This window comes from Poecilia mexicana, unplaced genomic scaffold (genome assembly GCF_051168715.1).
Source record: "Poecilia mexicana isolate PSO_F unplaced genomic scaffold, ASM5116871v1 scaffold_9, whole genome shotgun sequence".
Taxonomy (NCBI): Eukaryota; Metazoa; Chordata; class Actinopteri; order Cyprinodontiformes; family Poeciliidae; genus Poecilia; species Poecilia mexicana.
Window position 1 is genome coordinate 3987815 of NW_028263378.1, and position 130217 is coordinate 4118031.

The window sequence follows — 130217 nt, forward strand, 5'->3', positions numbered from 1 at the left end:
GGGTGGGTACAGTTCACTGAGCACTCTGCAAAACAGCTGGTTTCACTGGACATGCGCACTAGTGCAGAGGCTCATGAGGCCTTTGAGGGCTTTTGGAAATATGTGAACCGAAGCAAAGTTCGACAAAGATCAACAAACCCTAACATTTCACTATTTTCCTTTCAAATAATCATGGTGAGACGTTTAAAGACCTGTTTATATATCATAAAATTCACGTAGAAAAAAGGGCGACGCTCAGCAGGTGGTTTGTAGTCATAAAGTACTTCCTGTTTTAGGTGTGTTGGTGCTGTGACTCATTTAATGAACAGAATTTAGTTTGAAACTTGTAAGAATGGAGCAAAGGAGAGCAGAGATTTTAAAGTGTTTATGTTGGGATAAATTTAACGTTTTGGTTTTAGATTTGAAATCAGGCAAATGAAACTCACAAGGTTTAAAGTTAAAAATATTCAACAAATAATGTCTGACTGGAAACTTCATGTAAGACCTTGTGACTCTTAGGCCTTGATTTCCAGATGAAATGCAAAATTTAAGTTATGGAAAGATGACTTCCATAACTTACACTCAACAAGTCAATGTAGCTGTGATCTTTTTTGGCTTAGGAAGGTGTAAATAACTTTTGTCTGCTAGCAAGCAGGCTTCACTGTTATTGTGTAGGCCATAATATAACATTTTTCCTGTCAAAAATCCTTTTTGAAAACTCTTTGAGAAATGTTATTTTTGGATTAAGTTATATGTAAGACATAACAATTAAAAAGTAATATACATATACTATATGTGTTATGACATTATTGTTCTAAATATGTTTATTAAAACTTTTTATGAGATAATCTCTTGAGGTTCAGTTTATCTCGGCCGGATATATTTTCCCCAAAACTGAAAGAGTTAGTTGACTATTTTGACTTGTTGTAACTATTAAAACTGAAGTTTATTCAATACGTGCCTTCATCCTCCCTAAGATAACAAAAGCCACGAGTCATTTTGAAACAACAATAACTGTTTCTCACTAACTAGTAACGGAGTTTACAATTACGAGCTTTCTATTGGTCCCTGAAAGCAGCCTAACTTTTCCTCCGGGCTGTGAAGTTCAGCGGGATAAACTTGTGAAAACCTGCGTTACTCTTCACGTTATGGAGGTTCTGGACTTATTCGGGTGCTGGGTTCGGTTTTATTGAGGATGTGAGTGATGAGTGCGTCAGGAAGATGTAGACACTACAGCTGGTGACGTAGCTCCGGTAGTTTCCTTTATGTTGCAGCTCAATCACTGAACATTGTTGTTTAGTGGAAGTTTTGAACAAAGTAACAGCTGCTGTTTGTTTCTCTCTGCTGGATGAAACTGCATTCTTCGTCTTTCTGTGAATAACAACTGCGGGGCTTGTGTGTGGAAAATGTTTAAAAAGTTGTCTCGGTGTCCCACCGCGGAGGACAACCTTCAGGGAAGGAGGCTGTGGGCTGCAGCCGCTGTCGCGGTGACCTTCCTGGGTTTGTTCGCGGCAACTGGCTGGGCAGAGGAAGCCTCCTGTCACGGAGCTTACGACCTCTACTTTGTTTTAGACAGGTAAGTTTTAAGATACTTCTGACAGTTTGAATTATCCTATGAAAAAACCAAAACAAATTAACCCAGATAATAAAGTTGTGAAAAGTATTTTATTATTTTTTTCTAAATTGCTGCATTTGAGTTCTTCAGGAGGGAGTTGGAGATGGGAGCTTCTGGGACAAATTCAGTGACTTTTTTCACTATTAATTTAAGTAATGTGGTTAAAACCATGAGGGGAGATGAAGTTGTGCAGTAAGAGTATTTCTACACGGTTTCCTGACCATGACAGTAGGTGTAAGGCAAAGGTTATTTTGTGTTGCACCATGTGTATAAAAGGCAACTTTAAGTGATTTAGGTAAAATACTTTATGAAAAGTGTAAGAAAAAAAAAACATCTGCAAAGTTAAAAACTAAATAATTACCCTGCCTTGCCCAGGAACACAGAGATGTGTGAAGCTGGAGTCGAACCCACTGAGTCACAGTTGTCCCTGTGTGAACTATCTGAGGGAGGGTGACGTTTTAACGTGTAAGACTATTTTCTATCAGTAGATCGGTATCCAACCTGCTTTCCTCAAAACTTACAGCAGAGCTTCCACTTGGAGGCATCCAGATGTCAGTTAGTTGCAGTCACGCTGAACACTTGACGTCTTAACCTGATTGCAACAATCTTGACATGTTTTCTGCAGACTTTTTTCCAGTATTTAACGTGTTTTTGTGGAAGAGATAAACAGCCGATGCCCTTGATTGTGCCACACTGTATACAAATGTCTGATTTGCACAGCTGCTGCATGCACAGCATGTTACTTTGTGGACTTTGCTGTGATCGGCTGTGACACGTTGGAAACCCAAAATCCGTCTGCAGAGGCCTTATAAGATGTTTAGCAAATTGTCTTGAAACTGTTCTACAGTGGCTGGAAAAATGATGAACATCTCATTGTAAATAACAGATTCAGGACCAATCTGATGCATTCAGGTTCTTGTGTGCGTTGTGGTTTCTTGCAACATGCGAAAGAAAACCTGATGAAACCACATAGGCCTTATTGTGACCTCCTTCTAACACCGCTCACTTGGTTTTCCCTCAGAGAACTTAACCAACACCAAACCATGTTGTGTTTATAGAACATAATTATTCCTTTCATCTGTATGGTCATGTGGCTGTATTTTTCTCAGTCAAGTTATTTGAAGCAATTTTTCAGAATGAACAGAAATTTTAAATTAAGTCTGTTTCCTTTAACTCGTTTGGGGCAAATTAACTCCCACAGGATGTGGCCATTAAGGTTGTGTTATTTAGATTGCTAATGCTGCGTAGCTTTTCTGTGCAGACGTTTGCATTTGTTTGCTTTAAGTCATGATACACTGTTAAAGTTGAAGGTTTATCACTAACAGCTGTATCCAATGAGGCTGCATGTCTAAAATGTTCAGATAGCTGGAAGATAAAGTCTGTGTTTGTACTTCAGATGGTTTGGAATTGCAGTCAAAATCCTATAAACTGCAGATGCCATCCATGCATTGTCATCACTTTGTGTTGCTAATAGTAGTTAGCTTTCAAAGACCCACACGCTAACTTGCAAAGAAAATCGAATGTAGTTATTTGTACCACAAAATAAAACTCGGGAAGTTTTAGTTGCAGGGATCATTTCTCTTCTTCCTGCTTTTCTACTTTGGCCATAAAGTTCAGGATAAAGTGCTTCTGATGTCTGAACTTTACAAATCTGTCTCCCGAAAAGTTCCTAAAAACAAAAAATATAAAACCTTTCTTCAGTCTAGCAAAGTGCTGATGTCTTAAATGCTACTAAATTGTTGCAGTGTCTTATTGTGAGGTAAAAAAAACAGCTGACATGTATTTTGTAGTACAATCTGTTAACATTCAGGTGTGTGCATATCTTGTAAAAACAGAGCAGGCCTTTGAAGGGGTTCTGTGTGAATCATCCAAGCGGTGGTGTCACCACTCGCCTCAGATTTTGGCACAGCACTACTTCCTGTGTGTTTCATGCACTCGGAGCGCTGCTTCAGAGACTTCCCAGGCAGATCCAGTCAGCTCAGCAGAACTGTGCAGCAGCATCATGTAAGTGGAAGGTTACAGTCGTGGCAGAAACAGTTTTTAATCCCGTCCTCCTCCGGCTTGGAGGCGTGCCATCAGAGAAGACTGTGGAGTTAAACGCTGCTGCTCCCCTGACCCACTTCTAAACTTCCATGCTCTCATCTAAATGATAAAAAAAAAAAAAAACACCGGATGATGGCCAAGATAACTTGACCGTTGTTATGAGTTTCTTCTCAGTTCATTTCATTGGTGCAGATAAAAGAGTTTCTTCCGTGATGGGATGTGATCCCTCATGTATGTCCTGCGTTTCAAACGCCTTTTTAACTTTCTATCGTCATGCAAATGTTTCTCAACTTAATGAAGAAGAACATGTGTTCTGGTTCCAGATAATCCTGGATTTTATGCACATCCAGTTTTTGTACCCCACATTATTTCAAATCTGTTTGACATCCTTGTTTTTATCTGTAAAATATTCAGAAGAAAATGCAGGTATGTGCAGTGCCTAACCCTCTTGAATAACAAGGAAAAACTGAAGGAACTAGAAGATCTAGTACTGAACTTTGATTCTTATGAAAGTTCATGCAGTTGGTTAATAGATTTATAGATTAAAAATAGCAGCTTTTGTTCAATATACTCACTGTTTGAGTCACTGATCAGAGCAGATCAGTTTGAAAATTGGCTGACTTTGATCTTCTGACTGAATGCTGCGACAACAGAAACGCTCCATATCTGGGTCTGAATGCAGTCTGAACGGTGTGGCTGTCTCCTGAAACATGTTTAGTCTGTTCTGGGTCAACTTCCATCTGTGTTTGGAAGAGTTCACACCTGTTTCTGACACAGAGGCTGCAATGTGAACCGTTGCAACATTCTTTCAATCAATCATATATGGAATGTTTTCCCACCAGACGACTCTTTTGGTCTTCCATAAGAGTTCCCATTTGTTCTTTCAGAACATCTAAAGTCTGGTTTTTTAACGGTCGCTGCGGCACTGAGCTGCTTATTGCAGACCAGAGACTCTGCTTCGTCAACGTTTCCCTTCACCTTCCCTCTGTGACCTTGTCTTTACGGAGCGGGGAGGAGAAAGATGTCCCATGAAAGATGAGCTGCCTAATGGTCAAACTCTTCTCTTTTATGTTCTCCGTGCATACAAGGAATTGTAATTATTGATTTAATTACCGCTCCGTCGTTATGCCAAGGGCAGGTTTTACTCACTGTGGTCAGACTAACACGCCATCGTTGGGCATCCAAATGTGGGCATCGTGGTTTTGTATTTCTTAATGATAACGGAAATGGTTCTTCATGTTTAGTCTAATTATGGGTGAGGAAGAAGTTGTTGATACTCTGTTCATTTTATAAGTTTACGAAGGATAGAATAGTCTCTTTTTATGGTTGATTAATCTGAATGTGGAGAGACAAAACATTTAAACCAAATACTCAAGATAAAAAACACAAGCAGCATCTCTGCTGTACTTCACCAAATCTAAATAAGTCCACAGCTTCTGGGAAGTCGTCAGTAGGGCGCTATCAGCCAATCAGGGGTGAACTTAGGAAACGTGTGGCCAATAAGAACATTTTTGTTTTTATATTGAGTTATTTAAACACGAGAGACAAGAAAGATGTAAATAATCAAATATTGTGGATGAAATCCAGGCTGAAGCCGTTTCACTTTTAATACTTCCAACATTTACATTTACAACAGATATTTACTCAGGTTTAGTTTCATGAAATCTGGTGATTTTCCTGAACTTCATGCTAAATCAGCTTAAAATTGTGGTAAATTGTGATAATGAAATCTGAAATTCCAGGTTTATTCCCATAAATTCCAGTTAAATTCAATGAAATGTGAAAATGTATTGGATTCTACAAACTAAACCAGTTCTCTCAGGTAAAAGAGGTGAATGAATTTTGAAAATTTTCTGCCTATATTTCAAGAACTAGAGCAGAAAAATAAATCTCTACAGACAGAAACCCCCGCTCATGAACATTTCGCTACAGACTCACCAGTGCAATTATCCAGCATGTGGCTGGTTTTAATATCCAACTGTAGTTGTTGTGCAACCATCTACAGTATTTCGGCTCCCAGCTCTCAGTCTGCAGAGTCTTTTATTTGCTCTGTTCATGGTTGCTTGTTTTTTCCCTTCAGGTCTGGAAGCGTCTCCAGGAACTGGTTTGAGATCTACTCCTTTGTGAAGAACCTTACGGACCGGTTTGTGAGGCAAGTATTGAATGCATATATTTGAATATAAAATCCTATTTTAATGCATTAATAACTTGATTCAGTAAGATAGAGCATGTAGAAATGTCTTTTTTCTAGGGAATAAAAAACTATCCAGGTTGGGAAAAATGGAGTACTTTAACAGATTTCTAAGATAAGTGGTTTTACTGGATGAATGACATCATTAGTTGCCGTCTGCCGCACAGATTTAAAGGACTTCCCACCTGTTTTCCAAAGTATCTTTTCTAGTCCTAATTAATAAAAGACAAAAGCGTTAAAACGGACTCGACGCGCTCAGCTTGCTTAATGTTTGAGTCAAACTGCGCCTGCCAGCACAGTACAGACGGTAGCGCCACAGCCAGAATGAAGTGGTTGGTTGAAGAAAATAGCAAAGGCACCAGGTGGGAGTGGGTGGCAGAGAGGAGCAGTCTTCTGGGCTGTGAGAATGGCCATTTGCACCGGGGGGGTCCGGCTCCACACTTATCCCCTGCTTCCACCACAGAACGGCTGACAGGCAGACAATGTACAGTAAAGCAAAAGAACACTGGAAGGCGACGGGGACAATCTGCTAAACAATGCTCGCTCACCAAGAGCACTTCTGTTCTGCCATGTGGAGCAAACTGGACTCCTTCATCACCCCCCCTCCTCTCCTCCTCATCCTCAGATTTATCCCTGGCTTTGGCTTCAGTGCCTCTTCATCCCAAGTCTTTCTTAACAGAAAATATCTCGGTGGTCGTTCTGCATCACGACCTCGCCCACGCTCTCCAGCCGTGACCTTAGAGACGGCTCGTTCTTTTTTTTTTTCCTTTAAGTCCACTTATATTCCCGCTCCTCCTTTGCCGGATCTGGTCTAAAGATTGTGTGGCGTGTTTGTGGGGGAGGATGGCGACTGGGCCATGTGTCATGTGGTTGAGAAATATCAGCACCTCTCCTTATGCTCCGAAAGGCTTCGCATCTCTGAAGGAAACACTTGTGTTACTTAATTATCCGAAGTTTTAACTCGCTCTGTGGGAGGCCATCCGCGTGTGCCGAGTGTCTGTAGCAGAGGTGGGAAGTTACTGAGGACACTTAGCAAACTACTTATTGCTTCATTTCATACTTTGCATCATTAGTTCTAGGTTTGGGGAACTTGTGCAGTTCTTGTTTGTCTATATTTCACAAGACAGATTTGTGACCTGAAATTTGTGGCTGTATTGTGGCATATCTCATGTTATTCTATATTTGCGTCATGTAGTCATTTTTAGATGCGTTGTGGAGCTGACAGGAAATAATACTTCACTAAGAAACTCTAATTAGAATAAGAAATTATCTTTTCATGTAGAAATGTGATTTTTAATTCTGCTCATTGTCTTTTCTTAATTAATAAAAGCTGAAAACACAGATTATAGGTGTTGGAACATGGATCTAGTTCCTGAGACGAGATTTTAATGATTTATTTAAGCCAAGAATGCATTTTCTTTCTTTATATTTTTTAATAAAGTAAAGATTGGACCAGTTCAAAACCTTGTTTTAGAGCAGATTAATTCAGTTCTGTTTTCTCTGAGTGGTTTCCAAATGTTTTGATCCGTGCAAGTTGAAATCACCACTGGGGCCATATGATCTTTTTTTTTATAATGCAAAATTATTTTTGTTTTTACAAAAAGAATCACAAAAAATTATAGAAAAATTTGTAAGAATTTTTTTTGTACAAATAAATTAAATTTCTTTATTTTGTACAATTTTATTTTTTACACATTAAGACATGCTATTTAAATGTTAAATTAAATAATTTTGTTTATACATCATTATACTATATTTTCTGTTTATATTTTTATTTTAAAGTTTTTTCCAATGTAATGAACCGTACCATCTTGTTCTATGTAAAATAAATTTATGTATTAAAAAAATAATAATTAAAGGATTTAGCGTTAAATTTCAATATCATGCTGTGTTTTAAGAAACAAAATAAAAAACAATAAGTTATTAAAGGTTCTGAAAAAATCTAAGACGTTTTCCTTAAAAAATAAAGTTAATAAGTTTTTTCTATTTTATTGATCAAGAAAATGTTTCTTTAATTTTAACTCTGATATCTGAGTTTTTTTCCCTGTTTTAAGCATATTTGTCATTAAAATCTTTATAATTGGACTAAAATAGGCGTTTCTTTAACAACTGGTGTTAATATTATTTGTATGGATTTTGTGAAAGTGAAGCTGGGTGTTTACACAGAAACCACCTGCTTGTGAAAACCTGTGAATGTCTCCGTTCTTTAATGTGGCTGAATGTAAACGGCGGCGGCGGGTCGGGTCGGGTCGGGGGGTTCTGGTCAGCTACCTATAAAGTGACAGGTACTCGGTGTATTAATAGTGTTTGTCCAGCAGGATGTTTGCGCGTGACTCATCGTCAGCACAACATGTTTCTTGTCTGATTAATCACTTCCTCTGTGGCTCCGAAGATGCTTCAAGTCATGCACTAAAATTAGCTGACATTAAAAGAGATCCGTCTGTTTGCATCATTATTTATGCATCTTAATATCTGAACTTAAAACCTGGACATAAATCACCCGTCTGTAGATGTTCAGCTGTGATGAGTGCAGCTATGACCTTTAAGAGATGTCAGAAGTTTGATTCTCCATCTGAATCGTCACGTTTGGTGTCTTTAATCGAAGTAAATCAGTTCCTTGGTTTTGACTGAATTTCTTGTGTTTTTTCTCCTCAGTCCACGAATGAGAGTCTCATTCGTAACTTTTTCGTCCAGAGCTGAAGTTCTGCTGCCTCTGACTGGAGACAGGTAACAATGAACTCAAATACTCAAATACACTGTCCTAATTCATTTTGGAAAATCAGATTTAAAGTACAGTTAACATTTTTATCAGCTACTTATATAATATCAAATGTAAAATCTGAGCTTGTTTCTTTGGTTTTTGTCTTGATCTGTCATGTCTTCTTCTCATATTTAAAATTTAAATAATAAACTTAACAGTTTTCTTTGTAATAGTTTTGGGGTTTTCATTAACTGCAACTATTTATGCCTCAGAATTTCTCAAGAATTTACTTTAACTTCTTTCCTCTTCCTGTTTCTTCCCAGAATATTTCTCAGTGTGCTTGTTTTTATAGCCTGTGGGTTTCTCTCTGCTACAGTGACTTCATCTTTACACCACACCTCATTGCTGTTTTTAAGAGTGTGTGCAAATCATTAAAGCTAAAGTAATGAAATTCAGTTTTTCTTAATAGAACAGCTAAGATTTGGATAAAATCTGTTCCTACGTGTGAAGCATTCACTGCATTTGTCCACCCAGGTATGAAATTGAAGAAGGCCTGAAGCGCCTTCACAGCGTGGTACCAGCAGGTGAAACGTACATGCACGAGGGAATAAAAGAGGTGGGTTTTATTTTCTTGTATTCAGGTATTTAAAACTGTTTAGAAGACCTAAAAAAATATTCGTAGCAGACAATATTTTATTTAAAGAATAAATAAAAAGAGGGAAATGATTTAAGAGGTGGACTGAAACTGAAACTGAAGTTTGTCAGAACTTTACAAACGATGTGCATTTAATTCTCAGAAATTAAGTGATTGAAAAATTAATCAAATAAAGTGAAAAACTGGGGTTATCAACTCAAACAGATTTTATCATAGGCTCTGCTACTTTTTAGACACTCCCTGCGCTGTAGTTTGAATGCTATTTTCTTCTGTTTCTCTATTTGCCTAACATCTAGTTTTTTTAAGTAGCCTCTGCTCTCAGCTCCCCTCTCGCTCTCCTCCTGCTCTCCTCTCATCCTACTCAGTGCACAACGGCTCTGAACGTTGCCAGAAACAGAAAGAACCCTGTAATTATTTTACTGTTGTAGACAAAAAAAAAAAACAATAGCAAAGCATTCATTTACATCCAGTTTTTCACTACCGAAGCAAACTAAACTTATATGAACAAATGAAAAGCATGAAAATGATGAACACAAAAGCAGCAAAGATAATCTGACCTCATGTTAGCCTGCTACGTCTGTCCTGCTTCAAAAATTATGATAAAGTCTGGTAATATGTAACTTAATGTAAAGAAATCCTGCAGACTTAGAAGATTTTTGGTTTCAATAATTCCCTCCTATTGCATCGTCCTCAAAAAACAAAACTTGTCATGATTATGTTGGTCAGTTTCCTCTGCAAAGTCAGAACTTTTTATTGTTTTTAGGGTTTTGCGAACAAGTATATCAATAAGTACATCTAACATCACTTTATAGGATAAGTAATAGTTGTGTACTATTCCCCACATTGTTACCCTTCACAGATTGTTTCTTTGTTTTAATCCCACTTAAAGTCTGTTGCCTTTGTTAATATTTCTCCAGGATGAGTAAAATTCAGTTATTTGTATGGAAGTATATTCACAAGAGTACTAATGAGAATTTTATAGAGAATGTGGCACCTTTTATAGATTATCCTTGATAATATTTGTCATATAATTATAACCTTCTTGCTGCCTGGCGACACTTCAGCCCAAATGCAGACCATGTAAAATGCATATTTTAGGCTTAAAGATTAGCAATAGTTGTGTAATCCTGGATTCATGATGTTGCAAAAAGAAAGCTAAATATCGCTTCTAATCGTAAATAGTGTAATTAAATCAGTAGGTATGAGTACATAAGTTTGTGCCTCTGCCTATTGCTGTTTTGAGCATGGAAGCTGGAGACGTAATATGTAAAGATGTGGTTTGTTAGTGTTGTGGGTTTATCCGGAGCAGTAAACAGAAAAGTCTTGTATTTACTCCTGAAGGCTTCCGCTCAGATCAAGCAGCAGTCCACAAAGTCCTCCAGCATCATCCTGGCTCTGACAGACGGGAAACTGGAAGTGTACATCCATGAGCTCACCAAGCAGCAGGTGAGCTCTGCTTTTCTGACTCACCAAACTCACACATTTAATCTTTGTCTTCATTTTATTTAGACATATTTCCTTTCCAGAAGCCATCTCTTCTCCATCTTTTTTTTAATTCTGAAATCCCTCATGTGTTGCTTTTTTTATTCATGGAGTTTCGCTTTTTGTCTCTTTATCTCCACGTCTGACCTTTTGCGCATCGGTTGCCTGAGCTGCAGGCTGATGAAGCCAGGAAATATGGCGCTCGTGTTTACTGCGTTGGTGTCCTGGACTTTGATGAGCAGCAGGTAAGCGAGCTTTAGTTTTAATCTGCAGCAACAAAACGCCCGACGAGCTCGTTGCTCAGTGTGTACAGAACGATTACGGTTTTTGTATAAGAGACTTTGGCAGGATGTGAGAACGTTGTGGAAGGTAAACATCTGAACAGGTTCTACCTGTGAGAAAAGCCTCGTTAAATACGTCTGCGTTTAAAACTGTTAAGACTTGGGGAAGGGGTTTAAAACGTTGACTCAGTTCTGGTGATTATCTGGTTTAAATATTGTCAAATTAGGGTGAAGCATGTTGTTGAATTAAACAATAAAATCATGGCATATATGTGAAATATAATGTGAGATAAACAACAATACGGTTTCATGAATAATTTTATAGAAACCATATAAAAATGCAGAATCTGTGACTGAACAGCTGGTAGAATCAACCTCAGCAGCAGAAGACTTTGTGAAGGAATTTCTAATCTTAACTAATTTATATTATTAAAATAAATATATTAATAAAAAATGCAACAATTTCCACTTTGAATAGACATTAATAGGAAGTTTTCCAGTCACAGTGAATCGTTCACACTGGTGTCCAAACTTTTTGCATTGTGAGCCCAAATAGAGGAGATGAACGCGCTGAGAGGCCATTTCTTTTTTTCTCTTCCCTTTTACCTACTTATTAATAAAATTAACAATAAATATTATAATAAAACTCATTAGAAAAGAACAAATTACAGTAGGTTTAAATAAGTTTCTCAGATGTTTGGTTTAGATGTTTGTTCAAGAAGATGTAAATGTGGGCCACACAGAACTGGTCCTAAGGCCATAAATGGCCCCCGGACCACACTTTGGACACCCCTGGTTCACACTTTGTGTGAATATTTATATTTATATGGTTACACAGTTTACACTTCGTTGTTTTCATTCACTCAGTTTCATGCCAGCTGCTGATTTTACAGTTATTGATTTTAATTATTGATCAACACACGATAATTGGTAAATACAGAGGAAAACAAAATGGCTGTTCTCAGTTTATTAGACGTTTCTCCTGCAAACGTATAAAAACAAGCCAGAATGTCTCATGATTTGGCATACAGTGAGATTTAGTTTAAATCATGTTCAATTTGAATAAATGTCTATTTTTATTGAATTTATCCTGATTTGTGACACAGATGCTCCGCCGTTTCTCTCCACTCTGTTTTTATCGTGATATTTATCTCCATCAACCGTAATTTCAGTCCAGTATTTTTCTCGCACTGTATCTTTAAGTGCCATCGGGCCATCTGAGCTGTAGTCCGACTGTCACTGATGTCTGGAGTTTCACAATTTCTCTTCCAACATGGTGGCCCATCCCTTGTAACCATTGGTAACCATCCTGCCACAAGCACTTATTAAGTCAAAAAAAAAAAGACACAACAAAACAAAGGCAGTATTGCTCCCAGTTTGTGCCGCAATCATTTTTTTTTATAGTTGAGCAAAGTGTTTGCCACAGTCCTGCCATCTGCTCCGTCTCCTCCTGCCCGCGATGCGAGAGGAAAGTCGGCGTTCAGTCATAAAAAGGAAAACAGAAAAAGGCAGAGAGCAGTGTTAGATCAGCAGCGCTCCTTGTTTACTCCTCTTTTCCATGATTCCAACAGCTTGCTGATATTGCGGACTCCAAAGACAACGTGTTTCCTGTCAAAGATGGCTTCCACGCTCTCAAAGGCATTGTCAACTCTGTAAGTTTGGCTGCTCTCCGTTTCTTTGCTTTTTCTATATGAAGAGAATCGAGCGAGCTCTGTCTCCGCCGCCGCACTTCTGCAAACATTTAGATGAGCTGCATGAAAAATGCATGTTTGCATTACATCCGGATTAGGCTTTATGGAAAAATATGAGCCGGGGTAACATAAAAACTCAATTAGTGAATAGCTGTCAGAGTGAGAGTCCCTTACAGTGTTAGCAAGCAGCCTCCTTGCTCTCTGCCAGCCAATTAGTGATACTTTCCATTTGCAGCAGCATTCAGACTGAGTACTGTCAGCCAAGATGGAGCTTTGTTAGAACCCACTGCCCTGTAGAGCACTTTGGCCAGAGTGGGGCTTTACATCTGCAGACAAGGCCAGTAGTGTTTAGGAGGAGGCCAGAGCCACACTGAGCTGTCAGACCTGCAGCTGGAGGGACGCAGAGCCAAAGGGTGGGACTTGTTTCTGATGCATGATGCAGGAAAGCAGCAAACTGTGATTTATGGTGCTGCTTTCAAAGGGACCGGGGTTCTAAAACCGAACCTTTGATTCTTTGTCTTTCATGAAGACGAATGACAGTTGGAGATCTTCTGTACCGAATGGTTTGTTTCAGTGGCTTTACAGACTGACGTTTTGGTATATTTTTAATAAAATCCAGGCACTGCAAAAAATACAAAATTTTACAAGGTGTTTTTGGTCTAGTTTCTTGTGCAAATATCTTACTACATGTGAAATAAGACAAAACCAATTTATAAGTAACTCTTCAGCAAGATGTGGGAGCTTGTTTTAAGTCAATAATTCCTTAATATTGATGAAAAAGTTCTTGTTACCCTGGCAGGTTATTCTCTCTTAACATGGGAAATCTGTCTAAACTAGTACTTTTTCATCATTGTTACAGAGTTATTGACTTAAAACACTATAAATCTCCAATATCTTAATAAAAACTCATTTGTATGTTAGTTTTGTGTTTTTGCAATGTGCAAATCAATAAGCTAAAAAAAACAAGAATCCCTTCGGCTGTTCTGTACTGCATTTAGCTCATGCATTCAAACCTTACTGGATGCAAAACATGCAGATGTACAGAAAACTGTGAAATCCTTTGCTGCAATTTTGACAACACTGAAGTCAGTTTATAGTTTATAATAATTACCATTAATATCAGGGAGCATATTTGGGGCAAAGTGTGACGTAAACATTTTCTTCCTTGCACCGCCATCCTTTCCTGAACAGCTTTGAAGCCTTTTTCAGAGCGATTGTGAAAAAGTCCCGCTCCCCCGTCCCATCCCCTCTGAAGAAGCAGAGATCAGCAACGCTTCCAGAATCCAAACGAAACGAGCAGCATTCCTCTCTGATTAGTAATCCTGGATTCCTCAGTTGTTGGCCTCGTCGCTTCTCTGTTGGATTGGGAGGATTTGGGATCATCTGCGCAGCCTTTCGCTGCAGGATCCCCGTCGCCTCTGCGACCTGCCTGACAAAACTCACAGAAAGAGATCAGAAAGTTTGGTTTTAAGGCTCCGAAAGGCTGTTTATGTTTTCTTGCTCTCCATGCAGCCTTGGTAATCTGAGCTGCAGCACTGCAAAAACACAAAATCTTATCAAGAGTTTTGGTCTGGTTTCTACTGCAAATATCGTAGTAGACTTGAAATTTGACAAAACAAACTTATAAGTAACTTTTCAGCAAGAAATAGGAGCTTGATTTTAGTCAATAACATGGGAAAATATCTTTTAGTAGGTGCAATAATCTGCCAATGGAACTAGAACTTTTCATGAATATTCAATAATCATTGACTTAAATCAAGCTGCAAATATCTTGCAAAAGTTAGTTTTGTCTTTTTTCAAGTGCACTAAGATATTTGCAATAGAAACTTGACGAAAAATACTGATAATGATTTAGTTTTTTTGCAGTGAATTTTTGAGGCAGAAAACTTTGATTATTTTGTGTCTTAACAAAATGAGATCATTTCTGCAACCTACTGAGATTTAGATTTTTCCTTTCTCTAGCGTGCCACCTTTGTTTAAACTGAAAAAAAGTCAAAGAAACGCATCTGTGAGTGACTTTTTTGTCACATGGAAACTTTGGAGTTCAACGCTTTAATTTGAGTCGATGGATTCAATAGATACAAAAACTTACATTAAGATCTTTTTTTAATCAAAGTCTTCTATGAATTGACTTTTAGTATTTTATCAGTGTCATCTAGTTGTAGATCATTTTAAATCTGTGTGAATTGTGACAAATTGGGCTAGGTAAGGTCTCGAGTTCATACTTTGGAGGAATCTTAATCTTCAGTCTCCATAGCAACCATTAGATGTTGTCTGCACGCAAACAGCTTCTTGAAAAGCATGACAGGAAAATGGGTTTTCTGTTCAACCATCACAAACGTAAACATGTGAAATATGATAAATGTGGACTTTGCACTCCATGTGATTCTCACAAGAAACAAAGAATGACTAAGTGAAAGTATGGTGCATGGTGGAGGATCTGTGATGCTGTGGACCTGGGAATCCTGTTAGGATGAATGACTTCATTAAGTCTTTGAAACGACAGAACGATTCAGTTCAATTCAAACATACTTTATTTATACCAAAGGGAAAATAAATGTCATGCTGACAGCTCAATATCATTGGCAGAGATCACATGTCCTGGATAACATAATCTGATGTCACGAAGTTCCGCTAATCCATCTCATTTGCTTTTGCCACTCCTCTCTAAATCTCTGTCTGGCTGCAAGGTTAGAAACTCATCTGGGATTTGGGGTCATAGGTCAGGTATTATTTGAGTTTTTGAGGTGCTAACCAGCTGCTCCCAGTTTTAAAAATAGCACCTTGTTTAGGGTGAAAATGATTAATCAAGTTAATTGATAAAAATCGACTATTGAAATAATCGTAAACTAATGTATTAATTGATTAATCGTTGACTGAATTATACAGACTAAAACAAAAGGCTATTTGCTGGAGCAGCAACATATTTAGAGCTGTGATTTAGTCAAAATCATACAAAAAAATCTACATTTTGCAATTCAATCAATAAAATAAAAGATATGTTCTACTAGAACTCAAGATTAATCAATTAATCTTTGGAATAATTGATAGTTTAATCGATTACTAAAAAAATGTTAGGTTCATCTCTTCGTTGTTGCCAAGGTTACTAATCATAACAACTGTCTCCAAAAAAAGTAAGATTTTCCAGCTGCATAGCAGAAAACCAGAGGGAACAACTGTCCAAACATGGGACGCCTGAAGAATAAATTAGAACAAAGGCAGCATGCACCATGAGCGGAGCTATTTCAAAGTTAAATAATAATCTCCATTATTCAAAATTGGTAAAAGCTGAAGGGATTTTCACCTGGCATGCCAAACATTGTGGATTTCTAAGTGTATCTATTCCCCTCCATTTGTTTTTCTATGGATGTATGAAGCTGACCTGATTTGTAGAAAACCTTTAGCTGGCTGAGGTATCTGAGCGACTCTGGATATCTGGACGTCTGCCTTCTCTCCTTCACACTCCATAAATAATGTTTCCCTTCAGATCGAGAAGAAATTAAACCAAACTCAAACTTCTCATTTCCACATTCAGCATGTTTACTTTGTACCCCCAAAGTGCCTCCCATCACATCCGTTAATCCTTTAACTAATCGGTTAATAGACATATTTTTATTGTTTAGCACCAAACATTTTCGCGCTCTTGAAGGGGAAAACTTTTATAATTTCACAGTTTGAAGCCTAAGCAGGCAAACTGTTTTATTTTCCCACATTCCCCCGTTTTTCCCCTCTTGTTCACTGCCAAGGAAGTAATTAGAGTGGGAAAATGGAGGCGCAGAGGAAGAGGAGCAGATCCATTTCCTCCCAGCTGTCATACCACCCCGTATCAAACCATCATCCCTAACAAGGCTGTTGTAAACACTTCCATCTTCCACTTCTCAGATTAAGCTTCTGTCCAACATCAAATGAAAGGCTCAAATGTCTTCCACTGCCATTAATATGCTTCTTCTTACCCGGCCTGAGCTGGGATTTGCATAGTTTTCCCTTTGTTGATTTATTGAATCACAGTGGGAAGTGCAGCTCCATGACAGTGCGCTCACACAGGCCTCTTTATATGATAATGCAAGATCCCTGAGAGGCTTTTAATAGAACTGAGGAACAGTAATAGTCTTGCATAATTTCCCCATAAAGGCTGACACAGCTGCTGTTTTACCTCCCGTTCTCCTTTTCCCGCCCGGAGCCAATCAGGAGCGGGACGTTTCTCAGGTGTTGCTCCCTGATCTGTTTTCTAAACTTGACAGAGCCAATAACCGTCAGCGACTGATGTATTTATTCCTGCCATGTCCGAGCAACAGCGAATGCATTCTAAGCTGTTGGGTTTTTTTTCTCACATCCTGCAGATATTGAAGCGATCGTGCACAGAGATCCTGACTGTGGAGCCTTCCGTTGTGTGTGTGAACGGTGGGTGGACTGAAGTTTGTCCCTCTAGCTTCTGCACAGATACTGCAAAAACACTAAATCTTACCAAGTATTCTTTGACTAGTTTCTAGTGCAAATATCTTAGGATACCTGAAATAAGATAAAACTAACTTACAAATTACTTTCCGTTAAGAAACAGGAGCTTGTTCGTAATAAATAATGTCTTAATATTGATGAATATGTCAATATTAAGGAATTATTTCCTAAAAAGAAGCTCCTATATCTTGCTGGAAAGTAACTTAGTAAGTTAGTTTTGCTTTATTTAAATTGTAAAGATATTTCCACTAAAATCTAGAGAAAAATACTTTGTAACACTTCGTGTTTTTGCAGTGTCGACATTTTTCTAAGAAAACTTGCAGCTGTCTCTCAGAAATCAGGTCACACAAAGGAGATTCTGAAACTCCAGACTCTGAAATCCCTCCTTGCGGTCTTATCTCACATTTGTTGACATTCCAGAATCCTTCGACATCGTCCTCAGAGGGAACGGCTTCTCCATCGGACAGAGCAACGAAGGCGTCATCTGCAGCTTCATCGTTAATGACCAAACCATCAGTAAGTTCCCTAAACGTTCAGGAAATCACCTCTGGGTCGACAGTTGCTCTGAATTACATGTCCTTAATTTATGTCTCAACTACAGCTTTTGTTCCTCTTTCAGTTGAAAAGTTACAAAAACAAATCTTTACTTCATCAAATACAGTCGCGCTTTAAAAGATGTTTGGAAAATTCAAGAGGTTCATCACATTCTTCCATTTCATGGATTTTATTAGGATTTTAACCAAAAAACAAATATTTGGGTGATTAAGTGGAAAGAAGGTGTACCCTCATTTTCAAAATGTCTTCAGAATAACAATCTGAAAAGTGTGGTGCGCATTTGTACTCAGTACTTTAGGAGAACAGCCATGCTTTTTAGGCATCTGCATCTTTGTCCATTCCTCTTTGTAAACTAGACAGTGTGTCAGTTTTTATGTGCTGCCACAAGTTCAGTCATATCCAGTATCTCTCTTTCATAAAGTCCAGATTATAATCCAGTCACATGAGCTGTGACTCTTAGCAGCTCCTCTAGAGTTGCAGTTGATCTTATTTAGGAGAGAAAAAGAACTGAATGCAAACATTTTCCTTCATCTTCACTACTTCTAGTTGGTCTATCACATAAAAGTCCAACTAAAATAAACCACAGTTGGTTAAAGTTGATAAAACAACAACACATTCATAAACATGAAGCGCCTGAGATGTACAAAATATCTTGAATTTAGGTCAATTAACTGTTTTCTGTGGCTTCACTGCAAAAACAAAATCTTGTCTTAATACACTTGAGATAAGACAAACCTAACTCGCATGTAATGTTTCAGCAAGATATAGGAGCTTGTTTTAGGTAAATAATTCCTTAATATTGATGAAAAAGTTGTAGCTACACTTAACAAGGGAAAATGCCATGTTATAAATTAATGTTACTTGTAAGTTAGCTTTGTCTTATTTAAGGCGTACTAAGATAATTGCACTAGAAATTGATACGCTGTAAAAAGTTTTGTGTTTTTACAGCGTTCCAAATAACCCTCATAGGTAAAGGAATGAAAATAAAATCAAGCACAAAGAGCTGGTGTAGAATAATCTCTACGTTGGATCATCTGATTTAATCTGGTTGAATTTTCCTCAGACAAACACACAAACTTGGACAAAGGAATCCCCCCCTCTGTCGCCTCTTTCCGCGCTGATCACTTTTCATTTACAGTGACAAAACTAAGTGGATTTTTTCCCCTTTTATTTAATCATATAGTTTCATCTTTTGGTAAATATTTGGCTTAAACGTTTTTGAGGTTGGACGCGGCTGAACGACGGCCATGTCGTGCCGCGTCTACGTCGTCTGCATTCATCAGAGGAGCGAGGCTATGTAGGTCACTGTGCTCCTTATTTTGAGCTCGCAGTCTGTTCTGTTGAGAAATCCTTTTTCAGGAAGCAAACGGGATTTGGCACCCAGAGCCAATCTTTTAAAGCTCTCATTTGGCCGTGGGATCTGCGGGATCGGCGGCTGCCAATGACAACACTTCCATCCCTGACAAGTTATTTTTGATTTTTCAGCATTTCATCTCAACTAAAATACTTGAACATATTTTCTTTCTCCTTTTTTTTCCCTTTTTTAAAAAAAAAACAACCCCCTTATCTGAATTAGGGAAGTGGCCATTAGCAGATGTCTTCCTGTTAGTCCTTTCTCAGTTTAGGCTGTCTCACATTCGCCCACTTGGGGCTATTTATTCCCTTATTGGCTTTTGCATGTGTTCAGTCCAGACCTTTTTAACAGTGGGGCACCTTATAATTATGGACAAGCATCATGGCAACTATGGACCACACGCCACATATGTGAAACAGATGCTTCACTCGTCTCCATCAGCAAACCAGTTGGAGGCATGTGCAGAAAAAACTCATCAGTCATATGAATAATCTCAGTGGCTGCCTTTGTCAACCTTTGATGAGCACACACACACGCTTATACACACACACAAATTATAATCCAATCTGCCATTCCTTTTGTTTTTCCATCCACAACTCAGAGCTTTATGACATAATGGAGAGTTAGGGCCACGCTAAAAAAAAAAAAAAAGATTAAAACACAAGAATAAAGTCATAAAATTGCAAAAGCAAAGTCAAATAAAGTTGTATAAGAATAAAGTTGTAGCGTTACCAGAATCAATATTTATTATTGTAATTATGACTTTATTCTAGGAATATTGACTTTATTATCATATATTACTTTGTTTTTTAAATATAATGACTTTATTCTCACATCACTTTTTGTTTTCTCAAAGTTTTATGACTTTATCCACATATGTTGCACTTTATTTTTGTTTTATTTCGACTTTACTTTCGTACAAGTTTATTCTTGTAATGCTTTGACTTTTTTCTCATTATATCATGACTTTATTCACTTCATATTTTTTATTATTATTAGCATGCCCCTCATACTCTGTCACGTTATGAAGCATTCAACATGTGAAAGTTCTGATGAAGAAATATTTTGCAACTTTTTTATGAACAAATACATTTGTTAGCGTTTAAAACAGTATTACTGTGTTATGCTATCATTCAGATACTGACCACATATTTCACATTGAGTTCATCTGAGGACTCAGTCTGTTGTGGTGATGAGATTAAGGTTCAAAACGGAGCCGGTAATGATGATTGGATTTCACATATATATTTTTTTATTGAATAAAAAAAAGTCTACAGTTTTTTTTTTCCTGGATTACTCGTCTGTTTTCTTTATCTTTTACTTTATTTCTCACATCTTAACGCCAAACCTCAACTCTGTTCTTCCACTGGTGTTGATGCAAAGTAACGTTTGGTTTGGTGAGTTTTCAATGCCCAGATTGGAGGAAGCTTTTAAAGACTGAAATATGAATAAACATGACTGCACCTTTTATTTTCTTAAAAATGAAAGATGTTCTAAACGAAAAGTTCCATTTTGTTTATTTCACTGACTTTAATCTTCATATAACAATAATACACAATGGAGTTATTGCTCTGTTTTATAACAGACTTTCAGCTGAAGGCCAATGAAGCAAGTTTCAGATAAACCTGCTTATCCAAAGTGTGTAAAACATTTAACCAAATTTACAGCTTTTTTACATCAATAGACCAATTTTATACCTTTTATCATTTGTTCTTTTCTAATTAATTTCATTAAAACTTATGTTTAATTTATTGCTGGGCATGTTAAATTAGAACAATTCATAGCAAAACTGTTTCATTTTCATTTAAAATAGTCACTTTTGAGTGATTTTTGTGGTAAAATGAACCACAGTAGTTTTAAATATGTGATCTGGATCCATATTTAAAAGTAGTTTGGTTCCACATAAGAGATGCAGAAAATAAAAAAAATAAACTGTTGTGTTTGTTTTCCAGACAACAAGCCAACCACTGTGCGCAATGACTACCTGCTGTGTCCCGCTCCCACACTGTATGATCCTGGACAGTAAGTGGAAAGTGGATTTACTCTTATTGTTGAAGGAATTGATTGATATCAGGGGTCAGTATTTATTTCATGCTGTGGGTGACGAGTTGTAAGAACTTAATCTTTTCAAACCTGATTGTCGTTTTTTCTGTTCAATACAAAGGGCAAATGATTCGAAAACATCCAAAAACTATTCCCTAAATGCCATGTAGGTGAACAAGGAAGAGATCAGCTGTCTTTTAATCCAAGCAATAATGATTTTTATTGACTTTCTTGGTAGAAATCATCTAAACGTGAGCAGGCAGAGCAGCTATAAATGAGCACAGTGCGTGTAAATTAATTTAGCACTGCAGATATGCTCAGCAGCTCGTATGTAAGGTATGACGTTGGCAAGTTCACAAGAAAAGTGTGAAATCTCAAAGACAGACATCACATCAACAGTTAGAAAAGGAAACCTGGATATAGATTCAATATGCTCTTCTATAAATTGAATTGTTTTTTTATAAACTGAAGGAAGGACGCTGATTAACGAGCTAAAAAGCAGGGTTTTTTTTTTTTTAATAATATCCCAATATTTCCCTTTTCTTAAATTACAATAATCCAAAGTGTTTCAGAAGAAATGTGTCTGTATTTTTATCTTTTTCTGTTCTTTAATTTCAATTCTGTTTCCATCTCCTCAGTTTAAGCAACTTGTTTCACTCCTCAGATTTCCTGCTTGCTTTTCCACATGTCTTTCTTTCTGCAAACAAACGCCGCCTAAGTCTATAAATCATCCGTATGTATTTTAAAAGTCGCTGTAAACAGTGCAGTCAGAGAAACACTGCGAGCAGACGACCCACGAAGATCGAAGAGGAAACCGTGCAAACATGTGTTTTATTCCCGTCTGGGTGGTTATCGCTTGATTTTAACGACATCTTTTATAATCCCAAACCGGAGCAGATGATTGCTAAGGCATTCTAGATGGAACAACAGATTTTAATGTCCTTGCTGACTACAATCCAATCAAAAATGTATGATTATGAGCGCTGCTGCCTCCTCAAGGCCTTTGAGCTCTAAAAGAGATTATGTGTCATTCGATGACAGCGACGCTGTAGCTGTTCCACACCAGCCTGAACCTCACCTCTGCTAATCCACAGATTTTTAAAAGGAGGTGATGAGTTGTTTTTAGCAGAAGCCGAGAAAGAAAACTGCTGGATATTTAGATTTTTAGGTCTGTTTATTTGTCCTGATTCATTATCATGGAAGGACATCATAAAAAATACTCCCATAATTCAGCTCTGTTTACTCATGTAACACCAAATTACAGCAGATGTCTCGTCGAGTCACTTTAAAAAACGGGTCCAATTCATATTCAGTTGTACTGGATCCAGCTTGGTTCAAAATTAATTACCTTTATTCCAATGCAGCTCTGTAATGTCAAACTTGGATCAAATCCGAAATCATAAAATGTTTTCCCAGTTATAAAACATAAATCTAAGAAAACCCAGCTGTTTGCTTTGAGTTGTTACCTTTGCAGTGATTTGTCACCCTGAGCAAAAAGTGGTGACAGTGGAGAGGAAGCTCCTCCTTTTGACTGTTAGAAACATCCATTTTTCTCTTTTTCCTCATTTCCTATACGCAAATGTTTGGTCTATTTTATGGAAGTTCCTGCTTTTCTCCTTTTTATTCTTATTTTTACACACACATATACATAACTAACTCAACGGAGATGGAAAAAATGACTGTTTCAAAAAGTTCTGTTTATTTTTATTCTAAATGACAAACAATACGACTAATGCCCGGCGTTGTGACAATCTGAAGCGGTTTACAGTAGAGCCCTCACTCAAACACCAAACATTAATGCACTGATACTCGGTTAGCCCACGTAGAACCTGATCTAGATTTAGACTATGTGGAAGTGAACATTTCCTGTCTTTATAGGGACATTTTTTTTAAACAAATCATCCAGGAAGTGTTTTTTTTTTCCATGTGGTAATAACCAGCAGTGGTTCAGTGGAAACAACAGACTCTGTTCTGGATTCTGTTTCTTCACATCCTGACAGGACCTGACACCCACATCAGGCTCCGCCCCCTCCGCTTACAGAAAGACCCTGCCTAATTAACTGTTGGCTGCCGATGCTGACCCATTAAGCAGTTAGCTACTATGGGTGGTGAGTAAACACATCTGCTGGAGGGGCTCTAAAAGGATGTGCGACAGATGCAGCCATTCCCTTTTCCACACTCCCCATTTAAATAATTCACCATGCTCTGACAATCCCCGCACCCCGGACCACCTGCATGGAACGGCGGAGCGCAGGAGCCTCCGTCTCCATCCATCTGTCTGCTTCTGCTCCAGCAGCACTACAGGCACGCAGGATGCTCCTTGAACACAGCTCCACTCGTCCGGAAAAGACTCTCCTTCTCTCCGATCCCGCTTTGCGACCGTGTTTGTGCCACACATGGGGCCCTCGTCTTTCCAAAAATAAAACCTTGTCTTTTCTGGGCAACATATTTCAGATGCACACTACAAAAAACAGAAAATATTACCAAGTAGTTTCCAGTGCAAATATTTTGGTACCCTTGAAATAGAACAAAGCAAACTTAAAAGCAACTTTTCATCAAGAAATAGAAGCTTATTTTAAGTCAAAACGTCCTTAATATTGCTGAAAAAATAGTAGATTATTTCACTAATAACGCAGGAAAAAAATCTTGTTATAAGTTAAATAATCTGCCAGAGAAACTAACACTTTTCATCAATATTAAGGAATTATTTACCTAAAACAAGCTCCTATTTTTTACCGAAAACTTAGTTGTAACGAAGATATTTCCACTAGAAACTTGACTAAAACTACTTGGTAAGAGATTCAGTGTTTTTGCAGTGCAGCAGTCTCTAGAGTTTTAATGCTCAGCTGCAGCTTCCCAGTCTACTTCCAGTCCAACTCCCAGATCTGCCCTGGTCGTCCTGGATTCGCTGTCCTCTGTTGGTCATGGAGCCGTGTGGAGGAGGCATCATCTGTGCTGACATCTGTGGCATCAGGCTTGAAACGCAGGCATCTGCTGATTCTTCCTCCTCCTCCTCCCCATTAGGAGGCTCTGCACACGATGCTGGGGCCCCATTCAGAGGCTAAATGGCTGCTTTCCTGCAGCAGCATGTCCTCACCTGTGCGTTCATTTATGTGGCGAAGAAATACCTGAGGTGGCACCTGCTTGACATTGCAGGTGCAGCGTCCAACGTGAACTCTTGTTAATGATTAAACACGCCGCCCCATCTGCTCCTCTGAGGGCAGGAAGATGTTTTCAACAGAAGTGTCTTACTGTTTGTTTGTTGCAGCACAGACATGCTGCTTGTGCAGAGATCTGCTGTTCAGTGATGAGTCTGGAACCACACAAAAACACAAAATGTTTGATAAGTATTTTTAGTCTACTTTCTTAGACTAAAATCTTAGTACACTTAAAATAAGACAAAACTACTTACAAGTAACTTTTGAATAAGATATAGAAGTTTTTTTAAGTCAATAATTTCTTAATATTGATTAAAAAAATGCAGATTATACCTACAACACTGCAAAACCACAAAATCTTATCAAGTATTTTTGTCTAGTTTCTAATGCAAATATCGTGGTACATTAAAATTAAGACTAAACTAACTGAAAAGTAACTTAAAGCAGAGACTTGTTTTAAGGATATAACTCCCTAATATTGATGAAAAAGTACCAGTCCCACTGGCTGCTTCTTTGTCATCAATATTAATAAATTGTTGACTTAAATCATCTGCCATATCTTGCTGTAAAGTTATTTGGAAGTTAGTTTTGTCTTATTGCAACTGTAAAAATATATTTGCACAAGAAACCAGATCAGAAATGTTTGTTTTGTTTTTATATACGTATTTATTAAAACCTTCAGTAAGTTGTGACAGATAAAATGTGAAAAAGTTCAGTTCTTCTGTCTCCTGGTGGTCCTAATGCCATCTGCAGAAATGCAGAGATCCTGGACCAGTCATCCAATCAGAGAAAGGAGGCGGGGCTTAGCAGTGTCAGCTTTGACATTACAGGAAACGGTTAGCCATGCTCTCAGGCAGTTTTGATTTAGTGACTTATGAAAGTTTATTTGAATGCAACCTGCATTTGACTTGAAATATTTCCTTTTGTGCTTGATATTATATAAATCTCACAACACTGGTCTATATCAAATTACTTAATATAATTTAGGCTGAGAGCCTTACTGTTTTCAGTCTGTTGAGTATTGTATTACTGACAGCAGGTTTCTCAATTGTTCTTCTGACTCAATAGTTGCTGCAATGTGCCTGCATGTTTTCTTTTTGTATGTTTTTGTGTTAAGGTGATTTTTTTGGTTGCTTTCTGCCAGATCACATAGCCAGTAGAAATTATAGTTAAATAGAAAAATTAGCAGCCAATCAATGTGATCAGTATTGGTGAATGGCAGCGTAAAAACCTGACCAGATCATCTAACTCCCACTTTTTAAAGAACAACTGGAACAGCAGTTTATAGGCCGAGTTCCTGAAGATGACATTTATTTTTATTTTCATTCTTAAGCAAGTTTTAAGATTCTGCTTGTATTGACTAAGACCAATAACCGTTTGACCAGCGTTTTGTGGAAATCTACCTCTGCTGAGCAACAACAGCCAGATTTCCCCAGCGTCTGTCACACCAGGATCAGTTTGGATTGAGTTTTTCACTCGACTGCTCGTCACTCTGTCCAAATGGTGGACGTCTGTCTCAGTGAGACGGTTTCTCATCTGGTCCCCAGGCTTCATGGGACGGTTTCCTCCTCGCCATCAAAAACTTCTGCCATGCAGATGCGTCCAGAGTGATGGCTGCTGGATGCCAGATGACAGGCCTCGCATATGCCGCGCCGTGAATTATTCAACCTCCACAGTTTTCACATGTTTAAAAGAAGTTTGAAAGCCATTAGCGTCTCGGTCGTCGGGCCACTGCAGCTGCGTGGCATCATCAAAGCTTAGCGTCACGCCGGACCCACTTTCTGACAGATGATGGCGAGCCCTGGGACAAACTTTTCTCCACCGGGCTCCGGATATCTACAGCGAAGAGCACAAGTGTCTCTTTGTATCGAAATGTTGACTGATCTGTGGGTCCCGTAACAAGGATCTGCCATTTATTCAGACATTATGATCGGCCCACCAAGCAGCTGCAGCTCCCTCCTCTGTGTCACTCACTGGCTTTCACTGCAGGAAAGTTAAATGACAGCCAGCTCTTTTTTTTCTTTTTCAATTATTCATCCTGCTTTTCATTTAAGACCCACTAAGCTAAACGTGGTACATCTTTTGCGAGGTCTTGTTGTTGTGTGAAGGTTCACTGATATTCTATAAATCAGAATATCAGCGAAATGTTTTAGAAATTCAGTTGAAATAATACTGTTTGTTTAGAAATTAAATGAATTACCCAGAGATTGATATTTTTCAAGTGTTTGGTGTTATTGTAATTTTCATGATAATAGATTACAGCGAGAAGCAGACTATTGCTCAGGGCTTTCTGGGTAAAACCAAAACAGACACGCCGGTCTGCTGCCAGCGGGAGAAATGGCTCGTGGTCTTTTACCAAAGACAAAAAAGAAATTCTGTGACCATTAAAATCTGACGCCACTCCTTTTTTGGTTACATTTTGTGAAGAAGGAAGTTGTGCTCATGGGGTTTTGTGTCATTTCCTTCAGTGGTTCTTGGTGCAGCGCCCCCACAGGTGAGGAGGGGAACAGGCTGCTTATAGGGCTTTCTACACAGAGTAGCGTGAAATGTAACAAATTTAACCAAGTCTACTGGACTATCGGGTGTGAAAAGACTCTTTAATTTTCCTCCTTAGATTCTCTATGGGGTTCAGGTCTGGCCAGTACCACCATCATCACTGATCCAGGTTCTGGTTCAGTTCAGATCATGTACCAAGTCCTAATGGCAGAAGAAAGCATGAAGTCCTCTTATTTTTTCTGATAGACCTTGTTGACTTTGGACTCGATAAAACTCAGCAGACCAAGACCCAGAGATGACATGATGGCTTAAATCATGAGTGGAAAGTTCATGCTGGACCCTGACCAGACATGGATTTTAAGCCTTTCCACTCGTCTTCTGGACCTTGATTCCATAAATAAAAATGCTAAATTAAATTTTTATCTGGAATGATCATTACCTTTCCAGCCTTTTTCTCCGGTGAGGTGAGATATTTTGGTCGTCTTTCCAATCCTCTCAAAACTGTGCTCATCCTTGTTGCTTCACTTCTTGAACTCTGACCAGTCGGCTTCTTTAGTTCAGACTTTATGTAATTCAGGATCCTTGTAGAGGCTTCCAGTGTCTGTGTGCAGGACATCTGTCAACCACCAGGCTTCGCTTCAATATTTCTGCATTTCCAATCCTCCTCTGATGTAATTTTCAGATTTTTCTTCACTGACTGTTCATCATCATCAGCAGTTAACACCTGAAATATGTCCTTCCTAAATATTACTTTTTATTACTTTTTCAATCGATTGACAGTAATGAATTATCTTTTTGAGGATGTTCCCAGCTAGTGTGAGCTGCAGGTGTAAATGTGAGGAATTGCAAATTGAAATGTGTTTCACCAGATGGAAGTGCTGCTGCATGTTTTTCTGATGTAAAATGTGTGTGAAAAACGGAATTATAATTTATATTCATCAGATTCAATGCTATAACTAAGGTAAAAATGATTGCATGGCTTGTGCCTGGGTTCTGGCTGCTGTGCAGGAAGTGAGCTCTCAGTGTGTGTGTGTGTGTGTGTGTGTGTGTGTGTGTGTGTGCGTGTGTGTGTGTGTGTGTGCAGAGGAGGTCCTGCTCTCTATGGTTGAGTTGTGGTGCGTTCAGGGTGTCCGGCGTTGTCAGGATGAAGGGGGGTGGGCTCGTCTGTGTAACTCGCTTGGGAGCTTTCCTCCTTCACACTGCAGGTTCTGCACCTCCAGCTTGATTAACAACCTGCCCACCGTTATTCTGGACTGAGAGTGTCAGTTAATTTAGCCTCGCCCCCACGCCCTCCTCCCTCTCACCTCTCGCCTCACGTTCAGCACTTAGTTAACATGCAAAGACCCCGAACGCCTCGTCAAAGCAGCAGCGACTTTCTGTACGTTTATTATAAAGACACTCTCAACCTGTTTTAAAATGATTTGTCTCATTTTAAAGTAAATGAAGTTTGTCTTTTTGTGCTTTCCAGGCCTGGATAAAGATGGAAATAAATAATAATAATAAAAAAACAACATTCCTGGATCTTTTCAATGTGAAATTATCCAAATATTTTACAAAATAAATGAATTTCTGCATATAACCTAAGAAACCTTCTGAAATGGAGCTCTGACTGCCGCTTCTTACTCTTATTTTCTACATCCATTTTGTTCCTACTGACAAGTCATTTTGCAGCCCATATTTATTTGTAATTAAGTATTTGTGATAATTATGGAAAACAACGAACCATAATATTGTACACATGAAAATTCTGGACCAATATTGATGTCAGATATTAGTATTGGTGTTATATACAATATTTTATAGATATTTTTCTACCCCTTCAGGGTTCAGGTGTAGTTTTTGAGTCCTTATAACTATAAGCTGCTTTGTGTTGTCAGACATGTTTTATTTAATCGATGTCTTGAATCTACATTTTCTTCAGGTAAAATATAAATAAAATATATTTACTTTAAACGGGCAAATTGGACATTTTTGTTCTTGTGATGAAGAAAGATGAAGAAAAATCCTGCAACATTTGAACTTTGCAGGCCCAACTATATATTTAAGCAGCTGGATTTCCTTCCACAGCCCTGAGGGCCTGCATGTAATATAGGATTTACTGACATGGTGAAGCACACGGAGAGCAGTGGAAACACTGAAACCATGGAAAATGTGAAGAGGGAGGGAAAGACGAGTTATTCACAATGAATATCATGATTTCCTGGGCCAAACTTTAGAAAAGTCTTACATGGCCAGTAGCCCACATAGATTAGATTTTATAAATCCATGTTTTTCAAACTTTGTGACCAACATAAAACCCACCACATCAGGTGGAGTGTTTTAATACTGCTGGATTTTCTGAATTTAAATGATAGAAACAATTAAATCAGTACAGTTTAAAAAATTACAAAGTTACAGAACATCGTTTAGGGAATAACATGAAGGTAGTGCAAGATGTTTTAGACCAACCATGCATTAAATCATATCCACTAATATGTAGGACTACATCCTCTTTAATTTTGTTGTCTTCCTTTTTGGAGAGAGGAGAGATGCAGAATAAAAGGTTTTATAGAGAATGGGAATTCCTAGTTTTAGCATTTCTGAATCAATTAAAATGCTCAAAAATCAAATTTAATCTGCTTAATTTTTTGCAAAATCATATTTTGAATAATTCTTTGATATTTTTTCATTTCAGAAAAGCCAGGCACCGAAGCTACCATAAAACTGATTACTTAAGTTACAGAATTTTATGCACAAACCTGCTTTTGTTTACATTTGAACCTTATAGAAATGGTTTAAATGTTTACACGTTTTCCTTTTGTCAGATGTAATCACTAGACTCTGAAAGCTTTGCATCTCTAGGATAAGGCACCAAACCGTCTTTTTTCACATCCTTCTAGATCCGGCCCTGTTGACTGCAGTAGCAATATCACAGTTGCATGCAGTTGCACTTCCTTTTTAAGGTCTGTTAGTGTAAGAAATAATGAAAACCTAAATGTTTGAGATGTAATAAAAAGACAAAAATATGTGAATTCTTAATCTGATATGTAGGTGAAAAGTGTAGGGAAGAATCAACAAGTTGGATGACTTGTCAAAGTGCATCCTGTGGCAAAGTTCTTTGACCTGCATCTTAAATATTTAGTGTTGCAAACAAGGTAAGGTGCAAAGAAGTCACTTCAGAATATTTGGAGTACTCTGCATAGTAATGGACACGCGGTCTGGTTGCTCATCTGTTCTGAACCACAGGAGAATTGGTGGCCCAAGGCACTGCCTCAGGCTGAATCCACAGCAAACACAGCACTCTGGTTATTATTCCACAGCAGCGCTTTTTTAATGCAGGCCTCCCCTGTACAGCGCCGCGCTCACAGCTGGCCCCTCACACACAGTCACCACTCTGCTGGCTTCTGTCTCTCCTCTCTCCTGTTTTATGTCTTGGGGTGGGAGGCGGGGGGAGTATTTCAAGCGTTTGACTCGCTCCACATACCCAGTTCTCATTAAACCCGCCGTAATTGGATCGGGCGTAACAGACATATGGAAATTGCGGTGCCGTTCATCATTAGGGTTTTAATTGCGCCCATTTCGGCCTCTGCGTTTCTGCCTCTAAATAAGTCATAGGTGTTCGCAGGCCTTGTTACTGCAAGTCAAGTTGGTTCATCCAAACACGCTGACGGCTGGGATGATGAGAAGATCTCCTCCATTCCCGTCTCTTCATTTGGTTTTGCTGCTGTTCTTTTCTTTGTCTGGGTTTTTTAAAAAAATGTGTACTGTTAAATTTAACAACACTTTTGTTGTGATGACAAATATATGAACTGTAACTGTGGCAAGATGGCTGATACTGTTTCACAACACTGAACATTATTAAGATGTATGGCACGTTTTGCATACTTTGTATATCTGCCTTACATTGTTGGTGTTTTAAAGAAAAACAAATAATTAGAAAACAAAGATTTGTGTGACAGAAGCACAGAAAATCTATTTAACCGAGATTAAATCCATTTATATTTATTTGAATTTGTTTGACAGATGAACTATCTTTTGCTTTTGTTTTGCAGAACTATGGATGTTCTCATCAGCCTGAACAACGGCAAATCGTTCATCTCTAGTGCCTACACCATCACTGCATCTACATGTGTGAGTCTGAATCACTCGTCTCCTTTTAGTCCAGCCAGTTTGAACAATGTGTATTTCCTCTAACAAATATTATAAATATTGATTTTATCTTCAATAAATGCTTGACATTTAACTGGTATTGATTACTAGGAATATTCTATGATATGTTTTTTTATAACAAAATAGAAATAAAGCAATATTATCTTTTTTAAACATTTATTCATTGCTCAAATTATTAATAAAGTTAATCATAATTAATCGAATACTGAAATAAAAATGCAGTTTGTTGAAAAAAAAAATATTCAGAACAGTAATTAAGATGTACAAAACATAAATACATTTTGTATTTAAGATGCAATATATAAATATGTTTTATCCAAAACTCATCAGTGGATGTAGTCTTAGATTCTCTGAAGGAATGCTGTGCTTCAGTGCTGCGTCTTGATAAGTAATGTTGTGGTTTTGTTGCAGTCGAGCGGTTCTGTGCTGCTCATCGTGATCCTGGTGATGCTGGCGCTCCTGGCTCTGGCCTTCCTGTGGTGGTTCTGGCCTCTCTGCTGCACTGTGGTGAGTCTTCCTCGTCTCTTTGGTTAACCTCTGTGGCTCCCTCATGCACCCACAATGACAGCAGCTTCTGCTGAATTAAACCAACTAAGAATAGTTCACGTCTGTATTACCTTAAAAGTAAATCGTTGCCATAGTTACTCTAACATTTACAACGACAAAGTGAGAACACTAGTGTGTGCTCTTTAACGTCTGCAAACTTCCTGTTTGTACAGTTGCACCCTATTGTAAGAATGCACGTATTTACTTAAATCACGACTTTTATACAACAAATAAACAAATGAAGAAACCAAAATCATCCAGGCAGAGAGAGTAGGTTGGCCTGTTTGGCTCTGAGGATCCTCACTTTCCTTATTTGCCATATTCTGAAGCAAAATATTGCTAAATATTTGCTCACCCTTTTACCACGTGCACCACAGTACTTGAGATTTCCTCCCAGCAGACCTCAGGGGGGAAGTGAAGAAACCACATCCTGTAGATCAGTTGATGGTTTCTGCTTAGGCATCAGGTCCTGACAGAAAAACACACAGAAAAATACACCAAGGCCTGGATTAGTGAAAAAAAGATCTGAGTGACAGTTGCTGAAAATTCTGTTTATACAACTCCAACACTGGGCCTTCCCAGGGACAGACGTGATTAATAATAATACCCGAGATTTTTTATGGTTTAATCCCATTAAATCTGTTCCTGCTCCAGTTTAAACTCTGCTTCCTGATCTTGTCAATCAGCTCGTTGAGTTTCAGCTGCTTTCTCATTTCCTGCCTTCTGCTCTTTGTTCTTTTGTTATTGTTGTTTAATGTGGCTCTTAAAATGATCTTTAAACATTTTTCTATACAATCATTTTGTTACCAAAGTAACGCATAAAGAGGGAAGGTACGTTCATTTCTGATGTTCCACTCTACTGACGAACATCATGTAAATGTAACTGTTCAGTCTTTTGAGTCTGACTTTACAGTTTTCTAAACATTTCACATCTGAGACGTTCCTGCAAGACCAGAAAATAATGAGATTTTATATATATTCACTGATTTAAGCAAACCCAGGATTAATTTTCTGAAAGAAAGCCTGTAGGATGTAAATTTAGTGACTCTTATAGAAATCATGATGAGTGATTTGTTGTAGAAATGATCAAAATCATTATTCTAATTAAATTGGCCAAGAGAAGAAATATAAATGGAAAATTTCGGAAGGCCAAGAAAACGTCCCTGAGGTATACCACAATAAAACTAAGCAAAGAAAGAGATTAAACCGTCAAATGAAGAGATTTTGTTTAAAACACAAAACCCTTCATATGTACATTAAGTTTGGTAGATTGGCTTCACCTCAGGCCAATATTATCTACCTCTGCAAAAGTCTGAAAGTCATCTACTGTCCACTTTTGCTCTGCCTGACAGACTCAGACATTTCTATAGTTTCACAGGCATTCTTCGGTGCTTTTCACTTAAGGAAAATTGGAGTATTCTGACCTTATGACCAATGAAAAATTGGTATCAGACAAAATCGGAATCGGCAGATCAGGCCAGAAAACGGCAACCATCCAGCAGCGGAAGAAGTCTGCTAGATTGACAGTAGCAATATATTATTACTAAGAGCATCAAGTGCATTAAGTCCTTTATAACCAGTGTGAAAGCTGCTGAAAACACAGTTATAGTTCATATGTGGGAACTTTGAGAATTGATCATTAGCTACTTCCAATTTTGTCTTTTTATTTTCTTAGGCATGCAGAAGTAAAGGGTAAATCACCCTGGATGTAACCGTGAATGTAACTCTGTGCGTTAAAGAGAAATTCATGACTTTCTCTAAATGAAGCTTAAAAACGTCCTGCAGTAAACCTACAGGACGCCAGATGTTCCGGCCCCACAGGCACATATTGTTGGTTTAGTCCTGAGTATTCATTAAAAACTACAGCTCTAAAAATCCCTCACCCTGCCTATACCCCCTTTATAAAACAATTCTCACCCACTTAACCAATTACAGAAATCCACAACAGATTATCGTTTGGGGCGATGAGAGAGGGGCTACAGATGGCGTGCACCACCTCTTTCTCTCAGCCTTTTTTCTACTGAGATCTGATGAAGGCAAATTTTCCCCCGCCACACCCGCCTGCCCCCCGTCACTCACCTCACTCACCCCTGAAATGATAGACGTCACCTGGCTTTGTGGACCTGAAGGGATCCCATCCAGGATGAGATGGAAGCATATTTTGGAAAACCAACAAAGGCATTAAAATGTAAACCCCCTGCAGCATGTCTGGCCGCGGACGTGTTTGTCTTGGTGGAGGGAGCTGCTGTTGCCTTGCATCCAGGGACCCGGCAGAAGAGGAGGGCCATGTGTGGCTTGTTAATATTTAAACCCCCAGTCTGCCAGGCTTCGGCAGTCGAGATGAGGCGACGAGGCCACGCGCGCGCACACAAACTTCCCTCTCTTCCTCTGCCTCTACCCGCATGGCCCGGTGCCAGACGAGAGGTCAGACAAGCTGTGGAGTGGTAGTGTCTTTGTTTATCGTTTGTTTGGAAATTAAGCCCTGCATGGCGTTGCCTTTTGTTTAAATCAAAGGGCTGGAGATGGAGTTTTCAAAGGCAAGGGAATTTATCTGAATTACAAATGAATCACTGCAAAATTGGACATACTTTTGGAAACATTTTCAACTCATTTGGTGCCTAACATGTTGGTAACTTCTAATTACTTCATTTTATTAGGGCTGTCGGTTATAACTCGCTGCTCTGCAATAACACAACATCTGACCAAGAATTTCTGTTTTGTTTTGTAGTGCAAATATCTTAGTAGACTTGAAATGAGACAAAAAGAATTTACAAGTAACATTTCAGCAAGAAAAATGAAGTTAAGTGAATGATATTGATGGAAAAATACAAATTTACTGACAGATAATTTCACTTATAACTATTTACTTTTCAACAAAAAGGAATTATTTCCTTAAAACAAGCTCCTATGTCTTGCTGAAAACTTACTTGAAAGTTGGCTTTGTCTTATTTCAAGTGCACTAACATATTTGAATTAAATCAAACAGACTTGGTAAGATTTTGTGTTTTTTGCACAAGAAATGATTAGTCTAAATTGTTTAACGTGTTAACATTACTCATTACCCGTTTTCACGTAAAAGCTTCCCTCCTGTGGAGGGTTAATTGGGTCATGCATGCGGTCAACAGTGCAAAGTGGCAAATGTGAGTCAATAATGAGTGACGAAAGTCGAATTAGCTTCAAATTTTGCTTTAACCACTTAAGTTTCACCCTCCAAATGCTTACATGTTAGTCAGCGGCTCCATGAACACACCGGTGTCCTCATGACTGCCAAAGCTTTTTAAAAAAGGAAACATTTCTAAATTAACATTTGAAACTTAAATGACTCCTTGAAAACTGTCCTGAATATGAAAACCTGGAAAAAAGAAGCTTCCTATGCATATTTATAGGAAAGTTATGTGCATGCTTTTGAGAACATTTCAGCAATAAGCTGTTACTCATGTCACCACTGCAGTGCAGAACTTTATTTCCTTTACTGCAGAAAGCCATGTTGGCCTAAATCGCTTTTAAACTTTCAAATATGCTACCTGCCACTGATCCGTCACAACAAACCTCCTGAAACAGCTTGACACGACACCATTTGAGCTCGAGTTTTGGGAGCGAGCAGATTTCCAATCCCAGTCGGGCGTTCGCAGAGACAGCCATATGTGGACGGTGCCCCGAGTGCTTCTGATTGGTCCGATTCCCCGTGGCTTGCAGGCTGCGGTGGCGAGCCGCTGGGGCCGGTGTCAGATGGCGAAGCATCCCGCGGTTTAGTTTTTAATTACGCCACCGCGCTGCAGAGAGCTCACATCTGTCCGTCAGGTTGCTGGGAAAAAGGGAGCAGCCGAGCTCCGGCGTTTGTGTAATGCTTTATTTAGCCCACAACATGTGCGGGAAATCTGCTGCATAATTACTTAATAAAAAGAGATAATCCCGTCAACGTAAGGTGTGGCTGGAATGCTGTTAATCAGCGTATGGAGAGGTCATCCACAGACCTCCGCAGGATTTGTGTGCAGCCAGTTGTGTGTCAAAGAGAAATTAATTAACCCTAATTGATTGTTTTTCATTATTCTAATGACAACACTGCAGCGAGTCCGACGGTATCCCTGAGCTTAACCGGGAAGGAAACAGCTGTTCGGATCTATGATAGGCCATAATTACATTGCTCCTTTTTTCCCCTCCAAAACCACTTTAGCAAATGCAAAAGCAGCTCTGACTTTAGTATCTGTCTGTGATGACTAATGAGCCAGACGGTGCTCTCTCCTCACCTCAAGCCGAGATATTCTCTCAGTATTTATTGTGTTTGGTGCTAAAGTCCACAGGAAGGGAGGAACGAAAGGAGAATTTCATCTCAGGAGTGTCTGGGTGGAAAACTGGACCAGAAACAACCTTCACTTACTAGTCTACCTGCAAATGAGCCTTTAGCAAATACTTCATTTTAATGACGGCAATCCCAGCAGGCTACGCCGAGCTTTGTTTGCTCTAAAAAGGTCATGTTTTATAACTTCTAATTAGAGCTGTGCATGTGTAAAGTTGAAGCTCCTTATCAGTGTGTGGGTTTTCTTTTGTCTGTCAGACCGTGAGCTTTAACTCTTGAAATCTTAAACCACCAAATAATAAGCGTCTGTGTGTCTTTTCACAGCTGTGTCACCGCTGACTGAGCGTCGTCTCAGCTGGACGCCTGAGTGACGCCTGACAAATGTCACCGTCAGGCTCCTCTTGGCTTGCCGATGCACATCTGAAAAACCCAGTCCAGGCATCTTGTCCCTGAGTGGTATCACATTGTGGACAACCTGCTTCTCAGGTGTCTTTCCACGTTGTCACGGAGACCGCCTCCGGGCTGGTCACTCCGCTGTCAGTAAGCGATGTCATGGAGATCTGTGTGAATGTGTTTTAGTTTTTTTCTTCTTTTTTTTCCGCCGCCACTCATCTTCCCAGCAGACGGGACTTGGAGCGCAGCCCAAGCCGCCTCCTCTGTATCTGATTGGAGCTAATTAACTCCTTAGGATTTTATGATTGGGGGGATCGCTTCGGAGCGCTGAACCCCATCCAATTAATTAGGAGCTAAACGGGCTACAGCGATCGCCCCAAAGACTCCCCTGTCAACAAGTTGGTTTTCAGCATTTCTTTATTTTACACGTGGGGCCACTGATGTTGGTTTACAAGCAGGATCCTTGTAATCAGTAGTCAGCGAGGCGATGGGGCGGCAACTGCCACTCGTGAGGCTGGCAGCAGCGGCGTCGCCGTCATGAGACGAGCTGAGTGACGCTGTGTCACCTGTCACGAATCGGCCCCGTCAGCCTGTCTGGGTCCTGATAAGGTCTGAGTCCTCCTGCCGACCAGCTTTGTTTTCTTTTTCTGTTTATTCAGGTCATCAAAGACCCGCCGCCGCCGCCTCCACCTTCTCGTCCGCCTCCACCTGTGAGTATGTCACAAGGGGTCGACAACACAACCGTCCGCAATACAGATTAGACCCCATATTTCTGCACATATTAATAATTCATTTTAAATTGAGAATTGGCCATATTTATTTTCAAAATTCAGATACATTTATACATCATTATTATTATCAATAGTAATAGTTTATAAGGATCACCAGAATGAAAAGAATATTGATTAAAAACCATCTTGTCTTGTGTTACAGTAAGATATTCTTCAGCAAGTATTAACAAATATAACAGATTTTAACATTTTCTATAATACATTTTAACCTCAACATGGTAATAAATAAAGCACTGTAAAAAACTGTGCTAAATAAATCAAACATAAACTGAAATTAATAATATGAATATGAACAAACATAAATAAATAAAAATTATATGAACAGAATATTTAAAGCCATTTTGATACAAGCATTATAAATAATTAAAATATAATGAATGAATAAAATTAAATATGTATAATCTATTAACTATTTTAGTTAGGAAATGGCTATTAGAAAATATTTCCTTATTTACAGTATCGATTTAAATAACTGGAACTGTGACGATTGATTATAAGAATTGAAATAATCCTCCAAATATCAGCCTAAGAGAACCTCAGTAACGTTTCCATAAAACCCATTGGATGCTCTCTCAGACCTGCTGGTTGTTCAGGAGTCACAGCAGGAAGAGGCCTTTTCTGTCCCACCATCACAAATGTAAACATGAAAGCTTAATAAACTACTGAGACTTTAACTGCAGACATCTGCTTTGGTCAGATGCAAATGAAAAGTGGATAAATGCTTTAAAACGAGGGATGGAAATATTGACGATTATAGTTAGGCATGGTGGAGGACCTGTGATGCTGTGGGCCTGACTCTCTAGCACAAATCCTGGGAAGTAAATGACATCATAAACTCATGACATTCAAAGTAAAAATCTGGTTGCTTCTAAAAAAATTGAAAATGGATCCCTGTTGGGTCTTTCTGCAGGTTAATATAAAAATATACCAGTTAATTTCTCTGAACTTTTCAAAGTGAAAATATGCTACAGCCATGACAGATTAAGTTGTTTTGAAGCTTACAGTCCTTGAAACGTGCTGACCAAATGCACCGTGGAGGCAAACAGAGCGTTTCTTCCTTCCTGGTGAAAATGAAACGATATAATTAATCTGCAGCTTCCGTCTTACTGTCGTCCAGCTGCAGCTGCTTTATTAATATTATCATTTATAGAATCGTGTGACCTTCCGGCTGTTTTTCCAGGAACCTGAGCCGCTGCCAAAGAAGAAGTGGCCGACGGTGGACGCCTCGTACTACGGAGGAAGAGGAGCAGGAGGCATCAAACGCATGGAGGTCAGACCCTGAAACCGGGCTTTGTTTTGCTTCAAAGTAGAGCAGCTAAGGAAATCAAATCGAACAAAGATCCTCTGCATGCGGCGGTGACACACATCTGACGGGTGTAGTCCTGCTGACGTTGATGTTGGAAGTTGGTGTAGTTGCGGGCGGCGGACCCGGCTGCTGTCCTCGTCACTCTGCTGATGCGTCCGACATGACAGGTCCCGCTATCGCGTCCTGATTGGATCAAGTCGCTGCTCAGTTGGAAGATTGAGTGCTGCTGTCAGCTCGACTCGACCACCTCGCTGAGTTTCTACCCACACTTCCCCCGTCATGGACTCCCGTTAATATCCAAATCCTTCAGGAAGAATCAGAGTTTATATCTCACATGTGCTTCCTATGCATACATTTTGGAAAATCTAAACTCAGGATAAGGCAACATTAATCTTTTGATACATTTTAGAGTCCCATATTTCAATCATTCAAGTTTATTTGTGAAGCGCATTTCAGTGGAATGGCTTTCAAAGTTGTTTACATCATGAATATATCATAACCATCATATAGTCAACAGCTGTAAAAACCAATAACAGACATTACATTTTGTGTGTAATGTTGTTAAAATCAACAATTCACATTAAATGTGTTTGTCAGTGTTTCTTTCATTATGAATTAAAAGCAACTCTAAACAGCTGGGGTTTAATCCAGACTTAAGAGAACTCAGTGTTTCAGCTGTTTTTCAGTTTTCTGGAAGTTTGTTCCAGATTTGTGGTGCATAGAAGCTGAATGCTGCTTCTCCATGTTTGGTTCTGGTTCTGGGGATGCAGAGCAGAACCAGAAGACCTGAGATGACCCGATATGATGGCCATCTTGAATTTCAAGTTTCCCACATAGGTTTTTGAAAGAACAATGTCTAAGAAGAATCTATGCCACATCTGGCATCTATCACTATATCTATCTATATCTATCACTTCTATCGCCTCAGGATGATTGCAACATTCCAGTTTCTTGAGCGTTTCTTTTATTCACTGCAGCGCTCGGCTTTTTTCCTGGGCCTGGGACGTATCCCTGAGATGATTCTCAGAAGCTGTTCTATATTGTCACGGCTTAACCTACAGCTTAGACAATGTGTCGCTAATTAATCACCTCTCCCCATTCATGTGGCGGTGGATTTTTTTTCTTTTTTTGTCTCCTCCTTGCAACAGATGTGATGATTTCAATTAAAACGCAGGACAGCTTGACTAACACACATACTCATGTTCACAAGCTCAAATGCAAACACACACACACACACCTGACAACACACAGTGTCAACTGAATTGAGTTCTTGCTGCTTGGTTGGTATTTAGGAGAGGAAGTTGCCACCAGGTGCTGCTAATCAGATGCATTGATTAACTGCTGATTTTTTTTATCAAAACTGATGCTGATCTGGACTAAGTGGGTATGAGTTAGCACAATATCGATCAATCTAGGAAGAGTTTGTAGGGCATTTTCCAGATAAATGCAAAATCATCCTTCTACAAAGTGAAGTTTATCCACAAGTCCAAACAAATTCACTTCTGCAAAATTCAAGTTTCAGACCCTCCAGACTTCAGTCAGTCTGTTATATCTTAGAGTTCATGACGGGATTATTAAAAGAAAGATTAAAAAGCAATGACTTCATTTGGGAGGGTTAAAGGAGGAATAAGGGCAGTATTATGTTTTTTTTACCTGGACCTGCCTCGTCTCATATGTAGCTGTTCTAGCACTCTTTTATCTTCTGTTTTTCTCTTTTTATCCTGCTCAGGTGAAATGGGGAGAAAAGGGATCAACTGAGGAGGGGGCCCGACTGGAGAAGGCCAAAAATGCTAAAGTCTCTGTACCAGAGGACGTGGAGGAGCCGATGATCAAACGTCCACGTCCTAAACCGGCGTCCAACAACAGGCAGGCGGAAAACAAATGGTACACTCCTATCAAGGTATGTTCCCCATAGACGTCACATGTTATGGTTCCTCATGATGCTTACTGAAAAAAGAGGAAAAATGAAACTCAAAAACAGGAGAAAGCAAAAAAATTTCAAACATTTTTAAACAGATAAGAAATAAACATTTCTTCAAATTTCTGTCAGTTCTGCTATTTTCCCTCATGTCATGTCTGTCTGCCATCAGGGTCGCCTGGATGCGTTGTGGGCTTTGCTGCGGCGGCAGTATGACCGGGTCTCCCTCATGCGTCCCACCTCAGCAGACCAGGTAGGACTGAGGAGAAAACATGACTTTTCATAAATATTTCTGATGGAAATCTGCAGGCCTGCTGCAACAACAGACAGAGAATTTCAGCTGCACATTAAATACTGTGGTGGCAAACAGACAAAACAGCAAAGTAACACACAGCAGAAGAGATGATCAGTCAATAAAGAATATTATATTTTTGGAGAAAAATTGCAACCTTAAGCATCATTAGCAGTATGGTCTTTTTTTATTTAGTTTTGTTTATTAGTGGTTTGAATGGATGAATCTGTCTTAGTCGTCTGTTTAAGCCCATTTACAGTTAGACATGTTAGTTTATTGCTGCATTGTGTTGCTGTGAGTGGATACAACCTCTCGGTAGAGGAAACTTCTGTTTCTTGTTGTGCATCGTGTTGTTTATACTTCACCACGGCGACGTGACCTGCAGCTGCAAAGCTTCACAGAAGGAAGGAGGACAGAGACGACCTAATATGGTCAAACCGTTCGCTTCACTCGCCCTCCGACAGAGGAGAGAAAACGATCTGAAATGCAGACGGTTACGAGAACGCCACTGAGTCAGAGCTAACCAGATGTTTTGATATGTATTAGACTCTAATACAGCTCATAATCCAACAAACCACACCATCTGCTGTGGATGTAAATCTGCACACATAATCCCAAAATTAAATGCTATGGACAGAAAATCAAATGCTGTGGCTTCGAATCGGAAATATAAAAAACACTGCCAGTTTCACGTTTTTGAGTTTCTGCAGCATTCTGTTCGTTCTGCGATCTAAACCAGAAACACTTTTTAGACACATCTGCATGTCTGAGGTGGGTGGTTCTGCTCAGGTCAGAGGTCAGAGAACAGGACCCATATGGGTGTGGTTCAGACAATGATGCAACTCTCTGCAGAGGCATCAGGTCGAGGGCTGAAGAAAAGGGAAAAGTTGAGGAAATCTAGCAGCTGTCAGCCTGCCAGTCGTTACTCAGGGCGTCACGTTGCTGTTCACAAATCAGATCGAAAACCAGCAAAACTTCTGCTTTTACATGATAAATCAAACTGAGACTCGGGGTTTTGGTGTGTTGATTGTTAAAGTTTATGACAGAACAAATGAAAAACTTGGCAGCAATGTTAGAAGAGTATTTTTCCTCTCAAAAAACAAAGCAGCATAGCTTAGGTTTGCAAAGATGCACAGAGATCAGTCACAAAAATATGATTAAGGCATTTCATTTGGACATTCATGTGCTTTTTAATTTTACCTTTAAAAGATAAATTAGCTTTAAAAGAGACTATTTATGCACAAGATTCTGCACTGTGGATACAAATAATGAGGTAAGAACAGAAGGCATTTATCTGTGCTTCTCTGCTGTTGAAACCTCTAAAAAATAGCAAGAGCCGACTTTCTGCTTCCAGAGCTGTTTGTTTGGTGATGAAAAATGTTGTAGCCTCGTCGTTTTAGTTGTGATGCATCCATATGAAGTGACCTCCAGGTCAGGAAGCCCACAGGTTGTTTCACATCACGTTTGGCTGAGAGGGGAGAAGCTGCCAGTCGAGTCCCATTTTTATTCTGATCACTGAGACAAACTCCACTTTCAGTTCTGTGATCAAGACTGTAAACGAGACGGTCAGACAGATCGGGTCGCAGGACGCTTTGTGTTTGAAGTGAGGCTGAGCAACAGCCGACTGTTTTCATCCACCACACAGGTTTTATTTACTTTGTTTGTGAATTCTCTCCAACGGCAGGGTTCAGTTAGTTAACATGTGAAAATGAGGAAAATACAACCTCCTCTCCACTGGCCATCTGATCTGGAGCCACTCAGATGATGAAGTACATAAATGCAGAACATTTTCATTCGCTAAAACAAACTAGTTGTCAAAATGTAAGTAAAATGCAGTTTTATCTGCTTGGATTGGCTCCCTTCTCTTCCTCTCTGTTCTCCTTCCTGCCACTAAGGCCAGTGTTGAATTGAGTTTGAACAGCAGTCGCATTGTTGCTGGTCTCCTCCCTCCTGGTTCTGGTCAGAGTAAACACAGCTGAGGAAGAAGTCCGCTCCCTCCTGCTGCAGGTTCAGTGTGGATGGCAGAGCGCAGCAGTGCTGCAGAGACGGGGAGAGAGGCAGGATGCTGTGTTTGATGGCGGACAGGAAACCTCCAGGGTCATGAATTTTTCAGCAGCGTCCGTCCGCCGGGTTACAAGGACTCGTACAGGTGTAAGTAAGCAGGTTGTTGCAGACATCTGTTCAGCGCGGGGACCCGGCTCCCCCCACTCCTCACCAGCCTCCGTCCGTTTGTCGCTGCCGCCGCCCGGAGTCAGACCACTGGACTGTCAGCAGATGCAGAGGAGAGACAGAAAAAGAGAATTTTTTTAGCTTTTTTTTTTTTTTATTTAAATATTTTTTTTCCATGGTCTCACATTTAGAGCCCGAGGGCTTCCGACACCAAAGGTAGAGCGGGGGTGGACACAGCTGCAGAGCCGAACTTGCCCCAGGCACAAATAAAGAGATCTAATGCGGTTTGACTGTGTTGTGGGTGAGAGCAGGGAGCCGGGGAGGCACTTCAGAGCCAGCTTAGCGCAGCAACATCTGCCGCCGAGTTTTTCCCGGGATCGGCTGGGGACAGCAGGTAGAGGAAGGGAGCGGGAAGGAGGCCGGCCTCGTTTTCCCCTTTCTCTCTCAGGGTGTTTTCACGCCTGATGATCTCGAAGACTCTCTTCCACTGGGGACCAAAGTTGCAACATTGGTTACGTTTTCATCTGCTGCGGTCTCCTCTCACACAGCACTGCATCAAATGAACCAAAAACCAATAAGTGTTCACCCAACTGGACCGACGCGGTGCAAAGCCGGCCCAAGGCACATGCAGGTTCAGCCCCTGCATCTCATATGCCGACTGTGGCTCTGTGGGTAGAGCAGTCGTCTGGTGATCGGAAGGCTGTAGGTTCGATTTCGTCTTCCTCCTGTCACACGTCGATGTGCCCCTGGGCGCTCAACCCCAAGCTACCTGCTGGTCCGTGTATCGCTGTATAAATGTGGGTTATACAGCATTTATACTGTATGTGGATGAATATAACTCTAGTGTAAAGCACTCTGAGTGGCCAAAATGATTGGAAAAAGCGCTTTATAAGTTCAGTCCATTTGCTATTATAAAATAACACTGAATAATGCAAACTGAATACACTTAGTTGTTAAATAAATAAGTTAATATCTTCCTGCCGGAAATATAAGATATCAAACTTGTTAACTTCTTTAGTGTAAATTTAATATTTATCAGATATTATTTTCTCAATAATTAAATTAATGTGGCACACTTAAACACTCTTCAACTTCCTTCTTCAAGAAATGCAAACAAAAATGGATTAGCGTCAGATCTCAGTGGTTGTAGGACTTCTCTTTTGTTTTTGGTAAAACACTATGAGCCATTTCTCCCGCCAGCGCCAGACTCTTGTTTGTTTTCGTTGTATTTACCCAGAATGCTCTGCACTGTAGTCTACTTCCTGCTTCTGGAGCGATCTCCGATCTGCTTGGCGTTCACATATGAATTCGAGTTCACTTCCACCGAACCGAAGTCAAGGTCTGTAGGCAGACCAGAACTCACTTCACTGGTTTGATTGCACGTTCACACATCATCAAATGGACCAGACTTTCTAGACAAACGGACCAGAGTTGTATTGAGCCGGACCAAACGGGTCTGGTGTGAACGCTGCCTCAGGCTCCGTTTGAAGAGGCGTCGCTTTGAATGCATGCAGCGTTTTCTCCTTGCCTCCCACCTTCACATGCTAGGTTTTGTTTTCTGAAAGCAGCTGTCCGCAAAATGTCAAAACAAGGTGTGCGAGGAACGATACCACAACACGCATTAAGTCCTCCTCGTCCTCCTACGGACCGCCAGCCGAGCCAGCAGCCCAGAACAGGCGCTAAGAGTTGTTCCTGCGTATTTCCACTTGGACTCGTTCCTCTCGCTCTCATCTGTTCCTCACCAGGGGGACGTGTGGGCTGAGTGTGTGTGTCTGCGTGTGTGTGTGTGTGTGTGTGTGTGGAGGTTAATAGTATTACATGATGGACTCCTAAGCTACTGCTGAAATACAGTCAGCCTTTTAGTGACTGAAATATGTTTTTATAATGTAATAATTCACCAAATTTCCTTAACAAAGCGGCTGAGGAGAGAGAAGGAAGCTGCTTGTGGCTCATGATGTAACTTCATCGTTTCTGTTGGATCTTCTGCTAAATAAACTGGAGAAAGCTTTTATAGAGGGATGGAGCTAGCTTGCTTTCTACCTTCCTTCTTTTTCCTTTCTTCCTTCCTTTTTCCTCTTTCTCTCTTCATATTGTCCATCCATCCTTTCTTACTTACTGCCTCACTTTCTTTTTTCCTTTGTTTTTTTCTTCCTTTCTTACTCCATTTGACAATTATTTTTTTGCAGTCTTCCTTTTTTTCATACTGTCCATCCATCCATTGGCTATAAATTCAAAGTAAACTTCTGTTTTTATAGTTCATAAATTTGTAAGGAATCCCTCAGAGCTTCGTAAACTTAAGTGTGAAGAACAAACTTTGACATAAAAGCTTCGTTTGACCTCTGACCTTAATCTGTCAGTTGTATCTTAAGAATTGGATCTGGATGTTAAATGTTAAATGGAAGTAAAACAAAAAAGGAAAAGGAAGAAGAGGACTGAGGCGAGATGAGGTGACCGTCTGTAACGCTGACCAGTTACAACAGTTTGGTTTTATTTTTACTTTGCTTTGTGCTTCGACAAATTATCTCCTGGATCAGCAGAAAACCACTGCTAGTTGAGATGGAAAAGGAAAAATGCAGCTTGACTTATCCTGTTTCTTTATATTTCACTTCCAAACTGTCATTTGTTCCTACAATCCTTTAAAATGTTCCTCACCAACATCTCTCTGAACTTCCTGAAGGATTTGAGTTTTCATCACTCCTAGAAAATCAACATTCACTGTCACCTGAACATGAATGCATATTTATAGTTTTTCTAGAGTAAATATTGTGTCTCAATCACTTTCCAAATAAGATTACACGATGAATTGACTGTTCTGAAAAAGACAATGATTCAACCTGATTACCTTCAGCCTCCGTGTGTTTAGAAAAGACTAGAAGAAATTCCTCTGATGTGAGACTTCTGTCAGTAGAAACTGTAGAACTGACATGAACTTGCAAAGAAAAACACTTTTGAAGATTTAAAACTTTTGCACAGAACTGCATCTTGCTGACACCATTAAGTTATCAGTAATTACCACTTTCCTTCTGAGGCATGAGTGTAATTACTGTAAACAAACAGAGACGCGGCTGAGAGGATTGGCAGCCTCTCTCTGGCCTCTTCGCTGCATTTTTACATTGTGGAGCAACCGGGTCACATTTTGTGGGAAATGTTCTGATGGTGCAAACGGAGCTCAAGTTTCTCTCAGAGTTTCTCTCAATAGCAGATGGTGGACGGAGTGATGGTGGGAAAAAAAATATTTCCAATATGTTTGTCATCTTCATATGCGCCTCAGAGGAAAGCTTCGAGCATCATTTCATCACGATGATGGAAGTCGGTTCTTTAAGAAACTGTGGGTTTGGTCCTACGTGTTACTCTGCGTCGCGTCAGATCCACTTCCAGCCGTTAGGACGCCATTTCCAAATATTAAAGCTAACGTTGTTTCAACGCTTCACGGTGATGCACAAAGTGGACCAGTTTGAAACCCATTTTCACTCTGTGTGTGTTTTAAATTTATCGCGCTGTCTTGTTGCACAAAGTTGAGAGAGCAGATCTTTGGCAGTGCAGCCAGCAGTTTGGTTCAAACATTAAATCAAAACTATTACCAAGGCAGATTCCCATGATGCTTAGCAATAATTATGTGAATAACATACCTGACTGTTGGCTTCATGATGTAGCTGAACTGATTCCTGGAAAAAAAAACTACCAGATCACCAATAGGAAGCGTAGTTTAATCACAAATGGTTGTAAATGATGTTTAATTTGATTAATTAAGGACCCACTGTTCTAACATTAGGGCTGAAACGATTAATCAGATGAATTGTGATTAATTGATTATTGAAATAATTGCCAACTTGAAGGAGACCCAGAACTTGTTACCTCTGACCTGGGAACTTTCTCTGCTTTGTCTGTTTTGACCCTTTAAAGTACCTAACTGACCCAGGTGTGAGGTGTCCACATAACGTATTTGGTTCTCTGCTGATGTGGAAACTAAATAAAATAAGTTCATCTTTTATTTAAGACGGCTAGCTTTGCACTTCTTCTTTTTTTTATCCGCTTTTAAAAGGAAGACATTTGTGTGCCTCTTTGTTTGGGATCAGATTTAACCGAACTGGTGATAAATCTGGCAGAAACATCACCGATTTAAAGGAAATGATCGGATCTGAAACAAACGGCACGACTAACAACAGTTGCAGCAGCAGTAGATAAACCTAATACACTGCACCGCTGAATCAGATTTAAATGTTGGACTCCACAGCGAGGGATCAGCAGTAAACTGGCGGAAACCCTGGCTGCCCTGGTGGATCAGTGTGTACTGGGCAAGCTGGTCACATGGAAGGCTTCCAGAAGAGGAAAAACTGGGCAGACTTGTTCAAGTTTGAGAAATCCACAAGCGACTCGCTCAGATAACATGAGCGCTAAAAAAATAAAAATCTGCAGCAGCTGAAAAGATGGTGCAAAGCGGCGAAAATGGATGATCTCACACATGTTGCAGAAAAGTTCACTCGACAGACTGTTGGTTTGGTCTCCAAGGTAAAGGATGTTTTTAGCAGCTTCTTTCTTTGCATATTTTGTCGCTTGATCTCGGTACGTAAAGCAGAGCAAACATTTGCAGCACGAAAAAACAAACCGGCAAACAGATGCACACATACTCATCTTTTCACACGTTTGTTTGCTTTTGTCTCGTTGCATTACAATGCCGCACCGAATATGGTGAGAACATCTTTCTTGAAACTAATAAAAGCCGTCAAAGTGTATTGTTTTGTGCCTCTTTGGAGCCAAAACGTGACACATCCTCGCAGGTTTTTCAGCCGCTTTGCTCTTTCCACAGCTGTTGGAGGGAATATTTTGGTACCTACACGTCTGAGGAGACAAAATGTTAATGTGCTACTAATATATGCTAAAACAATGGGTTGACAGTAACATTAATGCAGAACAAAAACGTGTCCACATCGCTTAGGATATTTACCAGACAAACACCTCCACCAAGCAAATGTAACTCCACGTTTCACAAATGCAATATAAATCTTTAATTAAAAGTAAACAGCCTGACAAATGATGTTAAGTTGAAACAAAACTCCAGATCAGAGAGCATGAGATTTTCTAATTAACAGGAGTAATTGGAATTAAAGCAGAGCATTGCAAACAACGAAGTGCAAAGCAAAGCAGAGAAGGACGACTGCTCCTGCAAACGGCACTCGCTCCTAATTCTCCACATTAAATCCCCTTTAACCTCTGATTACTGCTCAGACTCAAAAGCAATTACAGTATTTATTTAAAGCCTGTAAAGTGGGAAAAAATTTGACTGAAACTTGCAAGTTTTTACTCTTTTCATATAAAAATGTTAAACTTATTTATTCCATTTTCGCAGGAGTAAAACACTCATTTTCAGCCAGAAATTACAGCTAATCCAGAAATAAACTTTTCAAAACTTTCTATTGATTTGAATTGATAATTATTCACACCTCCGGCAGATTTAGGAGATTTAAATCATCTTTAAATCTTTTGTCTGACTGAAACGAATATTAATGTCCCAACTGCAGAATGCAGCTGAGCAGTTATGAGAAAAAAAATTCATTTTTATTGCTGGATTTTCCTGTAATGGTTTTTCTATTATTATGGATAATTGTATGAAAAATGTGAACATGGTATATTTGCTCAAATGCACAATTATACACATTGCACAGCATCTTTTTTTTTAAATGTCAATTTCATTTGCAAATAATTTGAATTAACATTGATAGATGTAAGTGCACATCTGCCTTGAATGGCATGTTCGCTTGTCTTTCCCATTTTGAAGCCTATTTCAAAAGAAAATGAGGTTTAGTACCGCTTTACATTTTGAAATGAACCCAAATAATTTAAAGTCATAAAATTAAAATATAAAAAATCCTTATAAGTTTATTATACGCTAAATGTCAGAGTGTTCAGTGAAAGCGATAATTTTCCACTGAAATTTAAATAAGAATTTTTTTAGTAGATTTATGCACAAGTAAAAAAAATGCATATTGTAGTAATTGCAGCAAAATGTTTTTAAATTATCTTTATTCCCTCATTAAACCAGAACATATTTGATAAATGGAGAAATATCTTATTTCCACTGTAAAACTTGTTGCGTTCAGATATGAGACTTTTCAGTCTCTTTTTTCTCTTTTTAAAATAAAGACTCCTCTGTTTGCGGGCGGCAGGGCGGACCGTGCGTCGGCAGCCGTTGTGGCGGCGTTGTTGTCGGGCTGCAGGGGGGAAGCAGCGCTGCCTGGGCCTCATTAGTCCTATCAGTGGACGGCCTTGTTAGCCCTAACAAGTAGCCAGCTGACAGCTCCATTCAGACCCAGCACCCCCACAAACAGGAGGCCTGACAGCTTTAACCGCACCGGAGAGCGCCGCCGATTTACGAGCCGCGTCCGTGCTCTCTTAACCAGATTAGTTCTTTTTACATTAACCGAGGAAAAGTAGGGCAGATGTCCGTGGGACTGGTTGTAAATTTGATAATGTCCCCTCCCCCCAGGCCGTCTCCTCCGCCTGTCCACGTTCGAGACGTCGCTGGTGAAAAAGAGACGAGTTGACCCTCGCTGTGCTTCTCAGACCAATAAAATGGAAGCTAATTGTTGTTGGTGGCGGCTGGTTGGAGGAGGAATGAGAAAACAGGCCTAATGCAGCGAGAAAACATGAGGAAGTGACTTCATAGTCCGAGTCTTTTGGGTTCTTTTAATAAAAAACAGAATTGCAGCCCTCATATTTGCCAGTTATGCTCAGATAAAGTATTTTTTATGTATTCGCCATAAAAATATGGACAGATTGTGTTATTATTTTTCCCGACATTGTTTCCATCAAAGAGGAAACAAGCTGTTGGGGTTTTTTTAATATCCAGGCAGATTTAATGTCATTTTCCGCCACGTTAAGATGCGGCCTCTGACCTCCCGGATTAACTCCTGTTTTTAAAACGTCTTCATTCACTGCAAAAACACAAAATATAACCATGTATTTATGTCTGATTTACAGCGCAGAATTAACTTACAGGTTACTTTTCAGCCACATGTAAGAGCTTGATTTTAGTAGATTATTCCATAATACTGATGGAAAAATACTAGTCCATTGGCAGATTATTTTGTTTATGACATTTTCCCATGTTATAAGTGAAATAATCTGCTAGTGAAGCTACACTTTTTAGTCTATGTTGAAACATTGTTAAAACAAGCACATATTTCTTGCTGAAAAGTTACTTGTAAGTTAGTTTTGTTTCATTTCAAATGTAGTAAACTATGTGCAGTAGGAACTAGACCAAAAATACTTGGTAAGAGTTTGTGTTTTTGCAGTGAACATGGGAAAAAATCCCTTATTGTAAGTGAAATAGTCTGGTACTACTAACCAGAACAAGCTCCCGTCTTGCTGAAAAGCTACTTGTAAGTTAGTTCTATTTCAAATGTGCTAAGGTATTTTCAAAAAGAATAGTGGGATTTAGTGTTTTTGCAGTGTGAGTTGAGCTCTGAAGTATTCTCCAACACAGACAGGTTTTGTGTTGGTGTCTCTCCCAGCGGCGGCCCAGCGGCGGCCCAGCGGCGGCCCAGCGGCGGCCCGGCGGTCCGTGGGCAGGCGGGCGTTGGCGCTCCCTCTTCCCCTCCATTAGCTGATGGGTGTTGCTGTGTCTGGGTGGCCGGCGCTGGTACCTGCACCCTCCCTCCTCGTCCCTTTTGCCTGATCGGATCCGAACTGATGTCCTGCCGGCGCCTTTTTTCCCAGCAGCCCTCAGACCGGTCGGAGCGGTTGACGGTGTCGCCGCGTGCCGGCCCTTTTCTTCATCACCTATTAAAATCAAACCCCTCCTCCTCCTCCTCGCCCACCAACCCTCCATCGCTGGCCGAGGACCGCTGGGATCTTGGCTTTAATTAAATTACATTATTGTTAACGTCAGCTTTGCCGAGGCCAACTCTGCCGCGTGCACTTTGCCCTCCCCCTCCTCTTCGGCTCACCTCCTGACAGACATATAGAGGCGGGGGGGTCTTTGGGGGTAATGTATTCTAACCCTCCCCTCTTCGCCTCCCATCCATTTGAATTTTTAAAAAAGATGAAAGCAGAGAGTCATGTTATGCAGGGAATATGTTCACAGTGAATATTCAATTGGCCTCATCGTACTTTGTATACATAAACGCAGCGTTGTGACAGCGGCAGCTAATGCGTGCTGAAAGGCCCCCGCGTCAAGCCGATCCCCTCTAAAATGTTTGCCTCTGATAACACATGATGAATAAACATGGAAATGTCCAGTCTTTTCCTCATCTACACAAACTCTGCAGCAGTTTCCTAGCTGGAGGATTTTATCTCTGTGGTAATAAAGCAATCCAAAGGGCTTGTGTAACACCTCACCCTGCTTCCTCTGTTGTGAGCAGAGCGCTGAAGCGCCACTAATGCGCCTCTTTTCATTGGTGCAGAGGCCGGAGTTTTTGTCTTCATGGCCTGAAGAAAAACCTCCTCCTCTCTTGGCTAGCCGCCGCGGCCTGTTGCTCCAATAAACCCCTCTGTCTGCAGCAATGCATGCTGACTCAGAGGCTTTTGATGCAGAGCAAGCATGTGGTGACAATGGAGAGGAAGCAACACAAAATCCTAAAGTATTTTTGGCCTAGTTTCTAGTGCAAACACCTTGGAATACTTGAAATAGCACAAAACTAACTTATAAGTAACTTTTCAGCAAGAAAGGAGAGTTTGTTAAAAGTCAGTAACTGTTTAATGTTGATGGAGACGTACTAGTTTGACTGGCAGATAATTTCACTGACAACAAAACATTTTTCCCATGTTATAGATGAAATAATCTGCCAATTAAACTAGTACATTTTCATAAATATTAAGGAATTACTGACTCAAAATTAGAATCTATGTCTTGCTGAAAAGTTTTGTCTTATTTTAAGATTACCTAGAAATGTGCACTAGAAAAAGACATTGTTTTATAAACTTTCAGGATTTACAGCAGGTGAAAATGATGTTTTATAGGATTATTCCTTTGGTTCATTTGTAACGTTGTTAGAAATGAGCACAGCTCAGCCGGTCTGACCGGATCTTTGATTCAATATGTTAAAAACAGATTCACATCAAACCGTAATCACTTACAGATTTCTCTCATGTATAATCAGCTGTAAACATTAACAGTAGCTGCCACTTTAACTGAACCACTTCTTAACTCTCCTTTGTTCTTGTACAGTAATAAAACCCTCAGTACTAATTATTTCCCTTCAGATATAAACGTTTGACGTTCAGTGACCATTCAAGGTAATTAGCTGCCGCCCTGTCAGCGGCTGTGAAAGGGTCGCTCCTCATCCAATTACCGGCTCCACCTCGTTAACTCCTTCAATGCCAAGCTTCAGCCATTTTTTTCTCTCCCGTGTGATCTTAATTATGCTAATGAGTTTAAGCATTAGCTCTTTAATGGTAAACTGTGGGCCCAAGCTCTCTTTAAAGCAGTTTTAATTTGTATTTGACCTCCTAATTAATTTCGCTGCCTGCGTTAGGTGACCTGCAGCCTGTCGGGCCTTAAACCCGCCATGATTAGCTGCAGATCTGTTTCCACTGGATGTTAAATATTTGATTAAAAGCCGAGTGTTGAGGGGGTTTATTATTAAAACGCTGACGTTTCTGTCTCAGGTATTTAATTCATTCTGTTGGTGGCTCCTGACTGTGTGTCCTCTGATGTAAACAGATGTTTTCTTCAGGAGCCTTTTTGCCGTCGTTCCCTCCGTCTGAACTCCTCGTTCATTCTCACTGCCACAGCCGAATGCTGAAGGAATAAATGACGGCGTTGTATCATTGATTGAGGGGGAGTGAGTGGAGAAACGGCACAGACACTAATTGAGGGTATTCCTGAAGGACTTTCAGAGTCGGAAGATCCTCGTGCATCAGCCTCATTTGTCCCACCTGGTCCGCTTTACTTTGCACCATCTTGGGAAAAGAACTCCGACTTTTTACCACATTCTCTGTCAATATGCCGTTCATCATTATTATAAATGTATCCGATGGTAATGACTGTAGTTTATAAAACAGCTTATTAACCTTAACGACAGTGTGATCTTTTACAATTGATAGGTTGTCTCCCCTTCAATTACACTGAGTGATGATGATACAGATTTAATTAATGCTTAAGTGCTCTAATGGCTCCTTTTAATGACTGTTCCAGCCGTTCGCGGCTCCAGCTTCCTTCTGTTTGTTGCTGATATTAGCCAAAAAAAAAAAAGTTTGAAATTTCTATCATACAAGACACAGAGTGTTGAGGAAGAGTCTGGGCCTATTCGGTGACATTTGCCATGAAAGAAATACGATTCACTGCAAAAACACAACATCTAGTTTCCGGTGCAGATATTTTAGTACATCTGAAATAATACAAAACTAACTTATAAGTAATTTTTCAGCTTTTTTAAGTCAATAATTTCTTAATATTGATGAAACGGTACCACTTCCACTAGAAGATAATTTCACTAATATTATACATTTCCCAAGTTATTTTCAATTTTTCCTCTGGAAATCTTTAAGATTATAACGGCACGAACACGTAGCTGATTAACACCAGATTTAGATTTTGTTAATGTGGACTGGCTGGTTGACCTTTGATGACCTCTGGAAACATTTAATAACATCTTTGAAATGACAGTGGTGCAAACAACCTCCACAAATGTTTGATGTGAATTCGAGTTGAAGAAGGCTGTGGGGTCAACTTGACTCTGGTTGGATGTTCTCACTGTAAAGCAACAGTTCTACCAGTTTTATTGGTTTACGTCTGAATTCTTCATTTTTCACCAAATGGTAAAACATTTTTACAGAGAAAGAAGGAAAAATACCTAAATTTGGAAGGAGAGGTCCAGATTTTGACGGGATTTCGCGGGGCCCCAGACAGTATTGTATTAGGGTGAATGAACACGCTGAACCTTCTGTGATTATAAACATTCATGAGATCTTCATGTTAAAGCCGTGTTTGTTGATGGGCTCCCCAAAAGATAAAGCCTCCATAGAAGTGCAGACAGAAAAGAAAACAAGAAGAATCTGTGTTCGTCAGCCGACTCCTCTGCGTCTCTGCGCTCCGTCTGTTTATGTATCTGTGTCTCAGAGCGAGCGCCTCCAACGCTGCCTTCAATCCCGCTGTTGTGGAGCACAGATGCACGTTCAGTCCCGCGTTCTCTGCATTCTTAATAGTGTTAACCCGTCAGCTGTCCCCAAACTGAGGACACAAGCGTCTCCAGTGTTTTCGCCGCTAAGCCGGATTTTCACTCTTTCTCACCAAGCGAGTCGCCAAGACACTTTTTCAACACTAAATCTTCCTCCTCCTCCTCCTTCCTTTCTTCTAGTGAATTCTGTTTTCAAGCTCATGTGGAAAAATATTTTTCCTGTTGCTGAAAGATGAGGTGTTAGTCGCAGAAAAGAATGGTTATGAGGCAGTGAGGACTAGATGGGAACAGCAGCATAGATGGGAAGTGGTTTTCTGGTCCTTAATCACACTTTGTGGATTCAAACGCCTGTTCCCGCCTCTCTGTTCACACAAAGCGCTGGGATTTTAATACTTCTCAATTTTAATGTCTGCATCGCCTCCTGGTAAATATCACAACATTTACAGAATATCGGGACACAACAGCGAGCTTCAACATCCATCCCACCCGTCACCTGCAACACAAGCGCAAAGGCAAGCGAGATGCATCCTAACATGAGATAACATAGATAACATGACCCTGAAATGTCAGTTAATGCATCAAAAGCTCAATTCGATTTTTAAGACGTTCAAAATTAGAAAATGTGAAACACAAGCCTCCTGAAAAGTGTTTCCAGATTTAATGTGGTTCACAGCCTGTTTTTAAATCTTCAGTGTTTTCAAATCCTACCAACTCTCTTCCTTATTTTTATTCAATTTCTGAAAGATTATCTGGATTTACTTAAAAATGTTATTTTTGTTGTTTAAATATTAACAGTGCATTTATTAGGACATCTCGGTTGTAAAAAGGCTAAAGAATAATTTATATTTTATTGCAGCAACAGAAATCTTTGAAAAATCCAAACATTAATTTTTATTATATGTACAAATCATTTAAAAACATCCCCCATGTCGCCATCATTGGTGATATTCAGTTAGGTACTAATTAATAATTGTAACTGTAACTGAAGCATTTTTGAATTTCCTTTTTTAAATTAGGAACTTTGAATGAGTCAAAAGTGATTTTCCGTTTCTCTGGGTTGTGGAGGTGATCCCCTCTTCAAAATGGGAAAGACAGGAGAATGTGCAACTTTTAAAAAACCTGTTTTAATATTCATATGTCAGGAAATTACAGCAAAATAGGTTTTTGTTTAAATGTTCTCACACCTAAAGCCAGAATAACAATAACACAATTAAAAGGTGGAAAACTTCACTCAGCTCAGACTAAAACTGACCACTGAAACACGAAGAAACAAATAATGAAGCAGATAATAAAGGCATAACATGAGCTCCTCCTGTGAGCCTTTATTCATCTCTGACGACGTTCACACAGCAGATCGTGATGCTTTTGTGTGGTTGTTCATGTTACCAGACTTCTGTGTGAAAGGTTTTCGTCCCTAATGTGACCCGAATGCATAGAAGAAGAACATAGACGTCACACGGCAGGCTATTGTTTACAGAGGTAATGGTGTATAGAGCAGTCTGTGGGTCGATTTTAAAGTTTATTCAGGAATGAGAGCCGATTAATATCGTCACAAAATCAGAACAACACGATTTGCTGCGTCTGGCTTCTTCTGATGCAGAATTATGCTGCATGTCTCACATCAATGACATAAAATGAAACATGACTGTTCAGATATGTATCCGCTTTAGTTCCACACATGGATGTGGCACAAATCAGATTTTTAATATGGAAAAAGTCAGATATGGGTTCCATTTTGGGGAAAAAAACGGATTTGTGTGCCTCTGTGTGAACTTGGAACAGGTGGAATCAACAGGCGGCTTAAGGAAGAGTTTGGGATCAGTTCTTCTGTTTCCATTTAAACTACTCTGGTTTCTATTTTGAGAACTTTGCTGCTGTGAATCTTTTTTGCATCCCAGAGGAAAGACCCTGTTTTAATTTTTTTGTCTTTTCATCACAGCAAGGAATAAAAAAAACCCTTCCGTCACCACATAATTCTTCACACACTTTGTCACATGTTATTTATTTCTTGCTCCCAGCCTCCTCACCTCCTAAATCCTTCGTCTTCTCCCGTTTTCTCGCCCCCCTGCCCCCATCTCCTCTCTCCCTCGCTCGCCGCCTCAGACTTTGTCCTCCTCAGCATCCTTCACACTCCCTCTCCGTTTCCATCCCTCTCTGTCCCTTCTCATCGGGACGAGGGTTCTCCGGGTGCCTCTGACAGTGCTCCTAATTAAGATGTAAAACTGCGGGCAGCAGGTTTCTGAAGGTTACACTGTCTATACCGCAGGAAGTGATAAAGAATGGAGCCACTGATGACATGTGACATTTTCAGCGGGGATGATGCAAACCGCGGCTAATGAAGCCGGAGCTATTGAGGAGAAAGCAAAGGGGACAGGGGGCCTCTGTGTGTGTGTGTGTGTGTGTGTGTGTGTGTGTGTGTGTGTGTGTGTGTGTGTGTGTGTGTGTGTGTGTGTGTGTGTGTGTAGACATTTGAGATTTGCATGTGTGTGTGTGTGTGCAGGTTTTGCTCTCAGGGCCTGTGGGAGTTCAGGGGCAGAATATTTAAGTTAATTAGACAGGTCAAGTACACGAGAGGCTGCGCTGAACTTGGACTCGCTCGGTGCGATCCTCCTGCTGGCTGAGGCTCGTTTCAGCGGAGATGAGCCTGTGGCAGCGTGTTGGTTCAAGTCATGATTTACCTACTTCATCATGGTGATTTTTTTACATTCATAAATATTTGCATACTGTCAAAAAGTTGCAGATTTGTTCCGAGGGAATTTATGCTCCTGCACTGCAAAAACACAAAATCTTACTCCTTTTGGCATTTTTGGTCTAGTTTCTATAGTCTAAATATCTTAATACACTTGAAATAAAATAACTTACAAGTAACTTTTCATGGATTTTTGCACAGGGTTAGTGATCCCTAACTGGGACTCCACTGTAAAACTAAGCTCTTAGCTACACCCTGAATAAATCTTCTATTACTTTTACTCATGCAGTCATTGTGAAATTGTGAAATTCATTAAATAATTATTTAAAAACATCAAAAATAATTTAATCTTACAAAAGTGAAGGCATACATTTCAGCTTAAAATGCCCATTAACCACGGTTACTTGCAACTCAGTCTTCTTTACATTAATGATGGATAAATATGAATCAGAACAAGATAAACTGGTTCTAAACTCAATTAAATCTAACCTCAAGTTAACTAAAAAAAAGTGTGAAACTTAAGTACATCCCATAATTCTACTGCTGGTCAACCCAGCTTTAAAAGTCTTCCTGTCTTCCTCCTTCAGTCTCATGTAGTTGTGGAGGAACTATAGCCAAACTCATTTTTCTATTATTAAAATTTCACTTTCAAAGTTTTGTCTGGACAAAACCACTGAAATATGTCTCACATAAAGAGTGAAACATCAGTGACCACCAAAATATACAGAAAAGAAGTTTTTAAAAGTTCTCTAAAGTTTAGCTTTTATAAAAAAACTCACTGAGAAACAAGTTCCTTCCCGTGTAGCTGGAGTTGAATCCATGCATTCGTTTTCAAGAGGAACAGATTTTGTGAACAAATCTTTAAGTTTTTTCACTGCTGGCATGAGCCTGTTTGTTCTTTTTGTGCAGATATAAGCTGTGTCCATCCCACATTTCCGTCTAGATGCTATATTGATGCTAAATCTATAAATCTAGTTTCCAGGCTCTCATCCAGGAAATTAGACGTATGAAATCTATAGACTGTTAGGAGAAAAACAGAACTGAGGCATGGGTCGAGCCGCTCCGTCCAGAAACCGAACCGAAAAGCGGATGCATAAAAAATGACAGCTGGCGTTTTCCTTCAAATGAAGTAATCTTGACACTCTGTGCATAATGAAAGGCTACAGGACGAGGCGTCGCTGATTAACATGCATGTCGCCTTAACAGTACAGCTTGACTTCCTCAAAGAGGAAAAAAAAGAAAACAAGTTGGAAACATTCACCAAATCGCTCTCGGTCACTCAGCGCGGCATCATGTGGCCCCTCCTGCCCGCGCTCCTGCAGCATGCAGATCGTAATGAGGAACATGGCCACTAACCTCCCCATCAGGAGGAACAGCAGCACAGGTTTGGCCTTCATAATGCTGCGCGACGCAGAACGAAGCTGCTCCAAACTGTGGAATAATTACGCTCAGTTTGGAGTGTTTGAGATGAGGCTTCGGGCAACTGTGAACGGCTGAACTCTCCCAACATATGCAAATAAATTAACATAATGCCTGCTCCTCGGCTTGCTGCTCATGGCAGCAGTGGAGGTGGAAACGAGGGTCGACCCGCTGAAAAGCTGCTTGATGAATCTGTGCTAAAGAGGAGCTGCTTGAACCGCAAAAAAGAGCAACAAACTTCCTTTTCTCATTCAGAAGTCGACTCATTTTCTAGTTTCCATCTGAACTGAATATTATCAGCTGATATTTTTAAGTTTCCTCTGCAAGCTATCATTTAAAACTTTGAAATAACTTAAGTGGATTTGAAGGCACAACTGAAACAAAAACCTAAAAAAAAAAAAAACTTGTCAGCCTACAAACATAAGTCTTGGTTTGATTAAAGTGAACTCTGTGGTGGTTTAAATGCAAAGTATGTGAATGCCAAATTTAGGGCATTCTGGGTAAATACAGTGTAAATAAACACAACAGTTTTGCAAAGTAGGAACTTCCCTTTTGTCTTCTTTGGAGATTTTCATGTTTCATGTTCCTTCAGAGGTTCTTAGTGCAGCGCCTCCACAGGCGAGGAGGGGAACAGGTTTTTCGGGTGGTTTGGAATTATAACAAACTTTTTGGTCTCCAGTTGAACTGACTCTACCGGACCATCAGCTGTGAAAGCACCTTCAACTCAGCAGCGCTAACCCTGTTACCTCAGATTACTAAACATTTCTCCCAGAAAAGTTTTGTCAAGAATATTTAGGAATTTTGTGACTGGCCCTTTTTTAGATTCTCTTTGAATCATGGAGATTAATTCAAGCATTTTCCAGCTTTGTGTTTCCACTTCTTCACTTTCAGAAGTACTAAACTGGTGTGTGGTGGCAGCAACAGGAAGTGTGTGCTGGTCAAACGGACTTTTTAGGTCCCACTTTAGACGAAGATTTGAGCCCAAAAGAATTTGGAAACTAGATGCCTTTTTTATAGCAAAGATGCAAAATCCTTTTTAGGTTTTGGATCTGCAAACAATAACATCCATTTTGTACCAAAACAAAAAATAACAATAATGCAACTACTTTATTTTTGTATTTTAGTTTTTTTATTATTATTATTTTGGCTCTCATGGCAAAAAGTTTGGACACTCTGTTTTCGGCAGAAGTGGAGTTTGCAGAATCTCTCTGCATTTGTGTTTCCTCTAAGCTTCGTCATCCTTTACGTTGAATTTGGTTCCTTCATTGTGTTGCAGCTGCATGTATCCTCCAGCAGGCCTGATTCAAACGTCTGCATCCTGTAAACGCCTGCAGAGACTCCTAAAACGTGCAGCTCAGTGGAGCCTGAGGACGCCGCTACAGATGGCAGGTGTTGGGATGGAAAGTAAAAGAGTTCCATTGAAGCATAGCAGGAGGATGTCAGTGTACATACAGCGCAGTGTTCTGCCCGCTCGCTCCTAAGCTGCTAAATCTCACATACGACAACTCGACAATCCTCACAAGTTCATTGGTGTGAGCATCTGAGCCCGATGTGAACTCTAGCCCAAATGTGACACGGTGGCTCTGGCCATATGCAGGCTTTTCACCCCTCCTCTCTGCGCTCGTGCTGGTGTTGTGAGTACACGAGTCGTGCCTGTTGGCCGTGGCAGCGCTCTGACTCACATAACCCCTCGCAAAAGATCGGGCCAAGCTCCCTCAGCCCAGGCCGAGCCAGGCCATCTCCGCCTAAGACTCTAATTGATTTGATGAACTTATGTGCTGTTCACACCCCTTCCCCAAACAAACAAGCCTGCCCAAGACTCGTCTCCGCTGAGACAAAGAGGCGGCGCCCGCCCTCCTCTTGCGAAGCGGCATCCTGCGAGCGCCTGAGAAGGCAGCGCCGGCCTGCCAAACTTGCTAATTTCACTGCTGGGCCTCGGGGAAGGCTGGAGTTTGCTGTGAGACGATTCATCATGCTGAGAATCGGGGCTCCCTCCCCCAACGCTGTACCAGCTCACAGGTCAACCCGAGTCGACTGAAGTTCAGAATAATTCACTGTTTTCTCTCAACGCGCCGCTCTCACAGCGGAGCGTTGATCATTCAGGAGACTTCAGGTCTCCAGCATCGCAGCTGCTTCTTATCTCCACTGCTTTCTGCAGTCAGTCTCTCCAGGGTGAACACAACTGATTATTTGTTTATGAGGACACTGAATCATTTCTTTCCTAAATCCACATTGTTAAATCTGAAAACAAATTAAGTCAGATTTCAACAAAAAAACACAATGTTCTGGATCAGAGTAATGCAGCTTTATCACATTTTTATGGATGTTTCTTGGAATATTGATGTAAACTGATCATCCACATTCCAATGGGAATGAAGTCTTGCAAACTGGAAACTGGACAAGGACATTTTAATGTGTGATGGTCTGTCCAACATCTGTAGGCGCAGCAAACCTTTAGCAATATGTGACAAATGGTGAAGATTTACTGGCAGGTGTGTTTTCTTTCAACACACTGTGCGAACACCCAGAGCAGACCACATTGTTTAAGTGTGTTTGACAAACAGTTGGGTCACCAATGTCACAGGGTTTTATGTGGACAATGATTCCAAACAAGGGACGGCATAAACAAACGAGGTTCAGAGTAATTTGTTGGGTTTTCTGTTGTTGTTGTTGTTGTTGTTGTTTGCTCTGAGGGCACTGAACCGTGTCTGCTATTTCTCAAATCCACATTGTTGAATCTGAAAGCAAATTAAGTCAGATTTCAACAAATAACAAAATGTTCTGGATCACAGTAATGCATCTTTATCACATTTTTATCGACTTTTTCTTGGCTTATTCATGTAAGCTTATATCATCCTCATTCCAGTGAGAGTGAGGTCTTTTCTAGCAAACTGGAAACTAAACAAAGTCATTTTGATCTGTGGTGGTCTGTCTAACATCTGCAGATGAACCAAACCTTTGGCAAATACCAGGTTTTGTCATTAAAAGAAGTTTCTGTGTGGTAAACATCCGAGTCGCTAATGTTGGATTCTAAACGACATAAAACATGAACATAAAAGACGAGATTTGGGGTGATTTTTCATTTTTTCTGGCATTGGTCAACTCTGCTGGACAAACGTCTTGGGACAGATTGTAGCTGCACCATTTTATCTAGTTTTAGCTTTCTAATGTATTTTTGTGTTGCCACTGCTGTTCAGCATGGTAGATGGTTTATTTAATGCTATACTACTGTTAGCATTTTCACTAACATTAGCATTTTAGCTGACGATAATCTGACTCACAACTTAAATGCTATGTTGGATGCAAACATAGATGCAGGAAATGAGGAAAATGATCGTCTTCGTAACTTAAACCAGTAAAAACGTGTTTCTGTTCTCGCTTCGTGTTTTCGATGTGGTCATCACTCATAGACTCTGAGTTTTACTGCTGGACCACCTCCTCCAAACAGACCACCACCTCCTCCCAACAGACCACCTCCTCCCAACAGACCACCTCGTCCCAACAGACCACCTCCTCCAAACAGACCACCTCCTCCCAACAGACCACCTCCTCCCAACAGACCACCTCCTCCCAACAGACCACCACCTCCTCCCAACAGACCGCCTCCTCCCAACAGACCACCTCCTCCAAACAGACCACCTCCTCCAAACAGACCACCTCCTCCCAACAGACCACCTCCTCCCAACAGACCACCTCCTCCCAACAGACCACCTCCTCCAAACAGACCACCACCTCCTCCCAACAGACCACCTCCTCCCAACAGACCACCTCCTCCCAACAGACCACCTCCTCCAAACAGACCGCCTCCTCCAAACAGACCGCCTCCTCCAAACAGACCGCCTCCTCCCAACAGACCGCCTCCTCCAAACAGACCGCCTCCCCCCAACAGACCGCCTCCTTCAAACAGACCGCCTCCTCCAAACAGACCGCCTCCTCCCAACTGACCACCCCCTCCTCCCAACAGACCACCTCCTCCCAACTGACCGCCTCCTTCAAACAGACCGCCTCCTCCAAACAGACCGCCTCCTCCCAACTGACCACCACCTCCTCCCAACAGACCACCACCTCCTCCAAACAGACCACCACCTCCTCCAAACAGACCACCACCTCCTCCCAACAGACTGCCTCCTCCAAACAGACCACCACCTCCTCCAAACAGACCACCACCTCCTCCAAACAGACCACCACCTCCTCCAAACAGACCACCACCTCCTCCAAACAGACCACCACCTCCTCCAAACAGACCACCACCTCCTCCCAACAGACTGCCTCCTCCAAACAGACTGCCTCCTCCAAACAGACCACCACCTCCTCCAAACAGACCACCACCTCCTCCCAACAGACCACCACCTCCTCCAAACAGACCACCACCTCCTCCAAACAGACCACCACCTCCTCCCAACAGACTGCCTCCTCCAAACAGACCACCACCTCCTCCAGACAGACCACCACCTCCTCCAGACAGACCACCACCTCCTCCCAACAGACCGCCTCCTCCCAACAGACCACCACCTCCTCTAAATAGACCACCAGCTCCTCCCAACAGACCACCACCTCCTCCAAACGGTCTTGGTGTGATTTCTGGGTTCACATCTCTACAACCGAATCACTCCGAGGTGGGAAACGAACCAGAGTTGGGTTTAAACGGACTAAATGCTGTGAGATGCACCCCTTCTCCAGCACACCTGACCCAAACGAATGGCTCCTTGTCAGACCTCCACAGAACCAAATGACTGATAGCAGCTCACCAGAACCAGACTGAGTTGGCTGGTTCCACTGAACTCTGCAGAATATGCGACACCTGCACATCTGCAGGTTGTAGTAGGATATTAAATCCATGCGGTGACATTTTGTTTTGTGGAGTGTGAACTTCATCTGTGTTGGACCAACTTAGGCTCTCTTTTAGTCTTGCAGGCAAGAGAGTCCAGGAAGCAATCGCGTATACAGTAAAGCTCTGGGGATCATTTTTATATAAATGGTTACATGACATTCCTCCATAAATAACACACTCTTCCTGGGTGGAGTCCTCTCCTCCTTAGCCTCATAAAGTTCAGTTCTTGTTGTTCCTGGACCGACCGCTCCATTCTCTTCATCCAATAAACTTTTACATCCCTTAAATTGATAGTTTTCCAAACTCAATAGCTCTAACATTTCTACTATCTAAAAACTTAAAGAAATCACCAAAAAATAAAAGTTTAAGGTAGTTTGAATCATACAGGAACTGCTAAATGTTTTTAGGATTTTACAGAAATATAAAAAAGAACATTCTCCATTGAGTCTGCTTATCCCAAATTAAATGAACATTCATTTAGTCTCTCTGAACGAAACCCGCAGATGATTCTTCATGTTTTTCTGCATCGTTTTGTCATTTTACACTCACTGCAAAACCAGAAAATCTTTCCAAGTATTCTTGTCTAGTTTCTGGTGGAAATATCTGTTTTGTTTTATTTTAATTGTATTAACGTACAAGTAACTTTTCAGCAAGACACAGGAGCCTGTTTTAAGTCAATAATTTCTAAATTATTGTCATCTTATTTCAAGTGTACTGAGATATTTCCACTAGAAACTAGACCAAAAGTACTTTGTAAGATTGTGTTTTTGTTTTATGTTTCTGATTTCTTTGTAATGAAATCAACTGAGCCATCATTCCAGTGTTTACTTTAACTGCACATCCCAGATGCGCTGTTAGGATTTCTCACAGGATTCTTGCACCTTCTTGTAGATCCAGTTGTGAGAACACGGCTTACTCTAAAAAAGAAAAAACAGAATCTCTCGAAATCCATACAGGAGCTTTTTGATGAGAATGCACAAGAATTAAAATTTTAAAAAGCAACAGGCTGTCAAAACAACCAAAGTAAGACATTTTCCTTCCACCATGGAGATTTGATTGAAAGAATGTGTTAACCTCTGAAAGGTCTCACATTATACGTCGTTTCTTCCCAAACCGTCATGGAAACTCTGGACAGAGTCATGTGAAATATGTTGGATGTACATTTGGAAAAGGCGGAAGGCGACGCAATCTTTCTTTCTCACTTTTTCCAGACTTGATGGAAACCAAACAAAGAAGTGTAATAAATATGACTCGCATATTTCCAATTTCCACCCAGCAAACAGTTTCGTTCGTTGTCCTGGACTAATGGCATGACGTCCTTTTTAATGTAAGACTTTAATTAGATATTCCTCATGGTTTTTTGAAAAAGGAGAGTGCAGGTTGCTGAGGGACATTTTTTTAAACATTACTGGAGGCGTATGAATATATTTGTGCCTTTATGAATTTGAAAAAATTACAAATTTTAAAATCCCCCCAGTTTTTTTAAAATTGTATCATTATACCAAACTGAGAAAAGATCAGTTCATTAAACTGATTAAAAACCTTTACAACAGGAGGTCGAGGCCTTTTGCCAAAACTGTCAACTCAAAAGTTTATTTTTAAAAACTAAAATCACCAAAAATGTGTCAAGCATGAACAAATTTAACTAAACAGAGTAATCAGATTTATTTTGTAAATCCAAAACATCAAATGTTTGCATCCAGTTTGCTTATTATTTTGAGCTCAAATGAAGAAAACTGAAAAAAAAATAATCTAGGATTCAGATCTTAATACATCAATTAAAAGCGGCGTTGGGTTCACCAGGCTGGATTTTAGAGTATAATCAGTAAGAAGATTTGATCCTATTCACCATAAAAATAGAAGGAAGCCAGAGCGCTTGGAAATTATGGATCATTTTGCGTTACATATAACATTTTTGTTGGTATATTTTAATTCAAAAATCATAGTTTTGTCCTAATTTATTTAATTCAGTTTTCAATTTTTTTTGTCAGGGATCACAAGTGGAGCTTTAATCTAAGTTTCTGCTATGGAGGTTTAGGTTAAAATATAAACATTTAAAATCTCCATAGGAAGAAGAAAAAAATTCCTAACATGTTTGGATTGAAACCTTTTCTTTCACATTTCATCATCAATGTGAACCGTTTCCTTCCTTCAGTACGATCTGCTTCCCTTTGCCAGGTTCTTTTTTCTGGTCTCGTCATCCTGTTTGGTTTGGGTTCATGCGTCCTGCCTGGTGTGTTTGTGTGGGCTGCTTAAATCCCAGTTGTCATTCTCTCCCACTGTGTGTGTTTTTGCTCACATCTTCGGCGCTCAGGTCGCATTAACCCACTTCTCTCAGTTCATAAACAAAAGGATGGAAAAGCTCCCAGGCTCCTTCACGCCGTCCTGAAGTTCCCAGCGCCACTGACCGACCGGCGCTTTATTTACCGCTCGTATTAACATGCAGCATGATAAGCATATTTTCCTCAGCGCGACTAACAGGATGCTTTATCACCCTACGCAGATTCCTCCCTGTTAGTTTACAGCCTCGTAAATAACTTTTCTTCCAGATGAGATTTAACGCCCAAGTTTCTGCTGCAAAATCAGATTCGACTTTCAACAAGAAGAGACATTTTGGTTGTGAAATACTCCCCCCGGAACGTTAAATCACGCCTTTGCTTCATAAGCAGGAACACGTTCAGAAGATGCAACGCGACAGCCGAGTTACAAGTGAAAATTATGAACTGGTTTGGTTTAAACTTTTAAGATTTCCTCTCAGAAATCACCTGCTAAACTTGTATATTTTCACTGCGTGGCGGCGCTGAATGATAAACAGGTGTGGTTATAATTATTATCTGAAAATATCCCAAATCAACGGGAACTTCTCCCTCTGAAAGAGACCGACTATGACGACGCAGCTACAGATGTTCCTGCTCTGACAAAAGAGGAAATAACCCCCAAATTATCAGAGAAACTAATAATAAACTAATTCATCAAGCCACGCTGCAATTATCTCCTTTGTGTCTGTGATTAGACCCGATTTCCCATTAATGCTTTTGTTTTACCTTTGCTGTAATTGTAGTTAATCATGTCAACGGCGGAGAAGCGTCGCATGTTTTTGGCAGCGTCATTATCTGCAAATCTGCATCTTTAATTTGTTGATTCCCTCTTTAGCGGAGAGAAGTGCGGATGTGATCTCCAGCTCCATGATTACGTCTCAAGGAGCCGAGACTCCGAGCCGAGAAAGCTCTTCCCTTTCTGCTGCCGGGAATCTAAAAAGTGAATAAAACGCAACTTTTTGTTGCCTTTTTTGTTTTTGTTTTTTAAGATCAGCCTCACCTTTGACCCCTGGAGCAGGCACAAAGCCAAATCCATTTCCCCCTGCATTAGCCTCATCCTGGATTTTAATACGTGGCTCCCTGTAGGAAGGGAGCCGCCCACACCCAACCCAAACACCGCGCCCCGTCTTGACAGCTCACTCCAATTACTGGCCCTCCTTGTCGCATGGCCTGCATCTCTGCTCAGAGCAGATTGCATGTGACCCAGTCCAGCAAGCCGCTGGTGGAAATGGGGGGGAAATGAGGGAACCATGCAGGAAACAGGAGAGTTGAAACCAGCATTTCCCAAAAAAATCAGACACTTATTCTAAAAATATCTCTAGACAATACCTGTTCAGGGTATCTTAAATTCATGAATCTAAAAGTAAGGCCTTAAAATGTCTTAAATTCATTGAAAAACAGTAAGTTCAATTAAAATATATTCATCATAGGTCTACAGTTTTTTTGTGGAAGGACTATTTAATCTAATATTTTATGTAGTTTTCTTTTTTCTGGTGTTACTTTGAGTCGCTTTCAGACATCACTGCTTTCTGAGGTGGTTGTAAGTAGCTACCTTTTACCCTTGTTAACTAGCTAACTAGCAGGAATAAAACTACTTGGCTAACAAGCTAAAAGGCTAGCAGGCTTTATCCTTTACCCAAACTTTAGCCCTGGTTACTAGCTAGCAAGCTAACGAGGGTAAAGCTAGCAGCTGTTTTTTTTTTATTTTTTTACATCCATCAAGTCCAAACTTATTACCAGTTGGCTGGACGGTGTTAATCTTAGCCTCTGGCTCACTTCTGTTGTCAACCCAGATGATTTATTTATTTACCATTTTCTTTGGTACATTTCTGTCATGATACAGGTTTTAAATTTGATTCATAATGTTCTTAAAAAGTCTTAAACTTGAGTTGGTGAAACCTGCAGAAACACTGCTGCTATTAAAGGGTCAAACAGAGAATCTGTATTTAATAAAAATGTCAGAAATTCAAAGTAGCTGTCACCTTCACCCAAATGGATTCAGTTGATTAGCTGTAAGTTATTTTCAACTGATTCTGTGTGTAAAACAGAAATTTGTTGCTTTGCGTCACGGTTTGCCTGATAGATGCTGTTTCAGTTATCAGCAGCTTTGTTTACTTAGAGCATGTAAAACCCTGATGTTTAAGCAACGGCGGGCTTTGGGTCCATCTGCATAAATGAGAGGAACAGAGGCTGAGCACACGATGCATTAAAGAGCTGCTTGTTGATGGCGCCGTGGCCTGCAGACACGATGTGAGCTTATGTTTCTGGTGCAGTTCTGAGTGTTTGTGGCGTCTCTGCCGGCCGCTCTGGGAGGACGTTTGTGCTGAGGACGCGTAATTTAAAAGTACAGATGAGCCCACTGGCTCTCTGCGGACGCTGATACTCTGTGGCACCCAGAAGGGAAATTAACAAATGGCCTCTTGTTTATTTTTGGTTCGTGTTCAGAGTTCTTGCTCCGAAGTGTTGCACATGTTGCCTGAGCTGTTCCACCGCAGAACTGAGCTTCTGGGACATGAAACAGCTGCGTGTCCGCTGCAGAGCTGCCTTTCTTTTCTTGTTGTTTTCCCTTTGATTTTGATGCTCCTGCAATTTATTTTAAAAGATCTTCATTTCTCATTATCGTTGTATTGTTTTCAGATATAAGAAGTCGTAAATACATCCAGGTCTTCCAGATTTGGTCTGCAATTATAAGGAGTGAGGTAAAAGTAATTTAGTTTTTGTGTTGTAGTTCTGGTAAGAGAACTACAAGTCCCATGATGCAGTGCAGCAAAAAGCTCTTTATTAGGGCTATAGATGTAAAAATAGAGGCATCACATTCCAGTCTCTAATCTTTAACAAAGGCGTAAAACATGATCCTTCCTGCTGTATTTCAAAACTGAAAATAAATTGGTTTTTAAATTACTTGCTGAGATCCCACAGCTAAATTAAGACAAGAGAGCAGAAATGTCCATTTACTTGTGTTTTTTGGCCTCTAGGCCTCCTCGATCAGGGATCATCTTAATGCTAATCTGTGTTTCTTAAGCTGCCAAATAAGAAAAAGACAGTATGATTATAAAATACTTAGTCTGAGATGTTCTGGATTCCAAAAAAAGATCTAAAACACCATTTACCATCTTAGAGACTCAGAAATGAACTCCAGTATTTTGTTATTCCATGAATTATGAAAGAAAAGGTGATAAACTCCAACCTGATGAATATGTTTAAATCAAAAGAGCGTAATCTGAAACATGTCTGCAGAGGTGTAGTCAGCAGTCTTACATCTAGAAGGTTTGAATTCTTCATTGGTGTCTTTCTACATGTAGGCAATGAATGGAATGGATGAATTTGAAAACTAAAATAATGTTAAATGGAAAAGGTTGTCCGTACAACATTAATTACATGTATGTAAAATTAAGGCTTTAAATTATTTTTTAAGGTAAGTTGGCCTTACTTTTTCATATTTTTTTCACAGGACTTTACTGTCAGGCAAATGATTTGATAGCTAGCTAACGAGCTTTTTGCAACTATTGTGGGTAAATACCACTTTGTCTGCAGTTGACTGGATGCATTTCTGTGGAGGTAGAGGTCTTAAGTTTTATAATTCTCTTAAAAAGGTTTTTAAAAATCTTGAATAAACCGTGTAAATCCAGAAAACCAGCTGAGACGCTCAGAATTACACTTCAAAAATGCAACATCTTACCCAGTAATTTTGGTTTATATTCTTGGGCAAATATCTTAGTAAACTTGAAATAAGACAAAACTAAATTGAAAGTAACTTTTCAGAAAGATATAGGAGCTTGTTTTGAGTGAATAATTTCTTAATATTGATCAAAAACCACTAGCTGAACGGGCAGATGGTTTCACTTATAACACCACATGTAAAATCTGTGAAATAATCTGTCAAAAGAACAAACAATATTAAGAAATTATTTACTTAAAACAAGCACATATCTGTTGCAGAAAAGTCACTTTTAAGTTAGTTTTGTCTTATTTCAAGTGTACTAAGATATTTACACCAGATCGAAAATACTTGGTGAGATTCTTAATTTTTGCAGGTTAGAAGTAAACATCCACTGATTTATGTGGGATTCTGACAATTTTGTTGAGAATCCCGAACTTCATTATGACATTTTGTAACGATGTGTTGCATTTCAAACCATCTGTACCGAGTCCAGGTGTTGTCTGGACACCATTTGTTTCTGGATCTTTTGCATTAGATTCCAGATTTGCTGGAGTTTTAAAGTGTCAACCTGCAGTTTTCTCGTTCCAATCTGCTTTTCTGCTCAGGTTCAATCAGCACTTACATTTTTAGAAACCACGCACAAGTCTGGAGAGGAAGTATTTAAACTTTTATTAAAAGAGCCATGGCTGTGAGCTGTGAGTAGTTCTTCCTACAAGCATCTGTTTGATGCTACATGCTCTTAAAAATAAAATAAAAAACAGAAAAGGGGGGCTTTTATGAATGTGTGACACAATGGACGTTAAAACCTGCAGCGTGTGAGGAACCGTTGGGCGGGGATTCGGGTTTCACGGGTCGTAAATGTGCTGGCTCCCAGCAGGGGAAGGTGCACTTTCTAAACTGGCTCTGCGGCTGATGGAGTCGGTCGATTAGCTGGACAGACACTCTGAGTGGAGTGGGTTGACTCGGGCAACGCGAGAACAATCCCTCCTCTGTCTGATCCTGCTGGCACCGCTCCACGCTCGTCCTCCCACGGTCTCCCTCGCTTATGATTATTTTATCATTTTAAATTCTTCATGCCGCATCGCCGTGGCACCAGCCCCGCTCGAGCTCGAGCAGAGCGGCGCGTTGGCCATACAGTACATTCACACTACAGCTATTTGGACGGCGCTCTGGTGTGGCTCTGTCCCGGTCCCTCGGTTGGATTCTGCTCGTCCATTAGTGCCATCTGTGCCTTCATGCGCCGTCTGTGAGGGCCCCGTTGACGCCAAAACGATTGGCATTTCTCTGGAACAACCAGAGGGACGGTGCCCAGAGCTTTTAGCTGCCAATGATGTGCACTTACTCTGACAAAACCAGAGGGTGGTGGCGGTGGTGTTGGTGGTGGTGAGGGGGTGTGAGGAAGCAAACAGGAGGCCCGAGCAGAAAACAGCTGCAGCTTCAGTCCTGCTGCTTCCATGCTTAAGCTTCAGGAGATGCCACTTATCCCTGCATCAACAGACAGAGGATACACGGTTAAAAAGCTCTTTCATCATTTACATTCAGGACGTTTAGCCGGATTTATCCTGCTTAAAGGATATCTGCTTGAGTGAAAAGGTAAAACGGTCAAACTCTGTCTTCAGCCAGCTTGTCCTCGTCGTCACGAGACCAAACCCAATTTTCTCCACGCAGAAACAGAGCGGAGCAAGCAGCCACTGCACTTAGACCGAAACGGTCAAACTCATTTTAATTTGGGGCCACTTCAAAAATCATGAATAAAACTGTCTATTATTAACACACTGTTGAAAATGACACCTTTCTCTGCATTCAGTTTTCACTTCTTCAAACTAAAGAGGCAGTGTTATGTAAAAGCGTTATTTTACAACACAATCAAGTAACTGTCGAAAGAAATTTGACATTGTAATTTAATGGATTGGAATTGTTCCTCTGTCTCTTTAAAATCTCCTGCTCTTTCTGAAACTCCGCCTTCAGGAAGTCATCATAACATGGCTCCTCTATTAACCCTTTAACAACATTTCTATCAATGTTGCACAGAGAAGTAGCTCCTATAATGACCTCAGCAGAAGGTCAGTGCCACCAGGTGTTTGCTAATTGCTGCTGGCTAGTCTGTAGGAGCTGCAGCAGAGGGATGCTCTGTAATGCAGAAGCTTGGAAACTGCACCTCTGAGGAGGAGCTGCGTCTCAAAGGCGGAGCTTCGTCCTCCCAGGCGTTTTGCACAGCTGTATGGTTGCCATGGAGATTAAAGGATTTCTCAAACATGCATGAAAGAATCCAGGCAACACTTAACATATGTTTTTGATGAAAGAATAAGATTATAACGTCATGAAAAGCTCAAAAAAGTTGATTTTGTGATTAGTAAAGTAATCAGACAGTGGAACTTGTACTTTTTCATCAATATCAAGGACATATTTAAGTTTAGTTAGTTAGTTTTGTCTTATTTCAAGTGTACTAAGATATTTGCATTAGAAACTAGACCATTTTGCATTTTTGCAGTGTAACTTAACAAATATAAGAGAGACACCATATCAACGATAACACCCAGTGTTTTTTTTTTTTTTTTTTTTTGATAAATTGCACACAATCCAATTTGCATTCATACTAATGATTGTTGTTTAATATATTGTGCAGCTTTTTGTTCTGCAGGAGAAAAAACTATGACTAGGTTTCATTCCTGAATGTTTCTGACGGACTTCAATATCTTTGGATGTTGCAGAAAGTCTCAGATTCAAAGTAATTAAACCTGCAACACAGGAAAATGTTTAAAAATGTTTACATTTGCTAAAAAATCCTAGAAAGCCTGCAGTTATCACACCCAACTCTGACCGCTAACATTTAGAAGATGTTAACCCTTGTTTCAGAGCAGTGCAATGAATCTGTGGTCGTATATTAATAGGACCATTGTCTTTCATCAGACAGATGATGTATCAACAAATTAAACTAAATTCTTTGTGTGTAAGTCGGATCTCTAAACCCACCAGAAACCCAGACAGAGGAAGCTCTGAATCTTTGTTTGCTGAAGCGTCTGAAGTGAACAGATCCTGAAAGTAACTTATTTTCCAGCATTTTCCACAATTTCTGCTAATACTAACAGTTGTGTGGAGAGTTTTTTTTTTCTCCCACCACTACACCTTATGTGCTTGTATAATCTTTATTCATCTCTTTACAATCCGTAGAAATGCCTGAGTTGTCAGCGAGCATCATGTATTTGGCCGAGTCTCAGGTGGCTCTGATTTCCCAGCAGGCCAGATGGCAGCGCTGTGTGGGCAGTGTGTGTGTGCGCGTGTGTGTGTGTGGACGCAGGGCTGCGAGATGAGGGCCAGTAGCCTTGTGGAGGGAGGATTGCTCACACTCTGGCTCTCTCCTCTGTTCCCCGTGCAGCTGTGCTTCTCCCTCCAACTTGAACTTTTAATGTGTTCAATATGTGGCCGAGGACTCGGAGTAAAACAGAACACATGTCCGGTGGCTGAGACTCGGCAGGCGGGGGGGCGCCGAGGCGACAGCAACACTGCGTACACTTGTTTTTTTAATTAACTTGTCAAAGTCTGGTGCCTCCATCAGACTGAGACGAATACTTGGCACTTTTCAGACTGATGATTTCACTTCCGGTGCCTTCAGATAACGCCTCCGAATTTTACCTGGACTCTGTAACCCTGAGAAGCTGAGAGTTTAAAAGATGTAAAGATTTGGACAACATTGACTGTGTGGCAAGTTTATTTCTTTTGAATCTGATCATTTCTGCAGCATCCAAAGACATTACAGTCCATCAGAATCCCTCAGTAATGGAACCCAGTCAAAGTTTCACTTCCTGCAGAATGAAAAGCTGCACAATATATCGAACATCAATCACCAGTGAAGACTGCGACTTGGATTGTGTGCAATGTATCAGTCACAAAGCACTGGATGTTATTTATAGATGGGTGTCTATTTCATATTTGTCAAGTTGCAGAAACACCAAATTTTACAAAATATTTTCTAGTGCAAATATCTTGGTACACTTGAAAGAAGACAAAATTAAAATACAAGAAACTTTCAGCATGATATAAAAACTTGTTTTAAGTCAATAATTCCTCAACATAGATGAAGCAGATTATTTCACTTATACCGAGACATTTTTCCTATTATACATGAAATAATCGACCAGTGGGATTATTACTTTTTAATCCATTTGAGGGAATTCTTTCCTTTAAACAAACTCCTATTTCTGTTTCAGTGGCTGCCGTACATCACCACAGTCAGGCCTGAAATTTTAGTTACTCTGTTTTTTTTTATTGTATGAATGAAGATGTGTTTAGACGTGATGCTGAAACATTTTAAAAAGATTTCTTTGGCTAAGCTTCATTTTCAAACAAGACAGAATCTAAAACCCCTGCAGCTGTTGCAAACATAGATATTTATTTCTTATTCTTAAAAGAAACTTGTGTGACTGAAAAAACCTAAATCCACTTAAATCCATTTATTCTCATGTTCAAGTACAAACAGAGCAGCAGGAAACACGTAGAGTTGACACTCTAATTAACTGTGTTGATATCTTTATCCACTTTAAATTTGCTGTTTATTTCAATAAAATGTTAGCAGAAAAACAGATAAGAGTTAGAAAAACTAGTGATGAGTTGTGCAGGCGCCCTGTTGCTGTTGGATCAAGTAAAACCTAGATTAACTAAGATACTGTATGGGCTGCGAAGCTCCAATGTGCGAGGAAAAAAAGTCTCTGTTCTGGTAATAAAGTCTTTCAAAGCCCGAAAGCTTATCACTGCAAAATAAGCATCTTGCAACTGGATTACAACTCTCATGCTTGCAAGTGTTTTCACACTCCAGTCCAGATGGGAGCCTCGTTCTGTAACCTAAATAGAAGCTTCTTTCCTCCATCTTTTGTCTTTGATATCGTAAATGTGACACACTATACAGTCGATTAATTCGCCAGTACAAATATTTGGAGAGGAGCTAATACTCCATCAGCTGTGTTTATTTCCTTGTATTTGTCTCCCAAAAAAAAAAAAAAAACTGTGAAGGAGACTCATTTCAAACTTGTTCTGAGCAAACAGACACAAAATGCAGATTTGTTGAGCTCGTAGAGAATTAATGCACTTTGATTTATTCATTAATTGGTGAAAGAGACCCAAGAAGAATCAATTTATTATTAGTTGGACGGCTTAAACTCTACGAGTTGGAAAAATGTCTGATTGTAGGAGGGAATTCGTTTAGATAATATATTCAGGTGGAAAATAATTATTCGGATCTTTATTTTTACACTTCAAAACCGAAAAGTGTTTAATTTTCTGGATTAGTTGAGACGGTTTAGGAAGCAACTCAAATCTACTTGAAAGCCAAGTTTCTCTGAAGAGTTTCTATGGAATATAATCTAAAATAATAAAGAATAAACAATGTAACACACTATAAAATACTAACAATAAATAGAAGTATCGGTAACGATACACCAAGAATCATCTGGTAAACGAAGAAGTGCAGCAGCTCAGAGAACTGGGGAACAGGAAGACATGTATGGTTTTAAAAACAAGTTAAAAATATTAAAATGATGATAAAACAGGAGTAATATTCTCCCTTTTTCTGTGTACTGGTTCAAATTAATGGTTTTCTTACCTGCTGCAGACAGATTTCAGATTTCAGTTGAGTTTACAGAAAAGTGAACAAAAATCCTCCAGCTAGCTAACAGCTACTCATAACTTCTCTGTTTTAGCTCATTTTAGACGTTTACAACTCAAATACAAAATATTTGGTGTTTTCCTTTTTAAAAGAAATGTAAATTTTTTCTCAGTTTTGTTAGCTGAACATCCTCTGATAGAGGTCACCTGTTACTCTAAGCTACGTTTCCAGCTGATCAGTCGATTGATGTCTCACTTTAAGTTTGTTTAAAGTGATAGAAGTCTCAACACTATTAACTGAAAGTGTTGAGATAAAGATAAACTGGTACAGAAATGAGCTATTATACAAGCTCAATCACCTTCATGCTTTAGTCTGGTGTTTGGCACCTTTAAACTTTTTATTCAGCCAAACTGGACTGGATGAAGCGCTGAGAAAACAAATAAATGTTCTTAGTAACTTTTATGAAAACCAGTAAAATGTTAAAAACAATCCAGACTGAATGCTAAGACAGCAGGAGGTCTGCAGGAATGTGCTCCTGCTTTTTGTAGCAGTTAATTGATGAGCTGCAGCTACAGTAAAACCCAAACACTGGTAAAAGTTTTTTAATAACACGTTTATACTTTTTTAAATCTAATGTTTAAAGCAGAAATGCTAATGACTGCAATGAGTTTATGTCACATTTCATCCATCTGCTTGTAAAAACTGAATAACTTTTACTAACTTTGAAACTTTGGTAAACTCTTAGAGCAAAAGTGCCAAACTACAGAATGTTTTATGTTGCTGCAGAGTTGTTTGCTTAAATAATATTTTATTAATCAAAGCAGTTTTTGTCCAATTCCTACCAAATTACATCGATGTATAAAGATGTTCCAAATGATTTGATTTTAAGAAGCACTTATCAACTGCAGAAACAGCTAATAGTATTTTAACAGTTTGTCAATGGGATGAATAGTGAATAAAGTGTAGAAAAACTAACATTTTTCCATAGTATATGGATTCTTCCATACTGATCCAGACGTGAAAACCAGGCCAGCGTGGTTGGATGTTTAACTTGGAGGTAAAGTCAACCATTGTCTCTGGTCGATTCACTTCAACTGTGAGGTTTTTTATTTCAGTTTCTAAGATATTTTTTGGTAGTTTAAACTGGCCTATTTTTAAATTAGTGAGAATTTTAGTTAGAAATTTGATGACATTCAGGTAATCAATTTCCTAATCAGAAAATAGTAATAGAGTCATTTTTGTTACATCAGTAGAAAGCATGTCCCTTCATGCTTCACTGCAAAAACACAAAATCTTACCAAGTATTTTTAGTGCAAATATCGTAGTCCACTTGAAATAAGACCAAACTAATTTACAAGTAACTTTTCAGCAAAATATATGAGCTTATGTCAATTTTTGTATTTAGATTTTAAAAAGTAATAGTTCCACTTTTTTCCAGTACTGAGACATTTTTTCTGTTTCAAGCAGGGAAAAAATCAGCCACTAGCAGTAGTTCTTTTTCCATCTGTATACAAGAACTACTGACTTATAACAAGCTTACTTATCTTTTTGAAAAGTTACTTTTAAGTTATTTTCATCTTGTTTAAGTGTACTAAGAACTGAAGCTGTAATCCTATATGTCAATGAAGAGAAAACGTTCATACGTTTATTTATTCAGATCATTGAAACTCTCTGTTCACAGTGATCTGCTTTAGCTGCCATGTTGGACCGCTCTTGTAAATTGAGAATAGATGCGGCTTTAATCAGTTTAATTTGACGTCACCATTCAATATATTTCCATTAGCTCCAGCAGGAAGCCAGTGGAGTGTCTGTAATTAACCTTATTAATCACAGCCCTCATTTGGAAAAGTCTCTGTGACCCCCACCCTCTCCACCTGACTCACCCACCCGTCACGCTCCCCTCCGACCGTCTGATGAGATTCCTCTGATGCTTCACGCTGACATATTCAGACTATTGTTCCGCCGCTCTGGGCGTCACAGGTGGGCCTCCATCTTCTCCAGCACAGAGCGCCGCTCCCTGCCAAGCCAAACCCCCGTTTGTCCTCTGATCAGGGAAGCTGGAAAAGGTTTGACCGTATTGCGGCGCACCTGCTTCACCCGCTCAGCAGACACCCCTCCGCCCGGCCCGGCCCGGCCCCGCCCCGCGCTGTTAAACCCGTAAAATCCACTGAACTTAGCCGCTCTGATGGCCGCAGCCAAAACAGCATCTGATGTGCCTTATTTGTTGACTGTGTGAGATTAGTTGCAGAGGGTACACGTCGAGGGGCTTACCATGCAGAGATGGAGCGGCGCCCCCCACCTCCCTCCACCAGACACCCACCAGCCTTGCCAAATAATGAGGAATGGAAGACGCTCCAGCTCGTTTAAAGCCCCTTGTCGCAGTCGGTCCGCGCACATTTGGCTCCCGGGCCAGGCTGTGGAGCAGAAACCTTCAGGAAGCCCACCGTCCGATCCGCGACAGGAAGGCGTCTACGAGACGTTTCTGTCTGCAACAATCTGCTTTTGTTTTCCGTTTACACAGCGAAACAGGTGTGCACACATCAGAGGAGCGACTGAGTGCCAGATCAAACTTTTTCAGTCACTCACAATTAAGATCGACTCGTTTCTGTTCTTTGTCTTCCTCTGTGTTTCTGTGGCAGATGGTCCTGCAGAATCAAGTTCCTGCTAAAACAGGAACGTCAGACTCATTTTTATTTGAGGTCACATCAAGAATGTCCTCAAAGGGCAGATTGCAGTGATCAAACAACCCGTTAACACTGCAAAAACACAGGAACTATAGGATATAGGAGCTTGTTTTAAGCCAATAATATTTGAATAGGGATTAAAAAGTTCTGGTTCCGCTGGCAGCACTTTTCACTTATAATGAGACATTTTTCCATCTTATAAATGGAAAAAATCTACCAGCGTATCTGGTACTTTTCTATTTATTGTTAAGGAATTACTGACTTAAAACAAGCTCTTATATCTCACTGAAAAGTTACTTGCAAGTTAGTTTTATCTTATTTCAAATGTTCTAGAAACTAAAGAAACTAAAAACTAGTTTTTGCAACAAATAAACTGTTAAATTTCTCTGAGTTCAATTTTAAAGATGTAACAATTTCTAACATCTTTCCACATTATTGCAGTTTATACGAATAAAAACTAATTTGATTTGAGAGATAAAATAATACTTAAGCACTCAACTGTTATCTTAAGGTTCAGTTAGTTCAACATAAATACTCATGGCGGGCCGGATTTGGCCTCGAGAACCAAACTGGTCTGTTTTAGGAAGCTGACTATGTGACACAGCAATCTGTCTGATTTCTTCACAGGTTCAAATGTTGTAATTATACAATGCAAACATGTCAGAATTACTACTTGGTAAAGAGAAGAGGCAGAAATATCCAAGAACCATCAGACTGAAGAGCCAGATGAAATATTTAGTTCACACAAACCTGAGAATCATATTTCTAGTAGCTCATGTGAAAAAAGTGGCCTGGATTGCTGTGCAGGATATTTTCTCCTTCTGACGTCATTATTGATACTAAAGACATAAAACAACTTTATTCTGCTGTTTTTTATTTGTTAGATCACACAAATTTCTGACTTTTGTTCAGCTGTCAGCCCACTTTATTAGACCGAAACGTTTCAAACTCACCCAAACCTTCAGGAAAAGTCAGATTAGAGCTCATCTCTGTTAAAGGTGATGTTGTTTCTGCTTAAAGATGTAAAGGATGATTTGAAGCAGTTATTTTTCTACCTTCATCTGGTCTAAATGTTCAGTCTGGATCCAGGAAGCTTCATGGTCAGATTTCACCTGGATGTTGGTCAAATTCATGCTTTTTCTATTTCACTTCAGCTGAGTTATTTTCTTTCAGTCGCCACCTGAAGACATTTCACAAAGCAGTTCAGACCCAGTTATATAAACCTGGTTTAAATCTAATACAGTTTCAGCTCCAGGACTCAAATTTTGTGTATTTTCTACTGATTTTTGGATCCTTTCAACGTTTTTCACAGTGCATGTATATTAAAGCTAAGTTATTTTATTGTATGTTTCAAACACTATAAAAATCACCAGGCTGTGCACAAATCAAAACCTGAGACTCTGCTAACTAACAGTTCCTGTAAAGTAACAGTTTGCTCTCAGAAACTGAAAAATGAGAAACTGATGGATGAAATGCAGCCATTTTCTCTCCTCCCAGTTTATTCTCTTTAGAAGAGAAGATAAAAAAAACGGTTTTCTTTTTCCCTCATTATTTTCTCAACCCATTAAAACCGTGTAGGAACCCTGACAGTTGAGGTTATTTCTGAATATTCCAGATATTTTTTGCATATTTTGTGTTTTGATTCCACATAAATTGCACATATTTCAGTATTTGGCTGCATTTTCTTTACACATCTTCCAAAAATATTCAGTGAGCTCATCTTAGTTCCTGAAACGGGCATTAATGGATCTAATTTAGGGTTCGTGTTTGAAATCAGGTTACAGTAAGACAGGAGCGGGTTTGGGGCACGTGTGTGTGTGTGTGTGTGTGTGTGTGTGTGTGTGTGTGTGTGTGTGTGTGGTGTGGTGGTGGTGAGGCAGTGGAGGATTCGCTGTGTGAGAGCTCCCTCTTGGTGTCAGTCGGCCTACTGTTGGTGGAGCCTCAGACACACAACAGGAGGAGCCGGGACTTTACAGGAACCACCGTTTTGTTTTGTTTTGTTTTGTGTTTTTTTTTTTTTTTTTTTTTTTTTTTTTTTTTGTGGCTGTTATTAATGCAGCAAGTTGACAAGTTGATGCTTTACTTTGAACTTTTGCTTTTGGGAAAATCGCCTCTGAATTTCCCATAAATATGGAAATATTCTGTTTGCCACCACAACTTTAATGCTTTTATTTCTTCATCTTTGAAACAAATCAGGAACCAAATGCTGTGTCGATCAAATTGAACTGTTAGTTACGTAAAATGTTTTTAGGATAAACATTAAAAAAGTGAAACCAAACTTTTAATGCTGTGTTTTTGTCTTTTTCAGGGCCGCTGTGTTAATTTCAACCGTGTTCCGCATCAGGCGAGCAGAACCACTGTGTGACGGCAACGGAGCTCATGGCTGCGGACCAGACAACAAATTCAGGGTTATTTTGGTTTTGCCAACGTTTCTTGCAGCTGGAACCACTACACGTTTCCCCGGCCGTCACTTTTTGCACCGAGCTTCCTCTCTTGTTCTCACACGTAGATCTCTGCATCATACCGGCTGAAACATGTAATGTTTTAATGTTATTTTTAACCTCTAACTTATTTACTGCCTGATTCTGAATCTCTTTTTTTGTTTTGTTTTTTTGTTTTTTATAAAAAAAGAAAAAAAACCTAGCGCCTCAGAACTCAGCACTCAGTCTGTGTTAGCTTTTCATGTGCACCAAAGGCTTAACATATTCTGACCATATTGTGCCTTCTGAAAAAAGCCTGGTTTCATGGACACAGACGGAAACTATCTATAAAAAAAGAAAGAAGGGGACTGTTTGCCTTTGGCGTGGAAGTCGGAATAATCCCAGCGGGGCCTCCGAAGTGCAGTAGTCCGTTTTCCTTTTGGCAATGTCTCATCTCGACTCTTCTCCAACTTCAGCGGCGCTGGATGCCCGGCGGCTGCCCTCTGACTGGCTTATCCTGTCATTTTATCACTGAGAAGTGCACACGCATGACAAATTGTAGACGGGACGCCCCAAGGTGTTGGAAGGCACCAAGACTTTGCCCTTTAGTTTTTTTGTCGTTGTTCTTACAGATACCTTCCTTTCATTATGCGCTCGGGACAAGGAAATTAATAGAGCGTTATCGGACCGCAGGACAGCCTTCTGAGCGGGACGCGTCTCCAGCTACGTTTGAGGGATTGATGCCTTCCAGACCTTGACATGGCGCTTGGTGTTTTCGGTTCAGTCTGCTCTCTGCTCAGTAAGGCGTAGCACATCACGGCCGATAAACAGGCCTATCAGTTAGGACTTAAGCTACAGATGCAGCTGCACTCCCTTCGCCTGCGTCACAACTCGCCTGTTCCCCCAGCGCCGGAATATCAAAGTTTAATTAAAATAATTAAAGGCAACAGCAAGCAGCAGCCTGTGAAGACTTGGCTGTCTCTTTTTTATGCCTTTTTGACTTTGAATGACCTATAACTGTGCAACAAAAAGGAGGACACGGCGCCGTGGCAACGGTCCGCCATGTCCAAAACGCAAACCCAAAGCAACGGATGCGACGGACGGATAAGTATTGTTCATTTCCAGAAATGATGCCCCCCTTCCCACCCTGATATCCCCCCTGAAAAATCTGGGGTTATATATTTATATTTATTGTAGACTTCTCAAGCGCGCTGTCATGACGCCAATCCTAAATGATGTTAGTGTGAGCGGAAACACTGTGGGGGAGGAAAGGGGGCAGCTGAAGAAAAAGGCTCGAATGATCCAGTCACTTCGGATACCGTACTTCAGACGCAGAATGGATATTCGAGTCGAAACCTGACAAAGCGTGCCGGCTTTGACGGGAAGCGGTATAGACAATGACCAGTGGCTGGGTCAGTGGGATGTCTCCGTGCAAGCAGGGAAGCTTATCAAATGACACTAAAAATAAGTTCAACAACCATCAAGTTTGAGGGGGAATGAGTCTCACATTCGGGAGTACGCGAGACGGGGCGTCGGGCGGCCAACCCGCTCTAATTATTCCTTTGTTTGGGCGCCGTCCTGATTGGACGGACATGAATAATCCCAGGTCCGATCCTCGGGGTGCGCTGGTATTTCTGTCCTGATTTAAACGCTTTTAGCTCCTTGCATAATTTTGCAGGTTGACATTTAGTTGAGCGCCTGACTCTTTCTGAAATTTGAACACGTAGGCGGCGTCTGCTTCATGTTGCCACTAAGAGCGCAGGAATGCTGTTAACCTGGACTAATGAGGTATTTACATGGCAGTCACAACACGTCACCCTCTGAGCGCATTATTACACATCCTGGTTACACCTAGTGCTGTTCATAGGAAATTAAAAACAACAATAGAATTTTTTTTTAAATTGATTGTGACAATAAAATCAATTATTTTTGTATTTTTTTTACCTGTATTTGTTTGAAATGCTGTACATCTGGTTTTTAATCAACATTTTCAATGTTTCTTAAATTCAAATTGAATTGCATGTTTGTTTGTTTTTACAGTTTTACACACCAACCAGCTCAATAACTAATCAATTTAAGATCATTCTGTCTGTAAAAATGAAGCTTTTTGTATTTTCAGCACCTTAAAATTCAGACTTGAGTCACACAAGTTGGACGTGTGAGCTGCAGACTGAAACACCAAAAAGCATGTTTCTCTTTATTTCTTTTAAATGTTTTATTATTGTATTTAAAGCTTATTTCTGTTTTACACTGTTTTTTATTATTAAAATCTGTTGTGTCAAATACACAAACAGCAAAAAGCAAACAGAGAGTTGAGTTTTTTCTGTGGCTTTTATTAACACGTGTGTGCTGGTAGGGGTGGACACGCTGAAGGCTATCTTTAATTGGGCCCTTACAGATTTATAGGGCCCGACAGTGAACGTGATTATGGTGTGTGTGTGTGTGTGTGTGTGTGTGTGGATGGAGGAGTGGACAGTGTGTAGCCTCTCCCCCGGTGAAGTCGGCTGCCAGAGGCACAAAACGAATCGGAACCCCTCTGAGGTTTCCATCGCCCTAAAAACGAGTTTTTAGTGAAATATGTGTACTGGTGCAAAGTGTGACAACACGCGACCTCAGGTGTGTGTCTGCGTTACACACACCTGCATACTGGACACTCTGCAGCCCAGCATTCATATCCCACCACTCACCAAAAAACTGGGCTTTCAGGTCAGAGAATTAGAATCAAATCATGTTGAGTTCCTCCAAACATTGAGTCTTAAAAATGACTGAAAACATGGTATTTGTTTTTTGTATTTTTAAGGTTTAATTTGTTTTGAATTCTGTGGTTAAAACTAAAAACCCATAACTTGTTTAATTTTTAAATCAAACCTTTGTAGTTGTAATAATTTAAAAAAACTCACACAATCAACATTTCAACCTGGAAACTTGTAAAATATTGAAGCTTTTGCATTGAGGATCTATGTGATCTCAAACATGACAATATTTAAAAAACATTATTTGACAATCAAACCAAAATACAGTCACGTTCCAGTATTACAAATTACTTTTGGCAGACTGCTGTTAATGCTTTTTCATACAAAAATACATAAACAATACACACAATTTAAAATGTCTATAAATATTTAATATTTAAATTCAAGTAAATTTGTCATAATTAAAACAAATATGTCTCACAAAACAAACTTTAGATACATGATTAAAAACTGAAATAACAGCAACGTCTCCACGGGTTAACGCTCTGCTCAATGTTTTAATTCAAAAGGTGGAAGAAAAATGATAATGACAATATGTAGAGATACTTGGCAGAAAAAATAAAATAACTAATATTTTCAACATTAAGTGATCGGTTTGGACCATTTCAGCCAGTAAAGAACAAAATGAGGACACTACATCAATATTTTTTATTAAAATCAGAAATACGTGTAAATAATTTAACTGTTTTGTGTCATTTTCTTATTTGTATTTATCAGTTTCACAGGCCACCATCACATTAAGAGGAATTTAACGCCAACAAGTCTAACAAAAGTAGAAATAAATACGTTTGTATGCTTGTCAAATAAAAGCAGCTCTAATACTTCCTTCTGAAATTGTTGCACTTCCAGAGACAGACAATTAATCGTATTAATCCCTCACAAAGAAAAAGGAGGAAGATGAATTTCATGTGTCGTTCTGGGAAAATAAGCAGTTGGAGGACGAAGCCTCTGTGGAGTTGTGAAGAAAATCTGCCTTGATTATTTTCTGAGAAACAGTTTTATTTTTTTTGTTTTGTTTTTGTTTGTTTGGAGCACAATGATCCAACAACTGTCAGGCTCTAAAATTTGGTCCAGTTTGTAATCTTGTCAGCCTTTATTTTAATGACTTTAATCAAACATTTTGGCAGGTTTTAGTTACAGATTACTGAGGAGGTGGTTTGTCCGAGATCAGTTATTGTGACGTTCTGATAAATAAAACTGTAAATGATCCATCTGCAGTTAAAATGATTTCAATATTTTTTATTCTGACAGTTTGTTTTCACAGTTTACTTCCTACTTGTACCTGACCAGTTCACCTAAACCACAAATTTCCTGTTTAAATCTCAGCTTTGTTAAATTTCACTTGATTCGCTTTGATCAGTCCTGAGCTCAGATCAGCAGGGAAGAAAATATTCAGTGGAAGACTTTAGTTTTCATGCTTCCAGTATGAACTGAAGCAAAGTGTGTGATTCAGATGAAGCAGCTATTAATGGATGTGTAGGATCTGCTGTTTGGTTGTTGTTGTTTTTAAGATTTATTGTAACCTACATTCAAAAAAATTAAATTCAGACAAGGGAATTTAAAAGTAATAAGTTAAATGAACAACAAAAAAACCCACTATGTTAGAAATTGCATAAACAGTTTCATTAATCTGGATAAGAGTTGGTAAACTGATTGTTGGTGTCACATTAAATTTAACTAATTTGGTTTTTGCTGGGAAAAATAGTAAAATAAACATATCAAACTGCAATGTTTTCAGATCTGCTGCGTCACTTTTATATTCTTGTTATTAATCTGATATAATTCAAGACAAATGTACATTTATCAGCACTCTAATGTTCTTTAATGTGTTGTTTACACATTAAACCTTCATTAAGCTAAAGAGAATGTATCAGTTTAAGTCCCACCTGTAAAAGAACAATAAATTACAAACTTATTGTTTTTGTGTTCAAACCACTTATTAAAAGCTCTCCACACCAAAGCAATGCAACAGTGGCAAATAAGAAGTAGAAAAAAGGGCCTAAACTGGATCTATTTTATTGATATTGACTTCTACCTTTTGCTCTTCATGTTGTTAATGATAAATTCGTTGTAACAAACACAAACGGATTTTGGCATGAAAGTCAGAATGTTTCTGTTTCCACTGGTCATCCTGGAGAACGAAGCAGAAACATTTCTGCTGCTCCGACTGGCCCAATGAGTTCAGTGTCCAGATGAACTGCACAACACATTTCAAGGTTTTATGGTTAAAAAGCTTCTGTTATAATTGTTTAAATGCTGTGAATGGGACACCAGAGAAAGTGGAAAGATCTTGACTTTTCTTCAGCTGGTTAGAGCATAGAGTGAAAACACATTGCCCCTCACCCACCTGTTGCTGCACACTGCTAATTAAAAAAATACTAGTTGCATTGGCAGATCATTTCACTTCTTACCCGGGTAAAATTAATTTTTAAAAGTGAACTTATCTGCCAGTGTAACTTGTACTTTCCATCAGTATTCAGGAATTATTGGCTTAAATTAAGCTGAAAAACAACTTATAAGTTAGTTTTGTCTTATTTCAAGTGAACTAATATATTTACACTAAAAAATAGAAAAAAAATACTTTGTAAGATTTTATGTTTTTGCAGTATAAGATATGGGTATATGTGTTTACATTTTTGTTTAACTCTATCAAAATATTAAATACTTGGTGTTGATTTCATTATTAATATAAGGACATTTGTTATTGTCAAGAGACAGAACAACTGTTCAGTTTCATTTATGTGTCCATTAAACAGCGATATAAAAACACTGAGTCCAAAAAATGAGCAGAAAAACATTAAAAGTTTTCCAGAACTGCAGAGAAGCTCAGTTTATCCCACCAAAATGCTCACCGCACATTTTCACTGTTTTCTAATTTCAACAAATAAGTTGCTTGTTTGTTTAATTGCCTTACAGCAGAGCCTGTTCATATACCATGCTGCCACTCAAGCTTATACGTCAGGCAATATGTAAATTCACTCCGTACAAAGAGACACATCGCCATGCAAGAACAAACAGAATAGTTTGGAGATGAAAAAGACATCTGAGAAAAGAATAAAGGAGTCGACTTACCCCAAAGATGTTATGTGTTGAAAGAAGCTTAGGCGCTGCAAATATTTTCTCTTTTTTTTCCCCTGCAAAGTTTTCTTAGTGAAAAATTCACAAATATGATACAAAAGACGTACATGGCGGGGAAAAAAATCAGGCAAAGTTGGAAACTTCTCCCCCCTGAAGGAATAAAGAATCACATGACCACAACACAACCAGAAAGTCTTTACTTTCTTCTATTTTTACGACAAGGGAAAACCACAAAGCAAACTCCTAAATCCACCCTGAGCTGCGCCACAAGGTTCTGTTTTCACAAGTTGATGGAGGCTGCTTAGCCGCCATTAAATTTCAACCTCCACTTCCCCTGATAAAGTTTCTGTGGCAGGCAGGGAATGGGCTTATGCAGCTGTTTCCCCTCCCAAAGCTTCGTCTGGCTTCCCAGGTTATCCCAATTTGCACAGTTGTCTGTGAGATTTGGGAAACCGTGGGATCAAATGGCCGACCGCTGTGCGGTCAGATGCAGAGGGCAGACAGGCCGCTCCGAGAACAGCTTGTTAGAGTTGACACTCGATTTTATGCATTGTATTTCTGAGAGCATTACAAGTAAATCCCCTCTCAGGCGATACGGAGGGGCTGCTGTGGGGCGACGGCTGTGGAAATGCAGGTGGGGGGATTAGGAGAGCTCCACGGTTCGGGATTTCAGGGCTTTATCTTGATGCTCTTTCCCGCCAGCTTCCTGTGAATTTTAAAGCCCAATATACTGTATGTGCTGGTAAAGATTTAGGACCTCTGTAAGATGATTAGGCTGTCGATTTGTGACGGTTTACAGATATTTCTAGACAACAGTAAGACGGAGGAAACCGATACGTGTCAATCCAGAAAGCCCAGATTAGCCAGAAAAAAACACTTGCTCTCAACATGAATGGCATTTTACTTCTTCTTATTCTTTTACTTCTTTTTAGTGTGAAAAAATAAAAAAAACATTGAATCAGCTATTGAGGATATTGGTAAGTTTTTAAGTTGAATCCTGGTGGTCTGGACTGGTTCTCACTACACTGGAAAAACACAAAATCCTACCAGCTTTTAGTGTAACAAATGAAACAAGACAAAGCTGTCTTACAAGAAACTAAACAAGATATAGGAGCTTGTTTTAAGTTAATTCCTTAATGATAAAAAAAAAACCTAATTTCACTGTTGGATTATTATTATAAAAAATCTCTAAATGTTGATTTTTTTAAAAAGTACTAGTTCTATTGGCAGATCATTTCACTTATAACGACATTTTTTCATATCATAAATTAAATAATCTGTCAATACTTTATCAATATTAAGGAATTATCAACGTAGACTCCTATATCTTGCTGAAAAGTTACTTATAAATTGGTTTTATTTTAATTCAGATGTACTAAGATATTTTCACTAGAAACTGGACCAAAATACTAAGATTTTGTGTTTTTGCAGTGCGTTTTTAGAGGTTTCCGTTTTGTGTTTGCTTTTATGTAAATAACAGAAATATAGTTTCTAGTGCATTTTACCTGCATGAAATAAAGCCAGACTCATTGTGAAAATAACAGATGGGTAGCACATGCACGGCGTTTCCTCTCCCACCTACAGCTACACATGAATAAACCCCTCTTCTTTTAAAGCAGACTGCATTTGCACCTGAATCTGAGTTCAGTGACGCTGCTGCTAGGTATGAAATAATGATGGCGCAACATGTGTGCTGAAGCTCCGCGGGGCGATGCGTGGAGTCAGACGGCTGGGCGAGTTCACCTGTCGGGCCGGAGGGGTCGTCAGGCCGTCTGGAGCCTGCTAATGATCAACCCAAAACATAATGGCTGTCATCTGTTAGCATGGGCCGACGCAGGCGGTCCGCGGCCCAGCTGATGGACAACCCTTTGAGCCAATGGCGGCGGGCTGTGGGGGCCTGGGCTGACCCAGTGGGGGCGGAGGAGCGGCTGTGGACCTGGGTCGAGTCACCTTGCCAGCAGCGGTCTTTAATGAAGCCAGAAAGGAACATTGGCTGGAGGTGTTTGTGTGTAATCATGTCACATTTCCAAAGAGGCCCGAGCAGAGGAGGCAGCAGATCGCCTCTGACTTCTCCAGCAGATGTTTGGAAATGGTGCTAATGTAGTGGATCATGTCTGTGGGTGAACAAGCTGTGAGGAACTCTGATGCTAATAAGAACTGAGTTAACTCTGGTGAAAAGGGGCTTCAGATTTCTATGGTAACAGAATGTGCAGTCAAAATACGTTCACCACGGTATGATGACGGAGTGTGGTTTTATTTCTGTTATACTGAAACTACTGTGCTGTGTTTAGCTGTGACCTATTATGCTTCGTGGAACAGGTTAGGATAGGATTGGTATCGGGTATACAAAATATGTTCATTACATTTTTTGTAAAACATCATTCTTACATAATAAGATTTTAGTCTTCTCATCTCTAACTGTTTTCAGCTCCTTTCAGAATGAGCTGTTTTAGGGCGTCTTGTCACTTTAAATCCAGATAAGCTGCTAGCCACGTCCCCCAATTCAACATTTACACTCCAATGTAGAAATGGCTGCGCAATTACACAACTGTACATATTTGAAAACCAGAAGTGAAGCCTCCTGCACAACCAATGAGAATGCAGCAGAATGACTTAAATGGTAACTCAACAACAAAACTCTTGTCTTTTCCAGCAGCCATTGGACAGCGGTAAAATTAGATGATTAAATGTGCTGGAGCTCTACTTGGGTTGCTAGGTGACAAGGTTTTCACAGCGCTTCAGTTTATTTTAATGAAAGGAGTAGAAAAATATATGTTTCTATAGATTAATGACAGTTGAGTTGTAGTTCTGTCATAAAAATTATATTTTTGTGACTGTGTTTTTATGATGGAAAGCACTTTGAACTGCCTTGTTGTGCTATACACTATAAAAAGTGTATTTGGGCTGCAGTTCATCTTATGGACTTATTTACATTAATTTCACTTAATTATTTTGCTTTTGCTATGACAACTTACTTTTTGTGTTTATTTAACTCAAAACTTACAAATCTTTAACTTAAAGGAACTTTTCACTTTGACTTTACTTAAAACAATTGACAGCGGTCATACAGGGACCTGACAGCCCGTATCAAAGGTACCCGGTACCCCATACTCCCGGTTGAACGTCTTCTCCAAGTCCACAAAACACATGTAGACTGGCTGGGCAAACTCCCATGCCCCCTCTAGGACCCTGCTGAGGGTGTAGAGCTGGTCCAGTTTTCCACGACCAGGACGAAAACCACACTGCTCTTCCGGAGCATTGCCGACAGTAAGTCGGGCTCGTTTCTGGTGAGAGTTGGACTCCGCCAAGGCTGCCCTTTGTCACCGATTCTGTTCATTACTTTCATTGACAGAATTTCTAGGCGCAGCCGAGGTGTTGAGGGGATCTGGTTTGGTGGCCTTGGATCGCACCTCTGCTTTTTGCGGATGATGTGGTCCTGTTGGCTTCATCAGAACGTGATCTGCAGCTCTTGCTGGAGCGGTTCGCGGCCGAGTCTGAATCCGAGGCCATGGTCTTGAGCCGGAAAAGGGTAGAGTGCCTTCTCCGGGTCAGGGGGGTCGTCCTGCCTCAAGTGGAGGAATTTAAGTATCTGGGGATCTTGTTCACGAATGAGGGAAGAAGGGAGCGGGAGATCGACAGGCGGATTGGGGCAGCGTCTGCCGTGAAGCGGGTGCTGCACCAGTCCGTCATGGTGAAGAGATCTACGTTCCCACCCTCATCTATGATCATGAGCTTTGGGTCATGATCGAAAGAACGAGATCACGGCTACAAACGGCCGAAATGGGTTTCCTCCGCAGGGTGGCTGGGCTCTCCCTTAGAGATAGGGTGAGAAGTTCGGCCATCCAGGAAGGACTCAGAGTAGAGCCGCTGCTCCTTCACATCAAGAGGAGCCAGTTGAGGTGGCTCGGGCATCTGGTCCTCACCAGATGCCCGACGCCTCCCTGGTGAGGTGGTCATGTCCCACCGGGAGTAGGGGAAGACCCAGGACACGCTGGAGGGACTATGTCTCTCGGCTGGCCTGGGAACGCCTTGGGGTTCCTGGAGGAACTGGAAGAGGCTGGGGAGGCGGAAGTCTGGGCCTCCTTTCTGAAGCTGCTGCCCCCGCGACCTGACCCCGGATAAGAGGAAGAAAATGGATGGATGGATGGATGGATGGATGGATGGATGGATGGATGGATGGATGAAACAATTGAGTTCAATGCCAGTTTTGTATCCTATGTCTGACCAACTCAATTTATTATGATCATCCAACTCAGTTCATTAAGTCCTTCCAACTCAATTTGCTAAGTTTTTATAACTTAATTCATAAAGGGCTTTAACATGACAAATTTAAGTCACTCTTACTCAAATCATTTATTTTGTTCTAATAAACATTTAAAATCTCTTTGACTTAATTCTACATAAAGTCAACTCAAACTTTTAAGTAATTCCAAACTAAATATTTTAATACTACCAATAATTCTCTTTTTACAGTTTCCTCTAAATACACTCTAACTTAAAAGTTAGAAATCTTTCCCTTAAATGACGTTTTCACTTTGACTTTACTTGAAATAATTAAGTTCAATACCATATTTGTAGCCCACGTCTGACACCATGACTCAAGCTGACCAGGGACAGATTCACCGTGGCTCTGTGGGTAGATTATTTGTCTCGTGATCAGAAGGTTGACGGTTTGCTTCCAGCTTCCTCTTGCCACATGTCGATGTGCCTCTGTCAAGGCACTTAACCGATCTGTGAATGGGTGATTGTGACTCTAGTGTAAAGCGCTTTGAGTGGTCAAAATGACTGGAAAAGTGCTATATAAATTCAGTCCATTTTTTAAAATAAACTAAATGATTTGAGTAAGACTGACTTAAATATGTTATCTTAATCATACTTAATAAATTTATTTTAAAAAATTAACAAATTGAGTTGGATGATTATAATGAATTGGTTAAACTTAATAAATTAAGTTGGATAAACTTAATTGAATTACTTCTTACATATAGAAGCAATTCGATTGAGTTGGTTCAACTATTTTCTTTTTAGAGTGTACAAATAAGTTTGATTAATTAAACATATGTAGTTACAATGAAAAATACTTTCCCTGTCATCTCAAAACACATCATAGGAATATGACAATAAGAAAAACCCAAACAGGAAAAATTTAATTGATACAAATATAAGTTATACTTTGAAATTTAGTCCCTAACAACCTCCAACTTTACTGCCCCGTGCAGCAGCCATTAAGTTTTATAACTTTTAACAAATGTTTTCAGGAACTGCTGATGATTCTTATTTTATATCCACCAAAGAGCTTAAATCAGACTGAAAATCTGGTGACTGAGAAGTCGATGTTGCCAGATCTTTTCCTCAGCCAAGTGTTGGTTGATTTGTTGGAAAGTCCAATGATCCCCAAGGTTTAATTTATCAACAGGCATCACATTCCACTTTAAAAAGGATCGATGTTTCTGGGAATCCGTGGTCAGTTCAACAGCCACGACATGCTGCTGCATAAAACAGCAGCAGGTGGTATTTCTGGTCACATGCCTGGTGTTGAGCTCAACCAACATGCAATTGGTCTGTACGCCCAAATGGTTTTAGTTTGCTTTTAATAGACAATTAGAGCTGTTGTTAGTGGACAGTTTGTGGGTGTCTTACAGTCTCTGATAATTTGGTGCACATCCTACAGCAGGTATCAAACTCCTTTTCATTTTGAGTCATCTGACGATCATTAATGCTCTTAAAGCACGGATTGTGCCAGAATCCATTGATAAAACCCATTAAAAAACTGTTGAAAATTAATAAGTAGCTGTGTCTGCATTCAATAAGTTCAAAATTAAATAATACTGAACATATTTTGAAACTTATTAATACCTCTTGGGTTTGGGGATTTTTGATTATTTTTTATTATTATTTTTATTTTTTGCAGTCAAAATCATTCTTTTGTGGAGTTAATTTAGACATATTTTTAAGAAATGTTGCTATATTTATGCTTACGTATGACTGAAAGTGTGATGTTTTTTGTTACTATCCATATAAACACAGACTAAAGCTTTACATCAAGTAAGACCGAGGCGGCAGTGCAGTATAAGTCAGAAATACTGCCACCTGCAGGTGGGAGTTAGCAGTGACTTAAACTATTAGCTAATGTCCATTTTTTCAGGAAATTTGCAATAAACTCAAAAAAGTGCAGGAATCTGTTTATTTTGTGTGAATTTCGGCAGACGACACATCTATTATCTTGAAGGTATTTACGGTATTTATATTAATATTTTTGAAAGTCTTCTTGCACTGCCTTCTAAAGGATACCAGCATAATACATCAGTCTTGTTCTGATTTATCCCACCATTGTTTCCTCAACTTTTTTCAAATTCAAAGTCCAGCCAACCAATGGAAGAAACTCACTTCATCCATTTGTATCTAGGATCTCTTTCTTCTTTTAGTTGGTCCAAAAAAGTGTCTGACCTGCAGAAAGTCTATTTGAATTTGATTTCAACCTGGTTGTCAATAGTAGCAATTTTGCCAAGCAGTTCAACAACAATACCTTCTTTATTTTGAGTGTAGTGACTTTATATCACTATCTTTATATTGTTAGGTGTTAAAAAGCACTTCCACAACTGAAGTGAGCAAATCTTTTTCTTTCTTTTCCAAACATGCAATTACAAATTTTAAATTTTAAGAACAAAACAAAACACAAAACTAAAGCTCAGCATCACTGTTTAAAAAAACAAAACAAGAGAGAGAAGAAACCAATGAAAATTGGGGTGTTTACATATTTTATCATTTTATAGTACATGTCTAAAAGTTAAAAAGTGCTTGAGACAAGATGGTGGACAACTGTCCTTCAGTATAGTCCAAGAAGGGTTTCCATACGCAGCCACACATACCAGTCTCAGAGTGGATGAGGCATGTGGGATCTATTCCAAAATAAGCTTTATCCACCCAAAAACAGTGGGCGACTTATTCTAATAAGTCGCCCACTGAAGGTTGAAATCCTACCGAAATCCACAGGTTAGAATATTACACAACTTGTTTTTGTTTTTAATATGTTTGCTTGAGATCAGTGTTAATTTTTGTGATTCCAGCCAGACATTCTTACCCTATAAAAATGTCTGAACCTGGAGTTTGTTTCGGTTTCTTCTTTACATATTTAGTGAATTTCAGATTTCTGTCCTCTCTGTCTGTCCTTCTTCTTGAACTGTCCTCTCCCTTATGTCGGCCTCATAATCTCCTCCGGACGGCGGATCTGCACCGATGTTTACAACCTGAGCTGCTGTGCTCGCTGGGCCGAATAAACACAGCCCTCCCACAAGCCTGGTGCCACTTCTCTCCATGGCTGGCATCGTTTAACATTATGATATTTTCCCGGTGTTTGCCCACGGATGATGAGGCTCTCATTGCTATGCATGTGCCAGATGAATCATAAACCTATACCATATGCCGTTGCAATTTGCTGATGGGCCCAAGCTGTTTTGGTGGATATAAAATCCAGGGATTATGGAGGCTTGATCCTCTGTGAATGAGGGGAGACACGGATGGGGAGCTGGAGAGAGTGGAGGAGGGAAAGGTGCTAAGGGACATGCCTTCTTCCCGCTCTCCCATTGGTCCACAGGTCAGTGACAGTAGGAAAGGTGGAGGGCAGGGCTAAAGCGTGATGCCTCCCAAAGCGTCTAATCTACCAAAAGGCTGTGAGGTATTAGCTCAACCTGGTGGCTGCTGAAAACAAACAATTTCCCGTGCACACAGGCAACAACATGTTTGTCACCTTTTCCCCAGAGTCATATGGCGCCAATTGAAGTATCTGTCAAAAACAAAAGGACAAAAGCCTTCAGGGAATTACTGCTGTTGTTTTCCCTCAGAAATTGAGAGTATTACACAGATCCAATCAGCTTCTCTGTTAGTGCTAAAAGCAAAGCTTGTTTGCGAACAAAAGGTGAGAAGGATGATAATTTTTGATTGTTAACTAAAAGCGAGAATTAAAAGCTCAGATTGCATTAGTCTAAATGTGCTCAGCTTTAGGTAGGATGGAGTCATCGCAGAACAAATGAAATTTTCCTTAAAAGCTTAAAGCTGAAGGTGATGAAGCACATTTGCAGTAGTTATAGTCAATATCCTTAATTTTAAAAATCAAACACACATTTGTTGACCAGTGTACTGTCATAATTTCATCAAAAAACAAGACCAATAGGCTTTATGGGGGCCTTATGGGGACAAAAGCCTGATCTTTATATTGTGAACACTTTTGTTTGAGGTTAGGGGTAAAGTTTAAAGGGCAAGCATACATTGAGTTAATAATCATGGTGGATTGTCCTATGCTTTATGGGATGGGAATTAATAAATTGGCTACTTCATAACACTCATTTTCAAAAATGTATAAGAATCCAATAGTTAAAACCAGATGTTTACATACAGTGTATAAAAATATACAGAATATTTTCTTACTGTCTGGCATTAAATCTGATTTAAACCACTCATGTTTTAGGCTGTAGTGGTTTTCAGTTTTGGTCCTCAGGATTCTCTGTCCATCCTTTAGAAACACCTGAAACATGGAGGATTTCGAATTGAAATCCTCTGACAGTACCTAAAATTATGTTTTAAATTTTATTTATTTATGTATTTACTAATTTATTTATTTTATTCAAAAATTTAAAATGTCTATTTTTGTCTCTGAACTATTTGGTGACCTGGGTAATTTTACATTTTCTAATAACAGGTCAAACTTCTCAAAATCACACGGTAACGTAATCTAATGTAACACCTGTAGAAGCGAGAAGTCGACCTTGTTCAAACCGGATTGGCTGACAAAGTCACGTGACTTGATTCGTGACGTCCACCAATGCGCGCGAAACGTTAAGTTCCGCGTTGCTTTGCTAGCTGGCTTTTCCAAGAAGTTAAACAGAACAATCACGGATTTGCATGACAGCATCGGTAAACAATGAAAAATGGACAACCGACCCTCCGTCTTTTAACCGACAAAGTCACTTCTACCTTCTCTGTTTGACTGCATTTTTTCGAGAAACATTTTAACTTTAAAACTTTAAGCTGGTTTTCTGCTCGGTGCAGCTCAGATCATTAGCAGCGGATGTGACACCTGTTGATGATAAAACAGGACTACAACTAATCAGCTCCACATTCTCAGCGCTTTTTCTGCCCTCTACGACATTTTGGGGTTAAATATGATCTGTAAAACCCTGAAGTTTGATGCTTGATGCACTCCAAGACCGTGGTGACAGCGAATGTTTTGGGAATTACTAATATTCACAAGAACTAGTTAGCAATGGTGAGTTTGGCATGTTATGTTTGTCTTAATGTTATGAGCTGAAATTTTAATGAATGTTTACATCAGAAATAGTTTTGTTGGAGTTAGATTAATGCAAATATTCAAACGTACAGCAACATGTCTTAAAAAGCTTCTAGAAATGCATCTTTTGGAATAATTTTGCCAAAAATCAGATATTTTGAGATTAATCTCAGAATTTTTTTAAGAAAAACAGAGAAATTTAGCGAGCTCCAAAAGTTGAAAATTTGCTAGAAATTACTCAGAAACTTCCATATTTTTTTTCCAGAAAAATTCTGAGATTAATCTCAAAAATTGAATTTTTTCTAGTAAATTTTCGACATGTCAAGCGGAGAAATATACTTTTTTTGGGGGGTGTGGGGGGATTTTACTTTGGTTTCTTAGTTTCTGTCAAGTTATGTAGTTTTCTAGATTTCTAGCAGAGTTCATATTTATAACCTCATATTTTTGAGACCAAATCAACAACTTTCAGTTCCTGCATTAAGTTGGACGAAGTTCTGACCCATCTGCTCAATGTTATTTTGGACACATTTACTGTAATAGACTGTGATTACAGAGGGACACATTGAGAAGCTAAAAAGGCTGTAAATTGTTTACTTTTTTTGTTTAAAAAAGTCTGCCATAGTGATTATCCTCATTATCATTTGCTTCATTTGTAAAAAGGTTTAAAAAACTGTTTATTGATATTCTGCATTTTTGCTGAGAAAGTCAATTGACAAAATGGGATGCTGGGAATTTAAAGATTAACAAACAAACTGTAAACAATGGGCTTAAATTATTTTTCAGCTTTTGAATAATAGTATCCAGCTCGTGGAGGAAGAATTATTGTCCCTCTGCTGACAGAGGGCGGAGGCTTATGGATTAGGTTCAACAGCAGCATCTGAGTATTTTTAATGGATAAAAATTCTCGAGTCCAACTTTGTGTTTTACTTGACCGCACTTCGAGAGGTCACCTGAACTTAAACCTGTGATACTTTTAAAGGTTTAATATATCTTCTCTTAAGTAATTGCACAGCAGACCGAGGATCACCAGTGGAGAAAGACCTCGCTGAGCGCCATAACTCAAACTAACAGCATGTAGAAGCGATTAGCTCGTACTTTTTAATTGAGTGGGTTCAGAGAAGCTCTACCTTGCAAGTTTTATGATCTCGGAGGGTCTCTTAAAGGCTCGGCCGCCGTAATTTGATAATCATTTTCATTTGGTAGAATGCTGGCGATCAATCTGATGGATGAATCCATCAGTCCTCGTAACGCACTCATATAGGCTGCAGAGTTTGAGTGCAAGTCGTGAATTGTCTCTTTATGAAACACATTCCAAGTAAAAGTTGATGAGTGAGCTATCGCAGCAGGGAAATACGGCCGCACTTGATATTAATTAATATAAGACCTCATTGCGAGAGTTCCTTGGTTTGTGACAATAAATGTCCCACATTTGCATGAAAATGGACTCCAAAATTTAAATGGCAAAACTAAAGTGCCGCTCTATGTGGTGCGGTTTGGCAGGAAGTTTTGAAATAATTTATTCATGAGGCTGGCAGGATATCGGGTTTTGACCATCTGAGGTATCGACGGAAAAGTTGCTTTCTTTCAGTCCAACTCTTTCTTTCACTTTGAAAATTAGATGCATTCCAGTCCTTAGTTATAATCCATATAGACAAATTTAATTTGACGGTCCATGTTCAACCGCAAAGCAGGTGAATATTACCAAATATGTCAGAATGTTGATCCCAGCTTGATCAGGTAGAGACATCCAGAATAATCCATCTCTAAACCCCTAAACCAACTCGTCCTCCTTTTGTTTTACCTCAATTGTTCAACACTTTCTGACCATGCAAATAACTGAGATTAACCCTCATGATTATCCTGTTTTTCATTAAACTCCACAAATCAGTCGGATTTCAGTTAAGTGGTGTTAATGCAATATGGTGAAACAAGCAAATAATGGATTTCTAAAGAATTTTTGTGGCTTCACTCAAAAGGAAGGTCAAAAGCAATTAGCATAATCTGGGTTTATACATTTTTGGTTGGATTCCTTTCATCATTTTAAGATAAGGTAATGGTGAAAATAGCATTTTCCTTTCTTTTTAAAGCATCTAAAATGTAAAACTGTAATTGAGACAAAAGCTTTTTTCCCTCACCGTTTCCCAGCTTGCCTTCATACACCCGTTGTAATTAGTTGGTTTATTATTCTGAGATCAGTGGAGTGGAATATCCAGTGTCCTGCTGTGTCATTACCGGGTCATTACTCTTTCTTTGGTTACCATCTTGATTTATTAACACTTTTTAGCATCTACAGAAAATCTAAAAATGAAGTGCTTGCAGTGCCCTCAAGTGGCCAGATGAATATTAAGCTAATAAATGGGAAGTAAGCCTTCAGTTACAGCATCAAGGATCCTGAGGTGAGTGAAACATCTGTGTAGCATCAGATTAAGTTATTTTATTCTCTCATTCAGATCTAGACCGTGTCATGTGGTTGCTAGTCTGTATTGTACCAGGTTTAAAGAGTAGGTATGCAATGTGCATTATTATAGCATCATGTTTTCCATCATTATTAAAGCAAACAGAAGGTCATTTCCCATCAGTAGATAAATGTATTCAACTTAAAGGTTAGGTTGTTTTCTAAATCTTTCAGTGTGAGTTTATCCTGTTGGAACAAAGGCACATTTATTTTAAGGCTTTGAACAAATTTCTATGAGGGATGCCAAAACGTTGCATGCTGGTGCCATCACTTGGATACGTTTCTGAAAATCAGCAGCAGCGTTAAAGAGCAACAGATACAACCTTAGAGAGAGCTTATCCTCTGATTGCTCCAGTTCATCCTCATTGACGTCTCTTAAATCCTCTTCGGACTATTGGTTCGGACAGCCTCGATCATCTCATCCTCCTTAACGGATGAATGAGTGATGCTGAGATGAAGTGAGAGTGGCCCCTGGGGGCCTGTGTGGCTAGGCGGTAAAGAAATTCATCTTTAGCTGTGGATTCCTCTGACGTTTTCTCACCTGAGGAGACCCGCAGGCACACGTTGACCTCCGCCCTGCACCTCCTCTCGCTTAGCAACCAAACCTTCATCCTTCCCATCTCTGCAGGAAATGAATACAGTCACTGATACCAAGGCTTCACTCCAGCCCTGGATTCAATCCGACACCAGCAGCATCACCGTGTCCTGTCTTCTTATTGAAGCAACAATAAAGTCAGATTGACAGCATCCTAACAGCAGCAGACGTCAATATATATATATATACATATAATTTTTTATCCTACTGTGAAACAACTTTGTAGCCTTGAATCTGGGTTATATTTAGTCTGTTTCCTGTTCAGAAGGATCAGAGTGATGCAAGTCGAAAGGAATCCATACATCTGTTGAAAAACATATTAGCAAAGAATCTTTTTTGCTGATTTTACCTTCCATAACTTTTTTTGTTATGTAGCGAAACTCTCTTTTGGGAAACAAGATCCAACTTGTGGCATCGGAAGTTTAATCATATTTTTATAGATGCACTGATCAGGTTTCTGCTGGTCGCTATTGATTTCTGGTTTTCTGTAAGGTCTGGCAATTTTCTGTTTTGCATAACCACTACAACACATTTCATCATCTTCTTAAAATGATGGCCAAGAAATCTTTAGCCAAGAGATTTATTTATTTATTCATTTGTTTTGCCAAAATCACTTTTGGCAAAAATTACTTGGGCCATTATTTTAGGAATGTTACTGTCAATTAAAAAAAAAAAACCTTTTTATAACAAACAATGACCAGGAGAGGGGGAAACGGTTACATTTTTGATTTATTAAAGATCTTAAGGATGAATCAACTATTTTTATCCTAAGTATAAGGAGCAATTGTTAATATTTGGATCAAGATGCGTTTAGTTGCTATCAAAAAAAATTACACTTCAGTGACAGAAAATGAGGGTAAAGTATTAGTTACTAATCAACATAAAATTGATTTTTAAAAGCTACTCGGAGATAATAAAAAAAATAGATATATAAGCTAATTTTGCTTTTGAAACTTATTCAGTTGGTAAGAGGGAGAATTGTGTTTGAGAAACTGAATATTCAGAATAATGCCTGAACCAACTAAAACGTGGCTTTTTTCAGTCTATTTCTCTCTCTGTACTTTAAAAAGGATCTTTCAGCCTGATTTTGTTTTAAAAACTGTCAAGTTTAGGAGAGTAAAAATAAAATTAAGCTGTTTCAGAAAGATCTTTGATAGTAATTTTATGTCTGTTTAATTTACGAAGCAGCTTCACAAACATGATTCTTTACCAAACCAAGACCCAAAAACTGAGATACACACCGAAACATCAGTTAGGTTTACCGACACTCCCTCATTTAAATGCTTCACTAGCATGCAGTTTATACATGGATATGATATAAAGCAATGAAAGCTGATTTATTGAATTCTCCACAAACTGACCCAGAGGGGATGTTAAAGCGGGGAATCCTTGGAGGAGCCTAAGTCCTGATCGCATTACGAAGCCGTCTGTCTCATCAGAGCGGGCGTCCAGCGCACATCAGAGGCGTCTCTTGGGGAATTATCTGCGACGGCATTGTGCCATAAGAACACATATGTGTTTTCATTCGAAGTGTCTGTCCTTTATAATCCTCCATATTTCATTTCTCTGGAAATAATACTGTAATCTCTAATAGCAGGACTTAAGTTATGCAGTTAAAGTCGAGGCTCAGTTGCTCTCAAGTCACCCTTGTTTTCATGACGGACAGACAAAAGGCCAGTTGGGAATTTGTTGGGATATTCCACAGCTTAACTCCAGTGTTCCTCTTGCATCAAGCTTTGAAAGATCTTTAAAGCCAGGGCAGCTATTCAGCTCATCCTGTCTGCACTTTGTTACTACTAATACCACAATGCTTAGAAAACATAATGAAATGTCTTCTGACACTTAAATAAGATTAGAAAATGTGGAGCATGTTTGTTTATATGAAAACAAACTTGTGGCTGCCTTTGTTTAGGCACATCTAATGTGACCTCAGTGACCTTATTGTGCAGCAGCTGGGATAGAAATACTGAAATCCCCTTGGGTAGAATTACCAGTAGATCTGTTTCATTCGCAGTAGTCTTGTAACGGTTAGTTTCAGTAAGTATCTTTATATAAACGGCACATTACTGATGAAAGGATCACCACACAATTATTTTTTATTTTTTTTATTTTTTTTAGGACGGAGCATAATTTGAAGGAATTGTATAATATTAGATTAGAAAAGGGCAGTGTGTATATGTATTTATTTCTATATATTTTATTCTAATGCTACACATTAATTTAAAGGAATAACGTACATTTCTTTTATTCTATGGCCCTGTTGTAAACATTCCCCAACCAGCTCTAGAATGAAATCAGTAACTAAATTAGCTTTGCACAGTTGGTGCTAACAAGCTACTGCTAGCTAAAGCTAGCTTTATTTTAGCTTTCTCCTTGAGGACAACTCTAGCATATTTCCTGAGATGGTTTACAACATTATCATTAACCATAATATTAGTACAATTCAGATTCATTATTTAAGAAGGTTCATTATACAGAAGGGCTTTTGTTTTGAAAGATTAGATTAAGCATGAATTGGTAGGTAAGTGTGCTGTGTGTAATCCATATGTAGAGCAAAAAACATTCAGAGCCGTTTCCGGAGTAGATTTAATGCTTTGACCTGCATGTAATCTTCTGACTTTATCTGCGGTGGTCGTGTTTTTGACTGGTTACCGGCAACAAACCTTCATGATAAACAAAACAATCAAAATGTATGTTCATGCCTCTTAAGACCAGTAAGGTTTTTATTGTTTTACTCCAAACCAATTTCATAAAAACACAAAAACAACCAGAGTCCAGCTTGTTTTTTGAGATTATCGCCCCGTGTTCTGGTGCACTAATCTTCAACAAGCATACCTGCCGACTTATAGCAGAAGATCAACGTATTCTAATGTACGATGGCAGAGTTCATGTTAAAGGAACATTTCAATGTGATGATTAACAATGACATCAAAAACAAGAACCAAAATGTTTAATACAGGAACCACATAAAATCTGTTATTCTCAAATCCATTTTATATTTTTCTGAATTCCACTTTCACTGGTCTAACCATTTGTTTTAAATTATGGATTGAGTGAAAAATAAATCGACACATTTACTGACGGTTTCCCAATTTTCTCTTTATAGTAAAGCACTGCGGTTCAACAGAACGGTTCTGTTCAGTATATGTTCAATTTCTATGCACAACAGAGGATCCCAAGTATTTCACGCTTAATGCTTTAAAACTGTCACAACAGTCTGGAAAACAAACTTCTTTTTAAAAGCTACACAGTTTTAAAGAAAAGCTGTTCTACTGACTCATAAGAAACACCAGCCCTAAGCTTTGAGTGAGTTTTAAAGGTTTTTTACTAATTAGGTAATGACAAGCACAGGGGGCAGCAGCGCCAAAATATTTTAGAAACTTTTTTTTTTCCCTACTTGCCAAAATCAGTGGATTCTCTTGGGAGCCTTATTTGTAGATCCTTGGAAATCAAGTAACCTTAATCCTGGGAGGGAGTAGAGAGTGAGATTAGTGACGGGAGTCTTTAATCCTGGACACCTCTTTGCAAATAAAGGTTAAAGGTGATAAACAAGTAGCCAACTAATGGAGAGTACAGCTCTATTGTGATTCTGTTTCAGCCAATACTCCCTGCCAATACAGACTCTTAATCTTTGTAAAATAAAGCAGCAAAAGTCATTTAAATGGTGTCTTTACCAGAAGGCATCAGAAGTATGGTACAAACGTTTACACGACGTTATGGATCTCTCGCTGAGTTAAATTTACAGCTGGTGTGCAAGTTAAAAAAAAAAGTAGTGAATACACTGCATGTATAATCAATGAACTAAGTACTTAAAAAGGACACAAGGTGCTTCAGTCAAGTCTGTAAAGTTTCTGGTAGATGACTCCTGTCTCATGTCGTCAAGACTGTGCACATTAATTACGCAGCTCACTATGAGGCTCTTTAACACAGCCGCATTAATGCAGCATGTCATTAATAAGAGAAGGAGAGTGACATGTGAAGGTCTCACATTGAGACTAATTGAAAAGGCATCAATCATCTGCAGCCATTTCTCTTGGCTCAGCACCTGCTGCTGCGTAGATGAGGTCACGCTTTGAACAGGATCAAGACAACCTAATCTAGACAGATTAACACAGCAGAATGCGCTATGCTCATCATGTCTTCCTGCTTTTCTACAAACTGTTTTATTTTCTAAAACTCAGTCCCGTTTTAGAGAACAACTGATCCACAACAATAACGCAACTCCAATCCACTCAGGTTTGGAGTTAGGAGAGGAATGACAAACATTTACCGTGGAGTAAATGTTCGGAAACAGTTCCAAAAAACGAGAACTAAAGCTCGCCACTTAGAGCGAACTTTTCTTTTTTTCTGTCCCTGAACTTTTATTTGATTTTTTAGCCTCTTGCCCCACAGCACCGTCCCTCTGTGGCTGCAGCTCAGCAGATGCTGGGAATAGCAAATGAACACAACTTAGCCGTCACATATGCTGCACAATCAAGAGAGAGTTTTGCAGTGATTTATTCATAGCGGTGAATAATGTAAACACGCTTTTTTTAGCGGGTGGGGTCTGTTTGGGGTGTGTGCGTTTCAGTTCAGCTTATGACGAACTGATGTTGGCGTCACAAGGAATATCAGTCATGTTAAGTATAGATGTTTGCACAGATGGAGGCAACACTCACTCCGTTCAGCTGCAGAGGTCTTGTGTTTTTAATGTGCTTTCCAACTTCTGGAACAGGACTCCAGTCAGTTCTGATCCAATCACGGTCGGGTTTAATTATACTCCAAAGACAAAGCTCTGTCTTCAAACACAGAGGAACAAAGAACATGCGATACCGACAGGAAATATTAAATTTGTGCATTAGTAGCATTAAAGGGAAAAATGCATATTCTGTCACTGTAATCAGGTTGCTGAACTGTTCACAAAATGTTCTTCAAACTAATCTTTATAAGTTCACATTGTTGTGGGGACGGGGGAAATGCTCAACTCCTAAATATATTGTCATTAAAATGAGGCAGGCTTTCTTAAAATCTGCTAAAAAAATCTCTTTAAAATATATTGTTTTTACCCTACAAAGGAATTCAGACTAAGTATATGAAAAAGAAGTTTCTTTTACTTTTATTATTGCAATGGCTTTTAAGTACGTCAGTCACCCTGTGGCACGTCAGGTGACTTTAACAGCTTGTTGCCACGGAGACTAAATAGGTACTGATGGAGTAACATGAGGTAGGGTTAATGTATAAATGTGCTTAATTGAAACTCTTGAATTTTGGAAAAACACGTTTTTTGATAAGTTTTGGCCCTGGTAGGAGGTAGGAGGAGGGATTTATTTTTTTTGCCATATTGAAATTACTTCATTTCACAAAACTACAATGGTACCATTATTATTATTATTATTATTATTATTATTATTATTATTTTTATTTATTTATTTATTTTGCGTCAGACGAGTCACGTGATCAACAACCGGATGTTGCCACTGGTGAAAACCACTAAGAAGACAATGACAGGAAGTAGTCAGATTCTGTTTTTAATGTCTTATTGCATGAATAAACTTATTCACATGTTTTAATTGAGCTTCTTGGAAATACTGCAACGGAAAAATTGTGTGTTTTTTTTTTTTTTAAACATTAGCAGAATAGTGACCGTTTTGCATACATTGTAATTGAAACCCAGCTATTGTTAACCAAAGAGTCAAAGTGACCCCTTATATTAATCTGATGGAAGACACTGAAAAACACACCTGTGCTTCCTTTTATAAAATTGATACATATGGACTGATTACATAAATCACGTTATTTACAGACAGAAAACGTCAAGTTAAAGCATGTGCTAATAGATTAACTATTTAAGAGTTTTGGATTTTACTGCTAGTTGTGTACTTCTTGAAAGTTTAGTCGTGTAGTGCATTTCAAACGAGCCTGCTCATGCTGTGTGTGGTTGTGTCTCCATCCCACTGGGTGTTGGATTTCCTCCTTTATAATCCTGAATAATAGATCCGCCGTCTCTGATGGAGGCAGTCGAGACTGAAGGAGTTAATTATCTGCCCCCATCCAGTGAAGTAGATTGTGATGGTGAATTAGAAACCTAAAATGACCGGTTTGATTGTAATGACGGCTCTTTGTAAGAATCATTTCATCTGCTTACATTACTTTGGAAGACGTGATTAATGAAGCGCAGCATCCTTCCCGCTTTCCCCCCTGCTTTACTGATCCCTTGACATTTACTTTAGTTTGGGCTAATGTATTAATTCCAAAGATAATTATTCAATATATTTTTGTCACTGTTGATATAGCTCAGTGTCACCCCTGCTGCTCGGTGCTGAGAGCTTCTATATGATTTTTCCAGATGGGGAACAGGCTCCTGCAGAAGTCTTGTTTCCTTGAAGAAAGCCATATGTGTGGAGATAATCAGACAGGAGAAAGAAGCTCTCAGGTAATGTGCATCTGATGCTTGTCTCTGGCATCTAAAGGAAATCAGAGGTGGGGGATAATCAAGTGTAGTGCTTGAATAGTGAGAAATTTAGGCAAGCATTAGATTTCCTTTTTCTCCTGACGTTGGCAGGATTTTGTCTACAAGCTATGGAGCAACCGCGAAAAACACGACAGCAAAAAAGCTCAATTTTCTGAACATAAGATGGTTTTACTGGTCAGGGGCTAAACCTGCTGTGTCTTTTATCAAGTAATTCATTGTATCCTTCTGCATTATTCCCCTTAAAGTATCTGTCTGAGTCCTGAGCGGTTTAACACGATCCATATGCCATTCCTACTTTTCCCTTGGTCCTGTAGTCGTCTGTAGTCTGCCACGTTCCCACAAACGTTTCCACAAGCAACAGGTGTTAAATTTTTGGCAAATGTTTCAGCTTCCCTCTGTTCAAGGACATCATAAAGATGCATGGAACCTAAAATGCATTTAAGGGCTCCTAAAACATTGGCTTGCTTCTCAGAGTTGTGAACATTCAGGCTAGTGAAATGAAACACACAGATTTTGAATGCAGTTGTGTGAAAAATTATTTGGCCCCTGAAAAGGTCGACTGTTTAGCTTTTTTTTGTTGTTGTCTCACTTTAGTGTTTCAGATTAAACACATTTTTAAACCAAAGGTAATCTGAGCAAACGCAAAATGCAGTTTTTAAAGGATTTCTTGATTAAACGGGGTGAACTATCCAGACTAACCTTTGACTGTGTGGAAATATTCCCTCCAGTCATTAATTAACTGTGGTGGACCACATTTTTGGTTCAGTTTCACTTACCATATCCAGAAATGACTTTTGCTACAACTATAGAATCATATGGTATAAATGGAGCCTGTCTTACAACATGCACTAAAAGGTCTCAAAAAGCAACACATCACGCCCTGATCTCAAGAAATTCAAGACCAGATGAGGGGGGGAGTCGCATCTGTCAGGAAAGGTTTACAAAGCTTATTTTAAGACTATGACAGATCCACAAATGGAGAAAAGATGGTGAATCTTCCCAGGAGAGGCTGGAATACCAATATTACTCATTGACCTCTCATCCAGACGAGAACAACAGATGCATCTCTTCAGCCCTCAGTCAGACTTCATGAGAGATTGGACAAAAACAAAGCAGGTTCATCGCTCCTAGAACTAACACAGCACTTCAGAAAAATACCAGCAGTCAAACATGGTGGTGGTAGTTTGATGATCAGGGGCGCCTTTGCTTCTTCTGTACATCAGTTTGTGATGTAAAGCCTAAGTGCAGTTGAGTTAAGCAGCAGGATGGGGATCCTAAGCTCTGCAGCAGGGTTTCAGAGTGGCAGAGAAAGTCAAATAGACCTAAATTGAGTTACAATATCCAAAGACCCTCCAGTGTGCCTGAATTAAAACAATTCTGCAAAGAGGAGTTGGACCAAGACTATCTACAGCGACGTCAGAAACTCATTCCCGGTTATCACAAATATTGGAACTAGACGTGAACGCCGCCTCAGAAAACCCTCTTTGTGTTAGAAACAAAGATTAGAAACGCGCCGTCCTCCATGTGTGTCAGTTTACACACAAAAAAAGCCAGCAGGAGAGGAACGAAGCCCGAAGAAGAGCCAGTCTCAGTGGTGAGCTTGTCATTCAACCTGCAACCATCACAGCAACGCACTCAGCAGCGGAGCTGTGTGTCTGAGGCCATCTTGCAGATGTCTTTGTTTTGTTCTCTCTCTGCAGCCTGAGCTGACCACTGTTTGTTTGATAGATACCAGGAGACATGGGGGGGTCGCCTGTGATATTTCAGCAGCTGTTTCCTTTATGCAGCTGCACCGCTGCAGACAGGACACTTCAAATCATGCTCACTGCTGCCACCACTGAGAGTGTGTCTGTGTGTGAGGGACAGTCCAATGGGATCTTGTGCCTGACGTCACACTGAGCCACAACAGAGAGTTGAGGGGTATCCTACATCTATCACTGTGAATATGATCAGCACAGAGGAAATCGGTTCACTGCAGAGTCTGCAGGTCCTGTTGAGAGAGCTGGACTGTGTTTACATCGTGTGTGCTTGTTTTTCCATTTTGCAGCTTCTTTTTTAAACGTTGTGGGTAAAAACGAGACCGTCTGTATTTTGATTATAATTTGAAACTGGGAGGTGGCTTTAACAGCGTGTGTTTTAAAAATGTCAAGCTCTACCGTCCATATTTGATCTTTCAGGACATTTAATCCAACAGGAAGATGTGAGCAGTTCTCTTGTTTTCCAGGGTTTAGTTTGACGGCTCGTATTTCAGTTCTTTTCATAATTTTACCCCACAAACTCATTTGCACATCTGCTTTAATGTTGTTGATGAACATGCATTTATGCAGTCTTTTCTTTCCAGCTTCATACATTCAGGTTATTTTTATTAAATAAGAAGCATCTTTAAATTTTTGAAAATGAGCTATGTTTATTCAGTCACACATACTGCTGAGAACAAAAGGTTTTAAATGTGGAAGTAGGAAAGGGCACCAATATTATTAAAATAGTGATGAGAAGAAACCATATTTTTAATTTTTGGAAAAAAAAATCTGCATCTTTAGTCCTTAAATTTATTAATCAAAAAAAGTAAGCTGGCCTTTTTTATGTTAATCATAGATCTTAACATTTTTCTTGGCAGGACTATTTAACCTTTAATGTTTTTTTGTTTGTTTTTCAGACATTTTCATCGCGTTTTGTAACTTGAGTCCGTTGAGGCTACCTGTGACTCACTGCTAACATACTCTTGCTAGCTAGCTAGTCATCTCTTTTGCATCCATCATGAGTAAATACACATTTATCGCCACTTGACTGGACAAAGTTCATACATTTCTGTGACATAGGTTTAAATGCTTGTAATAGTCTTGAAGATGTTTCAAGGTCTTAAATTTGAGTTGGTTAAACCCTAAATCAACCATTAGCAGATTTTTGGATGGCTAATTAATGTTAACTGTTAACAAGTTTGAAGGATAATGATTGCTTACAGTGGCAACCTCTGAAGCCACATTTCAAGCACAAAGACTTCTCCATCTTTGATTTTCTCATTTATTTTTCAGTGGAAGCTGAAACCGCCCTGGTGAACCCATGAAAAATAGAGATTTCACCCTTGTCCAGTTGCGGGAAAAAGATCCAATGAAGCAGAAAGGCACGTCAACTTTTAGGAGAGGGGAAAATGCACACAGTGTGTCCTTTGAGCCGGTGTCGCCCTGCTGGGTTGAGTTTGACATTCAGACCATGCGACAAGGCTCGACCCAGGGTGGACAGCCCCCCTGCAATATTAACTCTCATTTGGAGAGCAGCTGTGGCTATGAGCATGAAACATTGAAGGAAACAGCTGCCATGGATCCAGTGCCATCGCGCCACCTCTTGCACTGTCTATTAAAGCGTCTTCCCTACTGTTTCCTGAAGCCCAAATGGGGGGAAAAACACAAACTCTCTCTTATTCCTCATGAAATTTCCCTTCTGACTGCAGTCACTGGGTGACTTTCTGTGTCTGTGTGAGGATTCAGTGGAGATGTCACCAACATGTGTCAGAGGAAACTGCTGCCAAGGCTTCTCTGTCCACAAGACTGGCTGGTTTGTGTGTTCAAAAGGGAAATCACATAAAGTGTGGCTGGACAAAAAGTAAGACTAAACAAGAGGATGTCTGTGATATACTCAGACTCCAGAATGATTTGAAATTAAGAGAAGAAGCATTACAGTGAAATGGAACAACATACTGCTTTAAAAAAATCCTATTTGTAGATGTTTATTCATTTTCCCCTGTGGGTTTAAATAACGCACACTAAAGCCATAAATTAAAATTAAGCTAGTTATTAAGAAGGAAGCTTGTTGGGAAAAGCTGAATTATACAAATGTTTCCTTTTTTCTCTGAGCGCTGCAGTATGATCATTTTTCCTCTTGCGGTGTTGACAGAATTCATTTTTTCATCACAAACAGCAGAATAAATTTGTAGGTTTTGCTTTATATTAAGGTCAAAATTCTTCTGTTATGAAAGATGATCAGGCTGAAAGAATCTGCGAGTTTATTGGGTAACTGCTCTTCATTCTTTTGCCTTCATAAATGAAGATGGATGGTAAAAACAGCCTGGTGAGGAAGCAAGACTGAAGATGGTCTCATGACTGTCAGGACATGCTAACAACTCAACACCCTGCAGCAGAGACGATGGGCCACAGCAACATGTCCTTTAAGACGGTATTCATTTCTGGAAAGCACTGCTAATCCACCTCATTTGTTTTTGCTGCTCCCTTTAAATCCCTGTCGGGTCACATGTTTAGAAAACCGAACAGAGAGACGTTGAAGTCAAGGTTATGATCGTTGCCCATTAGGTCGTCGCTGTCTGTCTGGCTACACTGCAGTGAGACTGTGATATCAGTGTTGAATAGGCTGCGTTCTTGTTAGTCCTCGGGGAAACACCATGCATATTGTGATACCGGGAACAGACAATGCAACATTTTGAATATCCCCAGCTTTAGATCTGAGCATTCCTGTCATCCTTGCAAGTGGACCAGATCACTCTTGGCACATCACACACAGCAGGAATATAGCTTAAGATTAACTTAGGAGTCGTCTCGATAATTGGGGTGGCTTTAAAATTGTCAGGAGGAGAATATTGAGGCAGAAATCTGCATAAAAATCTTACCGTGTGAACTGGGTGTTGTAGAACTTCCTGTCCACCTAAGCCGACCGTCTGGGGAAGGAGAGCATTGGTGGAAGCAGCCAAGAGACCCATGGTAACTGAACTCCACATATTATTATATTTGTTCTCTGTGAACTGTGGCTTTAGGAAAGCTGAGGTTGAAATTTGAGGTTGACACAGAAAAGATGTTCCAGAGCTAGGAAACCGTCTGCAAAGCTCACTAGATGTTCTTTTGTTCTGGTTCCGTTTTGTACGTCTCACCCAGGAATTGCTGGATTCTGATGCCTGTTTTTTCTGAAACAGTCTGAGGGTCATAGTAGCTCTGCTTCCACTTTCCTGTTGCACCTTCATAGACCTGCTGCGTTTAAAAGACTTGCCATGTAAAAAACCCTCCTTGGAGACCCATGCTAATTCAGTTTAGCTTTCAGGAAAGGGGACGGGGGTCAGAGCCTTAAAGGTCGTCTCTGATTTTAAGTGACAGGTTGAAAGTAAGAGTACAGGCGTCTGAACCTGGAGCTCCGCTGGGACCTGGACCCCCTGGTGTTCTGCTAGTAGCTGTACAAGCTCCTGTCATCCATGCAGTGTGTCGGCGGTTGAATAAAAGGCAAATGGCTCTGAATAATTGATCAGTCAGGTCGCACTGTCTGTGGATTAGAACCGTGTGAACTTATGTGTATAGCTGAAATAAAAAAACAGCGGCTCAGTCACAGCGTAATGTCACGTACAATAAGAAGTCGGCCTGCAGAGCTAACGCTGCCACCATCAGTGTAAATGAGGCCCTGACTCCTCGCCAGATATGTGCACAATTAAGCTGTTATTAATTATTCAAGAGTGGAAATAATTGATCAGCGAGGCTGAAGTGGCTGTGAATTGTAATGGCATGGGCAGTGCCACTTTCACAGGGGGCAATTAGCAACAGTGGTAATTACACTCACAGGCAATTTGTATTACCAGTGTCTTTTAATGCTGCATGTGTACTCTGGTGTCTGCATGGAGTCGGGCTTCAGCACCAAAGACTTCCTGTCCAGATTAAAGAGAACTGAGGTCACTTTTTTAAATCTGGCTACCGCAGCTGTGTAGTGATTCAACTGAAAATATTTATTGCTGAAAATAAAATGAACAATTGGAAACAATCATGGAGCCATTTCTTTGTTTAGATCATTGTGAAATTTCTCAGGTCTGTCAGGCTTGTTGGTGGCTTTTCATATGGTTGATCATGCATGGTCGACTCGCTGACTGCTTGGAAAGTGGATCAGGAGCTCCGTTGTATTTGTTCAGTGGATCATGTCATAGTTAAGCTGAAAGTTTTAAGTCGGGACTGACTCGTCGTCCCTTGACTATGGTGTGCCACAGGAGTAGCGATTTGCTTTGCATGTGCTTCATACACGTGACCCCACACAGATTTTTAAGGCTAGTTAAAAGTAATGTCATCTGATGAGGTATCAACTTTTTGAACAACTACCCAACTATGTTTTTTTTTTTCCCCATTTGTGTTAAATGCAGGTCTATATCCTAATAATCATGTAAATTTATCTCATTTTATGTAGGACCTGAGCTACGCCAGTGATGTCATGATGTTGGTTTGAGTGTTTTTGTGGATCAGTCGTCATATTTTCAGACATCCGGTTAGAGGATGCCAGTTTCAGAGTGTCTAAGCCCAGTCTTTGGTCACAGACTGATTGCCATATCTGTAAAAAGACAATAAATACTACCTGGATGGGGGTGAATGACGTCAGGTCCCATGTGGAGTCTCTGGTTTTCCCAGTCCAGGATTCATGCATGGGTCCGTAAAGTAATGAGTTGTCCTGGTATCAAAGCTGCACCAGACCAGCACATTACTAGCGTCATGTTTGACTTTAGAAACAGTGTTCCTTTTCTGAATTGCAGTTAGTTTTTACACCACCCAAACACCTCCCAAAAAGTTGTATTATTGTCTCTTTAGTCAAGAGAATGTTTACCACAGACCTTTGGGGTTATTAAGATGTTTTTTTGGCTTTTTTCTGCAGGAAAAAGCACAGAGGCCTGTCTCTGCTTTTATTATATTTTGAGCAATGCATGTATGAGGACCAACTTAAATCCCAAGAAATCGGAAGTGATGCACCATCCTCACTGTATTATTGAAGGTGGTGAGGTAGGGAGTATGGAAGATGTTCTGAGTTAATGTACTGAAGATTGGGGTGAACCGTTGTTTATGTTGTATGTGAGAAAGATCTTAGTCTGTACACATGAGCTCATAAAAGCAGATGTTTGCTGTCAGTTTCAACACGTTTGTCCAAGTAAGTGGCTGAAGCTTCCAAATCTCTCCAATCTGCAGGTCTGTGCATGGACCCATCAGTCCTAACAGTCTGAACCACAGGCTTGGAGGTTTTCAGTTTTTGCCTGTCAATTGGAAAGAGATGAAGCAGATTAAACCTGGAGGTGGATGTCAGGAGAGGCCATCAGTCATGCATGGAGTCTGCTGTGTGGCTCTGGATATGATGAAAACCAAACAACTGCTGGCTCCCTCACACATACAGTCAATTATCAGTGATAAGGGACAACACACTCTTTCTACTGTATCCCTTTCGATTCCTTCCCTTTAACGTAGCGTTTCTGTCTCTCATGTCACTATCAATCCTCCCCCCACCCTTTCCGGTCCTCTTTTCACCCTTTCTGCCTCTGCTATCTCTCATCGCTGTTTCAGCACATTAATTGACTCATTATTCCGATTCATATTCAGGGCGGGGGAAGGGCTCGTTGATTAACGAAGGCAGATGCCCAGTCTCTGCAGAGGAGCTCTGGATCTCTGTTGTTTGCCCCACACATTTTAGTCATTAGAACAACTGGAGTCTGCTGGGTTGGTGGTAGATAAGGACATGCATACTCTGAACATCACTTAGAGAGCTGGAAGATGTTTTAGGTTGGTTTGGGTAATTCCCCCCTCCCCCCCTTTAAAAAATGAAATGATTCCTATAAAAACCGCTTTCTGTATTTCATCTGTTTATCTTGGCTTAGTCTATAACAAATAAAAAGTCTGTAAAATACATTTCTCAAGGCAAACAGAAATGAAACGTGTTTGTGCTTTACGGTGTTTAAGTGACATGCTACATTAGCATGTTGCCAATTTAGAAAGCTAAAGGCTTTATTAGCTATTTGTGGTCTATAGCAGTGGTTTTTGAAGTTTAATTATTATTATAAATTATGTTTAAACAATTTATTGAAAAGATATTTGTCATGCTCATCTTTTTTCTGGTTAGCTGCTTTGCTCCTGGAGCTAGCATATCACAAAAAGGATGACAAGAGAAAGACCAAAGGAAGCATCCAGCAGCTGTGGAGGACACCGATGGAAATAAAACCCTAATGGTAGACCAAAATCAGGAAGTATGAGGATGCATCTATGCCAAAGAAATGTAAAATAAAATGGAAAAACAAATTGAGAAAAAATTTATAAATTGTTGCCACTTTATTAATTTTTTTTATTATTTCCTTTGAACTCTTCTTCCAGTTAGTTTTTAACGTCTATTTGGCCGTGAACACAACAGTTTGACCTCAGTCACATGAAATAAGTCTAGATTTAGCTATAATTCTTCGTATTTCTTGGGATTTTTTTACATACTTTCTAGCCTTGGGTTAGCAAAAGGCTTCTAGAAGCTAATGCTGTTTGAAAGGTTTGGGAGCTCCTGTTGTTTCTGTTGTATTTCCATTTTAAAATCAGTGACCAGACTTTTAAAAAGTCTTTTAATTGTTAGTGATTATCTATTTTCATATTTTGTCACTTGCTGTTTTCCATTTCAAGAGTCAGACCTGTAAATTTCAGCTTTTGAACCAGGATATATTTTTTGTTTGTTGTTGGTTTATTCAAGCTAAAAAGCCCAACCTGGGAATTCTGTCCTCTGGTCCGACCCTCTTTTATCACCGCCCCTCTTTTCATGTCTCTGTTTTTGGCCTCGTCTTTAACCTCATTGTTTTGCTTGACAGCTCAACATTTAGCAGCCCTGACATATCCAGTTAGCTACAAGCCCAAAGTTTACCTGACACAGGGTGGCCTACTTATTGCTTCCACACCCCCCACCCATCAAATCCAGCACCATCACCACCACTCGGTTTCCCTCAGCCCCCTTTTCCTTTTCCCCACCGTCCCCATCCTCGTACCGTACATCCTATTTGTGGGAATTAGGAGGGAATCAATCACTTGTCGAGGCCTACATGTTGTTCCAGCCAACCTCACTCGTCAGCCAGGGCACCTCTTTTCTAACTCCAGGCGGCCAGGATGGGTTTGAGAGGAGGGGGATATCATGTGGAGAGGCCAGGAATTCAAAGTGACGCAGGTTGGAGCTCTGGTGGCCGTTAAGTTTCTCTGACAAACTGAGTGCAACACCCTGAGGCGCTTTCGCAACCCCACACCCCTCCTCCCTTTATCTGCGTCTGTCTGTTTCTCCTCTTTGATGTGGTCTCCATCACTGGCACACTATTCAGACGGGGAGCCATCACCGCCTGCAGTGGGAGGTCCTGGACTCGCCCCGTGGTTTCCTCAGTCTGCTCTCGCTCTGGGGTGGAAATGTGGCTGTGGGCAGCAGGTTGGACCAGAGGCGTGGACAGGACAAGAGGGCGGGATTACCATGCGTTTAGATGAGACTTGTTGAAGGAGGTGCTGGCGCTATTGGACTCTGCTACCAGATCCACACTGTAAAAACACAAAATCTTACCAAGTAATTCTGGTCTAGTTTCTAAATAAGTAATTTTTCAGCAAGATCTATGAGCTTGTTTTAAGTCAATAATTAGTTCATATTGATGAAAGAATACAAGTTCAGTTGGTAGGTAATTGCACTTAAAACATTTTCCCTTGTTCAAAGTGAAGTAATCTGCCAATGGAAATGGTGCATTTCACCAAGATTAAGGAATTATTTACTCAAAATAAGAACTTAAATCTTGTTGAAAAGAGATTTACAAGTTAGTCTTATTTCAAGTGTACAAATATCTTTGCACTAGAAAGTAGACAGTTTTGTTTTTACAGTGCACTTAAAACTTATGTTTAATTTTGAAGCCCAAGAAGTATTTGTGAAAATAAAGAAATAAGGGGGAACGTGGTTTTCTCTGTTTGATCAGGCAGAAAAGTAATAATTTCAGGTAGCAGATCATGAGACCTGGATGTTAGTCCTTCATAGGCTGGGCACCCAAGACAAAAGTAAAACAGTGATAAGTCTCCATCTTTTTGATTCATATTGTGAGGATTTATGCTTTGAGATTAGCTCTGAAATGCAGGCACACTGAAGAGTTGAGCTGAAACTCGGTGTGTCTGTGTTTCAACCCTCACTCCTGGTTGACCTTGTTAATAACCAAAAGACCCCAAATACCCCAGCTGTAACATCTCATCAGGTAGAAAATAGCCTAAGATTTTCATCACTAATGATGTCACTTGATGCACAAGTCTTTCACATATTGTGCATAAGCTCCACTACCCTGAAGCTGTGTGAACATCAACTCACTGAAAGATGAAACTGTGTAGCAATATTTTTGAGATGAGAAATCCCACAGCAGAAATAAAGTAATGAATTAAACTGAAGATGAGTGCAGTGGCACCAGAGGGAGTGGAAAGTCCTTGTTAATCTGACGCAGGCTCTCAGCTGTTTAAATAGTTGATTAAGGCCTGTGCAGCTTGCACATCCACCTCTGACACCACAACATCTGTTTTGTTAGTGTGGGCTGAAAACCAGTTGCTCTCATGCTGTGTTTATGTAGCAAGGTGCCATTGGCTGGAAGAACCGCTCTCTCCTTCTGATTGGCTGCTCAGTGGAACATCTGCAGGAGTCGGCACTGAGTTTTTAATGCACTTCTTCATGTGCATTCATCAGTTTGGTGACTTATGTAAATATCAGTTTTGTACAACTGAAAATTTCAAGATCATAACCCAAGAAAACCTGGGTTTTTGTTACCAAACACTTTTTATGGAAGGTTTAATAAGGAAGGGGAATAAGGTAAATACTTGAATGAACTTTTTATTGGTAAATAAATACAAGTTGGAACATGTGCTGGAAGAAGTGCGTGCAACAGACCTGCATCAGGCATCACTGACTGACAGAATATGGTAGACATGAACACTGATGAGTGTTTTTGCTCTCCTCCTCTTTTGCTTTACTAGACATGAAGACGGTGACCTGCCTTAGTAATAACAGGACACGACTCTGTGATGCGTACATGTGTTAGCTCCTGTTCCCTCTGTCTTCATGCTTGGCCCAATTGTTCTGTATCCCACTTTAAGGGTGATGGAGGATCTTCCTCTGCTGAACGGACGGACGGCGCCGCTCATGCAGAGCGGAGCGGCCGCGGCGCCGCTGATGAGTCGGAGCGTGAAATGAAACGCTCTCTTTATCAGTCTGCAACATGTCAGAGGCAGCGAGGGAGGGTCGAGACAGAAGGAGAGATCAACATGGCAAACTAGCCACGAGCCTGGTCAGATAAATCCCTCGGGAATGCGTTTGCACACATATGTGCATGCATGCGTTCATGTGCATGCAAACACAGCAACACATGCACACGTATGCTGCTGCCACAGCCTCGTGTCGCGCCTCCTAACATCAGAGTCTCTGAGAGAAAAGGCCTTCACTATGTAGACACACACGTTTTCTCATGATGTTGCTGAATTGGAAGTAATTTCTTTATAGATGAAATAAAGTTAAAAAACATTTGTTAGATTACAATGGCATCTATAGGTCATAAAGGGCTTGTGCAACTTATAAGATGAATCAACTTGACTTTTGTAAACAAAGGAGTTCAATATGATCTAATTCAGTCTTGGCTTAAACAGAAAAGCAACAATTATTCCTCCTGCTGTTGAACTAAACAGAGACTTTTGTGGTTATGTTATCTATATAGTTTAATTTTCATAAGCACTCATTAAATGTATTAGTACTGAAGTGCTAATTGTGCAGTTTATTCTCCGTTTTGCTCAGTCGGATTGTCTGCTCTGGTAGCTAGCTTACACTTGGCGAAATAGTTCATCACGGCAAATATTTCCAAACAGCAATCTTGTTTTTCTTCCCCCAGTGTGCAGTAATTGGCTTAGTAGCTAGCTGATTGGCAGTGCACAGCAACAAGTGAGGGAGGGTCAACATTGTGCTACTCTGCTTCAATCAGGTGCAAAGGATCCTGTCAACCCTCTTAATCTACTTTAATGTCAAACATTCTGTGACGTTTCCTAGAAAAACCAGATGATTAATCATGATGTTCATACAACATATGTATTGGCAAATTACTGATTATTATCTGGAGAAACTCGATATGTTTTACTCTGAAAATGCTGGAAAAGCCATTTTCTTTAAAATGACCTGGTCTTCGTGGCAACCCTGACAAATTTTATCAAATAAATGCACCTAAAGCATATTTCAGATTTTTTTTTTAGAACATCTTCAAATACTAGTATTAAGAGTCAGAAGATGAAGACCTGAGATTTAAAAATATTTTAGCTCCTAGAACAATTTATGACAAAAGAAAATACAGTAGAAATATTTTTACCCTTTTGACCCTATTTTCTCTCATTCTTGTGTGAAATATTAAATTATTACTCAGCTGGTTTGCATCAGAATTTCCAGTTATACATTTGTTAATAGGAGCTCAACATGAACAATGCTGATTATTTGTCATTTCTCGGGTCATGTGGGATCTTTTGGTTTAAACCAGAGTAGTGACGGTGTAATGCCGGCTCTGACCAGAGGAGGGCTCCCTCAACCTCTGATGGCCTGTAAGGGGCTGCAGCTTCAGGAAGGAGAAATGTCCAGCACGTTTGTGTTGATGTTGATGGATCAATTAAATCCAGATTTGACAGAAAAGATGCATTTCTGCACAGGTTTTGTTTTAGTTGAGATTTCTCTCAGGTGTGAGATGTGAAGAATAAATACTTGTAGGTAAAGAAAACTTGATTCTGCTGCTTTGCGTCTCTGCAGCTACCAAAGGTCCTCAGCAGAAGCTGTTAAAACCAAATCTATGCTGTCTCTGGATTTAACTGAGCATGGAGATGATCAGGGAGGTCAGTGGCTCCCACCATCAGAGCAGTCTCTCTGTTTTTACTGCTCCACTGTGGGCGACACCGATCTGACACACCTCACATCCCTGACTGTTGGAATAATGTGGGGGTGGTGTGACGGAACATGTTTCCCCTGCTGATGTCTTGTTCCCCCCGCCGGTGAGAGATTTCTGCTCCGAGGAGAGCACGGCTTCATAATTGTAACCACATCCAATTAAGTTTCCAATTCAGGCCCCCATTAATCAGGCCAATGATCAGAAAGGCAGAAGCTACAGAGCGTCTCCTGCAGAAACATGTGGGGGTGGGGGTGAGGGATCACAGCATGGGGATTGTTTCTGAGGCGAGGATTGCTCTGCTGCAGCTTTTCCCATTTCGTTTCAGAGATCTGCAGTCTAGACAGCTAAAAGATAAAACTGTGTTCACTATTTTATAGAAATGTTTGCTATAAGTTAGACGTTAAGAGATGGTGTTGACTTAAGTCTTTGAAAATAGTTTTTCAACTATACTTACAAGTCTTGGTCAAATTTTAGGTAACTTTAAAGGGTCAGTGTCATGTAAAATCAACTTTTTTGGGCTTTGCATCATGTTATGTTATTCACTCAACAAAACTTCCCTGGACTGTTGCCTTGATTCATTTATGCATGAGAAATCCTTTAATCTCCATGGCAACCATTCAGTTGTGTAAAACGCCTGGGTGGACTTGGCTCCACCTCAGAGCTGCAGTTTCCAGGTTTCTGAGCTTCTGCCTCACAGAGTTCCTTCAGACTAGCCAGCAGCAATTAGCAAACCCCTGGTGGAACTGACCATCTGCTGAGCTCATTACAGGAGCTACCTGTTGGTGAAAGGCTGGTATAAATGTTGTTAAAGGGTTAAACTAGTTAATTTTGGAAATAAGAATTTTGCAGAAAGTTTCATAAAACATTTACAAAATCACAAGGGAGATTTTTGTCTGGCTGATATCACCCTCAAGGAAGGTAAGCCACCAAAATCATTGCTGTTAAAATGCTGTATCCAAGCCTCTGAATGGAAAGTTGAATGGAAGAAAAAAGTGTGATTAAAAAAGGTTGAACTTTGAACAGGGAAGTAAAGTTTGGGGATATTCACAAAGAGTAGTTTGGGGGCAGATTATATTTTTTTCTGCAAGAAATATCTTAACCTGAATGAGAATTTCAAATAAAACTGGAACATCTGCATTTAAAAATTTGTTTTTTTACAATATAATCTGTGTTTTTGCAAAAACCCACCTATGAGTCATTAAATGCTGGGGGAAAATTCTTTCTCACATTTGTTTTTAAGAAAAGTTACTGATAAACCCTTAGTTTAGATCACAGGTGTCCAACTCCAGTCCTGCAGGGCCACTGCCCTGCAACTTCTAGATGTCCCTCTGCTGCCCACCTGAATAGAATAATTAGGTCATTAGCAAGGATCTGGAGAACAGATCTGCACAAGGAGAAGATAATTAAGCTATTTCATTCCAGTGTTTTGTACCTGTGGCACATCTAAAAACTGCAGGACAGCAGAGGACTGGAGTTTGACACCCCTGGTATAGATAGTATAGTTTACATTTTCCTGGTTCTTTCTTTTAAGCCATACTGAAGCTTAATACCTTTCACTTTCAATTTCTTCCTAATTCCTCCAGATTATTAGTTCAAACATCACTTAGACCAAAAATTTGCTTTGCTTCTGCAGGAATTTGTTGCAGTGGAACAAGATGCACATTATATTTCTGTGGATTTTTGAAGTCAAACGAATTCTGCATCCATATGCAGCCCATAGTCTGGGGGGCGTGACGGGAAAAATGTATTGGGATGAGACGATAATCATTATCCATCTAATGGATCCGGCTGATCTAATCCACGCTTACTTACAGTTCAGAGCTGCTAAACCCACATGCAGCTGTCTGTCAAACTATAACAGAAATTAAAGTCATTGTGATGATCTACCTTTCTGTGTAATCTCCATGCTGAGTTAAAGCGTAGGACAGAGCTTTCTGTTGTTTTTAGAGTAATCTACTGAAGGGGGGTCAGACATCCCATCCACCAGGCATCAATCCCTGCACTAAAATCTAAAATAGATTAAAATTTCTGATGTCAAAGTCTCCTTGGACTATTTTCTCTAATTATATTGTATTACTGCTACATGCTTTAAAATCTGATTTACAATTATTACACAGTTTGATGTAAACAAAGTGAAGACAAACACTGACTGAGTTTAGATGCAACCTGCATCTTTGTCTCCATGTAAGTCGTTTAATCTTAGCTGAAGATGGATCTGCAGGATGCGAATGCATCGATCGGATCATAAGAGACTAAGCGACATGTGCCGCCAAGATTTGTTTCTACTTTAGTCTCAATTCTCCTGCAGTAGCTGAACTTTTCTTGCAGTTTGGTGCCAGATTTTCTTTTCCTTTATTTGGATTCCCATTAGTTGCAGCTCTCTGCATCTAGTGCATCTCTGCATTTTTCTTGGAACTGTTCAAAAATCGTTTTCCGAATGCATCTCCAATATGTTTTTCGGTAAGGTTTTCCATAGCTCTGTATAAAGTGGACATCTTCAAAGAATTTGTGAGACCTTCTGGAAATATTTCTACCTGCGATTGCACCTTTACTTTGATAATCATGCACATTAAAACCTTGAATATAAACCTGAATTCAGCTTTTATCCAGGATAACCTACTATGCATCATACTGACATTACTTCTGAAAACACATGTATGTGCAAGCTGAACTGCTTTATTTCGAACTATTTGCAGTTTCTGCATCACACCTCAATAAAAGATGTTCCTCCATTTATCATTTTAATGCACTGCTTTGATTAGTTTTATTACGGTGAATCCCAGTCACTCCTAAAGCTGTGTGCTCAGACACTGCAGAGGTTAACTCATAAGTCCGTCGTCACTCGGTTTGTGAAACATGCTTAAGCTGCCAGTTTGAACAACGGCTCGGCCCCCAGTATAGGCATCTGACGAGCTTTACAGCAGATTAGTGTGAAATATAGGTTATCCTCTGATTTAGGTGAGAAATGTGAAAGATCATGCAGATTTACCCGATTGCATCGTTTTAATTCTTTCTTCCTTGGTAATTTTGTCTAATGCCGTTTGTTTTTCCAGGTGAACAATGTGCTGATATCTGTTAAATCACGTGAATACTGTAGAAAGGTGTAAACATGGAACCTGAAGCAGCAGATTCTTTAGAGATTAAAACATAAATCTGTTTCTAATGTCAGACGAACAGCAGGAAAAAAGGAAACTATAGAAACGTGTTGGACTGAGACCAAATAAATACAGTAAAATGAAGCATTTGGCTGTAAAAATTAAACTAAACTATTAATGACTCTGGAAGTATAATTATAATGTTTGCGAGGAAGAGTAGCTCTATTGTTTTACTACTGCTTTTAATTCACACATTTGCATTTGTGATGGGGGTAATTAGGAGCTATTTATTATTCACACAATCCCTCATAAAAAGCTAATGAGCATTTGTTTTGCCGACAGTAAAAATGCAAGAGAAAACAATTTATATTTGTTAGCACTCACGGGTCATTATGCTGGAGCCATTTTTCAGAGGCGTGCAGCATCCCCTGCTTGATCTTAGTCACTCATTTATTCCTCTGCTTAGACTGAACGGATCTCCTCCCACCGTCTGTGAGCCAATGAGACTAAAGACTTTATTAATATAAAACTATTCAACACCTTCTATGGTGGCACAAGTTCCTCTTATGATGCATGAATACCTTTTGTGTATTTTTAGCTATATTCAGGTTTTTATTAGTGTTTTGTTGCAGGAGAAAACAGAAACCCTGTTCCAAATGTTATAAAAGCATTTGGAGCTTTTTATAACAAAGCAGCCGGCTGGCAGCTAGATGGTGTAACGGTTGTTATGGAGACTTGGTAACCAAGGTGTAGCTTTTTGGCCACAGCTGGCAAATGTGTCTTAAATCCAAGTACTTCCATATGTAAAAATACGCATTTAATCCGACTTTTACATCATTGATGTGAAACATGATTCATAATTCTGCACCGGAAAAAGCCAGGCGCGGTAAATTGGAGTGCAAACAATGGCCGATTGTTTTTGGTGTGTCCGAAAACAATCGGATTCCCTTCTGCCTTGTTTGTCACAGTTTGTTGTTTAAAACTTTTTAATTATTGCTCAAAAAATAGAGATGGACATCTTGGGCTAGTAGCCATTTCCTGACTTACTAACATCTAGACACGTCTGCCTTACTAGGGTGACATGTTCTGTAATCTTTCACTCAGATGTAAACTTGTAATTCAGGTAAACTAGTGAAGGTTTGCGCGGTGGAGCAGGCCGTGTTGTTGCCTTGCAACAAAAATGAAGAGGATAGTTTAGTAGCTGGGGATCGATGATGGCATCCCAGATCAAAACGTTGTTCACTACGTTAAGGTGTGAACAGGTCAAAGGTCAGAGGCTGGTTGAACCTTCATGCCCTCACCTGTCCCCTGTCTTCTTCTCCATCCACTCCTCCCCCCGCAGTCCCACAACAGACGTCTTATCAAACGTGACTGATTGCTGTGATCTGGACTCTGGGCAGCCATTAAGCAAATTACCTGAATCATTGCGAGGATTATGCTCATTAACACATGATTAGCATCAAATTAAAATAATGAGTGTTTAACTTGTGATGTCTTCCAGTTGTTGGAACAGCTTGATCAGCCACGCCAGGCTGACACGGCAGGGGCGGCCCGCCCGCCGCGTCGGGAAACACCCCGAAGAGGAGGAAGGCCAGCCAGGTGCAGGACGGCTGGAGAGCTGGGCAGTTCAAGGTGAGCCGCATTAATACGAGTTTGAAACGGTTCAGTATTTTACTGGATGTATAGCTAATAATCCTTTAAAAGTTTGTATTTATACTTAATATTTTTAAATCTGAGTGTTTTAAGTCAGAACTGTTTTGAAAAAGTGTCTAAATGCTGTAAGTTGTTGCAACAGATCCATCTGGACTGCTGCTGTCTTTAAATAGTTCACACAGATTTAGTTTAAAAAAATTAATTCGCAGACATTAAAGTCATTTGTGTGTAAAAATAAAGTTTCATGCATTTCATGTGAAAGAGAAGCAGCAGATTTTGATGCTTGTCAACCCAGATCTGACAGATGTTTCTTCCTTTTATCTTGTTATAATTTGCCTTAAAATCTGCAGAAATCAGCAGATTGCATAGATATGCACATTTGTTTTTTTTGTTTTGTTTTTTTTAAAGTGTAATAGTCCCGTGTCGCACCCTCCCCCTTTTTTTTTTCTGAGATGGAAACGGGCGACTTATCTGACGCAGCCCCAGAGTGTAGTGCACCTTCTGCTTTTCTCTCTGCAGGAAATTTATTTTAATACCACAAATGCATATTTAAAAACCACTAAATGTAGTTAAAACTACAACCTGCTGCTGGGAGATTACAGACCCTGAATGGCATTATGTTTTATTGGAGTGGTGGGGGCGGACGCATGTCAAGCGCTTGCCCTGGAGCTCAATTTAATATCATACCCAGTGAGCACAATTCCTTTTTGTACTAATGAAAACAATAGCAGCACTAAACACTCCGGCCCACATGTAATTTAATCTTTGAGGGATTATCTTCCTCTGCTAATGTCAGAATGAGCCGAGTCCTGTGAATATTAAATAAGGCTTCCTGTGCAGATGCTCCAACAACATCTCTGGGATAATGTCAACAGATTTTTTCCTGAGTTTCTTCATATGGGTGGAATTACTTTGCGAAACATTTATGGGGAAGTGTTTGCCTTTGCAGAGTTCTCCATTAGGCTTGAATGTCATGACACCGATGGCTTTCAGGATATCGTTTGTGTTAATGGCATTCTGTTCCTTTTGGCTTTGGCTAAATTAAAGGCCATTGCAAATCCATCTTGAGCGTGACTGTGCAGCCAAAGAGGTGAAGGAAGGAGAACAGCTTGGTTCAGATTAATATAGTGTAAAACAATCACTCAGAAGGCCAGATTCACTGTGCAGTTCACACATTTATTAGTTTAATTTGAAGAGCGCTGAGCCAAACATCGGTTTCTTCTGTGTGGGTTTCATGTAAATGTAGAGCAAAATACTGAAGACGACACATCTGGTAAAATCATGCTCATCACTCCTGGTAGTTCAGTAAAATCGGTTCAATTGGGGACAAAAATTTCAACATTTATTACATTTTGAACTGCTGCGGTTCACTTTTACACGGCACTGTGTTAAATGAACCAAACCCTTTGAAAAACCCTGTTCCCCTCCTCGCCTGTGGTGGCGCTGCACCAAGAACCACTGAAGAAAATAACAGGAACGCATCTGAAGAAGACTCTCTTGTCGTTTCTGAAGAATCACGAGTGATTTCTGCTGATAGCATTAGACTCTCGCATTTTGTTTGCATCCACATTCGAACCACGCTAGAGTTCACTTCAACCGAAACTCCAAAGTTTGTTGGAGTTTGGTATTTAATCTACCTGGAGTTAGATTGAAGCAAACTAAACAGACCTGGTGTGAATGCTCCCTGAGAGTACATTCACACCAGGCCGGTTTAACTAAACTCCAGTACATTTGTCTTGAAAGCCCAGTTCGTTTAGGGAGCTGTGATTGCGTCATTAAACTCTGATGTGGAAAAACAAAGTGAACTCTGGTCTGCCTAGAGACCAAGGCCTCAGTTCGGTTGAAGTGAACTTTGGTGCAGTTCAAATGTCTGTGTGAATGGAAGTGGATAGGAGAAATTGCTCCAAAAGCAGGAAATGAACTATAAGGCATGGTATTCTGGGTAAATACAAACAAATAAAACACATGAGCCTATCGCTGGAGACAGAGATGACTCTTTTACCAAAGTCAAAAATGATCCTACAAATGTTATAATCTGACGTTTGGCTGGAGTCTCTACGTTGTTAAACCTGTTTCCTTAACTGCGGCTGGTTAGCATCGGTCTGAGCCCATCTGCGTTCTCTGCAGCAGCGAACGTCTCGCTGAGTTCACTTGTTGTGTAGCTGCTCACTGCTGAGGAATGAAAAGTCATCCTAAGGACACAGCAGCGCTCCTCAGTTGCACTTGATTAATAAAATATTAGCACAGGCAGCAGTTGGCAACATCATTATTATGTTTCTCAAACAGATTAATCCCCTTGAACAATATGAGTCTGCCACCAGTGACGGCGAGAGTTTGGATACAAAAGGAGTCGTCAACCCGGAGGCTGGCTGGCATTTGTCATTTTAAATGGTTTCCTCTGTGATCAGAGCGTCTCTGAGCTGAAGGTGAGCTGGAAGCTGCAGGATTTCCTAACTCACATCATTACCACGTCGTCTTGAAGCAGGAAGGCAGCTTTGTTTAGGATTTGAGACCTTGGTACACGCGTGCTCATTCACCGTTCTCTTGTTTTTGAGCCTCAGACCCGGTTAATGAAGTCGAGCTGAGGGAGAACCGGGTCTCCTCCTCACGACAGCAAATAGCCAAGGGCAATAGCCGATAACTAATGTGTGGAATATTGCAATTAGCATGGCAAAGTACTTACAGGGATCAAATTAAAAAATTCATTAACGGGCACACTTAATTAAGAAACACTTTTGGGTTTACATGATAAATTATGACACCTATTAAATCTTCCAGTACAAGCTATAATGGCCTTCTTTGCTCCTGGGTGTAGGCAGTGTTCCCTCTCAGGTTCTGAGGAAGTCTCCAAGGACCTGGAGTATTTATTAAAGACTTTTATTAGGGATAATGTTTCCCTGCAAGCCATTTCACTGAAGATGTGCCAGTTTTTTTTGTTTTTTTTCCTTTTCGCCTGTTTTTGCTGCCGCTGCACTTCAGCGTCCCGTTTCAACGTGTCGGCTTTAATTGAAACAAGATTGGAAAGTGCTTCCCGTTGAACGTGTTGTAAAAAGGGTTTAAAATAATGAATTAAGCAGAGTTGTGATAATGACAGCCATCATGTCACGGATGAAGTTGGGGACCTGGGGCGTTTTTTTTCTTTCTTTTTCTGCAAACCGAGTCACGTCCTCCTTGCTCATGGCGGCCATTTTTCACGACGCTTTAAGTGATTTTGGAATAAACACACAACTCTGAACATTGTTCTCATTTATGCAAATGAGCTTTGATTATATGTTACATTTTGAATTGATTGCATGTTGAAGCCCAAGTGAAAATAAAACAATATGACACTTTAAAATAGGGATGCCCAATTTATCTACAGTAACATAAGTATTGGTTGATTTTATTTTTTATTTTTTCCCCAGTGTTGAATATAAATAAATAAATGAACTATTTGCTTTTTAGTATGTTGGTCCACATTCTTATATTGGAACATCCCCACTTTAAAACATGCAATCCTGTCCACAAAATTAGACAAATTTCCTGTTTTTTCTCCCAAGCAGTTGGAGATTCTTTTAAACTTTTAAAGTCTTTTTTAGGAACCATTATCTGAACTTTCTGAAGGGGAAAGTGGGAATCGGATGGAGTATCGGTGAACTTGGGCTTCCTCATAGACCCTGTGAGTGGAGAAGTGTCTGACTCCTGAAGGGTTATGTAAATAATATTTTCCGAAGATGAAGTTTCTGCTGCCGTCTCCTAAACACGATGTCTAACTCCCAGAGCGTGGAAACCCTGAGATCTTAATCATCTCATTCATACACCAGCAATGTTTCCTCACGGCAGAGTAATTAAACCCATCATCTCAATCAAGCAAATAAATAAATCTGATTTGTTGGACGGCTCTGCCCAGATGTGTTTTAGTCAGGAGAGGGAAGAGGAGTCGGTGCAGTTGCCCGGGGCGACCGGGATCTTCCTCATAACGGTCAAGAGGCTGTTGACAGGAGGCCTGTTGAACTTTGATTAGCTCCCGTTTCTGTCCTGAATGGCCTCTTCATTTTGGTAATTTTGGTCTTTTTCTATAATCAGAGTGTCCTCTGAGTCCTGGTGCCCATGAAGATGAATGCGCAGCAAAAACATACTTAAACATCAGTTCTTCACATCTACATTCATGGGAAAGAAAGGAGGAAAGAACCTTACCTCTAGGGTTTTTCATGTCAACACAGTTAAAATAAGTTCTTTAACAAGATCTGAAAACGGTTAAATCAATCTTAAGTCTACGAAAACACACAGTGGATTCTCCTCCATCATTATTTAACAGAGATTAGGGTGAAATGAAAAGGCTGTTTGGTTTGGACCAATGGAAAAGTTCATGGTAAACTCGGTGGACGCCACACAAACCCAAATCATCAGCCATCCACCACCGTACTAAACAGTTGGTATGACTTTTGTATGATTTTGGTTTTCTCCAACTAAATAAAAACACATTTCTACTTTGAACCCATGTGTCCAAAGAACTTCGTTCCAGACGTCTCTGGGTTGGTTCAGATGTTATATCTGGAGAGTTTCTGATTCAAGTTTATTTGTATAGCAGGTTTCAGCAACGAGTGCATCTTATAAACATCATGAAACTACTAATCAAAGACGACTCTAAACGAATAGGTTTGTAGCCTTGATTTAAAGGAACTGTTTTACAGTTTTCTGGAAGTTTGTTGCAGATTTGTGGTGCATAGAAGCTGAATGCTGCTTCTCCATGCTTGGTTCTGGGTCTGGGGATGCAGAGCAGAACCAGAACCAGAAGACCTGAGCGGTATTTTGTTGCTAAGCCATTCAGTGATCTTTAAACCAACAGCTTTTTACAGTCTATTCTATCAGTGGAAGGACTTTAGAACTGGGGTGATGTGCTCTACCTTGCTGGTTTTAGTCAGAACACCAGCAGCAGCGTTCTGGATCAGCTGCAGATAACTGACTTTTCATGCAGACCTGTGAAGACACTGTTGCAATAATCAATGTGACTAAAGATAAACTCATAGATGAATTTCTCCAGATTTTGCTGGAAGCTCTCAGCCTAAAAATGTTCTGCAGGTGCTAGAAGGCCGACTTTGTAACTGTCTTTATGTGACTCAGTGAAGGTTCAGATCTGAGTCCATCACCACACCCAGAGTTTTGACCTGACATCTAGTTTCCAGCTGTAATAACTGAAGTTTTGTGCTGACTCTTGATTGTTCCTCTCTGTGTTCAAAGATAATAACTTGAGTCTGGTGAACCAACCTGAGTTAGTAGGAGCCTGTGGATATGAAATAAGACGGGGCCTAGGACTGAACCTTGTGGTATCCCACATGTGTCTGATAGGAAGCTGCCTCCAAACTGTACGACTTCAGTGTTTTCTGCTCAGTGAGGCCTGATCATTTCTCTGACCCTGGGTAAATATGCTCCCATGTATAACGTCTTCTTTAAAAATTCGTTCTGTCTGTGAAATCGTGGGCATCAGATTTGTTGGAAATGACCTCTGAGCCTTTCAGAGATTAAACGGTAGCAACAGTTGCTCCTGTAAGGTTATTGCTGGTGGCTGTTCAGCTCATGTTTCCGTGCAGTTTATGTTACATTTCCAAAACTTTAAAAGCTGGAAGGTTCTGGATAATTATCTACTGATACATGTGCTTTGTTTTTGCTGTCATATTTGGAAAATAATGCCATTTTTACACAGTTGTAGCTACAGCAATTATAGTCTTAATGTAGGAAGTCTTTAATTTCAACCTATAAGTCTAAAAGAGCTGAAGGCCAATGAGAAGGTCCCTCCGCTGTCTTCTGGTTAAGGTCCTTTCATGGTTTTACTACCTTTCCCTTAATAAACCTTTTAAGTTAATAAGTGTCTGAGTTTGTGACAGAATGATGTGTGGGCCGCGCCGTGAGCGAGCAAACCTGCCGCCGCTTTGGATCCTTGAAGCGAGCCTTGGCTCACTTCTGCTCCATTATTTAAAACAAGTGTCCAGAGCTGTGTGCCACAACAAAATTAACTGTGTATTTCATAATGCCGCTGACAATATGTTAACGTGTTTTTCCTCCTCCCCCTGTCGTGAACAGATGGGTCCTTTTACTTTATTTTCCACATCAAGTATGATTATTTCTTTGTGCCAAAGGCCACCTGCCGTTCCTCAGTCTCTGTTCTAATTATTTATGTTGGTAGCACACAGCAGGACTTGTTATCAGTTGGATGGCGTCTTAATAAAGGAAGGCACATCAACATATTGACATCATGTTCAAGGGGAAAATTTATCACCGCACAAAAGCGAGCAACAGGGGTCGCCGGAGCGGATCAGGCCAGGTGCCAACACCTCCACGTCCGACCTCCTTTTGTTCCCAGACGCCGGGTTTCCTCTCAGCACACGTCTGAGGAACCCTGTGATGATAATTAGGCGAAAGCCAATTAAAAAGTCAAATAAGAAGGAATACATTATCATTAAGGTATGCAGAGGTGATGGTTTTTTGGCTGTGATCAGATGACAGAAAAGGACACGGAAACTAAACGGAAGAAAATCCAGGAAACGTTTTGGTTCCCGTTCCGGCCTTTTTTTAAAACTTAGAATCACTACAGATTTCAGCTGTTTTTACTTTCTTCACACAAATAATTTAGATAAACAATCACATTTTAGTACCAGACAAAGAGAATGTGAGGACAAACAAAATCCACTTCACCAATGATTTTCTTGTAGGTTCAGGTTTAGTTGAATCTGTGAAAAGCCTTATTTTAACTCGGCATAATTCCCAAAGAGTTATTTACAGAAATGTTAGCAAGTAGCTGACTAAAGCTGCGGTGTCAAATTCATTTTCATTTGGACATATCAACATAATGCATGTTATCAAAGTGCTGGTTGTGCTTGAATGTATTGATAAAAACCATTAACAAGCAAATATTTATAAATAGCTCCTCTCAATTACTACTTAAAATTAAATACTGAACATATTTTCACATATGTTCAGTGTTTTCAGTGTTTGCAAAATTACAAACATTTGCAGTCCAAATGTTTGTAATTTGTATTGCAAATAACTTACACCAGGTTTGCGTTTGCAACCCAAATGCTAACCCGGGTTAGCATTTGGGTTGCAAACGCAAATGCTAACCCGGGTTAGCATATTTCTAAATTAGCACCACAAATCAGATTTTGTGGTGCTAATTTAGAAATATTTGCATGAAATTTTTACCGTAACTGTGGCTTCTTTTATGTCAATCACAAACGCAACTTGACATGGAGTAAGGATGAGGCAGCAGTACAGTAAATATAAGAAATACTGCCACCTGCAGGTTGGAGTTTCTCACTTAAACCCGATGTTTTGCAGAAAATTTTACATTTGTCCAAAAAGTGCATGGTTGATTTTTATGTGAATTTCCATGAATCAGAAAAAAACATAGTGACTGATTGATGTAATGTGGCAGCAAAGAGATAAAAACTGCTTTAATTGATGAAATAATATTTAAGCACAAATCTTTTATCTTGAAGGTTCATCTGTTTAAAACATGCATATCTGTCATTATCAAGGATTGGGTAGAAAATGAGTGAAAAAGCAGCCAAATTCAAAAGAAAACTACAAAACCGGAGGATATTACAAGAAATTATTAAAACGGGCAAATAAAGTAGAAAAGCAAAGTGTAAAAGGGCAAAAATTATTATTCAAACACTCCCTAAAATATTGTAAACAAAAGTAGCAACTAAGTTAAGTATCTATGGTGTTTGAAAGCATCGTGTTGTGGAGTCAGGTCACACTTAATCAGGACTCTCTGCTGTAAAATGTAGAACACTTACATTTAAACAAGCATGAACGTTTAATCCCTGCAAGCTACAATGAATACAGCATAATTACATTTCTACATGTGCAGCTTTGTTCTTTCCCAAAGTGACTCGGAAAGGGTTCAGAAATATGTCATTGATGAACGCTGATGCAATATAATTACAGAGGTTTCTACCCTTCCTAAGCCTTCATATCCATCCCAGCATAAGAAAAATAGAAAAGCCGACATTTTCCCCCACGAGAGCAGTAAGCCACGGTAGCAGTCTCATTACAGAGCCAGGTTTAAAAGGGTTACAAAACCTTTATCTAGCCATTTAAGAACATATATGGGCTGAGAGTATTCAGAAAAACGAAAGCCATTGTGGAGCTCGGACAATGCACTGACCATAAATCCATAATAGCCTTTAGGATTAAAGAATATGCTCTCCGAGTTTAATTACATATTGCTTCAGAGAGCCTCGCCCTGCTGGGACGGAGAGACCCACTGTTGCTTCTGGCGATGAGATGAGAGACAGACGGCCAGAAAATTAACAGAAGGATTTATTTAATCTCAACCAGTGAAAGTTTTCAGCTGTAATTCGTCCGCACTAAGTGCCATGTGGATACGCAAATCAGCAGCTGGAGGGCACTTGTGCTGTTTGCACGCAAACACAAATAACCTGGAAAACAAGAAGGAAAAGACTGGATTTGAGATCTGGATACAACATTTTTTTGTATATTAAATGGTACAATGGCATATTGGGGACATACTTAGAAAAAATAAAAACTGAAATTACGAGAATAAAGTCACAGTATGGGAATAAAGTTCTACGAGGAAAATTGTACTATAAGAAGAAAGTCGAAATAATTTGAAAATAAAGTTGTACTATGAGAATAAAGTCATATTTTCAGAATATTACAAGAATGCCGCAATTTCCGGTAAGCTTCATAGCGTTGAACTGGCTCATTACATGCACCACATTAGTGATTGGGTAAAATTTAAAACTGCTCCCTGGAGTTCACAGCTCCAGGAAGATCATTTCTTTACAGCTGAGAATCCAGACCTTCTGTACAAAAAAGAGCATACAACAAGGAGCTGGTTTTTACCAGGTATCTGACATTTTTTCTGATTTTTATTCCAAA

At 39.7% G+C, this 130217-nt stretch overlaps 1 protein-coding gene across 1 annotated transcript; it reads left to right on the forward strand.

Moving 5' to 3' along the window:
* Nucleotides 1-1039: 1039 nt before the first annotated feature.
* antxr2a (ANTXR cell adhesion molecule 2a) lies at nt 1040-81603 on the forward strand. Its single transcript, XM_014994658.2, has 17 exons — nt 1040-1555; nt 5718-5789; nt 8484-8555; nt 9064-9145; nt 10526-10630; nt 10843-10911; nt 12519-12599; nt 16979-17039; nt 17514-17609; nt 20955-21024; nt 30731-30809; nt 31260-31355; nt 36744-36794; nt 38056-38145; nt 39911-40081; nt 40272-40352; nt 79187-81603. The coding sequence occupies exons 1-17, from the start codon at nt 1386-1388 to the stop codon at nt 79241-79243; spliced, it is 1503 nt and encodes a 500-aa protein (XP_014850144.1). The 5' UTR covers nt 1040-1385; the 3' UTR covers nt 79244-81603.
* The last annotated feature ends 48614 nt before the right edge of the window (nt 81604-130217 follow it).

Bases quoted from the DNA above. Each gene is read 5' to 3' on its own strand.
- antxr2a (XM_014994658.2), top strand. From the start codon at position 1,386: ATGTTTAAAAAGTTGTCTCGGTGTCCCACCGCGGAGGACAACCTTCAG. The intron at 1,556-5,717 runs GTAAGTTTTAAG...TTTTCCCTTCAG, and splicing joins CTCTACTTTGTTTTAGACAG to GTCTGGAAGCGTCTCCAGGA. The intron at 40,082-40,271 runs GTATGTTCCCCA...GTCTGCCATCAG, and splicing joins AATGGTACACTCCTATCAAG to GGTCGCCTGGATGCGTTGTG.